At 42.3% G+C, this 144179-nt stretch overlaps 7 protein-coding genes across 11 annotated transcripts; 5 read left to right on the forward strand and 2 right to left on the reverse strand.

Moving 5' to 3' along the window:
• Nucleotides 1-19274: 19274 nt before the first annotated feature.
• On the forward strand, nucleotides 19275-20424 carry LOC308302532 (pseudouridylate synthase 1 homolog; the record flags this gene model as incomplete). Its single annotated transcript, XM_080746788.1, is given in 2 exon segments — nucleotides 19275-20366; nucleotides 20368-20424. Coding segments are annotated over 2 exon segments (1149 nt in total).
• A 15835-nt stretch (nucleotides 20425-36259) lies between these two features.
• Nucleotides 36260-65951, forward strand: lnx2b (ligand of numb-protein X 2b). 5 transcript variants are annotated; one of them, XM_080746436.1, is made up of 11 exons: nucleotides 36260-36489; nucleotides 45756-45835; nucleotides 46670-47303; nucleotides 49490-49677; nucleotides 52976-53175; nucleotides 55695-56123; nucleotides 57766-57912; nucleotides 61122-61296; nucleotides 62162-62405; nucleotides 63393-63554; nucleotides 64049-65951. In XM_080746436.1, the coding sequence occupies exons 3-11, from the start codon at nucleotides 46888-46890 to the stop codon at nucleotides 64182-64184; spliced, it is 2097 nt and encodes a 698-aa protein (XP_080602562.1). In that variant the 5' UTR covers nucleotides 36260-36489; nucleotides 45756-45835; nucleotides 46670-46887; the 3' UTR covers nucleotides 64185-65951. The 5 variants fall into 5 exon arrangements, with proteins under 5 accessions (XP_080602562.1, XP_080602564.1, XP_080602563.1 ...); XM_080746438.1 differs by lacking the exon at nucleotides 45756-45835 and having other exon boundaries at nucleotides 36260-36498; nucleotides 46674-47303; XM_080746437.1 differs by lacking the exon at nucleotides 45756-45835 and having other exon boundaries at nucleotides 46667-47303.
• Nucleotides 65952-70605: 4654 nt separating this feature from the next.
• chic1 (cysteine-rich hydrophobic domain 1) lies at nucleotides 70606-77272 on the reverse strand (the record flags this gene model as incomplete). Its single annotated transcript, XM_080745734.1, has 6 exons — nucleotides 70606-72310; nucleotides 72431-72490; nucleotides 72984-73040; nucleotides 73498-73653; nucleotides 74601-74655; nucleotides 77145-77272. 6 exons carry the CDS (start codon nucleotides 77270-77272, stop codon nucleotides 72260-72262), a joined length of 507 nt encoding a protein of 168 aa, XP_080601860.1. The 3' UTR covers nucleotides 70606-72259.
• Nucleotides 77273-79560: 2288 nt separating this feature from the next.
• cdx4 (caudal type homeobox 4) lies at nucleotides 79561-82277 on the reverse strand (the record flags this gene model as incomplete). The annotated part of the gene is made up of 3 exons (XM_080746790.1): nucleotides 79561-79809; nucleotides 79936-80081; nucleotides 81821-82277. 3 exons carry the CDS (start codon nucleotides 82275-82277, stop codon nucleotides 79561-79563), a joined length of 852 nt encoding a protein of 283 aa, XP_080602916.1.
• An 8925-nt stretch (nucleotides 82278-91202) lies between these two features.
• Nucleotides 91203-99147, forward strand: slc25a43 (solute carrier family 25 member 43). Its single transcript, XM_080745465.1, has 5 exons — nucleotides 91203-91547; nucleotides 94636-94877; nucleotides 95057-95229; nucleotides 97092-97226; nucleotides 97938-99147. Exons 1-5 carry the CDS (start codon nucleotides 91276-91278, stop codon nucleotides 98136-98138), a joined length of 1023 nt encoding a protein of 340 aa, XP_080601591.1. The 5' UTR covers nucleotides 91203-91275; the 3' UTR covers nucleotides 98139-99147.
• Nucleotides 99148-100899: 1752 nt separating this feature from the next.
• On the forward strand, nucleotides 100900-104016 carry slc25a5 (solute carrier family 25 member 5). The gene is made up of 4 exons (XM_080746012.1): nucleotides 100900-101064; nucleotides 102206-102689; nucleotides 102796-102936; nucleotides 103597-104016. Exons 1-4 carry the CDS (start codon nucleotides 100954-100956, stop codon nucleotides 103752-103754), a joined length of 894 nt encoding a protein of 297 aa, XP_080602138.1. The 5' UTR covers nucleotides 100900-100953; the 3' UTR covers nucleotides 103755-104016.
• Nucleotides 104017-107291: 3275 nt separating this feature from the next.
• On the forward strand, nucleotides 107292-120825 carry qdpra (quinoid dihydropteridine reductase a). The gene is made up of 7 exons (XM_080745429.1): nucleotides 107292-107432; nucleotides 107587-107679; nucleotides 107934-108030; nucleotides 108464-108604; nucleotides 115145-115253; nucleotides 117376-117459; nucleotides 118979-120825. The coding sequence occupies exons 1-7, from the start codon at nucleotides 107349-107351 to the stop codon at nucleotides 119079-119081; spliced, it is 711 nt and encodes a 236-aa protein (XP_080601555.1). The 5' UTR covers nucleotides 107292-107348; the 3' UTR covers nucleotides 119082-120825.
• Nucleotides 120826-144179: the final 23354 nt, after the last annotated feature.

Below are 144179 nucleotides of genomic sequence, written 5' to 3' on the forward strand. Positions count from 1 at the left end.
CGGTACTTGGATTATTTTCTCTTTTGTCTCCTTACATAGATTTTACTTAGAACTTAGAATAGCCCATTTGTGCAAACGGTATTGATATAATAAAGTTAACTGCTATTATTTTAAATAGAAGTCTCCTGTTTTTAGTATTGATTTCACTGGCACATCCATACTCATTCTTGTTCTACGCATAACCTCACCTTCTGAAGTTTTAGTGCAACTTAGGCGGAGTAGAGAGGCTCGGGCCTCGAGCCTTGTTCTTCTCGTTTGGAGAGAGGTTCTTCCAAAACATGGTGACCCCGACGTGATGAGTTTTGTGCCTTTTTAACAATTTTCGAGATTCAAAATTTTCGGAAAAAACGCGTTGTTGCTTTCCCCGAGTGTTCCAGTTCCATCCAGTACAACGGGCGGCCGCCTACTACATCTTCTAAAAAGGTAAGCACAAACCTCTTAAACTGAAATTGTGCACATTGGCATAGGTTCTAAATTTAGTTGTGCTGTTGTATGAACTGTCAAACATTCTAGTTCGATAGGAATATTACAGTAAAATCTGTGGGACAAACACTGCTTGGGAGCGTAGTATAACTGCATCCTACTGTAAGGAGCGCAGTATAAAGAAGTTGCCTACTGTAAGGAGCGCAGTATAAAGAAGTTGCCTACTGTAAGGAGCGCAGTATAAAGAAGTTGCCTACTGTAAGGAGCGCAGTATAAAGAAGTTGCCTACTGTAAGGAGCGCAGTATAAAGAAGTTGCCTACTGTAAGGAGCGCAGTATAAAGAAGTTGCCTATGTGTAAAAGTGTGAGGGGAGTGCATTTCCCAATAACACAACGGTGTATCCGCCGTATTGTAAATAATAACAGTGTCTCTGGAGTACAAGGGGGGCTGTTACGGTGTCTCCGCCGTGTTGTGAATGTTTAAACAGTGTCTCTGGAGGACAAGAGGGACTGTGAGAGATTGTGAGAGCGAATGGAATAAAGTGAATGATTGATGATTTGAATGAACTCAATGTATAACGGACTGTTTTAAAAATAGTTAAACAATTTTGTAAGCTCTCTAAATAATTTTAGTAGATAGAATACATCCCAGCGTTCCTTCTGAGCATAAAACTTTTGAATTAAAACCATTTTTGAACATTTTAGAATAAAAACCAATCTTGACTGTCTCAAAGAGTCCAGAAATTAGAAAGTCTTAAGAAGCTTCCGACCATTAGATGGTTTGGATAAAAATACTTAAACAGTGTTAAATCATTAATTAAACCTAGTATAAGTCTGACAATTCCTGCCTGTGTACTGTTGTAAGACGAACAGCTAAAGTAAGAATATCTTTGTCAATGTGTACTACAGTAACAGCCTATTTTACTGAAGCTGGTGTACTAACAAGTTATAGTTCATCTCCCAGTCTCGATTGGTGTTTTAAAATTGCCGTCAATTATCATAAACATTGGTTCATAGAAATTCTGGAGAACAGGACACAATTAGAAACAAGAATAATTGAGACAGAGACACGCCAATGTTGCCTTTGTTTCATTAAAAGAGGGCACTGGATGACAACAGGGCCATTTTTAGGGCGTACTGTATTCATACATTACAGAACTGATCCTTTTCGTCCAATTGAAGAGCCTGTCTGCACACACCATCCCTGCGAACTGTATATGTATGAACCTGTGCTAACGAACGTGTTTGACCCTACGTTTTTGAGTGGAGGCAGGGAACCTTACAGGCTATATAATTTGGGGATTTTCAACATTTAATAGTCTAAATTCATGCAGGCCTCAAGCGTACATCCATTAGTCTACTATGCCTGCTTCTCATTAGAAGGTATACTGCAGAGCTGGGGTGCCCACCTAAGCCCAGAGTGGTATTTTAAAATAAAAATAGGTCCCAAAGTTCTGTTCACTGAAAAACTAACCCACTACGATCAGCTCCATCGCCGTATTCAAGAGCTGTTCCAGCTGGATTGTCCCATTTGTCTAACAGACATCGGTGAGTGGCAACCTTTAGATCAATACAGAGAGAAATTCTGGAAGTCCACACCTTTCCAAGAACATCCATTAACCCCTTGTTCGCATTCGGACAATAAAACCGGAAGCCTGTTACTCTGGAGCATGCTACAAGAGGTTGGCCTATACCCCGTATATCCAATCCCTCAAAACTCATAAAATTCCTGAACTCATAAATGTTAGAATAGATTATTTTGTAAGACAACACTAACGCTAACAAAAGAGTAAAAGATATGAACGCCCAGGCAGTGGACAAAACAGATCAACAAGCCAATAGATCTTCTAATTTTCGTCCCACTCAAGACAAACAAACTATTAGATGCCATCATTGCCACAAGCTTGGACATTATAGAAATGAATGTTTCAGAAATCCTGCAAACTATCGGGATGGCCAATTCATAGGCCAAGGCAAAGGGGGTGGACGAGGGAGAGGGGCGGGATACCGTTCAGGTGGTAAGTATCCAGGCCCTCCCCATGCTCTGAGCAGTCCCCAGGGATACGGTGGAGGACAGAGTAGGGGCCTACCGCCACCATTACAGCATCCTACTCAGCCCGCTCCTCCAGCAGGGGGATCCCCTGCTCACGATACTGAGACTGGAGAACCTAGGAGGCAAGGTAGAAGTAAGAAAAGGGAAAAGCATGCGAGAAGAAGGAGAACTGTAAGTATGGATAGTAGTACATCCTCCAGTGAGGATGGGAGCAGAGACAGGAGAAGTAAGCCAAAGAGAAGCTTTGACACGAGCCCAAGGATGAGTGACAATGTTCACTCATCTGAGGACTCGGAGCGGGATCGGATAGATGAGGATAGAGCAAAGGCCAGAGACACGTACCCAGCAGGGGACAGTACACGCAGGACAAACAGTCAAGTGCAGGAAGGAATTGATAAGTTGGAGTCAGAAAGGGAAAAACTGTTAGAATGGCGGGAGCAAGCAGAAAGAGTTGGGGAAAGAAGAAGACAAGAATTTGGTTATGGTTTTCCCCCATCTCAGCCACACGAGCAGGGGCCACCTCCGCCCCGTCCAAATCCAAATGGTCTTCCTCCCTATCCAGGTCTCACTACCCCAGGCCTAAATGGCCTCTCGCAAACCATGCAAACCCTCACATTCTCCACCTCCATGTCCGTCCCACTAGGCCAGCAGCAAACTGGAGCCACGGGGTACACACCCACCTTCCTACCAACAACGAATCCCACCACCGCTCCATGGGGAGCTGTCCCTACTGTGGTAAACCAGCCCCAGATAGACGCCACACTGCTGAATGTAAAGAGAAGGTCTCCACCCAAGCCCCTGTTTTACAGGCCCCACTTCTGTACAAACCCCAGCCTAATAGCGGTGCACCCCTGCCCATGTACAATCCACTCTCAACAGGAGAGATTCTTGCCAAGCTCCCAAAGCCATCTGATGTTGGCTGGAGAAAATTCTACACAGCAATCTAGGGGAGGATACAACAGAGGGGGTGGATATAACCGGGGAGGTTATAGGGGTAGAGGTAATGGGTACCAGTCCAACTATCAACAAAATGACAGCTGTTGTTTCGAGTGCGGGGCCCCAGATCATTTTGCCAGAGACTGTCCAAACAGAAAAAAACCAGACCCAGCATTACCAGCAACAGGGATATGGGCAGAACCAAGGGGGAGGATATAGAGGTAACAGGGGAGGGGGTTACCGACTCACTGATGCAGTTTCTTAGTGAATGGAAGACCACTATCCTCAACCTTAGATCTTGGATGTTTCTGATATAGGACTGCATTTTGCCGTCCTTCTCAGAAACATAAGGGGGATGGTGGGGAACATAGTGTGGGGAACGTAGTGTGTGGGGAACGTAGTGTAATGTAGTGTAATAGTGTAATAGCGGGGAATGTAGTAATGTAGTGTAATAGTGTAATAGCTTACTACTAAAAAACTTTGCCAGCCGATGAGAAAGCCCAACTGCCATGCACCAGATATGTCTAAGTCATGCCAGATGGAGATAACTCAAGAAGTGTGGACCAGGTCCAATTAGATTTAGAGGAACTGAACAGGAAGGAAGAGACAACTTTGGCAATGTGCCAACACATGTATGTGGCAGAAGAGCAAGACCGAGGTCTTGAGGATTAGGATTAGACTTAGTACACCAGTCCTTCTCTAGAGTACCATATTGCTCTATGTAGCTCTCGAATGATAGTAAGTCCGTTAATTGTTGTAATGTCATGTACTGATGTCTGTTGTTCTATGTCTCCACAGAAATCATCTATTGATAACTACATGAACACCACCTCTGACACCAGAAAGGATAACTGAAAGATCTGGGCGTTTAGATAAGTATCTACACTTACACATAATTTAGAAATTGACTACGCCCAGATTTAAAAGAAAGATCTGAAAACATATAGTAAGTCAGAGAGTGATATTAGGATATATAGGAACACTATGCCCAGCCGTAGGAAGTATGCCATGCTCTTGACTGTACTTACACTCCTCAAAATATGGATGTTTGTACACTCGCTAACTCCTGTCCAAAGTGCAAACCGCATATCCGGAAGTTACCAAGCATCAGATTATTATCATCATTACATGTTCTGTACTGAGGGAGTGGATTGTTCCACTCACGTGAAAGGGTACTGGTATACTTACTACGGCACTGGTTATCATGTATACGCATGCTTAGGAAATTGCAAGGACAATTGTCAAATTATTGCAGGATCCCGCCCCCTGTCCAATCGCCATAACGGAGACTGCAGAGCCCAAAGGGAACATTGGGGATCCTTTGATGGTGACTCAACTGGGCGAGCTAACGGAAGGTTAACTCTGGCTCGGGCTGGTCCTTATGTGATCATGAAATTAAGAAACCCACAACTTGGCGACACAGGTCAATTATGGTTAGGTTTAACTCTGACCGGACGAGACTCCTATGCTAAACTGTTTATTGACGTTTCTCCCAAACCTAACGCCACAGCTAAACTTCCTGAACGCATCATTTATGAAGAAGAAATCAATGATGAGGAGGAGCTCGATGAATGGCTTACTAGAGACCTCAACTCTGAACTGCCAGACATCACCAAACATCGTGTCCACGGATACTTGGAGAGGTGTGAAGGTAATACTGCATGTGTTAAGGCAGCGATTGCCGCCCACCATGCAATGCAGGACGCTGACTGTTGGGTCTGTGTCCATCACCGTCCTGATCTTAGGGTAACCCCCATTTCTCTCACTGACCATGATAGCTCCACTGAAAACTGCACCTCTCCCCGTGACATGCTCCAGTTACTAGCAATGTCCCATTTAATAGACAGGAACATAACCATCACCAACTCCTCCCTAGATGGTACCCTGAAGTGTATTGAACCAGCCCAATCAATGACCCAACGTACTCACGTTCTACCTGTCAAACCCATCAAGGCCCCCGTATGTTTGTGTTCCCACGACACCTCCCCAGGCACTGTAGCGTTAGGTATATCTCTGTGCGAACGCAATATCCATCTTAATGACGGTTATTGCACCTCTATGGCTCTAGATGGCACCCTGCTAAATGTCTCATGTCCATGGTTTAATGTATCCGTTTCTCACCTCAGCTATGCAGCTGTGTGGACTTGCGGCAGAGCCGCAAGACATTTTCTCCCACCCAAATGGAACGGCTGCTGCCACCCGGGTTATATTTTTACCAGTGTTATAATTTACCCTGTTGTTCCCCCAGAAGATGACAATGCCCACAATAGAGTTAAGAGGAGCCTAACACCCACCACTGCCTGGGCCACTCCAGACCAGACTCAGACTAACTTAGAATACATTAGGGCCAAGTACCCAGGTTACACATTCAAGGACCCATGGACTGACTCAGACTCCCAAATGGCCTATGGCCTAGGTGCCACCACCTTTATCACCTCTGGTGTGACTGAAGAGTTCACCCTGAAAAAGATTAACACTCTAGCTGCCGAGCTGCTAATGTTACATGACTCCCTCTCTGACCTCCAGCTGGCAGGTCAGCTCCTAACCAACGAACAGTCCCAAATCAGGACAGTAGTCCTCAGAAATCGTGCTGCCCTGGACTGGATGACGGCTAAGGAAGGTGGTGTGTGCAAAATGCTAGGTGGAAAATGTTGTTTCTTAATCCCTAATAATCATGCTAACATTTCTTCCCTCATCTCTCATTCTCGTGATGCCATAGCTACCATCCCACAGCCCCAGATTCCAAACACTTGGTTTGACTTTAGCTTACTAGGGGGCTTTAGCAACTGGTTTGTCACCACCATTCTCCCAGTCCTGTTGATCGTAGGGCTCATCATTTTCGTAGCCATACCAATGTTGAAATGCATGATTAACAAAGCTGTCCGCACTGTTTACCCTTCTACTGACTTCCAACTAGCCCAACTGACCGAAGGAGAGGTCCACCAACCTCTCCTGGATCTTGTTACGGACCAGGTCCGTCCACCTCCTGTTTACGAGGAGGCATTTGAGTGAGCTTTTGTTTTTATACATACTGATGGTTTAATCCACCCACGCATAGACCAGCCTCCAGTCTACTTACACATTGAACCCGTTGTTTTCTATAAGAAATTGTTTTTCCCTGCTTGTGTGAATCCCTAGCATCCCCAAAGGACTAGGTGATATAGTTTTAGGTATTTTCTGCACTGATTTCTGTTTTACCCCGAAGGGGGTCTTGTGTCAATTCATGTTTTCTGATGTCATCTTATGGATGTTGTCTTACAACCAAAAAAGTAAAGTTGGACAGTCACACAGGAATGACAGGGGTACGTTGATCACAATTGTAACAGAAAAAGTTAGGGAATCTGATCAACAATACCCCACTATAGACTGACATGTCAGTGGCTAAAAACTGTGGTCTGTCCAACCAAGTGAAAACTCTGGATTCAGGGACCAAGTTGACCTTATGGTCAAAAGATAGAAACTGACAAGTATGAAATAGATGTCATCAGAAACATAGAATCCTGTGCCATTGTTTATGTGTTAGTTGCATCCCAAAGGGGGTGCCATTTATTGTTTCTAAGTTATTAAAAAAACAAGTGTTGATTCTGTTGACCCCCGCTCACCATATTTTTCAGAAACGTTACCCAGTTTAGGTGGACTTCTTAAAAGAAGTCCAAAGGGGGAGTTTAAACTTTTCTGAAAAATGTGCCAAGTATCACATCACTAGTTAGTGATCTGCCCTGGAGGCAGATCAAAGGGGGATTTGATGATATGATGTGATGACATTGTAAATACTTTTTGTACCAGAACGTTTGCTAAATATCTGATCTAAGCTGATTTAAGTAAATCTATATTTTTATATTATATCTAAGTACCAAAAGCCAATGTTTTACAGTATTGTCCCACAGTCAGGTTACTAGAGTTCATTTTAAGGTTCATCCACTCACGCACAGTCCTGTCTCACACGCACGCCAGCATGCACCTAGAGCGTGATCAGCTCATGCTCACCTCATGTCACCAATGATATAGTAGTGCATGCTCTGTGAATGTTGTTTTGCATGAGTTAGCTTGTGCGCACCGATACTCCTCAGCCGCCTTGAAAAAGCTACATTTCTCTGTTATCTTCTGTGAATGATGTTTTGCACCTGTTTTGCACAAGTCAGCCTGTACGTGCAGATACCCGCACCCACGCACTTGCGGGGTCTCAGCCGCCTTGGAAAAGCTACATTTCTCTGTTATCTGTAAAGAGAAACCCAACGATTCCTGGCACAGCCCAGGGGCGGGGGAAGGAAGAGTGAAGATCACGTGGTGATGGGGCGGAGGCAGACAGCCTTGCCCCCCTGAGTGTGTGGCCCAATCATGCCTGCCCAGCTGAAGAAACATCCAATAGAGTCCAGCCCGGGACTCCTCCCACGAACCAATCAGAAAGTCTCACCTCCCCTGCTGAAGACCTGCGAAATACTATAAAGACTCTTGTTACTTTCATTTTGCGTCCGTCTCTACGAGAACACCACATCTTGCTGTTGTGTGCTTTACTGAACGAACCTCTTGGTACCGGTACTTGGATTATTTTCTCTTTTGTCTCCTTACATAGATTTTACTTAGAACTTAGAATAGCCCATTTGTGCAAACGGTATTGATATAATAAAGTTAACTGCTATTATTTTAAATAGAAGTCTCCTGTTTTTAGTATTGATTTCACTGGCACATCCATACTCATTCTTGTTCTACGCATAACCTCACCTTCTGAAGTTTTAGTGCAACTTAGGCGGAGTAGAGAGGCTCGGGCCTCGAGCCTTGTTCTTCTCGTTTGGAGAGAGGTTCTTCCAGTACTCAAAATGTCCGGGTTCACATTTTGGCTACTAGACTATAAACTTCTTTGCCTATTTTGAAAAACATTTTAAAATACTTCAAATAGCCGTCGACACTTTGTGAGCTATTTGAGCTATTTAAAAAATGTTTTTCAAAATAGTAAATGGCAAAAAGGTTTAGGGATAAGGGGTAATGCGTGGACGGAAATAAGGCCCATAATCCCCCCCATCTGGTCTTTGGTCTGCCCGGGGCCTCCTCAGAGGACCTGCAGGAGGCATCCATATCAATGCCTGATCCAACATGGCTGTCTCCTTTCCACTTGAAGGAGCAGCGGCTCTACTCCGAGTCTCTCCTGGGTGACTGAACTTGCCAGCCACCCGTCTGAGAAAATGAATTTCGGCCGCTTGTATCTATGATCTGATTCTTTCGGTCATGACCCCTTCACTTCATGACCACTGGTGAGAGTTGGAACTAAGATCGCTCTGTAAATGGAGAGCTTTTGCCTTCTAGCTCAGCTCTCTTTTGATCAGTGCTGTACAACAACCATATCGCTCCTGCTGCTCCGATTCTCCGGATGATTTTTAAGAAATACAAAATGGTGGGAAGTATAGAACTTTAGTTGTTAAAAAATAATGACCTTTGATTAACGAACACAACTTCCAATCAATGGTGGAAATGTCATGTCTCTACCATTTTCACTGGAATTCTCTAAACCGCTGCAGAAGGGATCAGCAAAACAATAGTATTTCCAGCTCGAACCCATAATAAAAACCAACTTGATTTCACATGTCGTTATGGTGGCAGAACCATGTTCACGTTTTACCAGTAGCCTATATGCATTCACACTCCTTGGACTCTAGGGAGACTCTTCCGGAGCTGGACAAGGTGTCGGCAGCCTGTCTGTTACCAGGACCAAGCTCCCTCGGAGCGGGAAAGGAAGGAACTCTTAATCATCCTGGTCACGACCGGAGGACGCCACACAGAAGGCTTCCTATGGGGGCTGCAACGCCCCTGGTTACTGGCACAGGGCGTGCCTGATGGGAGCACACACGCTACAGGGCACTTTGGGCCTCCAACTGTCTACGTCCATCACCCTGGAGAGTTGTGTTTACCGTAAAGGTGAGTGTCTCGTTGTGTAAAGGCGCCGCCACCGATATTGGGCAGAAAAAAAACACAACAAAGGTCAGCCCCGAAATAGATGACTCCACGACGTGGAATGTAAACAAACAAGGGAAGGATGTTGAAAGGGGGAGGGGTTTGAGAGTGAGACATCTTTTTTTTGGGGGGGTGGGGGTCACAAACCTAAGTGTGCATCTATACACCTAGTACTTTTCCATACAGACAGAAGCATTGCAGACCATCCAGCCCCTTTCCTGAGGGGCTGAAAAAAGACAATAACTTTCCCGAGCCTTGGGGCAGCTATGCCGTCCCAGATCCACTGAGGCTGTTCCTTAAACGACCAATCCAATAAGGCTGCAAGACACAATGACAAAGTTCAGCCTGGGGTACTGAAACGGTGAAACATAAAGGCAGCAGGAGAAGTGCAATTTTGAGGTTATTCAAAAATCAATACAACTCCCCTGACTCAGAGCTATGCATCAAAGATGGCAGTGTGATGCTAAATATCTGTGGTGTGTGTAATGTTTCTAGACTTATAATGAGGGGTCGGGGTGGGGTTGGCAGGGTGACTGAAAATGCCCTCTTACAGCAGTAAAAACCCCATTTTTGAAAAGATCTAAATTATGGCAAGGATTTATTCTTGCTTGAATATTTCACTGTATTACATTCCCAGGTGAAAGTTTTTTTTTTTTCAAAGACATTAGTCTAGTCATGGTTTTGAATAAAGTTCCAAGGAGATGGGAATGCACTGAACAACATCACATGAATTAGAATGTCAGGACAAGACATCATTAACTCTGCAATGAGAAACTGAGCATACAGTAAATCTGTCATCTGAAAAGCCAATGCAGAATATTATTGGAATAAGACATTGTAAAGTGCTTTAACTGCTCCAATAAACTAGTACTGTGACTTTATAACATGCTGTTGCCCCCAGTAGAAGGGATTTGGGTTTGGTGTTCCTCTTATTCAAAAACGTATAGTTTGCATCCAACACCTCACTCATTATGAGGTCTGTGTTTGTTTCTTGTCTTGAACAATTGCAGAATATGGCCCCCTCCCTACCATGACTACTTCCACAGGCCCTTCCCAAAGCAAACACAGCCCTCTGCAGCAAAACACTCCATTAATCATTAAAACAGAGGCAATAACACATTCGGGACCACCACTGAAACAGTGCCAAAGCACATCCTTAATCCGACGGAAAGACATGCATCTTGAAAACCTATCATGCACCGATTTGGGTGCATTGACCACACAGTACAATCATGTCCCTCATATAATTATGGCCGCACAATTCAATTCCCCAGACTCCGTCCCAAGAAGGTGAATGGTGTGGGTAGGCTACATCCGCGCCTCTCACCTAAATGCAGAACAATGAGCCGGATACTGTCCCCACAGAAGACCTAGCTTCACTCCACCTTTAACAAGCAAGGAAGTATCATAGACCAAGTCAACAACATGTATACCTAAATAAAGACACCAGTGAAATGGGCTTCAGGACTCGTGAGAGCAAACAGTTCACACATCAGTAAATCAGCAGGCATATACAGTTAAACTACTTGGGCTTTGTGGTTAACCATTTCTGAGAATACAAACTACTATATCAAGATAATGCATTGACAGTTTATACTCCAAAGACAAATGCCATACAATGTATGTACATTAGCTGAAAACAATCATTTCACCCCTCAATTGAAAGAATTTCACAGATCAAGGGATCAGGGAAACAAACTTGAAAACAAAGTTCTGGAAATCAAGGTTTTTCATGATATGGTAATTTAAGCCACACAAGACCAATGCAAACATTGGTGATGTAGCATGAAGACTCGGGCACTGTACCGGATCAAACAGGGTCAAACAGCCAATTCACCACCACAAATTTGCAAACCGCCTGTGGTACTTGGCAAATGATGGTTCAGATGTCCCATATTAGCACACAATTCAATTCAATTCAATTCAAAGGAGCTTTATTGGCATGAGAAAACATACGTTTACATTGCCAAAGCAAGTATCACAAATACAATAAAAACAGTTGAAAATGGGGAACATACAGTTGGAGGGGGTACAGCATTGTGTAAACAGAGCTATGTCGCATTGTGACATTTTATATATATATGTACAGGGTACAAATAGCAGCTCTGTTTCATACTGTATATGCAGTAGGTCTAGATCATGTCAATCCATGGTTTGTAGTCCTTAGGGTGGTTGTGTTTCTAGCCTTCTTTTGTCGCAACAGTTCACAAATCTTGCTGCTGTGTTCGCGCATTGTTGTATTTCTCCCAGTAGGTATGGGAGTTTTTCATCATTGGTCGAGTTTTCAAATTCACTTCGGGTGTGTGTAATTTGTGGGAAGTATGTGTCTCTTGATGTCTTGGTGTAGTGGGCAGGTGGTTAGAAAGTGTAGCTCTGTTTCTACCACATTTTGTGTGCAGACACTGGCTTGATTTGAAGCAACATAATATCTGCAAGTCCACCAGAGTCACAAGCACGGTGCAGCCACAGAGCAACCATAAGAGGGTGGTGGCATGGATGTAATGTGGTCCAACAGAAGACGAGAAGCATCAGACCAAACCAGAGTGCCCCAATGCATTGCAGCAGCCCACAAACATGTACTTGTGCTCAAGAAACCACCCCGCCATCATTAGATTAATCACGGCGATGTGGCCCCCAGCATTTTTCCCATGCCCTTCTGTTGTACAGGCATGGTGTGCATTCTATGCATGCACCCCTCTACCCTCCACCCAGGAGGTAAACAATGGGGTAATATGGTTGAGCTGGTTTCACTGTTTTTTCTACTCTGGGCTGCATATAGCTGAAAAATAGATTCATATGGGCTTCCATAGAGATATATATATATCGTCACTGTTGGGCAGAAACCTCGTATCTCCAAGTTTCAAGTTTGTAAGTTATTTCACCAAGTAAATTCCTGCTTCATCATACAAGGCTGTCGCACAAAAGTATAGTGAAAACAGTCGCACACAACGCCTCGCAACTGCGAACAATTACGTTTGTCTGATATGAGTCTGTTTTTGGTTTGCCCATTATCAAGCAAATATGTGCCGACAGAGGGCAAACACATGCTGTGAATAAAGTAAATAATGTGAAATATATTTTTATTTATATAAGTACTAAGTAGTGTTTCCCCTTCTGGAATGCCAGCCTGTCAAATGCAAAATAATGACTGATACAGGATTGCTGTTGTTTCATTTGGCTGTGGTTTCCAGTGAGACTCTAAAATGTATATCTGAACTTTCTTCATCTCATCTCCCTAATACATAACACATGAAGCGCTTGACCAAAATAGATGTGACCTTATTTATGTCTTTTCAAGAATAGTCTGAACTCTGAACCTTCTTCAACCATCAACATCTTATTTTGTGCACCATGCTGCATTCTATGATTTCTACCAAACTCCAGCCCTCTTGACTGAATTTGACAGATGCTGTTTCAGTTATTAAATCAAGCTTGGGGTTGTCTTTCCTTGGTTTTATATAGCAAAAAAGATATTTAGGAACATATAGGCTGGTTTAACATATAGACATAGTAGATGTGATTTTCAATGTTGTTGTCAAACAGAATGATTGCCTCTCTTAAAGGCCCATCATTTTATACTCGCATGATTCAGATTGGATGTGTATGTATTGATATAATATCCAAATGCACTTGTATTTAACATACTCACCTCCGTACTTTAAGTTTATAGAGAAGCTCAACCAGGATGATTCAACCAGCTCAGAGGCTTGTGGTTTCCCCAAACTGAATAAATAAATACCACACATTAAAAAACGAAACTTCACGGTTGGCTCAATCTTGTTGTTACTAATATTTGCTGTTTAACTGCCCAGCGCTGGCCGTGTTTCTTCATTGCTCCATGACCATGATACTGACATGATACTGATATGATACTGACACGATACTGACATGATACTGACCATGACTAACCATGATAGTGACATAATACTGACCATGACTAGCCATGTTACCAGCCATGATACCGTACTGACCATGATAATGATATGATGCTGACCATGATACTGACCTTACCGACATGATACTGACCATCATACCATCATCATACTGACATACTGACCTGATACTATAGACTCCCAAATATGTAAAACAAATTAAAAGGTATTCACAATAATAGCGTGCTAAGTGAGAAACAACAGTTTCAATAATCTTACACACCTCTCTTCCTGTTATCTCCTGGATAAAACAATCAAAAGACTTGCTTGACTTGTGTTTACAGCATCCCACAGAGACTTCAGGATACATGTGGTTTACATAAAGGATAACAAACAGTGGGTCAGTGCTCACATCTTGGCCATGTCGGTTGCACTTCTAAAAATAGTAAGAAGGTCATGTTTTACCCCCACTCCTGCTGTGAAACACTTCAACAACATGTGAGTTATGCAATGAACTGAATTCTTTGACTGTCTTAATACAATTATCCTGTGAACTGTCACAATGCTAACACCATAGGTTCAATTCAGAGCAAGACAGGAATCTTATGACAGTATGTCCACAGAGTCCATTCAGTGAGACTGCTACCATGGGAGTAATTTAAAATTACGTTAATAAGCTACATAACAGTGATTGCATTTAATAGGCTTTCAAACCTGTCAGATTACTTACTTGGACAATGGATCCTGCTGTCACAGTGTGTTTATTCCATTTGCTTCTGTAGATCAAAACCAGACCCCTGCACTGAATTGTCCAAGATATTGAAAAGGAAGATGCAGCCAGGTCTACATTACAGGGATTCTATAGGGCCCAGATTCTTAAAAAAAACCAGAGAGCCAAAATTCCAGTTTGTGATAACATACTGATGTATATTCTGGCCACAGGCTGCTCCATATATGCAACAATGAATAATTGAAAGGGAGACACTTAATATGAGCTTATGCAATACGTGTCTGAACATCCACAGAGGCTTTAGATTACACTTGTTCTCTCAGTCCTGAACCAGAAAACCTACCATGACCCCCCCCCCTCTTAACATTCTGGATACAATCACATTCACCTTGTCAGGGATGACAGTAATGTATGCTCTTTTGAGCTGCACATCTGCCTACCATCAGAACTTATGAAACTGGACAGACTTCTCTCTTGTCTCCAATACAGGAGGCCGTAATGAATGTTCTCTGTTCCATAATACAAAAGATACATTGTGGCCTGGATCTTTAAAAACAGTGGATTGTCCCCAGGTAGAGGGCAGGTAACTTTTGTGAATAATGTCCTATATTTCCATGTGCCATCAAGTCTATCTGTATCATGTGTATATGAAATGGCTGAGAAGGGAATATAAATGACTCAACAACACCATCTAGAGGATCTTATATGAAACGCACCAACTAATCACATGTAAGATTGTCACTAGTTGGAATGTAAGGAAGAGTGGAAACCTCGAAATGGTAAAGTATACATGATGTGAACATGCATAGTAGTGCATAATTTGATTGATTTATTGATTGATTGATTGATTGATTGATTGATTGATTGAATAGCTGTTTACATAGGAACGTAGGCCTACAGCACCAACAGTTTTTTTTATTATTATTTTCTCTGCATAGTAACCTACTATGTTTTATCTGTCTGTCATTCAGTGTTATATGAGTTAAAATTATCTCATTTTAAATAAGTCTACTCTAGTGCTTACTTGAGTTTATCCCTTTAGTTGACCTTGTAGTGTAGCCCTACCATGGGTAAATTCTCCTTCCTTCTAACTGCCACCCAGGGAATTCCTTGACTACCTCCCTTAAAACATGTAGCTCGCTGGCATGTTGCATCCTTCAAAACTGCCCTGAAAACTCACCTTTCAGGAGGCCAGAGAAGGAGGTAGTTATCACTTCTCCCATAGACAGGCGAGAAGTCTAAAAAAAATAATCAATCAATCAATCAAAAAACACTGAACTGTAGGCCTACTGTCATGAAACTGTACATTTTTCTATATATGCAAACTTCTAATAAATTATTCAATCAATCAATCAATCAATCAATCAATCAATCAATCAATCAGTCAGTCAGTCAGTCAGTCAGTCAGACAGACAGACAGACAGACAGACAGACAGACAGACAGACAGACAGACAGACAGACAGACAGACAGACATAGCCTATGAGCTAAAAGGATAACACAAAGAACTCCATTGTGGTCCTACTACCTAGCCTATTCAATTCATCAATAGCCTATCAGATTCCGACTTAAACTGTCCCTGTTTTGTTTTTTTCGCAGAATTGTTGGATAGCTATACAGATTTTGTAGCAATTGTAGACATACTAGTACTTATTTATCAAATGTTCAATCATGCTCTAATCATTTAAACTTTAAATCAGTCGTTCTCAAAGTGGGTTCCAGGGACTCTGTGGGTTCCTTTAAGGCGCTATAAATTGACCCATATAAGTCTGTAACTCTATACAAATGGAACCAAATGAACCCTGGCAGGTTAATTTGGAGGAGGAGACCTTTTGAAAGAGGAGACCTTGAAATTTGAAAGTTTGAGAAACACTGCTTTAAATGATCGTTTGTTAGATTAAGCTGCCCTCCAGTGGTTATACCAAGTACAACATCCAGAGATGGTTCTCTCAGGATACCTGATATTTGTTAGATACCTATACATTATGATAGTAATCATTGCTGTAGTGTTTGTTAAGTAACAGGAGTCTTCCTGAATCTGATAAATGGGTTCCGTCTCCTGATTGGTTGAACATTTGCAACGCACCTGAAAATGAATTTTCTATTTATTAAAGAGTTGGAGAGATATTAATTACTGAGCAAACACTATATAGGAGTTAACCTCAGTTATGACTTACCCTAGATTGTATTTCCACATACAATCTTCATCATGCTGCCCGGAGGAGGGAGCCTACTGACTTTGGTGACCCCATATGAGCTTTACTTCTAGTGCCACTATCCTCTTGAAGAGTCCAGGGCCTATGAAGGGTCCAATCTGGCTCATGGGATGATTTGTACCATGTGTGCAGGCAGCAGCCACTCTGTCTCATGTCACTGCCAGTGCTGACAGCTACACTGGCAAAGCTGCCTTATGCATACACATGGAAGCAGTGTTGTGTTGCAGGTAACTGCCCACTGTGTGTATGTAGCACCTACCGCAAAGGCCCCACTTACTCATCCTTTCCACACCTACACTGCACTGAAGACCGCAACGCAGAGAGAATCAATATTTGAACCGTCAACCAAAATAAAAAGTCATATCCTTCTCTATTGAAATTCATGAGAGCTCTGATGGGATATTGTGGTGGTGATGCATCTTTCACTGTTTGTGGACCTGGGATGGTGTAACAGACATGACTGATGTTGTCCGGCTGTACATTTTCATCATAATATCTGATGACTTGAGTGCAAGAGAGTTCACAATGTTGGACTTTTTGGGGGGCAACTCAAGCCATAGATGAATGGGTAGAAAGGGCATCTGGGGCTGGAGTAGCGGTCCAGGCACCTAGGCTCCAATGTAGCCTGACAGCAGCTTTCGGGTTCGAGTCCCGATCCCGACGGCCTTTGCTGCGTGTCACTCCCCATCTCTCTATCCCCATTTCCTGTCAGCCTACTGTCCTATCATTAATAAAGGCATACAATCCCCCCAAAAATAAAGAAAGGCTATCTGGAAAACACACACACACACACACACACACACACACACACACACACACACACACACACACACACACACACACACACATCATATCTGAGCAGCCATCAGCTGGGTGAAGCTGAAACTGAATTTCCCACACTTCAAAGGACTACAAAGTTCTACAGACTTCTCCCAGGTCCCTCTTATCCTCACCAAAGCTGAACTTCCCCTGTTAAAGCTTGTTTCCTTAAAAAAAACTTGTGGCGCCATAGCCATGGTGGCCTGTGCCAGTAGTTTCATTGCAATGGGCAAACGTAGCTCTGATTTCCTGCAGTGTCTCTGCTATCATTGCATTATCCACTATGAAGTGCTATGTGGGAAAATAATGAATATGAAGGACGCAGCCTACAAAGGAAGCTGTTCCGTCCACACTTGGAGGAAAGGGACCACATGGGCTTGGTTGGTGCGTCCGTTAGCTGAGCAGAGGGACCTTTTTGGCTAGATTAAAGGCAGAGGAAAAAGACTTTCTGAAGTGGCCGTGTATGCAGGATATGAATGTTTGGATGATGTGTAGTGGCTGGATTTGGCATTCCTCATAGACCTGACAGAGCTGCTGGACCAGCTGCAATGCAAAGGCAAATGTAATGGATATGCTTCAGTCATTCAAAGTCAAGCTACAGATGAAGTGTTCCGAGTGATAAAGATGCTACTTTTCACACATGATCAGACCCAGTGCTACAAAAGAAAGAGTCTGCGCAGCTGGACAGCGGGCATTGACCAGGTCAAAATAATACAATCACTGAGAGTCAGTGGGGTTTTGCTGATCACGAGCCTGTTGTTTCATTCTTGTGGCTAGTAGTGCTACCAATATGGGCAACTAATCTCAAGCTGTTGCAAACAGAGAGCTTTCCGAAGGTGTGCCATCTACCTGATTGGATCAACACACCTCTGTCTTTTTTCACACATAGGTTTTCAAGTTACATGATCCTTACTGTCACTATTCTATGTCATAATAGACTAATACAAGAATAGGCAAACATTCAGCAAAAAAAAATCTCAGATAGGTTGTAGGCCGGTTATTGTCGGCGAAGATAATTGGTTTAGGGGGGGGGGATCACGAGCAGTGCTATATATGAGTTCATTTCATCAAGCGTCCCACTAGTCAATCACAGCCAATGGCTAATGGGACCCTAAAACAAACTTTTTTACACTTTGAGCTAATTGTGCCAGGATGTAGGCCGGACTTTGTAGCAGTGCTTCGGTTTACTTAAGCCTGGACACTTTTGAACGCGTTTTCCCTGGCTCTGCTGGCACAAGTAACTAGAACTGCACTCTGTCGAGATGCCAACTTGGGATTGACTGACAGACAGCCGGTGGAGGTTTTCATAGTAGTAACTTGCGTAGTAACTTGTGACCTCACCTGACGGTTGCAATTAAGAATGGGGATAAAGTGGTTAATGGATAACTGCATCTGTCCACAAGAGGGCAGCAGCAACCCTCAATGGGTACATATCTACATGTAGCCAATTCAGGTAGGCTACACAGCATGGAAGTCTCTCCACAATCCCAACAGAGGCCCAAATGCAGAAATGGAAATGAGTACACTTAAAGCATAGGCTATTCATCATTAACTACCAAGTTGACAATTAATATCAAAATAAACTAACTAGAGACACTGTTCCTACGACACAGTGTGGGCTCGCTCGTACTATAGTCTGCAGTGTGCTAACTGTCAGGTGAAGCTCAACCAATACTCCAGTCCAGCTAACACCACTCCCAGATTTTCCGCACCGTCACTGTGATGTCAGGAGAACCACTCTAACAGAATGGGTTTGCCGCTCTGACATCACGCTCTGGCTTCACTGTGATGTCACACTAACAGAATCCCTTTTATGCCCATATGGAGTTCCCTGATGTCATCAATATTAAGCCCATATCTAACAGGACCTCATATGGGAATGCCAATGGAGGCCACATAGAGAATCCATATTATGGCCAAGACAGAAGGCCAAGACAGCCCATATCTGTGTGGTTCTACAGACAGGGATCTCCATGTATGGGCATAAAAGGGTATGATTTCAGATGTCATAGACAGCATAGGACTTTCACAACAAAAGGCACAATGCACAAGAGATTCAATAGCCTCTAAATGAATGGAGTGTTGTGCTCGTTACCACTTATATCGGCATTGGCAGAAATGGAAAGTGAGGCTTGGCCAATCCGTAAAGCCGACGTGTTGGGTGTGCCAATAAGACAATAAGACCGTTATTAAGTGCGTTATTTAAACCACAATTGTTGAATTTGTAGTAATTCTGACACACCTCCGATGATTGAGTGAGGATCCTTGATTTACGCAGACCATGAAGCCACCGGAAAGAGTCCATGAAAAAAGTATGGACTCTTCTGAGAATGACCATGTCACTGAAAGATGCAAGGCAGAAGTGGAGAACACTAATGACGAGAAGAAGTATCCCAAAAAGAAAGTGGTTCTCCTTTTGGCATACTCTGGGAAGGGCTACTACGGCATACAGAGAAACACTGGGAGCATACAGCTTCCAACTATTGAAGGCGACCTGGTTCTTGCGCTTATTAAGTCGGGCTGCATTCCTGAGAATCATGGTGACGATATGAAGAAAATGTCTTTCCAAAGATGTGCCAGAACAGATAAGGATGTGTCTGCAGCTGGCCAAGTGGTGTCTCTCAAGCTGTGGCTGATCGAAGACATTGCTAAAAAGATCAACGAGCATCTGCCACCACAGATCCAAGTCCTTGGATTTAAGCGAGCGACCCGGGGCTTCAATTCCAGAAACAACTGTGACGCTCGCACGTACTCCTACATGCTTCCCACGGTGGCATTTGCCCCGAAGGACTATGATGTCCGAAACTGTGCTGCGTTCCGCCTGGAACCAGAGACACTTCAGGGGGTCAACCGTCTCTTTGCACTCTACAAGGGCACTCATAACTTCCACAACTTCACCTCTCAGAAAGGCCCAAAAGACCCCAGCGCCCGCCGTTACATCACTGAGATGTCCTGTGGACGTTTGTTCGTCCGTAGCGGCACTGAATTCACTGTGATAGTGGTACGAGGCCAGAGCTTCATGCGGCATCAGATCCGCAAGATGATCGGCCTCGTCGTTGCTGTGATCAAGGGCTATGCAACGGAGGACGTGATGGAACGGAGCTGGGGGGAGGAGAAGGTTGGTGTTCCCAAGGCTCCAGGGTTGGGCCTGGTTCTGGAGAAGGTACATTTTGATGGGTACAACAAACGCTTTGGAGGGGACAGCCTTCATGAGCGCCTTGAATGGAACCAAGAGGAAGAGGCCATTAAGAGCTTCAAGGAGGACCACATCTATCCTAGCATTGTGGAGACGGAGTGCAAGGAAGGCTCCATGGTTAGCTGGATGGCCACACTCTCTTGCCATGACTTTAAGGCTACTTCTAACGCATTTGCAGGAAGATGAGGACCAGAAACAGGATGATGAAGATGAGGGTAATAATGGATCAGATTAGGTCTCCTCCTGATATAAAGACCAGCATTCTTTTGCCACTGACATTTTCTGTATCAAATTATATTGTCTCAGATATCTACATGCGATGATGTATTTATTGAGATTGTCTACCCGCCTCTGGGCTATTTCTATATGAAAATTCAATAAAAAGGATATGAAAAGAGAAATTATATTGTCAAGAATTATACATAATAACGAGTAACTGAGTAAGCATGTTTGGGCTCTCACAGCATATCTCCATATACAGTACATGGAACTCCATATATGGGTACCAGGGGTCTCCATATATGGGTAACTGGTACGATATACATCACTGGCCAGATGGCCAAGAATGTCGCACTGAGGCGTCTTACTAGTGTCTCATAGTGAAATTGAAATGAAATCGACAAAAGCCATAATTGACCAATTGCAATACTATCATTGCCAGCATACAATCAATTAAGGTTATGTTCCGTTCAGAGCGCTCCTATATTGAAATAATTATGTTGACTCACTGGAAAAGCTAAATGGAACCGAGCCATATAAGCCTAATTAGTGCCATAGACCTGTAGCCTAACATTATTTATGGCAATATGACTATCATAAAAGTCATTTGATGGTCTGTGCATATAGCCTATTTGCTACAAGAATAACATCAATGTCAATATCAACATGTCACTCACAGACATCTAATACCAAAACAGCTGGAACATGCTTATCCAATGCAAGAAATATCACACTCTTAATTACTCATCTTTAGTCTGAATTTAACAAAAGTATTTGTTTCAATTCTACAGTGTCACTTGCCTGCCACAGTGGTGGAAAATTTTCTCAGGTCTTTAACAGCTTAAAAGTAACAATTTCTTAGAGTAAATATACTACATTCACAATCTCACTTTGGTACAAAAGTACAAACGTATTAGTAGCAAAATATTCTTAAATAGCGAAAGTAAAAGTATCTTATGCAGATTGTCCATTTCAGAATCCTATATATTATTGGACACATTACTCTTACTGTCTGATCATTAAAGCGTTCACCACTTTAATGTTGCATCTGGTAATGGTGGAGCTCATTTTAATGTATTTATTATTTATTAGTTAATTACTTAATTTATAATTTTTATTAATAATCTAAATCTGAAAAGTAAACTAAAAGTGAGAGTCAAGTAAATTCAGTGCAGTACCTCTGAAATGTAGTGAATAATGTAGTAACAGGTAGTATGAATTGTAAATAACGTACTTGAGTATTGTACATGAGTTACATTTGACCACTGATGTGAGATCCTGACAGTATATCTTCTGACTTGTCAATACATCTGTGCCCCAGTTCACAGAGACAAATTGGATACTACTTGACAGTTTACACACTTCTAGTTCTGTTTGATTGTATTGTTGTTGTTCATATCATGTTACAGCACTGTGTTTGTTTTGTGTCTGTCTCTGTCTGCTGGACTGACATCATACGCCTCCAGTCTATGGCTGCTGGCTGGACCACTTGGCTGGCTCACTCACTCACAAAGTCCGCTGGAATAACAGAGCCCACCAGAGGAAATGACAGCCTGTTCAAAAGAGGTTTCACTCACTCCTGTGCTGTCTGCCAACTGGGGGTGGAAAAGGATGTGATTTGTAGCTTTCTCCTCTAAAAATGTGGCTTTGATAAAAGGTTATTGTGGCGACTGTTTATACATTTTTGGGGAACATTTATTTATTGAACTTTAAAAGCAATCCAAACAGACAAAAAGGGAGACACATCTGGGAGTGATAAAGAATATATATAAAACTGATCATTGATGATCCTGACCATAAAATAAGAGAACTGAGACATGTAAATGCAAATCAGGACAGCATGTTCATATATATTTTTTTTTCTTTTTTTTTTTACATGGCCCACTTGAAACCCAGAGCAGAAATAGAAAATCAGTAGAATTTGACATTACTATGAATGTACCCAGCTTTAGATCTGTGCAGCAATTGAAAAATGTTACAGAGGGAATGAGGATTTTCTTTGGAGCAATAAATGACTCAGTGATTCCTTTGAAAGAGCTGTGGAAGCCCCTTTGATCCCTCTGTCATAATGTGGTTCCGACGACAAGAGATAATGGGAAGGTTGTCTTGAAGATAAGTGGTGTGAAGTGTGCTCGTGTTGCTGAGTCTTATCAATTAGTGCCCGAACGGACTAACAGGACAGACACATTACATGGAATGTGTTGCCACCCTGTCTCAAGTGTCATGTGGTGACCTTCCTCTGCCCTTTACATTGTCTTTGCCCACTACCATTTACATGGAATGCAGATAGAGTACTGCCTTTTCCTGTATGTATATTCCTCTCTTGTCTCTCAGCCCATCTCCCCGAATAAGTATTTCCTCCAGAGAGTTGGCGTGGGAGCTGCCTGTGTGTCTTTGAGGCCAGGGGACTGGCATGTACTGTAGCAGCAGGTGGAGGCCGGCTGAGGCATTGTCATGCTGTGGATGTCATGCGCAAATCAAGCCTTGATCTCCCACTTTGAAGTGCAGTGCCCTAAAAAAAAAGCCTGATACAATCTGATCAGCTCTTCCAGTGTGGAGATGTATAGCACCCAACAGAGGGCGCCTGTGACCAGGAAGATGCACACAATCTGTGCCCCCCGGTCCCCTCCTCATCGCAGACTGGTGCCAGGCGCACAGACTGCTGCAATAAAATTCTCACCTCATTATCTAAGACAGCAACATCACAGGGTTGTGTTGGATGGGGAGGGGAAGGGGAAGAATGGATGGGGGGTGGGTGGATGGGTGGTGGTGAATGGGTGGGGGATGAGTTGGTGAGAGAAGTGGGACCAAAGCAGAATTCATTGTGGCACTACGTTGACACCTCTAGTCCTCCAGAGGGGCGTGGGGGGCCACACCGCCAGTCTCTGGCCCACTTCACGGGAAGGGGAGACGTGTTATGCACAGAAGCTCAAAGTTGAATTAATTGTTTCTATAATGGGTTGACTGTGAAAGGTTGCCGGTAAGGTTGTTAAGGGGAATAGTCAATACAACTTTTGCACCTCATTACAGGGAATGGTGTTCATAGCGAGAAGACGCTTTACTGTAATCCCTGTTAATCCTATTGTAGTCCTGCATTCCAATAAGAATAACTAAGAACAGGCGTTAACAGTTATGCAGCGTATGTGGGTAACACAACAAGTCATTAAATCAATTTGTAATTGATTATTTTCATCACATTAAGGGTGTCAGCAATATAAAGAGAACACGTCTTATTTAGTCTTAATTCTAATTATTGTGCATTTTAAAAACAAATGTATTCAAACTGCTTTAATCACGTTTTCTTGTGTAACACTTGTACAACACCACAATGTCTAATGCTTTTAGTGATGTAGATGACAATTTAGGAGGTCTATTGTCTCTGAGGATCCTTAGGAGAACTAAGAACTCTGGCCTACTGGCAGCTGGTGTCTCCTTATCTTGTGTACAGCCAATAAATCAATATCAAATCTAAAGGAACAGGAAGCCAGATGGCCTTTCTCCGCGCGGACCCTCGACAGTTGCGGGCCAGAGCCTCTGTCTCTCTGAGCCACCATGGCTGCTACAGTAGCTCTGTTCAATGCAGCTAGGCTGGCCTTTGAAGGCATACACATTCAACAGGGACCATGTGAATGACTAAAGGGGACAAATAAGCTGTTACGACTCCTGCTCAAATCAGTGTTTGTGTTTCCATCCACATCAAAGGCCCCGGTCTGTTTGATATGCAGCCCCCCCACTTTGATCCAGGCCACGTACAGGTAGAGGGAGGAGCAGTCCATTCAGAGGAGAGAGGGTCATGTGGTTTCACCTCAGCCCTGGCTCGAGGCCACTCCGGCCAGTTGACCCAGACGAAAGGTCTGGTGATGTCTCTTATTCCCCAGGGAGTAATTGCCCTCTATGCACTCTCCACTAGACATATTTTTTATTGGCCGGCCTATTGATTATAAGGTATTGAGGAATATTGACATTCGTTACTAACAGTTGTCACGGAATACAAAAATCAAGCATTTTTTGGTATTCATTTACATTCCTTAGAGTCTAGATTGAACATATTATGTTTCATGTCACCATACCAACAGTCGTGAGGACTGCGGAAAGAAAAGGGTGCGGAGTGACCAGCGAATGGCCCGCTGGAGGGTCGATGAGGTCATTTACCTAAATACATGCCGCCAGACTCATCTTGATTTCTGTGTAGGCCCGGGGTCAGGTTAAACAGTAGTTTGATTGAATGGCTGTTCACAGGCCAGTGTGAAATGCCAGCTCTATTGCGATGTGGGGAGCAAGAAGGAGGGAGGTACACTGGCCTTTGTGTGGCCCACAGTCTGAGAGCGCGGCTCCATTGTTTTAGAGGTTAGGTGGCCAGCCCCTCAGACTCTCTCCAAGTCTTGCTTTTGTCTCAGCAGCGTGACCATTTCCTTCATCCAGGTCAGGACAGGGTCATGACTTTGGACACCGTTTCCCCCCTCCTGTCTGTCTGCCTGGTCCGCACACTCATAAATACACGGCAACACTGAAACAGATGGACCGCTGTCATGTTTCACTTTCAAAAGGATAGTGGTTGAGCCACGTCTTGAGACCTGAGAAACCTAGCGAGAAATAACCAAAAAGACTCATCCTTTGACTGATAAATCCTGACACATACACCCTTCAACAAAATAAGAAAGGAAATGTGTTGGGGGGAGGGGGGAAGGAAATCCATCACTAATATGAATATTTAGCTTATTGGGGTGCCTTGGTGTCCCACTGTCTAAGAATGTTGACCGTATAACCTCAACATCAGGGAGCACGCCATCCTTTCTGGCCTCACTCTCCTGTTTCCCTTGACGCAAACGAGAGCCATAAAAATGTCCCAAAACGAATTTTACAATTTGCTTGTTAACATGAACTTGCATAGTCAACGTGAGAAATATCTCACTTGCCTTAATAGAGAGTGTGTAAAGACACAACCATATACATGGAATCGGTAACCTCTGTATTACCTTAAATTAGCTTTAACTATGTGGCTGAGCAGGGTCAGGAGAGCAAGCGGCGACCCTCCCTCTATCCCCAGGCTGGACCTGCCTTATCACAGTCTGCTCTTCAAAGTGATAAGAAGAGGAAAGGCCAGAATGCCATCAGGAGCAGTGTGCACAGCTCAGGTCAACACAGTGCTGAGAGGCAAAGGGAAGGTGGACAAGAATATGACCTGATAACAATCACCCTAAGCTTTTGATCTCTGAGCGTCCTGATACTGAGCTACAGGGTGTCATGCTGGGCAGACGAGCAGAGCAACACGACAGGTACAAACAAGTGAGCACTGGAAGATCAACTGGGACCCAGCATAGTCAAACAATCACACAGAGGAGAACAGTGTGGGTCTTGTAATACATGCTTGAGTGCTCTCTCTCTCTCTCTCTCTCTCTCTTTCTCTCTCTCTCTCTCTCTCTCTCTCTCTCTCTCTCTCTCTCTCTCACACACACACACACACACACACACACACACACACACACACACACACACACACTAGGGTGGATCTTAAATCACCTTTTTTTGATTTTCTTGAGTCTCACCCCCCAATTATGTTCCTATGTACAAAAAACTGCTTTGGTTAAAATGTGGTTGAATTTCAAGCATATTTAGAGGTAGCTCAATCAAGTCAAAGATTGTACATTTTATGGTCAAAATCGAATTGCACTGCAGGCACATTTAAGTTATACATTACACATTATTCTTATACTAAGCACAGAAATTATATTTTTTAAGCTTACAAATCTAAACTAAATCTGATTACATGTTTGTCATATGTCAAACCAGAATTAATGTATTGTAGGAAATAGCAAAGCAAAGAATGACAAATTGCTATTTTTCATTTAACGTGCAGAATGACATGTCTTTATTGCCCACTCTTCAATCATATTCACAACACACAACAAGCACACAGCCCCACTTCCTTGTTTACCCCCAAAACCCCCGAAAGTCACTGCAGTATAGTAATTCAGTAGTTACTGATCAATTAAAGTTTGTTTACGGCTATCGGGATACTTGTGCCGATGGTTCTGCACAATTCTGCACAAAAGTACTGGAGTTGGGACTCATCTTTAGTAATGAGACCACAATATTCTTGTATTAGGGCAACCCCACACTCTGCATGATCACTGACAACATTCATCGTCTTCACTACAGCCAGAGCTTCTTAGTAGTCCTCCCTGGGCTCCCACTCATCGGGATCAACGTCAAGGATGTCATCTGGGAGATCCATCATTTTGAAAAGCACCTTGGATTTGGGAGACACAACATCTTCAATGTTCTTCCTTGCAATTGTTCCAAGGTCAACAGTAATTCTCTTCATATGCCCCTGTTCATCATCTTCATTTCCATCTTTCATGGCTCTTCGTTTGCGCACTCACTTGACTGTCAAACAATGTAAGTCCGACGATCTCTGGAGCGGATGCAAGTCATTTAGTGGAGCGCTGACAGCAACAGTTGCCATCATCCATGCCTTTACATAAATGCAAACTGCAAAAATGCACAAATCCATGCATGCTTTTTCTTCCCTGTGGGTCAGTTTGAATTGGCCATGAAACATCCGCTCCAGAGATCGTCGGACTTGCATTGTTTGACAGTCAAGTGAGTGCGCAAATGAAGAGGCTGATGGTTAGAGCCATGAAAGATGGAAAAGAAGATGATGAACAGGGGCATATGAAGAGAATTACTGTTGACCTTGGAGTGTAGCCCCCACAGTTAGTACCAGCCATGAACCAGCGACAACAGCCCTGCTAATCGGGCTCAGCCCTATTAGCACGACTGGTTGTGTGTTGGACTGGCGAGTCCCGGGTTCAATCCCCGCTTCCGCGTATCACTACACAAGGAAGAACATTGAAGATTTTGTGTCTCCCAAATCCAAGGTGCTTTTCAAAATGATGGATCTCCCAGATGACTTCTTTGACGTTGATCCCGATGAGTGGGAGCCCAGGGAGGACTACCAAGAAGCTCTGGCTGTAGTGAAGGCGATGAATGTTGTCAATGATCATGCAGAGCGTGGGGTTGCCCTAATACAAGAATATTGTGGTCTCATTACTAAAGATGAGTCCCAACTCCAGTACTTGCTGCAAATTGTGCAGAACCATCGACACAAGTATCCCGATAGCTGTGAACAAACTTTAATTGATCAGTAAATACTGAATTACTATACTGCAGTGACTTTCGGGGGTTTGGGGGTAAACAACGAAGTGGGGCTGTGTGCTTGTTGTGTGTTGTGAGTATGATTGAAGAGTGGGCAATAAAGACAAGTCATTCTGCACGTTAAATGAAAAATAGCAATTTGTCATTCTTTGCTTTGCTATTTCCTACAATACATAAATTCTGGTTTGACATCATATATGACAAACATCAGATTTGTGTTTAGATTTGTAATCTTAAAAAATATAATTTCTGTGCTTAGTATAAGAATAATGTGTAATGTATAACTTAAATGTGCCTGCAGTGCAATTCGATTTTGACCAATAAAATGTACAATCTTTGACTTGATTGAGCTACCTCTAAATATGCTTGAAATTCAACCAAATTTTAACCAAAGCATTTTTTTGTACATAGGAACATAATTGGGGGGTGAGACTCAAGAAAATCTAAAAAAGGTGATTTAAGATCCACCCTAACACACACACACACACACACACACACACACACACACACACACACACACACACACACGCACACACACATACACAATTCTTGTCCTCTGCACTGTATACCAAAGGAATTATCTTTTGAATTTCAGTCATCCCTTCATGCACAGTAAAATGCGTTCATTAAAAAAAATGAGTGTAAAAATGTACCCAAATGGACTTGTAAGGTCATTTTATTTGTATTTGCAAAATACGATAACAAATACACCATAATGGAAAAAGTGTCAATATTTACACAGAAGTTCACGAGAGGGCTATGACCCTAGAATGACCAGACGTCCTGGTTTGGCCGGGATTGTCCCGACAAAAACAAATTTTCCGGTTTTGAACGTTCACTACAAAAATTGTTTTTCACCACAATAAAAATAATAACACTTGTCACATGTCAAAGAAATTGTCAAAAGTAGTGAAAATAGCAGATCTACAAATCGGCTATTTCTTTTTATTATTTAAGTGATTATTTAGGTTCTTTAAAGTAAACTATGGTCACCCTAACATGACCTGCAGCTGGACTGCAAGCTGTGGCCTGAACCAGATGCCTTGCTGTCTGGCCCAAGGCAAGACAGAGAGAATGATGTTTGAAGAGTGGATAGAGAACTGTTGGTAGAGTTAGCAGAGTTAATGTGTCCTTGGTTTCCGCTCAGCAACAGTTATGTAATAGCGGAAACACTCAATAATTCACCTGGGGGCACATATCTCCGCCAAGCTGGGTTGTCTACCCAAGGATGTGTAAGTTGTTATAGCTGCAGGGGCAATTAACATTTCAACTTTTCACATTTGTGGTACCTATATGGATGCTATATGAGCGCTTTTGGAAGTCTATAGAGGCCCATCAATTTCAGGTTTGTGGTATTGGATGTTGCGTTCATGAATCTCATGATATGCCATTTTTATTGCATATCCACTAAATTTGGAGTCGCAGTTTACTATCAGAACCGTCACAGCTTGTCCATGTCTGGACGTCTGGACGCCCGGATGGGTAACGCCTGACACTGTGGTTCCCCTGACACATCATTGTGACATCACAGGTGACATCACAGTAATGTCAGATACTCAGAGCAGGGATCTCCATATATGGGCATAAACAGGTGACATCACAGTGATGATAGGTAGGAGTAGGACAAAGGATCTCGTCTACGTCCTCCCGATGGGGGCTCCTTACTGGCAGGTGAGTCAGTAGGATACAACAGCAGTGACAACACAGACATGTGACTAAATTGGGAAGAAAAAGGAGCACACCTGTAAACTTGTCATGCTCTGTGGCACGTATAACAATGCTAAGCAGGCTCAGTTGACCTCGATTTTGGAGCAAGATGTCAAGAGGAAAACACTAAATGACTATGAAAGAGGGTTCATTATTGGGGCACAGATGGCAGGAGATTCAGTCACAAAGACTGCTGAACTGGCTAGTGTTACAATAGGAACAGTAGCTAAAATGACATGCGCATTTCCATCTATGGGAAAGACATCAGTAAATAGGTCATAGCTCACATTTGATGACTCTGATGCTCATGCATTAGTGCAATATCTAAGGAAAAACAGAAGGACAAGTGACTACTTCATCAAGTGACTGAGAATGTCAATGCAATAGCAGCAGGGCAAGATCAGATTGTCAGCAAGAACAGTCTCTCGACAACTACATATAAAGGGATTACTTGCTGTGCATAAACCCCTCATTACAAAGGTTAATGCACATACAGTACGAGAGCACATTCAAAAACCATAAGCACTTTTCAGAGATGTTGAAGTGACATGGTCGGATGAGTCGTGGGCTGTGCAGGCCTGTATAGGCCTGAATGCATGAACCCTACAGCGAGAGGCTCTGTTGTGCGGTGGGTGCATTTTCTTGCCATGGATTTTGGAAATCAATACAAAATGATTCTGAACGATCACCGTCGTCCTATGAGGAAACATTTTAATCCTGTAGGAGTGGCCTCTTCAAGGTTGACAATGTCACCAGGATGACAAGCTCCCTATCCACAGCATACGAGAGGTCACTAAAGGGTTTGATGACTATTAAAATGACGTGATTCATAATATGCTATGGCCTTCGCATTCACCAGATCTCAACGAAATTGAACACATATGGGGGATTTTAGACCGCCTTTTGTTAGAATGGTGTTCCATGGGTGCATCCATCCCTCCAGTAGAGTTATAGAGACTTGTACAATCTATACCAAGCTGCGTCGAACCTGTTCTGGTGGTCTGTGGTGTCCCAACACCTTACTATGTCAGCTTCTCCCTTTCATTTGTCACCTGTCTACTCTGTATATTTATATACTGTTATTCTGTCAAGCTGTGGTTGTTGAAATCTCATATTTACCTCTGCACTCGAGTCTCAATAGTTTTGACTGTTTACATTCACTTTCACCATATCAAGCTGACGAAACGAGAGCAGGGTATCATTGATCTCCTACGTGCCACACTCCATTTGAAATCATTAAGATGTAAGCCTTTCTATTTGAGACGTAAAGACTTCAGTAGAGTGAGTACAGCTGCCCCCATGGTGTGACTTTCTCCTCTCTCCCTCCAGAGGATCTTGTTTGTGTTGAGGATGTTTACCGATCCCAGGAAAGACAAACAGCCTCTTTCTTGTTTGTAGGTTCCCTGTCTCAAAGAGGGGGCCAGTGGGGTGTTCTTTCTGTGTGCATGTGAGAGCGAAAGAGAGAGACTGAGGATGTATTTCATTGTTAGTTCTGTGTTTGCCTTGTCTTTCCTTTCAACTCACTTCCACCAGTTCCCGCCAGAAAACAAACCAAATTCAATGTTGTGAAATTCAACTTGCCTTACAATCATATGAAAATAAACAGACTGACCTTTCCAGAGATTCTCAGTTACTTCACTTTGGGACATAATCAAACTATTTCTGTCCTACATTCTAGTGTACCAGTCCTAAACTAGTTGTTTTGTTCTCACACACACACACACACACACACACACACACACACACACACACACACACACACACACACACACACACACACACACACACACACACACACACACACACACACACACACACACTAATATAATGTAATGCTACTTCAGTTGACCACATGGTGTCGCTCTCTATCACCAATATAGTAATCAGTCTCACTGAGGGGCTGTAGTTGCCCACTAAGGTCTACTATTATCTGTGATGAATCATATAATGTTGTCCAATATATGTTTTTAACTTGATGGGTAATTAATTAATTACAGTAGAATCCTCTCTGAGAGTGTAAAAATGTACCAAGCTCCAACACTGGTGACTTTACTGTGTGCTCTTCATATTTTGATGATATGAATGTATAGTGGGGGTTAAACTACTTCAGTTTATCCAAATTGAATGCTTGCCAAGAGAGTAAAGCACAAATACACTACCAATCTACATGTATGGCTATAGTACTACCAGCATCCTACAGCACACTGACAGTAGGCTATATACAGTTTGATTGGATGGATAAAACAGAAACAAAATAAAACAAAATGATAATAAATCAATCAATAACAAACCAATCTACAATAGTACATACGGGACAAAGATGGGATAAAAATGTGGAAAGCCCAACCAAGGGCCTGGAGTGTAAATCCCTGGCTGCAACTCGAAACTGGTAAAAAAGACAAAGTCTATCCTTACCTCCCCCTGACCTTTCTACAATAAATATATAATTTATTTTGTTTTCCGACTGCCTTATGATTATATTTTCTGCAAAGTACTGTGTTGTATTTGTCTATCATTTAATGTTGTATGAGTATGAGTTGTAAAAGGGGAATTGAAACAAGCCCAAAAGCTTTCTTGTGGTGTTTATCCTTTTAGTTGACATTGTACCAGTGAACTGTACTGTACTGTCCTGTACCTTTTCCTATGCAAACCACTAATAAAAGTCTTCAATCAATCAATCAAAGTAGTCTCATTTCAGTGAGGATGAGCCAGCACTTCAGGTTTCCTTCCTGAACTATAAATCATGTGGAAAACAGATAAACACAGACACAGAGGTTTTATGGCAGACTTCCCTTTCCATCGCAGGGGGTATGGCACTTTTAAACTGTGTTACCTTTGTGTCAGAGGCAGTGGTGGAAAAAGTACTCACAAGTAAAAAAGTATCAATACGGCAATGAAGAAATACTCTGTCACAAGTAAAAGTCCAGGATTCAAAATGTACTTGAGTTAAAGCACAAAAGTGGTGGTATCAAAATGTAAAAGTAGAAAGTACTCATTGTGCAGAATGTGTCCTTATATATAAAAAACTTATAGCAGAAAATAGCAGACCTACAAGCTCACAATGCGATGCGATGCATTGTGTGCTTGTAGATTTGCTATTTTAGAATGGCTGAAATTGATACGATGTACTATAGGGCTGAAGTGGTTAGTGTTTTGTAATAATAATCAAAATCTATAAAGTAACTAGTAATTAAAGTTCTCGAATAATTGCAGTGGAGTCATTTAAATATTTCCTTCTGAGCTGTAGGCGGTGTAGAACTGAAAATTGGAAATACTCTAGGAAAGTAAAATATAAGTAAAATATCAATATTGTAGCCTGCTGTACTTGAGTAAACGCACAGCAGTGGTTCTCAACCTTTTCAGGCCGCGACCCCACCAAATAATCACATTTGAACTGGGGACCCCCTAGCCTGGCGTCATACTGCGTTCACTCACTCATTCCTTCCCCAGTATACTGGGGATACTGGGGAAGGAATGAGTGAGTGAACGCAGTATGACGTCGGGCCCCGCCAGGCTAGGGACCCCCCACCCTGACATAATTACATTTTGTTTGACTCACAGATAAATATTGTGAAAATAGCAATTTTCTCATTTTTCCCTCTTTCTTATAGCCTATTATTTGACAATTTGGCCAACGTTTGACCAGTTTTTATTATTTACACAAAATAAAAACAAATAATAAATCACGTGGGGACCACCCTGCCCTGGGGGTTCTTCAACCCAACCAACAGGTTGAGAGCCACTGGCCCACAGTACATAAAGAATGTATACATTACACTACACATAAAATGACATGGACTATGTACTGTAGGCTACTGTCACAATGGGTACAAATAAACAAATAGATATGCAACAGGTTCACAGAATATCAGTTTGGGAAATAGGCACTGTCCCACATATTTCATTCCCATATTGTGCCAACTTAAAAGTTGACTTTTAGTCAATGCTTTGAATTATAATTGATATAATTGCCTTTTGATTGATTGATTGAAGACTTTATTAGAAGTTTGCATAGGAAAAAGGTACAGTTTCATGATGGTACAGTTCACTGGTACAAGGTCTACAAAAAGGAGATCCTAGAAAAGACTAAGCTTATTTACATAGGAAACCATTGAAGTATCTCATATAACATTGAATGACAGACGGATAGAACACAGTACTATGCAGAAGATATAGTCAGAAAAAAAGTATAAAAAAATAAAAACATACAGTTGTGTGTGTGTATATGGGTGGGTGACGTGACGTAACGTTTTCGCTGTCCTCGGTGTCAAACATGTATAAATAAAAAGTATATTTGTCAAAAACCTTCTGAATATTGTGCAGGACATTAAGCTTTATGTGAACTTACTCAAGATTAAAGCATTTCATTCCTCATTTCTTCAGAATGTTCAACCAAACATGGCAAAACTCATATGGTGTGACTGTCCTGACCTTGTTTCTCAAAGTGGGAACTTGAATAAAACTAAGAAAAAGAATTGCTAAAAATCATTTGAAAATGAATTTAGGCTAAAAAAATGTTTATTTGTGAGCCTATATCTTTTCAAAGTCAAAGCATAATGTTTTCAGTCATTTCTGATCAAAAACATTTTGTCCCCCAAACCAAAATCATTTGGTGTGACACTAGTTTGGACAAATTAAACAGGCAATTATTTGGACACCTATTGGCTAGAGAGGTCCTTCTTCTGTAAGGCTATTCAGCACTCCCAGCACAACTGCAAGACAGGTGTCTGAGGTGAGTTATGATTTTAACATTTTCATGAAATGCCATCTTGTTGAAACTTTGACAAACTCACCACTTTGGATGTCTGTTGGTGTGACACCTTTTCATTAAAAAAAGCTTAAGTTATTTGAAGTTTTGGTCATATTTCCATGTAGATCTAGGTTGCTTTGTTATAGCTAGCATGCTGTTAGCATGCTAATGTGTACATAGTAGCCTCAAGGTAAACCTAAATGCAGAAAAACGTAATATGGTGTGACACTTAATCATAATGGTGTGACATCTGCTTGTCACGCCATATGACTTGATTGTCACACCATATGATTTATACTGTATTTAACTACAGATATAACAATAAATAACAAAGTTCCATGTTTCTTTTGTACATTTAAACATTTGTTTTAAACATTTCTACATAAAATGTAATTTAGCTTCATTCAGTGATACTTCAAATTCATCAGACAGAGCAGAAACCCCTTCACAGAAACCTTAACATATTGTTTCAATCTAAACAATATTTTCTCTTTGTCTTAAACTATACATTCCATTTTCTTTTGTCAGCTGGAAAATGACAAGTGCTGAGAGAACGAGAAAGTACAGGGAGAAACTAAACAATGACCCAGCAAGGAGAGAGGAGCCAAAGGGGCGAGACTGCATTTTCTACGAAGAGCAGGAGGTTGTCTGTGGCATAGCAGAACCGCAACAAGGCAGCCGGTTTGCTACCCTCACCAAATACGACTGGCTGATGTACAATACAGTCTAAATGTATAATCTAATCTGATCTAATACTTTTGTACTTTCACTCACTGGACTGGACAGTGGACAGTGTTAAGGTAGGACCCGAGACAAAACTAGCGAAAATAGCTGATCTACAAGCTCTCAACACGTTGTGCTGCGAGAGCTTGTAGATCAGCTATTTTTGGAGTTGCGCAACCCAGCACTCTTTAGCTAGTGGAGATGTGGTGTAATGTCATGATTCCTAATTACATTTGTTCAACACAAAATGCTGTGTTCAAGTTCAGGAGACTTCGGAAAAAAGCAATTTACCTGAATGCTGAGTTCTGTTTCCACTAATTGGTGTTAATAAAATGTTGCCTTGGCTCCAAGTGTGGCTATGCGCCTTATTGTCTCTTTAGGATCCTTCTGCCGTGGGCCGGCAGAAGACTTAGGTGTGCGTAGCATTCCTGTGCACATCCTCATCATCCATCTACTACTACAATTCTTTCTTATCCCATGTTAAAGCCCTACAATAATATCCTGTTCAGAAATATTAAGGCCATGTTATCCTGGGTAATTGTTTAATCAATCAGTAAAGTTCAGTACTCACTAATAGGTAGGTTAAAACACAGTTTGCTTTGACACATGAAGATATGATCATACGGTGTGACACTAAATCATTTGGTGTGACATTCCAAATAGTGAAAAATCATACCTTTATTAATGATTAAACCAAAAAAATGTTTATGGATTACATAGAGAATATTATCAGGAAGAGTCACAAATATTTGTGTAATTTTAGAGAAAGTTTTGACAGAATACATTTAAAATATGTTGTAAGATCATGAACATGGGCCTCACACAGAGTGTCGATTATGAAAAAAATATACAGATATAATTAATTTTCAAAAAACTATAGTGGATCACTGGTTAGTTATGATAAAGGACTTTGATAAAGTGAGTAACTTAAGAAAGATGTACTCCATTTTCATTTTATAAACAATTATTTTCATGTCACACCATATGACGATTTTAGGCACAAGTACAACAAACTGCTGAATAAAGTCTGATTCCAATAAAATATCTAAAAACAAAATGTATTTCCATAAGGTTGAGAGTGAGTAGAACAAAAGTAAATAACTTTTATGCCTGCATTTTAAAGTTTTTTTAAAAACACATTTTTTGGGGCGTCACGTCACTGACCCATATATACAGTATACCTATATATGTGTGTATATCTATACAGTAGGCTATATGTGTGTGTGTGTGTGTGTGTGTGTGTGTGTGTATATATATATATATATATATATATATATATATATATATATATTTATATTTATTTATTTATCCCCCATACATAGGCTATTTATACATTACATATTGTATTTGTAACAGATGTTATGTTACCCATAGGCAGGCTACCTTGACAGATGTGGGACCTGTCCTGTGTGTCCATATTTGCATTGCATGGACTTCCTGTGGTGAACGTCAGACCGTGGCGTTTGTTGTTCGAAACTGGGACTGTTGCCCAGCCAGCCTGAACCGCCTGTCTGCCTGTGTGACTGTGATGAACCACACCTGGGGGAGCGCAAGCAGCAATATGAGCCATTTCTTCGCGCTACGGTGACCAAACGCGTTGCTTCTTCGGTGTTGTAGACGCTCGTCCACAGTTGTTTTAAAGTTATTTTTCTTTTAATTCGCGATTCATTCGAAGACAACGACCTCTTTGTTTTTAGGTTGCGCTCTGCTAGGCTAACTTACTTCCGGGGAAAACCTTTACAGGTAAGACGAGTTTCGGTCTTTTGAGTTGACTGACTTGACTCGACTGCAAATTCTATCAGGTTATGTAATTCAAAGCAAACACCTTTACAATGTGGCTTTTAACACGTCCAAATGTAAGGTACAGTAAAACCGCGCTATGGTGAAACTCATATATGTGGAATTTTAAAGATTGATACACGGTTTAACAACAGGGTGGCCATACTGTACAGTGTATATCATAACGCCAGGCAGGTGAGTGCGCAGAGAGAACAAGCAGTCAGAGGTCTCATTGTTCCCCACGTGTGTTAGTTTTATGACCTTGTCTATCAGTTGTTGTTGGCCATATTACAGGTGGACCAAACCCACTGTCACTAGCTGTCACCTGTCAGTGGAGGACTGAATTATTTATGGCTTTAAACGTGAGACACCATAGCTACTTTATGGGCTGCCCAGCAGTGCTGTAAAGTAACTAAAGTACATTTACTCAAGTACTGTACTTGAGTACAATTTAGAGGTACTTTGACTTTACTTCAGTATTTCCCATTTGCAAGACTTTTATTTCTACTGCACTACATCTCAGAGGTAAATATTGTACTTTTTCCTCCACTACAATTATTTGAAAACTTGAGTTACTCTTACTTTGTAGATTTTGATTATTATTGCAAAACATAGCTTACAATTAGGCTACATTAACCACTTCAGCCCTAATACTTAGGCTATTTGAAAATAGCTGATCTACAAGCTCACAATGGTCGCTTATGTGATGCATTGTGAGCTTGTAGATCTGCTATTTTCAAAGTATTTTTATCTGGAAACTTGTGACACTTGTTACATTCTGCTTAATGAGTATTTTTTTCCCCCAGTAATTATAAAAGTATATTTGTAATGTGAATAGTATACTTTTGTACTTTTACCCACACTTTTATTTGTAACCGAGTATGTATGCAGCAAAGTGGTTTTGGTACTTTTTATTTAAGTACAAAATGTGAGTACTTCCATCACTGCTGGCCAGACATATCCTTGCTGTTGCCCTAACCCTGTCACCAAGTCCTATCTTATCTTGTGCAAAGATTCAGGTGCCTGTATCTTTGCTGTTGCCTATGGAGCACCTCTGTGTTTTCAATAACAACAATACTAACTTTGTGGTGTTGTACAAATGCTACCCCAAAGTTTGTAAAACCGTTCATACAAAACTGAGGAAAAGGATGACAGGCAGCCATTTTATCACAGCTCGGCTTCATTAACATGTATTTTGTCTTTTGTGCACATTGTAAAAGTTGGTTTAGGCTATACAAGACTAGTTATGTGCCCAGATACAGTATGATTATGCCTAAACAGTCATCATGTTTTTATTATAATTTATTTGTTATAAGTTTAGGGTGTAGGCTATGGCATTGGTACCGTACGGTCCGTACCTGACACCAAGTCCTTTCTTATCTTGTGCTAAGATTCAGGTGCCTACCTTTAATCATGACTTTAATAGCACTGTGAATGGGGGGGGGGGGGGGGGTCCACAGTTCACATTATCATTATCTTGGGGGGGTTACAGTCTAATAAGGTTGAGAACCACTGAGCTAGCGTAATGTTCTGCAGTCATGCATCATGACTAAATGTAAAAGCAAGAGGCCTTCGTTGCAACGTTTCAAGTCAGTTTTAACCGTGAGAATTTGGAGAGAGGGTCTCTTTGTTTATAATGAATTACTATACTTCTCACTGCCCCTGTTGAATGGAATGGAATGCCATGTTTTAGACTTGGAGGAATCAATTCTCGTCTAAAACGTTAATGCCATGGGTGCTGTTTTAGACCAGTTTGGTATGCGTAGATAGACACTGGTCTACTGTACAGTGGGAGGTTTAGAGACCCTGTGCATGGGCTTTAGTCTACAGCGGCAGTGGTTCTCAACCTGTGGGTTGGGACCCCCAGAGGAGTCCCCACCTGACTGAGGGGGGGTCCCCGACTCCCCAGATGACAGTGAAGTGACAGTTAAAGGTCCTTTAAGACCATTACTCTGGGATAGACATTAAAAAATTTCCCACTGGCCTGGAAGTACTATTCAGACCCTCCGCGGACAGCAGAACGCAACACTTGCCCACAGGACCCTATTCACGCCCCATCCACTCAGCAAATTTCTCAGCAACTTCCTGGTGCTTTCTTCCGCTTTGAAGGGGAAACTAACACAGAAATCGCTGGACTTAAAGGAGTAGTTCACCCCAAAATGACTTTTTTTTATTGATTACACACGCCATGGAGACTTGAATGCATGGATATTTTTTAGTTTTTGTCGCAATCCTAAGCCAATAATTTGATTATAATAAATGTACCCCCATTGATTCCGGTAGGGGACCCAAAGACACTTTGGGTCCCCAACCTGCATAAACCTTACCTGCATAAACCTTATTTTTTACAACAACAACAACTTCAACAACTTGTTGAACTAGACATCTTGAGAAGATGGCCAGTGCTTTCTCAGGTGACATTGCTCGTTCATCCTTAAAGGACCATTTCACCTCTGGGACAACCAGATCTTATTTTATTGTTGTTTGGGACACAATCAACACAATCCTTAGTTATTTTTTGTGTTCAATCTGTGTTTTTAGATATTTTAGTATTTATTTTCAGCATGCTACAAAGCATCATATGATGCTTTGTAGCATGCTACAAAGCATCATATGATCATTATACATGATCATGCTGCATAAACCTTATTTTTTAAGCTAACAACTTGTTGAACTAGACATCTTGAGAAGATGGCCAGTGCTTTCTCAGGTGACATTGCTCGTTCACCTCCGGGACATCCAGATCTTATTTTATTGTTGTTTGGAACACGATCAACACAATAACAAGAGTTATTTTTTGTGTTCAATCTGTGTTTTTAGATATTTTAGTTTGCTACTTTTAGATGCTACAAAGCATCATTATGATGCTTTGTAGCATGCTACAAAGCAGCATGCTGAAATACTAAAATATCTAAAAACACAGATTGAACACAAAAAATAACTCAGGATTGTGTTGATCATGTCCCAATCAACAATAAAATAAGATCTGGTTGTCCCAGAGGTGAAATGGTCCTTTAATGGTCAAGTCAGTGCAATGCAAATATTGTTCATTGCATTTAAAACAGTTTGATTTGCATGTTGTTGTGGCAATAATGAAAACATCAGTATCCAAATGTATGGGATTGATGAGATGACTAACAATATTGTTTTTAAAAGGACATTTTAGTAGGCTACTTTTTAGTAATGTTGTTTGACACCAACATGTCATGTTCCTTATAATCATTCATATTCCAACCATTCAGTTGGTAATCCCAAAGTGTTTGAGAGGATACTTTGGGAGGTGGCATTGTATGACCTGTACTTTTTCTTTGTATTGTTAATAATACTAGGGTCTCTGTGGCACCATGCAGATTATGGTTCAGAGACATGACACGCCTCCTGTCTGGTACAGTCTGGCAGCCAAGAAGGGAAACTTTGCTTCTGTGTTTTGCCCTCACCTGTGTCACACAGAAGGTGTGTCAGTACAGGTGACTCACTCGTGTTATCAACAATCTGAGCAAGTGATCTGGCTGAGGTACAGTGTTGTTGCCATGTCTGCTTATTATAAGCGACTTTGGGCTTCCTTTGCTGTAAAGTTGCTTGTAAATATTTTTTTGTTTTTTAGGGGGGGTTGTGTAGTTGCTTATTAGGGCTTGCTTTAACATCTGTTTTATTATCATTTAAACCAGTGGTTCTCAAATATTTTCATGTCATGGACCCCCAAATTAATATGTATTTGTCCCTCCCTAACCCCCATCTGAAAAAGTCTTTCTGCCATCTACAAGCTCAAAACGTGTGTGAGCTTGTATATCTGCTATTTTCAAATAGTCGTTGTTTATATGTTATAAAGAGTATATAGGTTTAAAGTACTCAGAAATGTCACTTCTTTTTTTCCTAGCCTCATAAACCGCCAACTTCCGTAAATGGAAATTTGCATTTGATAATCAAATGCAATCATAAATCAAATGCAAAAATCAAATGCAAATTCGATTTCCGGAAGTTGGTGGTTTACGAGTGTATTGTTTTCCTAGACCTGGTTGCTTATTTCTCCCACAAAATCTGGCAACACTGCTGAGCTATGAGGGAATGCCACCCCTGGTAATCCTCTCTTTGGAGAGACTCGAGGACACTTGGGCCGAAAGACTATTTCCCTAGAAAGCTTAGAAAGTCACATGATTGCTAGGCATTTGATTTGGAGAATGTGTTACCATGCTTCAAGGTCACTTGTATATAATGTTGTTGGAGTAGATTCCCATGCTCTTACATAACATTCTATGCATAGCATTCATGCATGGAAACCTGAAAAGCGTCTGTGTCATTTTAGATTTTATATGTTGGGCTATTCAAAAATATTTTTTGAAAGTGCGAGAACTACTGATTTTAAGGCATTTGTAGAATCGGCCTACAAGTCTTAATAGGTTAAAGTACCATGCATAGTCGTACATAAGGACCGCAGGAATACACAAGAAACGGAGGGGGAGAGAACTTTACTCCGTTTGGTCCGGTTTGACTCCCAGTACGTAACACTCCGGATGATTTATCTCCGTATACGGACGCTTACGGACAGCACCCAACTGAACGGACTGAACGGACTGAAGATGTATCCGTAGCAAGAAGTACCCACGGCCACCGTTGTCAAACATAGGCGCAGTAGTGAGGAAAATTACTTTTCCTCTGCTCTATGACAGCGGTTCTCAAACTATGTGTCCCAATGATAAATATATTGTATCAAGAAACGGTAAAAAAAAAAAAAAAGAACGTCGCAACTCGCAACAGGACGGCTTGACACACACACACACACACACACACACACACACACACAGCTCACACACTGCTCTAACAGCGGTTCTCAAACTGTGTGCCAATAATAAATATATTTTATCAAGAAACGGAAAAAAGGTCGTTACACAACCACTTGAAGAGGACGCCTCGACTCCTCACTCATCACGCATCAACAGTCATCAGCTGAGCACAGACAGCGAGGCACACAAGTCACAAGAAGACAAGAGATGATGATGCGGCTCATTTATTACTTGGGAATTATGTTCAATATATGAGCGGGTGTGTACGTGTGTTTTGTTATAATTAGCCTACTCCGGGTCCGCAACCATGTGGTTAAATGTGTACCCTCGCGGAGTTGCATTTACCGCGATAATGTTGCCGACAGCAGATCCAGTCCAGACTGTTACCACGTATTTATACTGTACCAAACATCACGGCGGGTCAAAAAACTGTGGTTCTACATATTTTGGCTAAATGCTTCGGTTTTTACACGTGTGAGAACCACCTTCATGCGCGGACGCAAACGGGAGCAGAATTGGAGCGGAGAGCGGGTCGGCACATAAATAACGTGCATGTCTACTATGAATGGCGACGCAGTTGCCGTACGTAGTTCCTCACCCAAAACGTACACAAAATCAACCATACGTAACTATAAATGGCCCTTAAGTAGAGATTCTGAATCAAAATGTTGTATACTGTAGCCAGTACACTACAGTAGTATCAAGTCTACTTTGTTGTCAGGTCCACAGTCATGCTTGTTTCCAAACTTACCTTTTAAAAATACAATTGAGGAATTTTAACTCCCACTTTCGTCCATGAAACCAGATTTGTTGTTAAATTAAATTCAGCATTTCATAATGCTACTACTGTCTACATGTGCAGGAGGCAAGCTACAGGAGTTAACAGGTCAGACAATGGTCTATTGATATGCATACAGGCTTGCCCTTTGTTAAATCACCTTGCTGTGATGCTACTACAGCGTATGTAAACATTGTCGAGGTGTGAACTTGGAGGTTGTTTGCATCGATGCATGTCCGTGCGCGTGAGAGGTGTGACACTGCTCATAAAAGACACAGGACGGCGTGTACACGGGTGACCGGACCAATGCGACACTGAGCCTGACTGAGTTCTCTATCCTGATTTGGGGGGCCAGTTGTTCGGGTTTAAAATGAAGCAAACACAGAAGACAGAACTAAAAGTTCCTATGATTGGCCGCTAGTTGTGCAGTTCTGGTACCAAAAGCAACATGTTCTCCATAGGATTACATTAATTTCCCCAAAACTTTTACATTTGATTTTCTTACCTTAATAAACATTGTCATAAATACTATGGTTCCTGTCGCTAGTTTAAAGCGTCGTTTCAATCACCATGATATGCGTTTTGTGAAAATATGGTCCAATTTATGTTATTATTGATGTTAAAGCAGGATATGCTGTAGGAGGGGCTTGTGATCATTTGTGATGGTTCTTCTTCTACCCAGACCAGTACCACATTAAAACAATGATGGCGACACCCATACAAGGTCAACTGCTTGTGTACTGAATGTGTGTGCGTCTGCAGAGATCTCCGTCCATACTCCAAGCCTGAAAACGGAAAACGCATGTCACATATTGACCATTCATGTATGCAGAGCATGCGCAATTGCGCATGCCAGGCATATATCACATTTTACAATTGACAGCTCTTTTACAACAGCGTCCACCGTCCATGAAACAGTACTTGCATTTCACAGTTCACGCCGCGGACCACCACACACAACGTCCCTCACACGAGGATATTACACTCCTCGTCCTGCCAACTACGCCAGATTGTAGTGTTTCGCAATGAGCTGGATTTGAGCCCCAGTCTCCCACTCGCCAAACCGACGCACAATATTGTGCCAAACTGCCAATAGGGCTGAGCCCGATTGGCAGGGCTGTTGTGGGGGCGGGTCTTGGCTATACTAACTGGGGGCTACATAAAGAAGAGCCGTCATTATAGATTTTCTCACACTATCCGTGTCTATCAATCTCTTCACATAGTCGTATGGAGGCCACATTTTGTGAGCCTGCAGAATTTAACTCCACAACAGCTTCTAGCATAGACAACAAGGTCAGCAACACCTGTAATTTGGTATTCATGTTGAATAAACCGTTCGATGCATTGTTTTCCTTATGGAAAAGGATCATGTTATAAGGACGTGGCGGCCATTCAATCAGGGAAAGCTACATTGTTGTGACTGATAATACAGTATCAGGAAGCTAATCTAGGTCTGTCTGCTGCATCATTGTATTCAAAAGGTCTCCATTCTTGCCATCCACATTGAAAAGAAATGCCTGAGTTTAACACAAAACAGGATCATCGTCAAAACTCGTAGAATAGTGTGGATTTGGGATGGGACAATATGAAAATTTCATATCACGATTATTGTGACGAAATAAATTGCGATTTACGATATTATCACGATAATCAAAATCCATTATCCTGGGGCGGAACATTTGCCCAAAAAAATAGCAGATCTACAAGCTCGAGAGCTTGTAGATCGGCTACTTTTTGGCAAAGACATTTGATAGTGAAAAAAAGACTGTATCAAGTACGTATATTACTAGAGGGTCGCGGCCCTTCGGGCCGCTCACACCTAGTTAAAAAAAAAAAAAAAAAAAGGGAAAAAAAGGAAAAAAAAAAAAAAAAAAACGTTAAAAAAAAAGATTGGGGGGGGGGAACTATTGTGGCGGAACTATTGTGCCGCAGCGCACGTTTCCGGTCGGACATATTTGACCGGCGGACTATTTTATACAGAGGCAAAATATGAGGGTAATAACGAATACAACTGTATACAGAGGTTTGGAAACGACATCTTGCAAAGGTGACATGGGTGTTTGAATTTTTAAGCTATATTTAGTACATATGTAGTACATCTTGGCCAAGTGGTTTGGTATTTAAGTTAGCGATACATGACCCGGAAGTAGATCACTTACTCTTTTGTAATATAAAGATAAGTACCTTTCACCAATTATTGAGGGTTTAAGTGGTACCGGATATGCAGCTCGGCAAATAAAAGGTGAATTGATCCCAGTGCACGATATCACGATAACTTAAATCTCCACGATACGATTATCGTGAGTGTTTTTTTATCACGATAAACGATAATATCGCGTATCGTCCCATCCCTAGTGTGGATGATGGTAAAAGGTACAAAAACAGCTATATTGTATAGCCTGAGTTAAATTGACACTCTGAATTTGACAGTGCACCGACACAGGGCAAGCAGGAGGCCGTCCATCATCATCTCCAGGGCCACTGCTTGGCTCCCTGCACAGATAGCCACTGCTCTAATGAAGACACGTCCTGCATCCTAAACAAATCCCCAGGGTCCGTTCTCCGGCTAACAATGCCTGGTGATTTTCCAAACGTCAGACCACATTTTGTCATCACTTAATTAAATAAATACAACTTACGGGTATTTTGCGTCAGAGAATGAATGTGATCGCCCGTGACTGTCTGTCGCAGCACAAACCTCTCTTGAGTATGCCGTGTCCTTTTCAATTAGGCAGTGCAGTCTATTTTAAAATCTAGTTTATTGTTAGATTTCCGCTATCGGATCTCATTCTTTTGGGGATGGCTACAAGGTCATGTAAATTCCCTGCTAAATTGAGCACACCCTGGTTTCTCGTTTGTTTGCCTCCCTGTGTTACAGGATTCATGACCCATATCCATTACAAGAATAGGTATCACCTGAGCAAAGTAAAAGAAAGACAGTGAAGGACAAGTCCTGCATGACCTAAGTGAGCATGTATATAATTATATAGCTATATAGATAGAGATTAAGAGATAGATAGATATCGATAGATATAGAGATGGGTATTAAGATATATAGATATGTGGGGGGTGGGGGTGTTCATGATGAGCTGTGTACTAGCAAGGGCGTGCACTGCACACTCATATGCGTAACTGGTTGATCTAGCTCTCGGATGCTCTGAGTGCCTGTGGTAGTGCGACATCATCAGCCCATAATAAACCATACCCCCCACTCTTTCAATCTCTCTGTCAGACAGAAGCAGACTGAATGTTTCTCCTTTCCTCTGAACTCCCCTGTGCCTCGTCACACCGCTCTCCCTCTGCCGTCCTCCCAGCCAGTGCAGTCTGAGGGCACACACTCACACACACACCCACCCACGTACACAGACTGAAGGGCTTGATATACTTCCTTGTGCGTGGTGTCGCACACCAAAAATAGCAGATCTACAAGCTTTTTCTGCTTGTAGACCGGCTATTTTCAATGCGCGACATCCACGTACAACTAAGTATACATAACCCTTTATATTCCTTTCCTTTCACTCTCTCCCGGCTGTCTTTTTGCTACATCCCCCTCCCCCTTCTCTCTCTCTCTCTCTCGCTCGCTTGCTCGCTCTCACTCACTCACTCACAGAGACGCACATACACATTACTCTGAGATGTACTGTTGAGGTAAAGGCTCTGGTTTCATTCAGGCTTTAGGCAGCCAGCATAGCTGCTAGGTTGGTTGTGTGCAGAGGCTGCTGGACGCTTGACAACACAGATATCATCTCAGGTGAGTGGAACAATGCTAACATGGATGGAAGATGAAAATGATAAAGCCTTTATTATATGCTTTTTATATCCACCTGACCTCTGTACAATGACCTCTCGCACAATTGCCAGTGAATACACGAAAGCTGTCTTACTAAGGCACAGCTTGGTTTGTTTTGTTTTTTTAATGGAGAATTTACATTTTGACAATGGGCAACAGTTGTACATCTATAATCTATTTATGATGTGATTGTGCTCCTTTTGTTGTGTAGCCTTTTTTTCTTCCTATAAATACAGATGGAGGTGAAGTGGAAATAAAATTCACGTTCATTAAACAAATACATTTTTGGAGCTGACTGGTGAGATTGGAGTATGTACTGTATTTGCTGATGGAAAAAGTGGCGAAAGTTTCTCAGAAGAATGCATTTGTAATGGACGCTCTCTGTAGGAGATGGAATTAGCGGAGATTAGGAGACTCACAGAGGGATGCAGACCTCTGTTGATTGGGCGCATGGGGGTCATTAGTGATGGGGATTGCATTTCTGCCCAGCCTAAGTTCTTATTCCTGTGTAGCTCCATGCTTTTGTTCCTTCCCCATTAGCAGGTCTTTGACTTTAGCCCTTCTTCTATGTTCTTGCCTCTTTTCACACAGCTTAGTCCTTTGAATGAAGAGCACGGTGATATTTAGCTGAAATGGGAATTCCCTTTGTCCCTCAGGAAACTTGCTGAGCGGAAACAGCTGCCGCTTGCTGCCATATTGCAGGTCCTCTGTGGATTTGTGTCATTTCCTGTAGAGCTGGTTTGAGTACAAAAAAATTCTTCAACAGCAGACCCTTTTCTGTTTTTCTCTCAGCAGAAAGCCAAGATGAAGTCATGAAGAAGACTGGGTGAACAGTGGATTGTGACTTGGGTCTGATCTTTCAAATGGATGTACGAACGGATATAGAATAGACCTTATGAAGTAAGCTAACGGCCAACGGTTCGAGGAGATAAGTGGGCGCGCAGAGACAGACGCATATCCCTTCCTGCGGAGCAGAGGAAGTTTGGACTGGGGTTCCTCGTCGGCCAGTGGCCATGACGGAGCCCAAGGTTCCCAGCTGCAGCAGTGCTAATAACAACACTGGGAGCGCGATGACGTGGGCCCGGGTGTGCAAGGAGTGTGGCCAGCAACACGAGGGCCAGGAGAGCCACCTGTACGAGTACCAGGATGAGGTGGACGATGAACTGGTGTGCCACATCTGTTTGCAGCCTCTGCTCAGGCCCATGGACACTCCCTGTGGCCACACCTACTGCTTCAACTGCCTGAGCAGCTTCCTGAAGGAGCAGGACTTCTGTCCCGTGGACCGCCAGCGGCTGCAGCTGCATCAGTGCCGGCCCTCCAGCCTGCTGGTCAGGAACCTGCTGGACAAGATGACCGTGCTCTGCCCCTACCATGCAGAGTGCCAGCAGCGCATGCAGCGCTGCGAGCTGCAGCCTCACCTGCACAACAGGTAAGAAGGAGGCCACGGAACCAGGGGAATAGGGGGGGTAGCGATGCTGATGGGCTGACATTTTATCGTGTCCCAAGATTAGAGAGTGGCGTAATGCATCATATGCATATTTCTCAGGTACCAAAATCCCATGTGGAAGAAGAAGAAAAAGACTGCATTTCACAGCATTTTCCACAAAAGGATGTTGATGGTTTCTGATATTTTATATTTCTTAGGGTTAATGTTCACTTCACAGCCATAACACTGAACGGTCTACAGTATGTGCTCTCTGAAACGCCACTGAAGTTGTCCTGAAAGGTTTGGTGAAAAGTTTAGTGAAAAATTTGAATCGGATTGATGCAGTCATAGACCTTATGAGCATGCATATTGCCAATACAGAATTGAAATACTACATAGGAATACTGAAAAGGGCTGTAATAAACACAATGTGTAATTTTCTGTCAATATAAGTTTGTAAATATAGTTAAATGTCAATATTAGTAATTTGTAAATATAGTTATTTCTATAAGCCATGACCATGCCATGACAGTCATTAACATTCAATTAACATCCCTTTAATGTATTCTATACCGGTATGTTATAATGTTGGACTTTATTTTAGCACAATTAATGGTTTGGGTTTGTGTCGGCAGTGATAAAGTGGTGATAGAGTCCCTATCTGAAAGAGTGCTTGAGTTTTAAAGGTTGTAAATTCATGAAGAGACGGAGCCCTTACGTGCCCTTGCGGGCATGTAAAATGACTAGTTTCAAAGCTGCCTAGTTTCAAATGTCACCATTGTATACGGCTGCTAAAGCTATTATTTTGTTTTATGACACATATTCCTGGTAGCTAGTGAACCTGTTCAATGTTAACATTTTAACATAAAACATGCACTGTAATTTTCATTCTCTAGAGTTGCAAGCCAGCCTTCGAGTTTTTTCGCGTGGTCTGGTCGCTTTGGTGCTTATCGTCTCTGTGGCCACTGGCCAGTGACGCAATCATTTGTGGGTAAACTGAGGCTTCGCTCGCTGTCATAGATGGTCACAGTCCTGCTGCAGCCTCTCAGTGTAAACAAAGAGGAGGCAAAGTTCAGCCACCAGGAACAAAACAGCAGTACTAGCACTGAATGACTGACTTAATCAGACTGGACCTGTCCCCCTCCACAGACTCCCTGCAATGCAGTAAAATAGTGTGCTCATCTGCATAGCGCTTCTCCTCTGAATTTTGTATGTGAATCTAGTCCCTCTCTCTCTCACACTGACAGAAACTCTACTTGACTAGCCCCTGTCTGTCCTTTTCTCCCGTAATCTTCCTAGCCCATTTTGCCTCCTGCACCGATGCACCCCTTAGTTATGCTTCAAAACAGGACTTAAAGGGATATTTCACTTTAAAAAAAACTTTGGGTAATTTTATCATCTAATCAGGCTTTTATGAATACCCTGAACAGTTTTTAATTAGCTTGATTGAATATTTAGATATTTGATGTAATTGTTATCCGAACCATCCAGGCCCAGGGCCTCTCCCCACACACACCTGTAACCCATTATTTTTTCTGGTGACTCATACTACCCTCCTAATATGTGAGCAGGCAGTGTTTTTTCGATAACGTTTTTCATTTATTTTTAATAATATTTTTTTTTGTATTTAATTTTTTCCATTTTCCCAAATAATTATTAAAAATAAATGAAGAAAGTTATATTAGGAGGGTAATATGAGTCACCAGAAAAAATAACAGGTGTTTTTAATGAATCTATCCTGGTTAAAATGGAGTTTGAAGTTACAATGTATGTGTATGTGGAGAGAGGCCCTTCCACTGCTCCCTGTTGAAAGTGGAATGTCCCTTTAACTGCTCATTGAGCGGTGGTCACAACGCTCCTATACGTGGCGGTGTGTGTGGGTATGTATGTCTGTCTGCGTCCGTGTCTGTAGCCTGCAGTAACCTTTTCTGACCACACATGTTAAGGGAGGGGCGCTGTTGTTCAGACTCACATGCACGCACGCACGCACGCACGCACACACACACACACACACACACACAGCCTCCACCGCTCAGTTCACACGAGTGTGATTTTTTTATATTATCATTGATGAACATGAATTAATGCTCTGTGTTGTTGGTGGAACTAAATCAGTAGTTGAAATGTGTGATAGTAGATTTGCATTCTTGTTGACTGTATCAGTTCGATTGTTTCCCGCGCCCCCTCAGGTGTCCCGTTTTCAGAAAGATGAGGGAGGAGGTGGAGCGAAAGAAGAAGCCGTCCTGGAACGAGTTAAAGGGGATCAAGAGCGAGGGAGAGGCTGATGCTAAACACGCCCCTCTACCGTCAAGATCGTCCGTCCGAAGCCAAGCCGAACCTGGGCTAATAAATCCTGCCTATGAGGAGAGCGAAGATGGTATGGAGTCATTTCACGAACCAAACGCTAATGCCCGTTTCCCACTGGCATGTAAAGCGATGAATCCACAGACAATGTCACACATTGCCTGTTGATTGCTGTGGCTCATACGAGTGCCTCCGAAGAGACGCGAGTGTGTATATTAGGGATAATCGTATTGTGGAGATTTAATTTCGTCCTCCGTCATGCACTGGGATCAATTCACCCTTTATTTGCCGAGCTGCATATACGGTACCACTTTCACTCTCTATCAAGTGTCTTTGCCAAAAAATAGCCGGTCTACAAGCTCACAACGCGTCACAACGTATTTTTTGGCAAATGTTCCGCCCCAGGATAATGGATTTTGATTATCGTGATAATATTGTAAATCACGTTTTCTTTTGTCACAATAATCGTGATATGACATTTTCATATCGTCCCATCCCTAGTGTATATAACGCACAAAAAATCTAATCAACAACAAAGAATAATGATGAATCAGACTTGTGCTTGTCAAAACGGTTGGGTATGCCTTTTAGTAAAAAATCTCGCTTCATTAATGAGGTCAATTCTCTCTTTTGCCAGCTATTTTCTATCCAGCAATGTTATGGATTGTATGGTATGTGGGAAAGAGGCCTAAAAGACACTATTCTTCTTACACATACGTCATGAACTAGTATGAGCAAATAGGGGAAGGGGATCAATGTCATGTGATTCATTGTTTGGCCCGGCAAAACCATGGATGTACTGTATGTCTCAAATTAGTCCCCCCAGGAATCCACGATTCCGCGATCGCGGATTTGGCCAAGCCCCGAAATACCTGTATGTGTGTCTCAAAGAATAATGGCATGGTAACTGAAAACGCCTTTTTGTAGTGCTCATGGCAGGAGTCAAAACGGTGTAAAAAAATACAACAATGTGTTTTAGGCCTCAGGGTTTAAACTTTGACGCACAGGTGAATCATCATCATTAGAACATGGAACAACTCGCATAGGCCATAGCTGATGGGTTCAAACACAAAGAAACGCCTAGAAGGCACCACGGAATCAGTCCACAACGTAATTCGCCCTGACACCTGGTAACTTACTTATTAGTTCTTGGAAAAAAACCATCATTCTCATAGTCATTGTCTGGATTTTACAATCGCTCAATCATTTAAATTGAATAGGTACCGTAGGAAAACGGGATAGGGAACACTTACAGATCGCACAATCAATCGTTATTAATTCTGACTGCACACTAAGATTCACTGCGTGTTATTATTGTATTAGTAGCACTATTCGTTACACTAACACTATTATATTAGCCTACATCTAACCATAGGTTAGCCATACGGTACATACATACTGCAGCAACCTAAGGGTATCGACCACCAGCGTCAAGTGAGCCAATAATGTAAATCTTTTAAAAATGTTTTTATGTATTTTTTATGTCAAAAGTCCCTAAAAGTCAAACAAGCCGCAAGGGGATGGGATAGTCGTCTTGAGAATGTGATTGGCTTTGACAAAACCATATTTTCTCGTGTAGCCAGACAACTATTCCACAATCTCTGAAATGAATGCTATATACTGTATAGTCTCCCGAAAGCTGAAAAAGGAAGCTGTCATCTGTTTTTTTTTTCCATTTGTCATCTATTTTTTAAAATATATATAACATATCTTTTTCATTCCCAAATCTGAAGTCCTGAAGTCAAATCTGAAGTCCTTTGCACACAGACGTGTTTTTCTTGCACGGAAAAAACGGACGATTCCATTTTTTTAAAGAAAACAATGATTCTCTATGACCTCATGCACATCAGCTCCGAATTTGCAATGCGGCAGGTGGTTGCGGCTGTGCGTTTTTTCCCCGATCGAACCCAGTTCAATTTGTGCGTCTTGTCGCATGCGGTAAAAACTCAATGACTCCTTTTATGACTCCTCTTCGGATCCGCAGTGAGGATTTCGCACAGCGTTGCACACAAAATCCAATGCGTTTTAATCATGCAGCAAACGGAGAGAACGCAACGGTCCTGTGTGCAAAGCCCTTTAGACTAATTAGATTCACAGGAGGACACATTTACACTACTGCAAATATAAAACGGAAGCAGGGAGGAGGCGGGACATCCTCTTCCCCCTGGATCGTTTCCAGCACTACAGAAGGGTAAAATCGTGGCCTTACGCTGTGATGTCAGCCATGCAGCTGCAGCTAATAAAAGTAATAATGGGTGTGTTAGAGTAAGGTGTGCCAATATGCAAGCATTGCCAATGCTGTTGGACGTTTTCATTGTGGGAAATGTGGATGGAATAACATTCTTCATATTGCTCTGCCTGGCTCGCCTAATAATTCATCATCAAGTCATTCATTCAAACAAAAGTTTGAATAAAATATGCAGCCCGGCAGTGTCTTGAGGTACATGGCGCTTTCACATAGGAAGGGGCCATCACCCAATGGGAGCTTTGCTTTTCACATTTTATTACCTGTGCCTACGTTGCTTAGATCAGTGTTTCTCAACCACTGTGCCTGGGGACCTTTGGTGTGCCCCTGAGAAGGGCCAAGTGTGCCCCTTGAAACTGCTTGAAAGCCAGTATTGTATTTATCATTTTAAAAATGATTTAAACTAGTGAAAACAGCCGATCTACAAGCACACAACGCCTCGCAGCGCGAGTCGTTGTGTGCTTGTAGATCTGCTGTTTTCACTACTGTTGTGCGACAGCCTTGTATGATGAAGCAGGGCTTTACTTTGTGAAGAAACGTACACATTTGAAACTTGGAGATACAAGGTTTCTTCCCGACAGTGACGATATTTACACCTCCGTATTATGTTGGTGTGCCCATGGATTCTTGGGACATGAAAAGTGTGCCCATGCAGAAAAAAGGTTGAGAAACACTGGCTTAGTTCACATTGTACCCTCAGCCTGCTAAAAAGGTTGTCTGTGTGCGTCCCCCCTACTTATTATTATTTTGGTAACACTTTCTATGAAGCCCACATTTATAATGCATTATTTTTTGAGCGCTACCTCAGCACTCCAACACTTGACGAGTTATGAATGCAGACGACCTCAACCGCTACAATACTAGCTGGGACCAAGTGGTGCTGTTGAGCAGCCTTGAAATGAATGGACAACACAATAATCCATTTATATAGTGTATATATATAGCTTAATGAAATGAACTACTGAAAGGCACCAGCGCACCACTCACTTCACTCTTTTTTCTTTCGTTTTGAGTAATGCTATATATTGTATTGAAAAAGCAGCAAAAGATCTTTGGGATATGTTGTAAACAAACTTCTTGTCACTAAGGTCCTCTTTGCATGCACTTTCTAACCCATGCCCTCCAGACAACACCCCCCTGCGGTCTAGTCTGGTTTCAGAGGCCAATGTGGTGGAGCTGTTCCGAGATGAGCCAGAAGACGAGTTGGGTCTGCGCATCGTGGGTGGGAAGGACACCCCTCTTGGCAACATCGTCATCCAGGAGATTGTCCGTGACTCGCTGGCGGCTCGTGATGGCAGGCTGGCCCCAGGGGATCACATCTTAGAGGTGAGGGAAACTCTAAACATGTGGCGTCGCTCACAGACACCGCTAAGAATCAGTTATTCTTCAGTGAATTATATACTTTGTTGTCCTACAAAGTATATATTAGGCTTAAATGATGATGAGGGATGTCTGGATGAAGTAGCTCTTACTGTGAAGTATTCCACATCTCCTCTGCTGTGATCAATCAAAATGGCAAACCAAAAGTATTTTGTTTGCGTGCACAATTTGACCTGGTTCAGTTGAGTTTATTTGTACACAAACACAGCCATCTTCTGTATCATCTCATGACAATACACAATGTTGTAAACATGACATTTGAAAGCAAGGTCTGGGGAAGCAGGCATTCAAGATAAACAAGTTTAGCGCCATGGCAACCGGTGTGGCTGTGCACTTCAGGGCACCTAAGGCCTGGCTTTGTGAAACATTATTACTGTAAGCAATGTTTACTGGCTACTGTCACTGATTCACTGATCCTGTCTTCTTTCAGAAGATCAAGGTTCACACCCAAAGCTAACTGGAAACCTGATCTGTTTTTTGTTTAGTTTTGGTCTTATGTTTTGCTCATAGCCAAGTCAATTAATACACAGCTGTAATTTTATCCTGGTTATAACTTGGGCAAAACATCAAGAATTATAATTAAGTACAATTTAATAAGTTTAATCTGTTTCATCCCCTTTATGAAAAGCTATTTTTTATAATGATTTGTTTACATAGCATAGCAGTGTTCTCTGTTCATAGCAAACCATGGAATTAGGAAAGCAGCTGTACAAGTAACAATGCTGTCTTGTGGTTTGCATCGAGCATGAAATGAAGGTGCAAAGAATTATTACAGTATAGAGGGGGATTTCAGTAAGGTGCGGCTTCCTCTCTTCCATAATATGTCTCCTTGGATTTCTGCCCCCCGGCTGTCCTGGAATGTAGTGCCACTGTAAACTGAGCTCAGGACAGATTCACCCTGATGTTACCCCTGCCTCAGAATGCATCTAAAATGCAATGTTTCCTCGGTGCCGACTATGGATGGGACGATAAGCGATATTATCGTTTATCACGATAAAAAACACTCACGATAATTGTATTGTGGAGATTTAATAAATCGTGACATCGTCCTCCGTCATGCACTGGGATCAATTCACCTTTTATTTGCCGAGCTGCATATCCGGTACCACATAAATCCTCTATAATTGTAAAAAAGTACTTTTTTTCACTCTCTCTCAAATGTCTTTGCCAAAAAATAGCCGATCTACAAGCGTTGGGACGCGTTGTGAGCTTGTAGATCTGCTATTTTTTGGCAAATGTTCCGCCCCAGAATAATGGATTTCGATTATCGCGATTATATCGTAAATCGCGATTTCTTTTGTCACAATAATCGTGATATGAAATGTTTATATCGTCCCATCCCCTAGTGCTGACCAATCCCAATGCTGGAAATGAAAATAAAACTTAGCGGCTAACCCGCCGCAGGAGTTGTAATAGTAGACCCCCACCCCTCTCTCTCTCTCTCTTTTGGCTTTTGTGGAAGCCAGTGCATGTAAACAGATATGTTTTTAGGTGAGCGAAGATTCCATTCCTAATTTCTTGAAACTGAATATCTCTCTTCCCCTTGAATCAATGCATTGATTTTGTGAAGGCCTTTTTCTCGAATGAGATTTGTAAAGCCGGCATTACTTGTGACAGGCAGCTATTTTTAAATTGGATAAACTGATAAAGGCAAAACTAATGATTTTTTATTTTATTTTTTACAATATACTAGGTCTGCGTGGTATTGATGGTAAAGTCAATTATTGTGCTATATTTTGACATAATACCTTGATATTGATAATGTGACATTGTTTTGCGGATAATTATTTAGCTTTGACATATTTACTCAATGTTTTTTATTTTTTTGCTGAGAAATTACCATCAGTAAATGTGGATATGGTAATAAAACAGTTAGGGGAGCATGTTTCTAATTTCACTCAGCTAGAGTTGTCTAATGGTTTCATACAATGTAGCCAACTGTAATGCCAGGAAAAGACAATATTTAAGTCACAATATATTTGCAACAATATTTCCAACCTTCTCAGAGCACTGAAGTCTGACGTAATTTACACATCCTACCTGTGTCGCTTTTTTTTTAGACTTTTAAAATATCGCGTCAAATAGAACTGTTTCCATAAAAATGCAGCCGAATTAGTTAAATCTTCGCCAGAAACGGACCGTATCAAATATGAGTGACTTTCATAAACCACAGAGCCACCTCCCCTCAATGTTGCAGAGATAGTTTATTTTTGGACCACAATGCTTATAGATTTTAAGATGACCTAATGTTGTTCTCCATAGAGAAAAACTTCCGCAACCCAGGAGATGAAAGATTGACGTCAGGAACTCTATATCACAACAGCAGCAACCAAAATCCCAAACCGATAGTATCACAGTGTCGATATATCGCCCAGCTATTATGCCTGCATTGTTGAAGAGAGACGTTTTAAAAAGTGACAGCGTCCCCCGTCCCCCTCCCTCTCTCTCTGGTGTCATGTTTCTAGGTGAATGATGTCAGTCTGGCCTCTGTCCCCCATGGCCGGGCCATTGCCCTGTTGCAGCGGCCGTGCTCCATGCTCCGGGTCACCGTCATGCAGGAGAAGGGCTTCAAACCACGGCCCGAGCACCATCCTGCCCTTGCCACCACTGCCACTGCCTCGCAGTTGTCATCTCACAGCCTCCACGGCAACGGCAACGCCAACCACAACCCCGGCACGGTCATCCAGGTGACCCTGGTGAAGCGAGAGCGCACGGAGCCACTGGGGATCAAACTTATCCGCAAGTCGGACGAGACCGGGGTGTTCATCCTGGACCTGCTGTCTGGAGGCCTGGCAGCCAAGGACGGCAAGCTGAGGAACAATGACAAGGTGTTGGCAATCAATGGCCATGACCTTAGGCATGGAACCCCCGAGAGTGCTGCCCAGATCATACAGGTATATGTCAATGCTGTGTGGTGGAATTCATGGTCAATCAGTAATAGGAAATAAAGGGGTCAGAGGCACTACTTAAAAGGTGGGATTGGTTGTGCTTTAATACATGAGTGGACAAGGGAGATGTACATTTAGTACGCACAGGCCTGTGGTGCAGTTGTTCTTCCGCTAGGGCTAGGGCTGTATGACATTTTACTATTAATTGTCACTCAAATAATTCCAATTAATGATTTCTAGGCCATGGGCTAGTGAGGTTGATGGCAATAGATTCTGGTGGAAAATTCTAATGATGATTTTTATGTTCCCACATGCCCATGGTATCATTTAAGCCCTGCAAGCATTACCAACCTCGTAGCTTTTGTTACCACCACTTTTATATCAGAAATAACCGAAATTCCATATAGTATCCTTATAATGCAATTGAATATGTCAAATCATGCCTGGAATTGATGGGTACTGAGTTATAAAACATTGTAATGCAGAAGAATATTACTTAGAAATGCAAAATGTTAGTATACAGAGGAATAATTCAAATAAATAGGTCAAATTTGATACATTTTCGTTTTTTTGAAGGTCACAAAATGTGATATATTTTCCTAAATATTTTAACATAGAGACTTGCATTTAGCATTAAAATGTGCACATAAGACTCTGTGCTGTTGTGAAATATAACTATTAAACAGAAGAGTTTGAGCTTAGGTAATTATGACATGAGAAATAACTGAAATTCATTTTTTTTTAATTTCCATATCATATCCTTATAAAGCAATTGAATATATTAAACTATGCCTGGAATTGATGGGGACTGAATTGTAAAACATTGTAATGCTCAAAATGGTACTTGGGAATATAAAATGAAGGCATACAAAAGTAATTATTCAAAAACTAGGTCAAATTTGTTTTGTTTTTCTTTCGTCACAAAATGGGCTATATTTTACACAATATAATGCCTAGAGACTTGCATTCAGCATGACAGTGTACCCTTAAGACTTCCTGATGTTGACAATTACATTTCTGTTTGGCTTGTAGGCTTTGAGGACTGACATATTTGACAACCTTATACTTAAAAAAGAACATTGATAGTGGAAATAGCCGATCGCGATGCATTGTGAGCTTGTAGATCTGCTATTTCCACTATTTTTTTATATGTTTGAAAATATATGAACATTTTTCAACATGTAAAAGATTATGTAATAATTGTGACAGGCCTATCAGCCGCGAACACAAGAAATCAGACCATGGTTACAGACCTTTTTCCAGAGCGCTGGCGTGTAGCTGCGGTGTCGCTCTGCGAAGTGGTGCCGCTTCACACCGCAGTTATGGTTGCGGCTCCGAGAAATTGGTCTTCTATTCTGTCAATGTTACAAGGACAAGCTGTACCATAAACAATAGCTATCAGGGCAAAGAGAGACATCTTGGCTCTTAACGTCATGTAAAATATAATGTATCATAGGGCACAATGATGAATAACATAAAATGAACAACATAATATACTGGAAATAAGGTTACATAATGACCAATCACAATAAAATAATATAATGTATTCCTCAGCTGCCAAGATGAACCTCCAAAAATCCTTTATAAATAGCTGATGATCTGGGATTGGATATATAAATGTGTTGTATGGAATGAATGTTGTCCGCAGGCCAGTGAGGTGCGGGTGAACTTTGTGGTGATGAGGCACACAGAAGCCCAGGAGGAAGGAGGCAGTAACGGAGAAGGACCACAAAGCAGGGCAGCCAGGAGGGCTCCTGAGCCTCAGTACTTCAGACGCCGCTCCACCTACATGAAGGTAATCTTGAAAGACCTACTTCCTAAAGCTTGTTCTTTCTTTTTTTTTTTTGCTTGATCTCTTTTCTTTCTTCTATGGAAAATAACAATACGATGGAAACGATGCACCAAAAACGAATTTCACCCACTGCTTTACTGCTTTAAACCTGTGATGTGACACTAAAGCTGATTCTAGAACAGTGCCACTTCTAGACCGAGTTTGAAACCTCAAATCAGTAGCCATTCATCATACTTGACGTCACAGGCTGGCAATGTGAAGTCTGAGTCCAGGTCTGCAGTACTGTCCTTTATGCCATTAGTTCTCAAAGTCCTTTTTTTCTTTTCTTTTCCTTTCTTAATAAAGTTGTTGTTACTTACCCTCTCCTCCTATGTTCTATATATTTATATTTTATATATCTATAACATCCATAGAATCAGACCCTTCCTCACCCAGGAGTCAGCCCAGCTCCTCATCCAGACATCTGTCATATCAAAACTTGACTATTGTAACTCTCTCCTCACTGGCCTCCCGGCATGTGCACTTAAACCTCTCCAAGTGATCCAAAATGCCACGGCACGGCTGGTCTTCAACCAGCCAAAATTCTCACATGTCTCCCCCCTGCTCCACTCCCTTCACTGGCTCCCGGTTGCGGCCCGCACTGAATACAAAATACTGATGCTTCAAAGCAGCCAAATGTACGGCTCCTCCATACCTCCAAAACCTGATCAACCCCTGCAACCCCACCCGTTCGCTCAGATCAGCCAACACAGGGATGCTGACAGAACCCTCGCTAAAAACCCCAGGACAAAAATCCACTCGTCCTAGACAATTTTCCCTCCTGGCCCCCAAGCTGTGGAATAAACTCCCTGTCGCACTTAGAACTACAGACTCACTCATGGTCTACCTATATTATTGTTTTTCTAGATTGATATTCCTATGCATTTGTTATATTGTTGTTGAAGTACTGACATATTATCTTGCTTATTATAGTGATGTATAACCTGCTTATTGTAAATCGCTTTGGATTAAAAGCGTCTGCTAAATGCCTAAACTGTATTTTACCACAAATCTGCTCTTCTGGGGTTCTCTGGCACAAAACGGTTACAGATGGGGGTCCGTGGCCAAATACATCCTTGGCACAAAAAAGTTTAAGAACCACTGCTTTATTCTTCATTCTTGCTTCACAAATCCCCAGCGATCCTGCGGGCTTGGTTGTCAGCCACTGGGCAGGGTTTCTGCAGACACCTCTTGGCCATAGTTATGACCCAAGTAATGGTTGATATGTATGCTATTTCACTGCACCCCTACATGAACGAAATCGAGTCTCAAACCAGAAATTGTAGGTAGACGTTGTGTCAACCAACGGTGGTTGGCGGTTGTCCAGAACAACCCATCCGATCACTAGATCCATCTAATATGCCCATATACGTAAAGACATATTTGGAGATCCGGTTTACCAGAACCACCGATCTTACCCGATATGCCCATATATGGGCATATAGCCATATACTGATGATGTCCAGAATCTCCATATGTAGGCATAAAAGGGATAAGAACAGATAGAAACAGATGTCCATAAAAGCCATACAGACAGACAGATACAATAATCTCCAAATGGTGATGATGGGGACACCGTTCGACAGATGGGTACAACGATTACTCTGACGATGTGTACAACAGGTAGGCGGGTGGAGCATGGGTTCCCAACTTGCATCGTTCCTGACATGAGTGGTCCCGAGTATAATGTACCAATAATCACACCTTTTCCCTTGTAAGATTCTTACTCGGAGACCTGAGGCCTTGCTGTTCTCTTTCAGCATTCCTGACCTTTGAAAAAGAATAGAGACGGAAGTACTATTCACATTTTAAGACGCACACTGACCACAACGCGTATTTGACTTACAGAAATGTTTGTATATGTAACAATTATCAGTTCAATATGCCGTACGTAAGGGTAAGGTAACTGGAGTCACCACACTTTTGTGGGTGACACTCAGCTGCAACGTATACGGACAGTAATGAGAAGCAACTCCCCTCCCCCGTTGGGAGCAGACGGCTGTGCCGGTGAGGGGAGATAAAAGCCCTTCTCTGGGGCCTCCCTCTGTCCTGATCAAAAGACCCAGGGTGCTGCTCGCTCGGCCGCTATGGGGCCACTGTCTTGTTTTGTTTGGTTGTTTCTTTGGGTGGCAGAGGATCAAAGCTGGTGACAGTTAGCTTTCGCCTGCAGAGTGGAGTCTTTTTAGTCTTACTGAAGAGGGTGGGTTCCCTGCTGGGGCAGGAAGAGCCCTCCCCCGTCCCGTCCCATGACTCCCAGTCTCCCATCCCATCATTGCCCCCACTCCCAGCCTTGTTCTGATGGTTTACCAACTCCAGAGAGCCTGGAGGAAGATGGTTCAAGCTGTCGGTTTCCACACGTCTCTTCCATTACGAGAGCCTGGTGTTGATCCTCACACATTACCTCTGCCTTTACTTCTCGGCTGCATCTCGGATGCTTCACATTTGTTTGTACGAGTACTTTTACACTAGGAACTAAGTAGGGGTGGGCGATATGGAAAAATACAATATCACAATATTTTCCCAAGCTGTATTACGATACACGATTTTATCATGACAAAAACTAGACTCTCTGGGTTCCTTTTGGGAGGTCTAAATTGAACTTTACAAGTATGTAACTGACTGTATACAAATGAAACCAAATGGACCCTTACGGATCCATTTGGTTTCATTTGTATGAGTTAATTGGAGACTTTGACATTTTAAAGTTTGAGAACTACTGATTTAGACCAAAATGCAGGTTTAAATTGATTTCTGCAATGAATCTCTGTATTAACGATTAAACAGGATTTTTCTGCAATGAATCTCTGTATTAACGATTAAACAGGATTTTTTACAAGGCTCCCTCAATTGTATCACGATATATACGATATCTCTGAAAAGGCGTATCGTGGAGACATTGTATCATCTCAACGATAATTATCACCATATCGCCCACCCCTAGAACTAAGGGTCCCAGAGATGAAGACTCTGGATCATTCATGATCATGCTCTCTGCACACAGCACACTGGGAAGTGTTGCATCTGATTTTCATGTCTTCACAATAGAACAAAAAAATGTTGTTAAATATCGAGTTCCCCTTTAGTATTTTAGCCAGCCAGAGGTTGCACAAAGAATATACCATGTTTATCTTTGTGATGAATCATAAAAAAGTGTGCCATTCATTACTGTCTAGGACCCTCCAGGTGGCTTTTCCAGTCAGGAGAAGACGGTGAGCTTGAAGAAGGAACCTCGTCTTTCTCTGGGCATCACCATCGCTGGGGGCCGGGACTGCCGCAGTCGCCTACCTGTCTACATTACCAGTGTTCAGCCTGTAGGCTGTCTGCACAGAGATGGGACCATCAAAACAGGTGCTTCCTATCTTCAGACATATTTATTTGAACTATTATATATTTTTTAACAGAATATCTTCTACAAATAATAATATGCTTGGGCCCCAAAAGGGTTACCAAGGTTGGGTGAACATTTGAAATTAAACCCATACTAGACCCATCGGGGTGGTGCAGGGGTAAAAGTCCTTCCCAGTGCTGTGGGTCGAATCTTCCCATTGTGCATGGGCTTGGCCTGGGCACTCCCTACCAACACAATTGGCCATGTTTGCAGAGAATTCAGTTGGGGAGGGTGATTTCTGTAGCTGCTTTAGCACTGCTGTGTATTAGGTTTGTCAGAGCACCTATTCACTGGGGACCAGAACTGGAAGTGATGGCACGTTCCCCACGTGAGGCTTCCCCTCCCCTACTGGGTGGGGCTTCTGGCGGGGTTTATTTCTTTTTACAAGGGTTGGGCGTTGTCCTATTCTAATATAGACCGAATGCCCCATTTCAGCACTGACCTCAGTGGCTTTGCTAAAGTGAGTGAGTCGCCGTGTCGAACGCTGCGAAGGTGGCTTGAGCCGGCTCAGCACTGTTCGAGCCGTAAACCAGGGGGACAGAATAGTAAATATTGTTGTGGGGACTGCTTTTGCAACCGACTGCCACTCAAAAGGGACTAGTGGGTTGGGCTGCCGCATACAAGGCTTCCCGCCCCCATATTAACTGTCAGAAGCCCTTGACGGATGATTTCACCCGTATGCCACTATTACACTATCAATAAAGGCAGAAAAGCTCAAAAAAGGAAATTGAATTGAACCCAACCTTGATGAATTGCGTGTCTCGTTCAACATAAGAGACTCCAAAGTCATCTTGATGTTTTTCCATGTCATCTGGGTGGCCCTAGGTGACATTCTGCTGAGTATCAACGGTGTAGACCTCACCCAACTGACCTACAATGAAGCGGTGTCGGTACTGAAGGCCCAGACAGCCCACAGTCAGGTGGTGTTGCGTGTCATCCAGACCATCTCGGAGAACCCGGAGGAGGATGGTGAGGCGGGCAACAAGGACGAGCTAGAGTCTGGGGAGAACTCGCGAGATGATGACCTCAACTGGACTCCACTGTGGACACGATGGCTGGGACTGCCAAGGTATAAACACCATCAGAACACTTTTAAAACATTTAAAAATAACTAGAAATACTGTTCTTAGGAAACAGTGTGGGCTCGCATGTAACACCATGTATGGGCACAAAGATCTACCCCTTTGGCTGCACCTCATTGGCTAAGGGCCCTGCCTTTGTACTGTTGGTACAAAGGCAGTGTCTTACGTCATTTTGAGGAGAACTTGACTGATAGATTACGTCATTTTGAGGAGAACTTGACTGATAGATAAATAATGAAGATAACATACGTGTGCTCGAGCCCACAATTATGTGAAACACTAAGACCCTATATAATGTACTTCGTTGACCCACAGTCCCACAGGGGTCTATTAGTTGGTCCCCCTCGTTTTTCCCCCTGTACATTTAATGACTTCGACGGAATTAGACAATCTAAGCCTAGCAAACCTATTATGACATGCCCAAAATAGGGATGTTATCAGCTTGTGGTTAATGTTGCACAGCCTCAAAGGTGTAAAATGTACGTAATTCATGTGTCATGTACTTGTACTAAGCCCCTGTGGAATATATAAATATTTGGTAGATTAATGCTAATCCATGTATACATTCCAAATCTTTGTGTGTATGTATGTCGAGAACCGTCTTCACACACAGGTCGGGTTTCCAAATCTAACCGTTTACTGCTTAACCCGACTTAAGTCAGGTTATAACTAGGGCCGGGACTTTAATGCGTTAATTTTGATTAATTAATTACAGAAGAAATATTGTGCAAAAGAATTAACACATTTTAATCACACTTATCTTTACGCCACGGGGTACTCTTACTCTGAAGAGATCGAGCGCCGGTAGTCTTAGATTTGCCAGCGGAACACAGCTGCACTGCAGGCAGTCAGTCCTCAACATCCTCTCCCAGTGTGCACGCAAACATGACAGCGTTGCTTGGCAACATTTAAAAAGCAATCAGATGGATGAGAAAGATAAGAGCCTGCCACTGTTTATTTCTTTGATATTTCAGTCACATGCACTGGTGCCGTGACATCGTGCTGCTGAAGACCAACAACGAGAGCTGGGGCTTCAGCATCGTCGGGGGTTACGAGGAGAGCCACGGTCAGCAGCAGCCCTTCTTCATCAAAACCATTGTGCCTGGTACGCCCGCTCACTTCGACGGACGCCTCAAGTAAGTTACCTATTCCTGTGTTTCTCAACCTTTTTTCTGCATGGGCACACTTTTCATGTCCCAAGAATCCATGGGCACACCAACATAATACGGGGGTGTAAATATTGTCACTGTTGGGAAGAAACCTTGTATCTCCAAGTTTCAAATTTGTACGTTTCTTCGCAAAGTAAAGCCCTGCTTCCTCATACAAGGCTGTTGCACAACAGTAGTGAAAACAGCAGATCTACAAGCACACAACGCCTCGCACCGCGAGGCGTTGTGTGCTTGTCGATCGGCTGTTTTCACTAGTTTAAATCATTTTTAAAATGATTAATACAATACTGGCTTTCAAGCTGTTTCAAGGGGCACGCTTGACCCTTCTCAGAGGCGCACCAAAGGTCCCCAGGCACAGTGGTTGAGAAACACTGACCTATTCTGTTATTTTAGAATTCACTCCTCATCGCAACTGGTCACTGAAACCCATATTTACTGGCTGAGTCTGTGGTTCTCTCCAGGTGTGGTGATGAGATCGTGGCGGTGAACGGTGCCACCACGGTGGGCATGAACAACTCGTCTCTCATCCCAATGCTGAAGCTGCAGAAGAATAAAGTCACGCTGACGGTGGTGTCCTGGCCAGGGAGCCTGTTGTAGCAACATGCAGACATACAGACTACTTAAACCACTTAAACACTATTCAAAATTAGTACAAGCTCATGGGCTTGTAGATCGGCTATTTTTTAAATATTTTTGAATGTATTTTTTGTCTATAATGAAATGCCCCAAATAGGGACACCAGGGTGAACGTGGTTAACCCATAGCCTTTTCTTCCTCCCCTACCCCCCTTAGAAAACAAACATGCCCTGCGCCGCTGCAGACTCCACACAGCACCTCACTGTCCCCCTTTTCCCTCACAGATTCTCACAATCCTATTTTGAGTGACATTATTGTAAAGTTGTTTGATCACTGAAGTTCATTTAGTAAACTTTTTATTCTCTGGCATAGTTTGTGAAGACTAGAATAGATTTGAATGCACATGCGCTTGTCTAAAGTGGGACTGACTTTCACATTGTGTAGCTGGTGTGCTCAAAGGGCAGTTGATTGTATAACTCAGTGATCAAAATGGGTTAATCAGTTTAAGATGGATGACAATCAATTCTAAAAGTAAATTGCAAGAATCACCTTTTTTAATAGCTTTGTTTAGTTTTTATTTTTACCCTGTCTTGGAAGACTTATGCAATAGTTCTTTGCAGATCAAATGTTTTTATTAATGGTGATTTTTGATTCAACAGAGTTTCATCCACTGACATTATCCAAAGATGAAAAATTCTGTATGTACTTATTAATATTATGGCAATGAAGAAATCTGAATGACTTGGTGTGGTGAGGAAATGTATCACTGATGCCAAAGTCATAAATCATTCTGTAAATCTATTTTCTTCTACTGCTTACATTTTGTGATTGTTAGTAGAGTTATATATAAAACTGTTACAATGTGCTTTAGAAAATAATAAAACCATGATGGAGGAAGACATTACTAAACACATAGCCTACCTTATATGGTGAAAACATAATTATAAAAACTTTTGTCCACTGAAGCAGTTATACTTTGTTGTACGAATGTGTCACTAGGTGAAAATGGCATATCTACAAGTAAGTACACGTGTCGCCTCGCAAAGCGTTGTGAGCTTGAAGATGTACTTTTGAATACATTTATGATCAAAACAGGGACACCAGGTTGAAAGTGGTAATAGATGACTGGCACCAAGCCTAAAGGGTCCAGATTTCAAGGACTCAACTTTGGTTTGCATGGTTTGAGGTGTATAAAGTAGACAGACCAAGCCTTAAACTTACACGAACAGGCAACTTGTGTGAAGAAGGGAAAATAAGTGTGAAATGGTCCTATAATGGGCTTTTAGTCTTTATCCATGGATGTTAAATTACTTTTTATTTTGATTGTGACTGACTTCCATTACCACTGTACTGTATTTTTGCTTAAATTTCTGTACAATGCCTCATACTGAATGTCATTGATAAAGTGGGTGCCTTGTACACATCGAAGAACAGATAAAAAAATGAATACTTGCCTTAATTGCCACTAAACCAAAATGCTGTTAGTTGTTTCCCTTTATCTCCCATTCGGCTCTTTAACTTAGAGAGAATGTTTTAACTGTCACTCAGTTCATTGGGTTTTGCTGGACGTTTTAATAATTATAGAAATTGTAGAAGGGTAATATTGCCTTGCCCTGCCCTACCCATTAGCTAAGGTGGTTTATGTTAATCATTCTTGTTAGGGCCGTGTAAGTTGTAACATCAATGGCCTTTTGGGATGCGTGGAAGTATTTTAAATATTGCTTCATAAATATTCCCTGAGTAAAGAGTTGCTGTGAGATGTTATAAATGTTTTATGATCAATAAACATTGATAAGGAGACAACCTTGTTTTTCTCTTATTGAGACAACTTAAGCCTGGTTTACAAAATGCTTTGCTTTGTTGTACAACTGTTATCGTGCTGGAAAAGCAGGAAAAAGTTTAATCTCTTAAATAGCGAACATAGCAGATCTACATAAATTCTGTATTGGATTCATGTACAGTGGGCCTGAAAGTGAAAACTACAGTGAAAGGTTATGCTATGACCCAATTTTGTATCTGTAGAAAAAAAAAATACAAATTTGTTTGTAATTTGCTGGTCGTAAATAACGCATAAATAAAGTAAAAAATCACGGGCAAAAAAAGATTGAATCTGACACCTAACCTCGGAAGTTGCGTAAATTCCTTTACGCTCAAAATATTGGCGTAAACGGCTTTGTGAATCGGGCCCATGTGCTTACCCACCTATTGACCTGCTACGAGAAAATAATGATGTACACTTAACTCTTTTTCTTTTTTTAAAGATTATTATTATTTCAGGTGTGATCTCCCAAAGGCCAACTGGGCCTTCCACTCACGAGAAGCATGGTCTGACTATGGTACACAATTAGAGGGAAGGGTTTCTCAGATGCCACCATAGAAGCAACACATGTCAAAGCATGTTTGAACTAGCACCATTGGCGTGACTTAAGGTTTGTGTTGTGCTGAGAGAGGCACATGGCATTGCCTCTTCAACCTGTTGTATCATATGGGAAATAAATTAATTGCGACTGGATTTTCTGCTTCAATAATGGGTGTTCTGTGAGATCCATTGTTTTTTTTCTTTTGTGTTGAATGCTGTAATGTGGTTTGATTTGTCGCAATATCGTCAGGTGCCTGCAGCTGTGGTCCCAGGGATCAGAAGTGTGGGTGGGCACAGCTGGCTTTACGTTCACACTTGGCAATGCTCGGATTGGTGGTATTCTTTTCCTGGGAAAAGGCTGTAATTGTTTTGAATGATGCAGACCATTACACACCCCAAAAACAAGAAAGATTCTGTGTGCAAAGCCTTAATGTTCTGTTAAAACTCAGAATGTGTGCTGCCAATGTCAAGCACCAGCGACTACTCTGCTGCATCTGATGTTTGCCTTATGCAGGCAAAATGTCCACTGCAGAATCAGCCTAGATGCATTAAAACACATTTCCTTCATGCATCTTGGCAGCAAATGAGCTTGGCCAATATATATATATATTATTTCAAGTAAAGAACTATGCATAAAAAACTGGTTAACTGGTTACTTTTCCTCTCTTAAAAAAAGAAATATAATAGAAATAGGCTATATAGAAACATAATTTTAGTCCATGACCCTGAATACACCCTGCATTCCATGTGTTCTCCAGTACCCAGGCTGGGAGCAGTGCACTTAAACAAGCAATGTCATCCTCTAGAGACTGATGACAGCACCAATCCATCACCCTCACATGCTCAGAGGTGTTTTCCAAGAGCTTTTCAGTCTTTCCCCCTGGACATTGGCTGTCTTTTAAGCTCAGAACAAAAAGGGAATGAACACTCAACCTGTACATCTTCAGCCAACACTGAACACATTGTGCACGGTGATCAAGTCAGTCTGACGTTCGATGTAGAATAATAAGTCAAGACAAGTCAATTTTGACAGGGGCTGCTACCATCAACCTAGCAAGGAAAGCCCACCTGCACGACAACACTACAATTCCATCCTGGAGGACTTGTCTACAAGCGCATGGCTGGCAGCATCCTAGGAGTGGGAGTCAACTGGGCCCTCGCACATCCACCGATAGCTACATCAGGGTACCAGGAGATTGTGTCAAAGGAGAACATCTACCACACCGGCAATGGACTCTGCTGGACCGTCTACGGACCACCTTCAGAAGCCGGCCTCTTCCAAGTGGGACCAGAGGGAAGGGCGTGGCCTCATGATACTGAGTTGGACATTTGAGGATGATACAAGAAAGAATATGTCTATGTAGACATTCATTTAAAGACTTATCTGAGTAATAACACTTATCTAAGGTATTCCCAACGTTTGCTTGATTCATGTACAGTACATTTCTGATATAATTTTAAGTGTATCTTCACTAGAAACCTCAAGCAGGCAACTGACCTAATACATTATGGATTGTGTTTTGTTGGTTCCTGTGGCTCATAGGTCAGCAATAAACCATAGCTTGAATTTATAGCACCTATCATCGTGAACTCAAGGTCAGGAGCCTAACTCCTGTTTCTGTAGAGAGAGCCATCTTGATGTACAAGTACATCCCCTAGCCATGATGTAGTACACCCGCTGGACATTCCGCTATATGTCCTGCGACATATCTCAGGGTTTACCCCCAATACAACCCTTGCTGCTCAGTGCCAAGCAGGGATGCATTTGGTGCCATTTTACAGTATTTGGTATGACTTGGCCAGGGAACTGAACCTCGACCTCAGGACAGGCACTCAAACCCAAGGCCACTATCTGTACAAATGGCTATTTCTTTTAGTTTGTACCTATCGTTTACTCCTCAGCATTAGTTATCTTTGTGTTTTATAAGGAGCTAAGTTGGTTTTGACTTGTTAACTTGTTTTGTGAAATGTGTTTTTGCGACAGTCAAGTGTGTGAAAAGCTCCATCGGCTGTCTGTCCATCTGTCACGTCACATCACACTTTTGCCCCTACTCTTATCTCTGCCACCGTTGGCCCTATCGATGCCAAACTTTGCACACACACCCCTTGGATGGCAAATCACAACCTCCAGCCCTGATTTCTCTCATGCCACCATCAGGACGATTTTTGCAAAACACATTTTTGGACACTGCTCCTTAAGATTTTGGCCTAAGATCATGCAAAGCAGTACACAGTATCTCTAAAGCCATGTCATCAACATGGATCTGTCCCATTTCCCATATTCCGTCCTGATTGGCTACAGTTTCCTTCTAAAGTTTGTGTATGCGGCGTGACGGTCGCTTATCTCCCGGTTAGGGAGTCTTACTGGTCTGATTTAAATTGATCCTTTTCTGTCAAATGACTTTCGGCGTACACATGGTATTCTCGTACACGTACAGACTTTCTATCTAATAAAAACTGTAGGCCTAGTATTGTCCTCTCAATGAGTCTTGCATAACTACTTGGCCTCTGCCTGCACTCTGGGGACATCACTCATCTGAAGTGCCACAAAGGGTAAGTGGTAAAGGCAAGACCCCACAGAAGAGGCTGGTGAATGTAAATCCTGCGGCTGCAGAGCATGCCATGGACAACTCAAGGACAACTGCTTTAAATCAGTGTTTTCCAAACAGTGGGTGGGGACCCATTATTGGGACCGGATTAAACATCCCTTTTTTATTGTTTCCTACAATTTGTTATATTATTTGAAATTAATTAAAAAATGTTCAACTTCATACATGAAAAAATTAATAATACATGAAAAATGTGCTATTGTTACGAGTTTGGGTACTGAGGAGACAGCAAATTTCTCTTTTGAATCTATGCCTGCTTTAAAATCACCCAGTAAGGCCCCATGGTGCAAGATTGTATTTTTGAAGAAAATAAATATATATATTTCAAATAAAAACACCTACCATAATTCATGTTTTGTCTTGTTTACAATTTCAAATAAATATAATCACTAGCTAATCAATAGCTATGCCTATGGCTGGCCAGGCTTACCAGTCCAGTAGCCTACTATAATAAAATAGTCCAGTGTACATTGTAGAGACAGAGCGTTCATGGCTCAGTCTGCCCCCTAGTGCACAGACTCTGTCAGCTCCAGGGATGGTTCAGGTTCTTGTTATTGTGGCATATTAGTAATGCCACAATAACAAGTCCATCAAAAACAATTTGCCCCTGTATGCAGCATGCTGATGATGTTCCATGTTGAAGCATAAATTTGCAAAGTTGAGTAGATATTATTTGATGACTGAGCATTTGCCATTCCATTATTGGAGTACTTTCAGACACATCATGCCTGCAATGAAAACTTCTGTCCACATCCCCAGCTCAAATAGCGAAGGACAATGTAAAATGAAGAACAAAGAGGTCCATAAATGTAACTAAAATGAGACCCACTCCTGCATACAGTGGATTGATTTATCTGAAATCTGGCCATGGTACCATGGCCTTAAAATTGTTAATAGCAAATTTTACACATCCAAGTAATTACAGGCAATCTTGTTAACGTGTCAGTTTAAGACCTTGTTAAACATGACAGATAGCCATGTCTACATTAAGTGGAAGGAGGCTTTGGGGAAAGTCTATTACTTTTTCCCCTTCAGCAAATGGAATGGTTTCAAGTGAAAAACACGACAAAGAAAATCAAGAATTTTATTTCCTCTCTCCATAGGGATTTAGTCATCATAAACATTTACAGGAATTGTAACTGGGACAATACTGGGAGGAGGCTTTAAAATGTTACCAGTATAAATACAGTCCGGCCTGTACCGTGGTTCATTTACTATTCCAGAGGCACTCTAACAATGCAATTCATTGCAAACTCTCCGCTAGGACTCGGGGACAACAATACTAACACTGGGCAGAATGAGTAACAAAGGAATCTTTAGCCCATTTAGAACGGGTACACATTTTGTGTTTCATTATTTTATGCTTTAACTATTGAAAAATAGCAGATATACAAGCTCACAGCGCGGCACCGAGTGCCGCGCTGCGAGCTTGTAGATCTGCTATTTTTGAAAAAGTTGTGAAAATGTGTGCAAATCTTTGAATACATGTATTTTCAAAGCGAACGTTTAAATTTTGCTTCTGGGTGGTTCCTGGAACTAAATATTTTGAGATGGGGGTCCGTGGCCAAATAAATATCATTTTGGGAGTCCTTCACATGAAAAAAGGTTTGAGAATCACTGACATAGTAGTCTCTCAAGAACAGACTAACTGAGGTCCAGTTAAGTGAAAAGTACCTTTTCTTTGACGATGGCTGGCCAGATTGCTGACATAGAAACATAGGTTTTTCAAAAAACCTTAGAAGGATTCAAAAGACACTTATAGAATCGGGTCAAAATTCTAATTTTCACGATTTTTCTAAAATAGCAGATCTACAAGCTCGCAGCGTGCACTCGGTGCCGCGCTGTGAGCTTGTATATCTGCTATTTTTCAATAGTTAAAGCATAAAATAATGAAACACAAAATGTGTACCTGTTCTAAATGGGTTAACACTGGGCAGAATGAGTAACAAAGGAATCTTTAGCTCAATACGTCATGTATTGTAGAAGTATGTGCTTCAGAACACAGCACAGGGAAATACAAAACTATAAAATAAACACAAAGCTGTAATAAAATAATTGACAAATGATGAGAATGGAAGTGCACAGCTCAGATCATTGTGTAACCAACAACACGTCATGAAGAGATGCAGACGTCTCCTGTTCAAATGGATGACACTTGACTCAACATCATCTCCTTCATTGGCAAAAAAATTATAATCGCGCAACATGCACTACTAGTGTCATAAGAATAGTCAAGACATCAGATATACCACAGTCTGAAATCCTGACATTTTGATGAGCTCAAGTGCAATTATCAGTCCTAACTCTGGCATCACATACATTGTAATGTAACTATATGGCTTACTAGGTAAACAGGTCCATAAAAACTGGAAAGGGGTACATACTGTTAGACATCTTTCATAAAACAAAACTATGGTACAGCAATATATTGGCAGACCAAACTAAATAGCTAAGTAACGTTATGTAAACAATGGTATACCACTGTACAGCTTACTCTAACATGGTATTTACAAGTCAAGTTTTTTTTTCTCTCCTTTTTTTCTAGCTAGTTCCCATGTACAGAGGGTCAATAGTAAGGGAAAGAAAAACACATAGTGATGATGACGTACACTGTACTTTAGGCAAAGTCAACCATCTCGTCTACTTGCAAAGAACTAGGACCAAGGAGAGGAAATTCAACAAACATTTGAACTTGTTGATCAGCCCAATACCTTTCCCCTCCTGTTACATGAATACATATATTTTTTTCAAATATATAAGGCAAGGATGCATACGGAGGTTGGCGGCATACAATTCTTTGCAAGTGATTAGAGACAGAATTGACGGGATATAGGTCAATAGTTCTTTGGGGTAAATGCACTTCTTTGAAAGTTTCGAGATTCACATATTCGTCATTATGTAACAAAGAAAGATTTGAGTGCAACTTAGGGAACGTGTCTATTTTTGTCAGGATATGTGCAAAATCTGCTCTAAAAGCAAAGTGACGGCGTTGCAAGTTCTACTGTACAAGGTACTGGGAGTCGCACAGTATCATCTCAAGAAGACACCAGTGCAACTTATTCCAACATATTTACAAGGCACTAAGGATAGGAATCAAGGGCCACACATCCAGTCTTATAACCGCCTCCTCAGTCCGGTCGGAATATAGGATATTTGGGTAAGAATTCTATAAGAATTACCTATGAAAGGAAACAGTAAAGGTTCAGTATAAATGCCATTGCCATAATGAATCCCAACATGACAATAATGTGCATGATAATAATGTTTGTTTTGTAGTGTCAGACTGAGCCTTTACTTACGTATTCCATCATATTGCTGCTTTCACATTTTCTTTTACTAAGTTTCCAGTGCAGCCCCAGCTGATGAGAGGAGATAGGACACACACATTGTGAATGAACAGACACCATAAGACACACACACACACACACACACACACACACACACACACACACACACGCACACACAAAGGAAAATCTGTCTCCCCCTCAGTGTGAAGGGAATTTGGGTAAAAGGCTGTCTGCTTTTGCCGGGGTCAAATTGTGGCCAGACACCCTGAAGAGCTTCCTTTATGTCTGTGCACAGCAACTAGCGGTAATTTGTTGCTGTGAGACAAAACAAAATTACATGGCATTTTACTGCTGACCTCATGGTCTGCTTGGACCCAGAGAAGACCATGATTAGGCTGAAATAGCTTTGAGCTGAAAGATTACTTGGTTTTGGTGGCAAAAATGTACAAGTTAACAGTCATCATCCATCAATGAGGTACTCACTACTCACACAACACTTAACACTAACAAAGACAATTAAACACGTTCAAACAGGTGCTAATATGCAATGTGTCTTCTCTCTTACCTTGTGGTATAATCGGTTATTTTCCCACTCTAACAACTTTTGAATGGATCGTCTTGTCTGTAGGGGGAAATGATAATTTTATGTTTGTCTTGCTTATTGTAAGTCACTCTTGTTAAGGGCGTCCGCTAAGTGCCTAAATTGTAAATATGTGCATACGAGCACGGAGTAACAGATTAACGCCTCATTCGTGCGCTGACTTTAACAGATAACAGTAAACAACCACAGTGTTTGCATTTATAGACTGTAGTCCCCTTTTACCAGCCAGCAATTTCCACTTTGTTGCCAGGAAGACTTGGCAGTAACACTGCCTTTAAATGACGTATCACTCTTGAGCTGGGCTGGAGCTGTGGAGTGTGAATGATGCATCATTTCTACACAGCCACTAATTGATCATGAGCTGTTATTGGCCTCTACGCTTCGCCTGGATTGCTATAATAGTCCCAGAGCAATTAGTGCTGATTTAAGGGAGAGTTGAAGTGTGCAGCACGCGCCACAAGGATAGGCTGATACTTACTCTCTTGTTGAGGCAGATAACGGGCCATAGACTGCAGCCTACTGTACAGCAGCAACACAGACAGCCGCAGAGAAGCCACTTCACATTGACAGGCAAGTTCTTCCTCAAACAAGCATTCACTCTACTGATGCTGGTTTTGAACTCCTCTGGAGCTACCTAGAAAAGGAAGAAGAGACGTAAGACTATTAAATGCCCACTTCCCGGTGGTTCATGGGTAAGCACTTTTCACAAAACGGCACGAGGCAGTGAAAGAATTCAAAGGTGTTTCCCTGGTTGCATTGAGTTGAGATTCCTAATTGCTCAAAAGAAACCTGTCCTCAAAGGATCAAAGGGATAGCCTTTGGAAAACAAACAGGTAGATAGTTGCAGATGTTGTTCAGAGATGAGATATCTCGTAATAAGTATGCCTCTAACTCGCTAACCAAGATCTAGAGACTATTCAGGCCGAGGAGGGACTCGGAGGAGATAAGCTCAGTGCCTGTGGCAGTGCCGGCCAAACAACATGAATGGATGCTCATTCCTCGCCGAGTCTGTACGCCATAAAACAGGGGTCGTAATCTTTTATGACAGGATGCAAAGGTCTCTTTGCAAACAGCCAAAGACCTTAGAATAAAGCCCAGCAGGGCTTGATCTGCACCCTTCAATCATCATAATTGTGACCTCGTCCATCACATGTCACCCCCGGTCACAATACTGACGGTACATTTTATTGCCCAACACTTCCCTCTGTCCGATCTTACCCCTACAGCCTTTTTGTGTTCCAGTGTCCGACCCAGGAAGCTTTCCTTTCTTGTGGATGGCACAGTCTTTATTTCATCATTTTATCACCTGGAGTTGTACCTTCCCAAACACCAGGGTCCCTGCCAACTGAACTCCAAAGGCGGCTTACTCATTTACAGAGCTCCACTACAACACATTCAGACTCTTTGGATGCACTGTGCTGTGTTTCTCTAAATGCATCTCCTCGGATCAACACCAGTCCAAGAGGTTTGATCAAATGTCCAGAAGGACAATGGATTCACCATGGTCTTGATTGCTTAATTCAACCCACTTGGAGTCAACAAGACATTGCTGGAAGTGTGTGAATAATCCAAAACAAGTACCTTTCCTGTGAGGACGGAGGGAAACTCTGCATCAAATTTGTTGCTCAATCCAAACCTGTAAATAAATAAAAAGTCAAATGTTACATTGATTTCAGAATTAAGCTTTATCCAAGCACATTTTGTACACACTCACATTCCTACAATCTTAGACACTTTTGTCAATGAATGCAGAACACCAGCAAACTAAGGCTCTATTGTTTGTTGTCATGAAAAGGCTAAATCTGAAGCTGCTCCGTCCACTGACAATGGAGACAGACTGGATCCAGGCCAGGCTGTTTGTGTGTGAATGTTAAAAGAAGCATGTTTGGGCCATTTAGATCAGTATCTAAAGAATATTTTCCCAGCATTAACTGGCTTTTTATGTCCAGGACCCCCAAATTATTATGTATTTGGCCGCAGACCGCCATCTGAAAGAGTTTTAGACAGGGAACCCCATACACGATTTGTGCTGTTAGAATGTTTCAAATTATATTCCAAATTTTTCATATTTAAAGGGGAGCAAATCACTGTTTATATTCACACTGATGAAGGCTGGATAGCTAAAATGTTTGTCATCCTTGTCAATATGAGGCATATGGAAAATAAACAAATGGACTTTTCTTTCTGGGCGCGACCCTCCATGGTTTGATTTGTTACCTTTTTGTTTGAAAACAGCAAACAGGGTTTAAGTGTGGAGTCTGGGAAGTGGACACCCCAAGTGTCCTTGAGGGGTTTCCAGGTGGTCCCCAGCTAAATGAGTTCAAAAATCTTCTCTTATAGACTAATCCATAGAGCGCTGCCCTTAGTTGAGGCACTGCTAAGCGGTGCCCTTAACACCGCAGTTATGATTGCCGCACTGTGTATTCATCTACAGTAGGGATGGTACGATATGAAAATTTCAGATCACGATTATTGTGACAAAAGAAATAGTGATTTACGATTTTATCGCGATAATCAAATCTATTATCCTGGGGTGGAACATTTGCCAAAAAATAGACGATCTACAAGCTCACAACCTTGTAGATCGGCTATTTTTTGGCATTTGATAGAGAGTGAAAAAAAAAACTATCAAGTATGTATATTATAAGTACCTTTTTACCAATTATAGAGGGTTTAAGTGGTACCAGATATGCAGCTCAGCAAGGGGAATTGATCCCAGTGCATGACGTAGCACAATATCACAATAAATTCAATTTCCACGATACGATTATCACGCTAAACGATAATAACACATATCGTCCCATCCCTAATCTACAGGAGAGGAGACCCTGCCTTTTTCAATGGGGGTCCGTGGCCTAGTAGGCATACATTTTGTCTGGAGGTCCTTATATATGATGTGTGAGAGAAGCACTCTAATGTCACATCTGTCAAAAACTATTCAGGCTAGATAACTGACAGCTTGTAAACAAAACGATGCAACAGATTTATAGGACAAGTGCCTGGGGGGTGGTCTATTAAAGCTCAATAGATATTACATCATCCTGTCAGTCATGATGATGATGATGGTGATTATGATGATGTTACAGTTGAACAGAATGGAGTGCATGATGATGACTGATGTGTTAGTCATCAAACATGACGACAGGCACGCAGCCGACGCTTCTGGTTAAACGTTACAGCACACATGACATTCATCTAAAGTTAATTACCTAGTAGTTAACGGTTAACTACCTTACAGTCGTTCCCTGGGCTGGGCTGGCGGACACACACACACACACACACACACACACACACACACACACACACACACACACACACACACACACACACACACACACACACACACACACACACACACACACACACACACACACTGCTAGTGCAGTGGCTCCCGAAGTGGGGTCCGGGGACCCCCAGGGGGATCTTTTGGCTATGTAACTCAGAGAGTGTACAAATGGACCAAACACTCTAATAGAAGTGCCATTAAATGGGGGTCTGTAGCCTAATGCATGTCAAAAGAGAGCTGGAGCTGTAAACATCTCTTATGGGGGGTCCCTCCCTGGCATATCTTTTCAAATGGGGGTCCACGGGCTAATAAGTGTCGATTTGGGGGTCCTCGACATGAAAAGGTTCGAGAACCACTGTGCTAGTGAGCACTAAAATGTCACATCTCTAGCCATAAATTATAACTCTTGTAGAGTGCTTTTATTTTATAAAATGTCCCAAAATAAAAGCACTCTACAAGAGTTATGATTTATGGCTAAGGTTATCTCTATTCTCTACCTCAGTGGTTCTCAAAGTGGATTCCAGGGACTTTGCAGGGTCCTTTAGGTGGTTCTAAATCGACCCATACAAGTCTGTAACTCTGACAGTGTACAAATGGAACCAAATGAACCCGTCATCCATTTGTACACTGTCAGAGACTCAGAGAGTTATGGGGAGCCCTTGAAACGTGAACGTTTGAGGAAACACTGCTCTGCCCGCAGCACAACAGTCATCCTGCCTAATAGCGGTATTATAAGCTGGTTGTTGTTGTGCTTAGCGTTAGCTTCTTTAGCAGCCAGAGGCTAAAAGGGACACAAAACACGGCAGAAAGGGACGTCGGAGGGCGGTCAGGCTGCTTACACTGTGATGTGTCCGGCCCCGCGCATCACCACGGGCTCGGGGCAGTACCGAGGCAGGTGCTCTTCGCTCACTACGCGCTCCTCTTCCTCCTCGTCTTCCAACTCATAAATGGTATCAAAGTCCGCCATGTTGGAGCAGCGACAAGACGCTCATGATGACGTCGGAGTCAGAGCAAGGCTGTGAACGCGCACGTACTGGGCGAGAGCGCGCCTCGCTCCTAGAGGAGCAGCTGGAGCTTGCTGCTGCTTGCGTTGGGGAGAAAAAAGAGCTGATCTACAAAGTATCAACGCGTCGCACCGGGACGCGTTGATAGCTTGTAGATCTTTGGTTCCCAAACACTGGGTCGGGACTCATTTGTGGGTCAATTTTGTAATGGGTCCCCGGTCCCTTAATTCAGTGGTTCTCAACCTTTTCAGGCTGTGACCCCCAAAATAATCGTATTTTAACTGGGGACCCCTGACGAGCACTAGCCTTACATTAAGACGCGCCGGTAGTTGCTTCTGCTTTGCTGACGTCTATAGACGTCAGCAAAGCAGAAGCAACTACCGGTGCGTCTTAATGTAAGGCTAGACGAGCACTAGGAGTTGAGGCATTACATTTTGTATAACATGGTTATATTGTGAAAATAGCAGATCTACAGGCTCACAACGCGAGTCGCGCTGCAAGACTTTGTGAGCTTGTAGATCTGCTATTTTCACAATTTCTGCCTCTAATATTTGGCCAATGTTTAATTTGTCGTTTTAGTGGTATTAAAAAGTGCTTACATTTTAGAAATGTGCAGATACCCTCCACGAACTTAAACGTTATGTTGGTTTGTTTACTGTTGAGTGAGAAAACAATGTTGCACATTAAGTGAATCATCTGGGGACCCCCCAAAATATGTTGGGGACCCCCCCGGGGGTCCCAAACCACAGGTTGAGAACCACTGCCTTAATGTTTCGTTTCCTACAAATGATTATGAATTCAAAACACTTTCACCCTCGGTGAAGCTTTGTATACACTGTATCTGGGTTAATAATCGGATGGGATTTAGTTCCTTCAACTGTATTTAGTATACTAGCCAGGCCTAGTTGTGATGATAACCCACTGGAAGTTATGCTGTTCAGGTTTGATAACCTGAATTAAGCAATGATTTAATATTAAGCAATGTGTCAAATGGCTTGCAGACTAAAATGTTTACAATTATGTGATTCAATCCATTTGATCAACCCGTGACTGGACTGGTCTGGTTTAAGGAGCTGCTCTGATTAGTAGCCTAATAGCCTACTATATTTTCCATAAAGGCCTGCCTGTGCCACTCATAGGCCTATATAGGTGCCAGAGCCGTCCAAATCATATAGGAAACCAGAAATGCTTCAGCAAATGAATGCAGTGCATTGCCCGTCAACGTAAAGCTTATTTGAGAATTTAAACATTACTAGACCCCAAAATAAAATATTCTTATTTGTATTAACTCGATTAATGTTTGCTATCTAGAGCTATTCAGAGCATTTTAAATAGCATATAGACCATACAAACAATATGGTATGCAAACGAATGCTTTATTTTGTCATTGTATATATCAAATTTGCAATGCTCAAATAAAGATTTAGGCCTACTGATCTAGTCTGCATGCAGATTAGCCTTTTTAAAGTTTGTAGGCCATTAGGATACATTATAGCATGTTTTAGGGCTACTCCACATTGACAAATAAAACTGCTAGAATAGCTTCTACACTTTGAATGCTGGCACCATTTTTGCAGAGGTTCCGATTAAATAGGCTTGAAGAAATTAAGGCAAATGGCCAAAGAAGATCCAAAGTGATTTGAACTACAGTTGATTCTCATTTTATTAACAAACACATATATTCGTCAAAAAACATACAACAATGATATTTATAATAAACTCGGACACAAACAATTTAAAGCACTTAATTGTAGTCAGACATGTAGATTTTTGCTTCTTTTCTTCAAATTATTATTTATAACTATTCTATATGTAGAAAAAAAAACGAAACGATATTTCAAGAGCCTCCAGCGTTTCGTTGCTATATACATCATCCATCCAGCATTTCGTTGCTTGCTAGAAATCATCTTTTTCCTCGACATCAAATAATCTAATAGCAGCAAATCCATTGTTCATTGAATACATAGGACCACAATGGAAACAAGTCTCCAGGACTTGTCTTGTGTGTGTTATCCTTTTAAGCCTTAATGTATTACAGTAGGCCTATACCACGTGCCGTTTACATTTCGGACTAACAAAGTATTCAATCAATCAATCAATCAATCAATCAATCAATCAAAATAGAGTGTTGCTTAAGGATGTCTGGAGTCAATCCCCTGTATCCAAGTTCAGGAAGGGTCCTCTCATACAGTCTCAGCGTGGCGGAGTGCTCAGTTATGTTCATAGTTCGTCCCCCCCAAAAAAGGCGAATTTACCGAGTCACAGTAACTTGCTGTATATTAACTTGCTGTATATTCCTCATAGGTGGCAAGGCGCTCATTCCCGGCGGCGGGTACAGAGAGCCGTGAATATCCGACGGGCTGAGCGAGCCTGGCACCGGCAGGGGACTCACTGAGCCCGGGTCACTGTGCACCGATCCTCCGCTGCCGTCACACTGGCCCATCTTCTTCTTGATTAATTTCCTCTCCTTCGCCCTGCGATTTTGAAACCAGATTTTCACCTGCGAATGCAAATAAAAAGAAATGGTTGTTTTAGAGAATGTTGGCTTTAGGCCTATATACATTGAACATGGGCTTGAATGTTTTCATATTATTGAGCACTGCAGCACTAAAGGGCCAAGACATACCTGTCGTTCCGATAGACCCAGGTTGACCGCCAGTTCAGATTTTCTTCTAATAGTGATGTATCGGTTGAAGTGGAACTCCTTCTCCAGCTCCAGCCTCTGGTGGTCGGTGTACACCACCCTGTATTTCTCCTTCGTTCTCGTTTTACCTGCGAATACAATTAACGAATAAAGGTTAGGATACGCATGGCCCAAGGGAACTAATATGTTCACACATCACATAGTCTTTCATCTAATAACTGAATGGACATGTATGTCTCGTTTGTTAAATATGTTACATCAAATGATTTCCAGGCTATCAGTCTATCAGTCAAATCCAGATCGTCCTGTTTTATCTGCAGATATGCTAAATAGGCCTCTGATCTTTGCTTTGATGTCCCTTTGAGAAAACAGCAGTGGAATGCATGTCATATCAGACTAATACCTTAACATCTATTGATATGTTAAGAGGAACACAGGACGCATGAAGCGAACAGGCAAAAAGATACAAATCTGGTTTTGCCCTAATACCCCGAATAAACATCGGCATTCAAGTTCTATGGAAACTACAAGGCCATATTATGATTGGCTTGACCTACTGTTTGGCATGTACAAATTGCGTCATATTATTGCCTACTTTAAAATATAGTTATAGCCTATAGTAGTTTATAAGATTTTATCCTATAAGAAATCGTGTTCTATATTAGACCTATATTATAAGAAACCGATGTTCTATATTGTTATAAGAAATCATGTTCTATATTGCCAGACAGACAACGATGTTTATGGTATTTTAAGCACACTGGTGTCACGCAGGTGTTGGGCCTCTGGGCACAATTGGCTATACCACTTCCACAACAAAAAAAGTAAAAATAAACGTATTAAAATATGAGTCTATAGACTTATGTAAATCTTTATGAAGACATAGTATGCAGTAGGCCTGTGTGTGCTGTGAAAAACGTCACTCTTTCCGGCATTATAACTCCCCAAGAAGAGGAAGAGAGTTTGGTGCATATCAAAGCCAGGAGGTGCTGAAAGGAGAGACAAGCCCTGAATATGACTGAATAACCCTCCAAACCCCGAACAATGTCAACAGGGAAGTCGAACGAACTCACATCTTGTTTACAAGAGTAACGAAATTAGCATTACAAGTGAGCTTGGCACCGATTTCTCGCACCTTTTTTATTTGATTTCCTCCGCAGGAGTGCATGTAGCAGCCCACACAGTAGGCCAAGCGAGAGAGGCCGCTTTTTATTATAAATACAATCTCCTCGTCGTAGGTTATTTACAACATATTTATTTATTATTTAGGTTATAACATATTTTATAAATGGCTAATAGGCCACAGCTATTGTACATGCATTGCATGTAACCTCATGTTTATAACTAATATACCTACTTAGCTAATTACAGGTCAAAGGGTTGTCAGTGAAGCCACCTGTTCCAACAATTTCTGATTTTATCAAGGTTATTAAAATTACATTTTGACCCTTTCTTTTCTTTTATGATGTATGTCGGTATAAGCTAACTTAGGCCAGACATTCGTTTATAAAAGAAAATCCAGTAGAGAAATATATTGCTTGTTTTATTTATTTTTTAAAAGTATTTATTTAATTATTCTATTTTAATTATATTGCCCTACGTATTCTGAACGAATTCTTTACCCATACCTGTGCGCCTAATAGCCAATAGGATGCATCCCTACTGCAGCGCTGCTATATGACAACTGAATATCCCTCGGGATCAATAAAGATCTACATGGCAAGTATAGCTATATATTTTTTTATCATATTTCTCCTCCTCAGAGCTCATTTAAATACAACGAAAACAATCATTACACGAGCATAGGCTATAATACAGGCTACTATATCAGATTATGGTTTCCAGCATGAAGTTCCCGTAGACTCACCAGTGGAAGACGACTGTACAGTTTTGCTCATCCATTGGAATGAATTGCGCCTTTCTCTGTCATCAGGAGAAAGTTGTGCAAGTTGCGCAACGCTAACGTTCTCCGGCGGCGGCTGTAATACCACCGAGCCTGGAGCGTGCATATGGTTGTACTCGGCGGACGAGCAGTAAGAAACCTGCCCAGGAGGCGAGTTGTTCATGGGCGTGGGGAGGGCGTTGGGGGGCCCCAGACCGTACGCTCCCCAGTCCTCCCTCGGTGCGCCGTACGAGGGTCCCCAGCTCGCCGCAGACTGGCTGTGCGTGTGCGTGTCCATGTTTGGCACATGATGGTATCCAGAAAAGTCTGGATATTGTGGCGTGGAAACAAAGTTCTGTGGAGGGAGGTTGATGCCCGGTCGTCTCACGGGCCCTTGGTGATACATGCTGCTCTCCTTATCCAACAGGTATCCCACGTACATGATTTGTAAATAAATAAATACGAAAAATAAATAACGAAAAAACGGCAAAAACTACTAAATAGGCTATTCTTGAGGCGCCATAGTTGCCTCCTATTTGCAACCGCAAACAATCCTTGTGCTGTGTTTCTGATGTAGTCCAGAAGCGTTCCCAAAATGATAGTCCAATCCTTTAGTGAGTTTCACGTGATCTGGCTCCTATGCCAAGGTGGAGAAGGTTTATAGATGCGCCCGCCTGACGTCTTGGAGAGCGCTATCTAAATGAGAATGCATTTGATGCTGCCGGCCCTAACTGCCCCTTCCTGCGACGCGTCATCACCTGACAGTGGGCCTATCCCCAAACATCTGAATAAGCGACTTACATGAATAAATTAACATAAACGCCTTTGATCTGAATATCCTAAAGCACGGGTTCCCAAGCACTGTCTCGGGACCCATGTCTGGGTCGCGGACACATTTGGGTCCCTGAATTTTTCGTTTCCTTCATTAAAAAAAAAAAAAATGATTATTTCAAAATATTTTCAAAAAACATTCCCCCGCAAAAAAGCAAAGTATTTCATGATGATTTTTCAAAATAATTTCATGAATAAATAAAAGCAAAATCTAAGAAATTCCATGAATTAGAAGATAAATGTTTAGTAGTGAAAATAGCCAATCTGCAAGCTCACAGTCCCAGGAAAACGTATAATTTTGGGTCACGGACTAAAAATGTGGGGATAATAGCCTAAACTCCGAAACACTTTTCCATAGTTCGTTCAAAGAAGTCCTGCACAAAGGCCTATATGTGCCTAATTTATTAATTCTACTAATTAACGTTAATACAAAATAATCTTATATTTTCTGCAGCACACCACCTAGTCTTTTTTATTTATTCAAACGTTGAATTGTATAGGCCTAATTGCATGTCAGGCTAATAGGCCTGTATAGTTGCCTAATTTCACACTATCCATTGCTTATAATGAAGTTATTTGCTGTGCATCTGTCCTGTAAAGTTGGCGAACAACAATTAGCCTATTGATCGTTTTCCCGGACCCATAAAGCTGTTATCTTTCAGCATATAAGCCTGCGCATTTGACGCATTAACCTGTTTGTTAAGATATTCGTCTTACAAACGAGGTGCAAAGTATTGAGAAACTTTAATTCTTGTTGGGCAAACCTCTCGTGTTGCACGTTCACACCTCAAGGTCGCACTTCACAGCTAATTCCGGTTAAAAGGAAACTCATTGTAGAGCGACACCCCCCCCCCCTCACCCCCACCCCCCTCACCCCCACCCCCACGACAATGTCATCTTTCCACCTAGGCTTTACACGTCCACATCCCCCAAACTCTGCTGCTGTTCACTCAAACCGCTAGTGTTTGATTTTCCTTGACTTGAAGCCTTTATGGGCCCGTATATAGCGCAGAATTCAGTGGTGGAAAAAAGTACTCAAAATGTGTTTTACTTAAGTAAAAGTATCAATACTGCAATGCAGAAATACTCTGTTGCAAGCAAAAGTCCAGTATTCAAAATGTACTTGAGTAAAAGTACTGGTATTGGCATCAAAATGTAGCCTACTTAAAGTTAAAGTTGTGGATCGGCTATTTTAAAATGCATGTTTTGTAGGCCTAATAATAACCAAAATCTAAAAGTAACTAGTAACTAAAGTTTTCAAATAATTGTAGTGGAGTAAAAGTACAATATTTGCCTCTGAGCTGTAGTGGTGGAGTATAAGTAAAAGTAGGCCTACTGCAAATTTGAAATACTCAAGTAGGCCTAAAGTAAAAAAAACTAAAAAACTAAAAAAAAACTAAAAACTAAAAGGTGTATATACAATACTTGAAAGTGTAGGCTACTTAGTTACTTTACACCACTGCACGACTCGTGTGAGCACCAATTAGGCCTAAATATAGGCTATAGCGAAGCATTTCAATGTCATATAATATAGGCCTACTTTGCAATGGACGTTAAATGGAAAGCAAAACCGTTCATTAGCCTACGGTTGTAGTTTACAGACGGGCCAGTGGGGCTGTCAACAGTTGGGGCAGTTCAGCTGCAAGGCCTTGCTGTTCATTGTTTATTCAATTGCTCCAAAAATATCATCAATATCCATATAAATATATAGATATATTGATATGGATACTGATGATATTCTTGGATATACACAGATCATCAAATGACTTTTATGGTAGTCATATTGCCATAAATAATGTTAGGCTACAGGTCTATGGCACTAATTAGGCCTATATGGCTCGGTTCCATTTAGCTTTTCCAGTGAGTCAACATATTTATTTCAATATAGGAGCGCTCTGAACGGAACACAACCTTAATTGACATGACATGAATTGGTCAATTAGCCTATGGCTTCTGTGGATTTCCTTTCAATTTCACTATCACCGGTTATTGTAGGACTTAATAGGCTACACTTAGCCTGCATTTTTATATAGCAGCATATTTTTATATAATTAGCTATTTGTTGCCTAAATTGTAAATTGGTCTTTATGATGGCCTATGCTTTAAGTGTAGTGTAGGGTGTAGGCTTAATTTCTCTGTTGGGATTGTGGGGAGACTTCCATGCTGTAGCCTACCTGAATTGGTTGATGCTGCCCTCTTGTGGACAGATGCAGTTAACCATTAATCACTTTATCCCCATTCTTAATTGTCATCAGTGGTGGAAAAAGTAATACATGTTTTACTTAAAGGGGTATTTTCCCCCAAAATGCCTTTTTTTCTATTGATTACTCATGCCATGGAGACTTGAGTTCAATAATATTTTTTGGTATATGTCGCATTCCAGTCCTAAGACAAAAATGTGATTATAGTAAATGTACCCGCATTCCAGTGGGGACCCGGATGCATGGCCCATTGGCCCTAGTTGGGGTTCTTAAAAAAAAGGAATGCGACAAAAAATATTATTGAACTCAAGTTTCCATGGCATGAGTAATCAATAGAAAAAAAATCATTTTGGGGGTGAACTACTCCTTTAAGTAAAAGTATCAACACTGCAATATAGAAATAATCTGTCAAGTAAAAGTCTGGAATTCAAGATTGACATAGTAAAAGTACAAAAGTATTTGTATCATAATGTACTTAAAGTATCAAAACTATAGGGTACCTGTACCTGTATGGTAAATTGACTACTAGCTACTACTATTACAAGTGAAGTGCCAGACTATGGTGCCCGACTCATTTCATGGTTTATATCTCCCTCTGGTGGTTGAAACCTATCAGTCACTGTGGTAGCCTGATTTCAGACGGTCCACTCTGTGAGTGGGCGGGTCTATGGGCTGGAACCAGCCTATCACTGTGGAGTAGTGTGGTGGCGTTTGTTTCTCTGTATTTTGGAGTTTTCACTGTGGTTGCCCAAGAACATCTCTCTGCAGGTAAATACCACCACACTTCTTCATGGCTGATAACATAAATAAATGAATACATATTTTATTTAAAAAAATCAACCAACCAACCAACCAACCAACCAACCAACCAACCAACCAACCATTACTAATCAATCAATCAATCAATCAATCAATCAATCAATCAATCAATCAATCAATCAATCAATCAATCAATCACTCTGCATCATGGATTTCATTTCTTTCAGACCATATTTGGACCTGACTGTGGAGATCGGGATAGATCTGTCGGTCATTCAATGTTATATGAGTTCAAAAGGGACCTAAATTGAAACAAGCCATAGGCTTTTTTGGGTGTGTCCTTTTAGTTGACCTTGTACTGTCATGAAACGGTACCTTTTCCTATGCAAACTTCTGATAAAGTTATCAATCAATCAATCAATCAATCAATCAATCAATCAATCAATCAATCACTCAATCAAATAAACAAACAAACAAACAAACACTCTATCCTGATTACCTGTAGCAAATTAATCACAAAGTGGGTGGCCATGCCCTAAACTTTAGGACCTAAAGCATACCCTGCTTTATTGTCTATCTTACTCTAAATGGGACCATCATATAAATGAACATCGTGTTGTATTGAAGAAGACTTGAAACTAGTGACTGAGAACATAAAATCATTAAGAACATGTTTACTGAGGTAATAAATCAATTGAGTTAGAATTGAATTAGGGTAATTTTGTCAGACTTCAACTGACTGTCGCCCGCTGCTGGCCATGAGTGAGAATGCAGGTTTAAATGTGCAGGACAACATTCAACCACTAGATGTCAGTCTCACTCTGCACTGCACATCGCATCAACAACTGTGGCGTGTAGGCCTACATGTTTCCCACGTTTGGGCACAACGTTTTCAATGCATTTTTGCATTAATTCCACCTTTGGATTTAAGGATAAAATGTATCTGCAAATATATCCTGCAGTTAGACACACAAGTAGGCTGTAAATGTGAATTCCAAAAAACTAAAATCTTATTGTGTTAAGTATGTATTAATTCATTTGACAACACAAACCTCTCTCAAACCGTCATTTATATGTGTATCAACCAAACATATGAGACAGCTGAGCTATTGATGCTAAGCACACATTGATTAGTATACTTAAATGTGAATTTAAACCACCTTGAAATATAGCAAAGCTTTAAAAGAAACACTTCAACTTGAGTGATTGGCACTCAACAATTAGGCTACATTAGGTCAATTTTGCTCAACACATGTTTCATACATTACACTTACAGAACCTATTGTGTAAATAATTCTTTCGAATAATGTAAAAATGGACAATACCAGAATAGATAAGCTTTACAGCTCAGAATGAGTACACAATGTGGTATACTATACAATATGTATTACAATACAACAATGTGTTAATGTCACAGCAATGCATGTCTCATGAGTAGACCCCCCCCCCACACACACACACACACACACACACACACACACACACACACACACACACACACACACACACACACACACACACACACACACACACACACACACACACACACATATCTTTGTGGCTGATTCTACAAACAGGGATCTCCATACATCAGGGATCTCCATATATTGGCATAAAAGGGATTCTGTGATTGTGGTTCCCCTGACATCACTGTGATGTCAGAGCGTGATGTCAGTGCAGCAAACCCATAGACCATAACAAAGTGTACATGTCCAGATGGAGACATGATTTGCCGTTTCACATAACATACCAGGTAGAGTAGACGCCTAAGGGCGAAAATCAGGGCGAGGTCGCGGCATCTGTCTTGGCCATATATGGATTCTGTTGGTGTGGTTCTCCTAACAGGGCATATGGAGATCCCTTGTATGCCCATATATATGCAGATCCCTGCTCTGAGTATCTGACATCACTGTGAGGTCACCTGTTTATGTCCATATATGGAGATCCCTGCTCTGAGTAACTGACATCACTATGATGTCACCTGTGATGTCATGTCACAGTGATGTGTCAGGGGAACCACAAGGTCAGGCGTTACCCGTCCGGTCAGACACGGACAAGCTGTGACGGTAAACTGCGATCTACGGTCGCAATCAATAGACATGGGATCACCCACCACCCCATCTCAACCCCACCTGTTTCACCCCACCTTGCCCTACCCCATCTCACCTCACTCTCACTCAGTGGCTAGGTGCAAAGTCCGGTGACGCAAGGTTACTCAGTGGTGGAAAGTAAGTACATTCACGTAAGTAGCCTACTGTTAAGTACAATTTTGAGGTATTTATATATACTTTATTTCCATTACTTTTACTTCAATTGCACATCTCGGATCTAAATATTGTAACATTAGTCACTATGACTATTAGTCACTTTGTAGTTTGATTAGCCTTTTATTACAAAAACATTAACCACTTCAGCCCTATAAGCTATACATTTCTGCCATTTGAAAATAGCTGATCTACAAGCTCCACAATGTGACGCATTGTGAGCTTGTAGATCTGCGATTTTCAAAAGATTTTTATACATTTGAAAACTTGAAATTAGACATTCTGCATAATGAGTACTTTTACTTTGGGTAGGCTAATTTAAGATGATGCCAATACTTTTGTACTTTTACTCAAGAACGTTTTGAACTTCTATATTGCAGTATTGATACTTTTACTTATGTAAAAAAGTACATTTTCCATCACTGATTGATTGATGATTGAATACTTTATTAGAAGTTTGCATAGGAATAATACAGGCCAGTACAGTTCACATACAAGGTCTACTATGGCTTGAAAAAAGAGGAGAGATCCCAGCACTCCTAAAAGTTAAAAGAGGACAGACGTAAAAACAAGGTAGGCTACTTTATTTCATTACAAAATAATAATAATTATTATCACGAAATAAAGTAGCCTACCTTGTTTTTACGTCCGTCCTCCTCTTTCAACTTTTATGAGTGCTCGGATCTCTCCTCTTTTTTCAAGTTTTATCCCACAGATCCTAGAAGCACCCACCACACGTTTTCACTTTGCTGCTATGAAAGATGAGATGAGATATACTTTATTAATCCCTGAGGGGAAATGTAGGCGTTACAGCAAAGACAAATAAACAACTGGACAAAAACAAGGACACAACAAACATAAATGGACACAATCACAAATGACCATAGTCAGCACAAAGGGAGAAAGTTCTTATACGTGTAAGTTGTGCAGTCTAATGGCAGTTGGCAGGAAAGAGAGTCTGTACCGATCCTTGTGCATTTTCGGGGGTAAAGTGAGCCTCTGGCAGTCTGGCTGAAGGTGCTCTTCCTGTCCTACAGATCACCGAATGAGAGGGGTTAACCATGATGGCGTTTAGTTTGTCCCTTATCCTCCTCTCTGCTACTGACTGCAGCACCTCCATTCGGAGGCCAACTACTGAGCCGGGCCTTCTTAATGGTTTTGTTGAGCTTGTTCAGCTCCCAGGCCTTGATACCACCTCCCCAGCAAACTGCTGCATAAAGCAGAATGCTGGCTAACACAGACTGGTAAAACATGTACAGCAGCCTGCTGCACACATTAAAGGACTTGAGCCTCCTCAGGAGGTAAAGTCTGCTCTGGCCCTTTTTGTAAACAGCCTCTGTATTGTCTCTCCAGTCCAGGTCCTTGTTCAGGTGGACGCCTAGGAACTCAAGAGTCCACAATCTCCACCTCTTCCCCCTGGATGGTGATCAGTACTGGGGTCCTCTTGTACCTCTTGTCCTCTTGTCACCACCCAGGGGGAAGAGGTGGAGATTGTGGACTCTTATAAGTTACCTCCTTTGAGCACCTAGTTTGGCCTCTGTTTTTTGCAAAGCACAATGGATAGTTTGCATTGGGGGTCCTTTTTTACTCAATTCATGAACTTCACCCTATCTCACTCCATCTCGCTCCACCTGACCCTACCTCACCCCTCACAAAATTGGACGATACTACCTTACAATTCAAACTCGGCCCATTTCACCCCACCTTGCCCCACCCCATCTCAACACAACTCACCTCACTCTCACTCAGTGGCTAATAGGTGGAAAGTCTGGTGACGGAAGGTTACTCAGTGGTGGAAAGTAACTAAGTATTACGTAAGTAGGCCTACTGTTAAGTACAATTTTGAGGTATTTATAATTTCCAATAGTTTTACTTCAACTGCACATCTCGGATCTAAATATAGCCTACTTGTCTACATTTATTTGAAAACATTACAGTCGCTAGTTACTTTGTAGATGGATTATTATTACAAAAACATTAACCACTTCAGCCCTATTGGGGGTCCTTTTGTACTCAATTCATGAACTTCACCCTATCTCACTCCATCTCTCCCCCCCCCCCACACACACACACACCCCGCCTCACCACACCCAATCTCAGCTCACCTCAAGGTGGGGTATGGTGGACCCCACCAAGGTGTTTTTTTACATGTACAATCTGCTGCACAGGAACACAAATCTTTAGTCATCAAGAGCCCTGATACTGGCAGTGATTGATTTAATTTGATTTTAAGCCTACAGTCAGCTTTATCAGAGTTATCAGCTCTTGGCACCAGTGTGTGTTCAGCACTTATTGTGATCCATACCCTCTCAGGTTGCTCTCTACCAGCGCCTTTTTTGGCAAAGGCAAAAGAAAGACATTTCTGTTGCTTGTGAGAAAGAAGAATACCTGACTGCGTTTAAAAAATTTGAACAATGCAAAGAATTCTGCCTGGCATTCTTAGCTTTGCCTTGAGCATCTACAGTCCCTGACTTATACCAACAAAAGGGCAGAAGGCAAACTTCAGTACCAAGCAGCAATAATGAGACATTCTGTGAAATGTACATTTGAGGATGGGGTGATATAGACATGGATGACAGGATAACTACAAATCCTGCCCGGAGCAGCATTTTGATTGATTGCCATTTCAGGTAAATTCAGAACATTCAGCTAAAATGTATTTATGTCCACATAAGTCAGAGATACAACACAAGGACACAAATATTTACAAGGTGCTGTAAAAATGTAGGCCTACAGTCAGCAACTCTTGAACAATTACCCAAACACCCCTCAGGGGTACAAAGTAACAGCATCTTTGTCATATTTGGTGGCTACCAATAATAAAAGTGATTGCACAGAAAATTGCAAGCAGTTTGGCAGCTTTTTTGTGGAGGAATATCATCCCAAATTGTTGGAAGCCTCTTTACAACCAACCTATATGTACATGTCCTAGGCTGCCAAAGATCAACACACACACACACACACACACACACACGCACGCACACACGCACACACGCACACACACACACACACACACACACACACACACACACACACACACACACACACACACACACACACACACACACACACACACACACACACACACACAGTCTGGCAGAGAATGCAGAGGCACCAGAGGTGGATCAAACAGCACCATCTAGTGGTATCACAAGTGGTATCACCCTTTTGCTGCGTTCCCTCCCTGTGTTATTCATGACTGACCAGTGACGTGTCTGCCACATAATACCGCCTCTGGCTCAAGCCACAACAACACGGATACCTGCTTAATCCTTAAATAGATGTTAGGTAAACAACCGCTGTGTACCGCCGCTCGTTCCTAGAAGTAGATTAAAGTCCTTCGGATGAAGTAGCAGCGATTGTTGACACAGCCACCGCAGCAGTAATGGCAACCGTTACAGAAGACGTCCGACTGACGAATTATCAAAGCTTTTTATGCGTTGGTTTCGCCGGATTTTTTAGCAAAACCGTCACGTCGCCTCTGGAGGTCGTGAAGATCAAGAGCCAGGTGGGCACTTTTCACTGCAAGAGGGGCTTCTGGAACAGCTTTCTGCTCATCTGCCAGAACGAGGGACTGCGAGGATTGTGGAAAGGAAATGTGGTCTCTTGTCTCCGATTGTTTCCTTACAGCGCAGTTCACGTGGCAACGTACAAAAAGTAAGTTTACTGAGACCACCACACTGTATTATTAGGTTTATTTAAATGCGTGTAGCCTGTGGGACACACACATTCAAACTGTAAAGCTGCGATAGCTGCAGAATGATAGCTGCATTCGTGGGGTGTGTTGTTGGAAAGTCAGCTGAAAAAGTTGTGAATGTTTGAAAATGCCCTTTGAACATACAGATTGCATGATGTTTATTAAGTCATTGTGTCTATTTTGGACTGGCCTGTACATTAAGGAAACGTATAGTGTACTTTAAATAACGATAATAATGTTATTAGCAACTGTACTGACCATAGAGCTATGGTACTGACAGCTAAAAACACACACTTCCTGCTTTCTTGGTATGTGTCACGCCTTCACTGTTGGTCCAATCAGAAGGCTGGGTTTGCTCGGACGATTTTGGTGTCATTGCAGGGCAAAGGAATCCCCCGTGAGCGGGACAAGTTCTAACACCTATCGATTGTAAACAGCCAATCAGGGATATAAATAATAGCGTGAGGTTACATGAGGTTAGGACATGTAGTTATTGCTACAGTACGTCATCCGTGAAGGGCTGAAGGCACACGTGTACATGTAAACATCACCCGCCCCACCCCCTCTCAGCAAATGATTTCTCTGTTCTGTACTGTACACAATGTTCCTGGAGAGAGAGCTATTCTGTTTATGACGCTGTGCCACACACGTGGCCAGGATAATATTAGATGGTTGATTAGCATACACATTTATAATAATGACATTTTAGTTTGGTTCAAATCATGAAGCTTTTCAGATATACCCAAGGCACTGTGTGCTTTCTGGATAGAGTCAGCTACTTAAAACCATGATTCTTTTTGTAAAAAACAGAATGAAAACAGCAGACTTTTTTTTTTTTTGTAATAGAGGTATGTGCGTGACATCATCATCATATCCGGAAGTGAGTAGCAAAACAAATCTGGCCTTGACAACCCATACATCCAAACAGAAAAGTCCTATTTGATTGCATTAAACAACGTTAAACAATGTTAAACCCACTTTGCCACTCGATTTGCCATTCACTTTATGCATGCGCATACCCTCTATACAGTTTCACCCCACCCCACCACACCCCCGAACTGAACAACACAAACCTCGCAAAAGCCCTGCTTAAAAAAAGACCCCCCGGTGCCATGCCTTAAAGGAGTAGTTCACCCCCAAAATGACTTTTTTTCTATTGATTACTCATGCCATGGAGACTAGAGTTCAATAATATTTTTGGGTTTTTGTCACATTCCTAAGACAAAAATTTGATTCGAGTAAACCGTTTCGAAACGGGTCACCATCCGGAATCAATGGGGGAAAATTTATTGTTATCACATTTTTGTCTTAGGAATGTGACAAAAACCAAAAAATATTATTGAACTCTAGTCTCCATGGCATGAGTAATCAATAGAAAAAAAGTCATGTTGGGGGTGAACTACTCCTTTAATCCCCCCCTCCCGTCCCAGCCAACGCCCTACTTTAACCCCTCCCGGCAGTCGCTGCTGACATCCCTGCCTGAAGTGTCCAGTCATGAACCCCCCGCTGACCCCCATGCCTGAAAGTCTGCTGTCAGTCCCAGCTGTGAGCCGACGCCTGAAACCCCCAGCCTTCCCTACCGATGCCCTGCCGGAAAACCTCTTGACCTCAAATGCCCTGCCTGTCGTGCCTGAGACCCTCATCCAATATAGATAGTTATCTCTCACTACCACACTATGTGAAGTCAGCTTCACTGTACAGGCCTGAACACACAAAGGGTTTCTTTCCTTCAGCTTTTATTAGTGGGGCCCGATATGTTGAATCAGCAGTTTGAAGAGGAAGAGCTTTTCACTCCCATTTGCCCCTAAAAATATATTATTAGCAAACCGGCACACATCGAGAGAAAGATTGATGGAGTGAGGGAGAGTGTGTGTGGGTTTCCCAAGTTCCCACTTTTAAAAAACGTGTATGTTATGCACAAAAGGGATACAACTTTATACATTATTCATTACAGTAAGGGGAGATAATTATGACCTCTCACGCAGGCGCAGAACAGTGGCAGTCCGTTGACAGTCAGCTGTAGTCTGCTGTGTGTGTGTGTGTGTGTGTGTGTGTGTGTGTGTGTGTGTGTGTGTGTGTGTGTGTGTGTGTGTGTGTGTGTGTGTGTGTGTGTGTGTGTGTGTGTGTGTGTGTGTGTGTGTGTGTGGAGATACTTTTACCCAAGACGTGACGTCACCCGATCTCACCACCTGAATAGTCACAGTTAGAAATTTAAATTAGTATAGTCAACTGTATTGTCAAAGCTTTGAAAGCAGATTTACAGACACACCTACATCTATTTAACCTGAACTGGAAAACAAACAGCAAAATCAGCCTAGAGTTTAATCCCGCATTAAGAGTGAGATGGGCTTGATAATTTGACAGTCTTTTTAAAGCAAATCAGGCCCGTTATAGTGAGATGCATTCCATACATTCCACAAAAGTCTGCTGCTGCACGGGCGCCACCTCTCGGCCTTCATATAACGGACATCCCACCACAACCCGATCAGCTGTTGAAGGACCATACTAGTGTTACTCTACATGTCATTTTCCATTGTCAGCATCAGCCACAGTTTAAATAAACCTCAACCTTTTTCACAAAATTGCATATATATTTAGTTCCCAGTGGGCTAGCTGTAGTGATTTTTTTTTCACAACGTTTCAAGATGAATGGCAGGGAATGGTGTTTAAAAATGTAGGCGGAGAGCTACGTAACACATTGTATACACAAACAAAAAATTATGACAGGGACTACTAAAGTCTAGAATTCAAAATTGGACTACAATGGCCGGCAGTGGCTCAAGAGGTATAGCGGCCCGGTTTGATTCCTGACTTCCCCTTAGTGTCAAACTGTCCTTGAGCAAGACACTGAACCCCAAACTGCTCCCGATGAGCAGGTTTGAGCCTTGTCTGGTTTCCTCCACCATCAATCAGTGTGTGAATGGGAGTTTGTATATACAGTATATATAAAGGTACTGTATGAATGCACCAGTCACCATTTTAAACGTGACCATACGATTGTCCCGAGTGTTAACTTATATATATATATTTGCTTCCTTCCATCTCCAGGATAGTCCACCATCACATGGATGATTTGGGCTACATATCTCAGTGGAGGGCCGTATTTGCTGGAAGTGTGGCGGGCATAGCGGCCGCCCTGGCCACGTACCCTCTGGAGGTGGCAGAGACGAGGCTCATTGTTCAGAACTGCAGGGAGCCCACATATGTTGGTGTGGTTCATACTCTCTCAAAGATCTACCGGGGCGAAGGACTTCTGGCACTTTATAGGGGCTTCTCTCTCACCGTCTTAGGTAAACATTGCACATTAATTCGTTTCCATTTGGTGATCATAAGGTTGTGCCATCAGTGTACCTAGTGATAAAGATAATTTTGAAGTTTGACTGTTCACTGACCATTTGTTTTCAGAAATGTGTAGCCTCATATTATGTTCTTAAGAAACTTAAGAAACCTGCATTGTCTTTCACTACAGGCGCATTCCCATTTTCTGTTGGGTGCTGTGCAGTCTACATGAACCTGGATAAGCTTTGGCAGCAGCCTCTTTTCCGTTTAACTTCACTCCAGAACTTTATCATTGGCTGTCTTGCTGCAGGAGTGGCACAAACCTTGTCCTACCCATTTGAAACTGTCAAAAGGAAGATGCAAGTAAGTTTGCAATTGGTACTATTTATGTTGTTAATTGTATTTAGGCTATTGTTTCTCACCCTTTTGCCTACAATAATTTTGAAATCACAGTACGAAATAGAACGTTGAATTGAATTTAATATTTATAGTACCATCAGTTGCAAAAGGTTTCGTGGATTTATTTTCATAAAGGTGGGGAGTGGCAAAACACAGTCTCAAGAGTTAAACTAAATGTTCTCCATGCCTTCTGTGCTAAAGGAGGTTTAACCTCTTGAAACCCAGCATCCATATATATTGCGATGCAGTGTGAGCTTGTAGATCGGCTATTTCTATGTTTGGTGTGGTCCAGGTCCAGTTTACTGAGTTTTGAGGGTTTAAGTGGTCAAACTTTCCCAATTTCACAATGTGATTACATTTGAAAGAGTAGTGTAGTTAGTGCAGTCTCCATCAGGAGATTATGTGTGTACACGTGCATGCATGTGTCTGTCTGTCTGTCTTTCCGCAGCTTATCTTGCAAATTAGTTGGTAGATCAGTGTCATATTTCTTGTGCATGCTATATACACTATTACAGTATACACCAGTAGGCCGTGTGTGTGTGTACACCAATAGGCCGTGTGTGTGTGTGTGTGCTCCGCCGGCCACGCGGGCACTCGTGCCTGCGGCGTTCGGGAGCGAAGAGCAGGACCAAGGTCCGCTGGCCTTCGCGCCGCTTGCAATGTCGTGGACAATAATTACAGTCTGTTCGCCCAACTGGGACGTCGGACAACTGGGATTTTCCCTGCGTGCGTGTGTGAATGAGTATAACCGTGGGAGTATAATGCAGGGTGTTACTGATTAGGAATTTGCATGCACAGCGAGGTTACAGGTTAAAATGTACTCTGCTGTGTCCTCATCTGTACACAGACAGCACACATGTGGAACAATAGGTCTTCGAAGGGCAGAATACTACATTAGGTTTTATCAGCCTATTATTAGCTACAGCCCCACAAGGTTCAACAGCAGCTGAGAATGCAAATGTAGTATTTGGTCTGCTGAAGCTATTGATAGCCAGTAACTATCACACGGTCGGCTTGTTTGGAGTCACTTGTTTCCAGTATATCAAACAACAAAACAACTTTTAGATATGATACATTTTCTCATATCTATATAACTTGGGCCTTATCCACAGTTCCTCCATCAACGGGTCAGAGTTAAGTGTCAGTGAGAAATAGACAATAGAAACACAATCTTTGTAGGAGTTAGTAGATTAACCTAGGTATTGTTTAACTGAGTTTGCTTAGTATTCCTATCCAAACTTTGGTATTCATTGGAGATGATCGACGACTGACCTTTCAGTGATTGTTCATTTTTAAGACTGATTCATTTATCTATGGTGTTTGTAGTTATGCTTAACATAAAGTCATACACTGTGAACGCTGTAACAGAAAGAATGATGCTCTTTCCAGCAAAACAGTCATGTGATAACAGTTTTGATCTGTTCTAGATAAGATTGGTTTGTTATCTATTCTATTCGGAGTGTAATATGCTAGGCTATTAAGCCACTGGTTTCTTGTCCATTGAAACATTTTTAGTAACTTTGTGGTGGTTCATAACTATCACAAATTTGTTAGAACTCTATATTGTTAGATAAAAAAAGAAAATAAGTACCTTGTTGTTAAAAGCACATAACTTGTGCAAGTAATCGTGTACCAATTAGTCTAGGAGTGATCCTTCATGGCATTGATGTAATTTGTGTCGATTTGACATGAATCCAACTGCACACAGTAGTTAATCTGTCCGTCCTCTTTATTTTAATGTGCCACGTTCTTGGAGTTTGGTTTATTAGGTAGCCTACCTCATGACACTTTACTGACTCACACACTCTCTTTTATTCTCATCTCAGGCGCAGAGTTCCCGGCTGCCCCATTTTGGTGGGGTTGATGTCCATTTCAAAGGAATGATGGACTGTTTTAGACAGGTGGTAAAGAACAAGGGCTTCCTATCACTTTGGAGTGGCTTTACTGCCAATGCAATAAAGGTACGGCTTGACTTACGTTATGTTAGCTATAAATTGCCATAATGTACATTGTTTGTTTATTCATGTCAAGTAAGACACAATTGCACCCATGGCTGTTCATTACACAGCCAAAAAGGAACTGATATACACTGAGAGTATAGGGACAACACATGCTTCAAAATCGTACCATCTGTGTCTGTTACATTAAATAACTACAACCCCTCTAGCAGACATTAAATTAATTTAAACTCGGCTGAACGACGGTGTCACTTGTCGAAAAAAACTCAAGGGGGCATCACATTGTTAGCTTTAAATTAATTTTTGCCAAGAGACACTGTAGTGTCTGTGGGGGAGTATAAATTAGATGTGTGTGTGTGTGTGGGAGGGGGGGGGGGGGGGTTGGAAAGCAATGCTCTACGTGTAATTCATAAAGGTATGTCACGAGCTAGGTGGGCAGCTTCTATTTCTGGTATAGCATGCTCTGTTCTGTTCCATTATTCCACCTCCAAATGTCATTTGATGGCAGTTGTACGTTGTTTTACAGATAAGGGACCTTTAGTAGTGAATTACTGCAAAAAAGCTGTTAATGTGAACATCATGCACGCTTAAGGGGAACACACACTGGCCGCGGAAGGCGCACGTCAAAACAGCCCGACAGTAGGAAACAAAAGGGATATTTACTTTATGCAGTGTTTGGGAACCGGTGTTCTAATGTCTACCTTTCCTTCACAGATTGTTCCCTACTCTGGCCTTCTCTTCACCTGCTTTGAGATGTGCAAGCAGATGTGCCTTTACCGCAATGGGTACATTGTTTCGCCGCTGAGCTACAAACGCAAACCAGGGGTAGACCAAAGCCTGAGGCCTTACGAGTTGGAAGAGGTGAAGCGCTACGTGAAGAACAGGAGCTTTCGGTCACGGGAGTCATCTTTTTAAATCGTGAATGAATGGTGACTCGGCACGAGGAATCAGTCTTCTACGGAATATACTCCTCACCTCACTGGTGAATATTTTATAAGACATGGACTGGCCAAATGGGCCTTGAATCTTTACTAGCTTCTATGGCAGAAGCTATTGTCACTCCTGATAATAATTTTATTCTCCTGAATTTCGGCTATCGTGTGTTCATGGCAATGATGTTATACATACTTGTCTTGACATTTACTCTCATGTATTTCTATCAGCAAAGCTCTACCTCTATCACAATCACAATACTTCACAGTATTATCTCTCCATGTATTATCCTACATGGTACAAAGCGCACACACACTTTAATTTATTCACTTTTCTTATCTTTCTTAATATTTCTGTATTATTTGTATTTTAACCATATAACATGGTTTGCTATATGGTTGTAATGTGCCTTGGGTATATTATTATTATTATTTTATGTTTTGTAGAGTTTTTAGAATAGCACAAAGTAGCCTTAATCCAGAAGTAATTGTAATGCAGTAGGCTGGGAAGACATCCCTATCTAAAGTCAAGGTGCTGGACAAACAGCAGTTACGCAGTAAAATAAATCAAGTCTGCACACCGGTTCTCAGCTCAACTTTTTTATTAATGCTATTCAATGTTTTGATCACAAGATCTCCATCAGGACTTTGACAAAGATCTTGTGATCGGAATGTTGACTAGCAGCAATAAAAAAAGCAAGAAAGTGGAGCTGAGAACCGGTGTGTGGACTTAATTTATATTACTATAAGTAGGCTCCCTAACATTAGTAGCCTGACATTCAGGCTGATTTTAAAATGAATGAATTAATGTAGTGTAAAAAGAAAAAAAGAAAAAAAAAAAACATCACAAGGATGCAAGATGTAGAACAACAGTAATTGTTCACATTTCATTTGGCTGCTCTATGTTTCCTGTACAAACACTGACATTTTTACATGTTTTTAAAAAAATCATCATGCTGGCAAAGAAATGCATTTCGATGTTATACTTGATTTTTGCCTGTCAAAAAAGCATTGTGGGGTTCTAATAAACCAGAACATTGCATTGTAGTGAGACTTGTTTTCTTGGGCCCATTGTCACATGGTTAGTACAGTATATGACTGACAACCACTTTGTTGCCGTTGGGTGGAAGAATTGTACGTCCAAAACCATTCCTTTTTTATTATCGTTTTAAAAACTTCAAAAAGTTGAATTATGGAAGATAAAAGGTTTCTACCTGAATCATTTCTACCCCTGAATCATTTGTCTGACACCAATGATCCAACTTTTTACACCTGTTAATGTCACTAATCCCAACGTGTTGCATTTCCAACTAATCGTGTACAATGGCTCAAATGCATTTTTGTTTTACACCTTATAACAAAAAACAATGCACCTGGGACGTATCCTCAGTGATGTAGCCCAAGCTCATCAGGGTTTCGGGTCTCGCAACATCATACCCCTCACTTGGGTGACCCAGCCAGGATTGATCAAGTCCCGATTTACGTCCCAGTAGCTACCCACCGCTCCAGAACTACTCTGCCGAGACGGGAGAGGAAATCTGGCGCATGGAGGGACTAGGCTCTGTGGATTGACTCCTGTCCGGGCACATCCTACGTCTCACCAGGTCCAGGACCTGTGCGTTGCACCAGACTCCAGCCCCAGACATTTCACTCAGGAATGGTGGATTCTTGAGCCGCAATGGTACTGCAGGCTCCACCTCGCCCAACGGTGGTGCTGCAGGCTCCGCTTGCGGCTTGAATGGCCCTCCTAAAGGCCTAACCGTGGGTTTGTTGGGTTACTTCCTCACGGAAGACACAGGCTGGGGCGCTAACCCAACCTGCTCCCGGGTGCCGTCTACATTCCGGCTGTCACCTGTCTCTCCGGTGGTCACCAGACTATTCCTGGTTGTCACGTAGGCTATTCCTATGAGTCACTATAAATAGAATAACTATAACAAAAAAAACATTGCATGAATGCACCTGGGACGTATCCTCAGTGATGTAGCCCAAGCTCATCAGGGTTTCGGGTCTCGCATCATCATACCCCTCACTTGGGTGACCCTCAAAATATGTATGTGACAGGTTCAATATTTTTGGAAAACTTGACTGGGCTCACAGGTTAATTGGGTTCTTTGCTTTAATTGTCTGTTCATTTCATGTACAATTTGAATATATCCTCCTGATTTGGCCTAACTATTGTGAGAAGATTGGAGAGATGACCTTTCCTTACTACAGTAGGTAGTGTCCTCCAATTCTTAGGACCTCAGCTGCGTAAAACCTGGCATTTATTCGACACGAGTCACCTACCTTGACCCAGTTCATAACATGACATAAACCATTGGTTCTAAAGTGTTTAGGGGGATCTAAATTTCATTTGTACACTGAACAATTGTACAAATGAAACCAAATGGACCTTACTGTTAGAGTTAAGGGAAGACCTTGAAATGTAAAAGTTTGAGAACCAGTGACATAAACCCACAAATAAATCAGTGTCCTCCAATTCTGCACTGTGTATTAAAACAGCAATATCGAAAAGTGAAAAATAGGTTGTGTTTTGCCTATTGCAATTCCAAACTTGCTATTATTTGCCTGACTTGAGTCGTGAGGAAGACTCCAAAATCTAAGTCCAAGGACAAATTATCCCCGCCCACAACTTCACCAGCTGCACCAATTAAGTTTGAGTGTGAGGCTGGCGTTTTTTTCCCCTCATGCCCAGCCTTCATAAACCCTTGTCCAACTTGGCAGCGTTCACTTCGCCTCTGTCCCTGAGCGAGTCCTGACTTACGGCTGAACGGCGAGAGATTTGACAACGTCTGAAAATGAGTGAAACGGCCATTTCTTTCGCCAAGGACTTCTTGGCAGGTGGTATTGCCGCTGCCATCTCCAAGACAGCTGTTGCTCCCATTGAGAGGGTCAAGCTCCTTCTCCAGGTCAGTAGGCTAATAATGCATTGTTTAGTGGATGTCAGGGACTCTGTGGGTTCCTTTAGGGTGGTCTAAATTGACACATACAAGTCTGTAACTCTGACTAACGGGTTAATTTGGTTCAATTTGTACACTGTCAGAGTTAAGGGGAGACCTTGAAATGTAAAACTTTGAGAAACACTGGGCTAATGAATCAAGAAGTTGGGGGGCAAATGAAACTTGTGTTTTCTTGCCAGTGCAGTTAATTGGCACGAGCACTGCTCGCGTCTCTTGGCAAATGGGCTGTAATTTGTCAATAATTGACTTCCTGTCTGTTGCTGTGGTCTGAAAGTTGACTATATTCAAACAAACATTTGTGTACTAGCACATTTCACACAACAGGTGCAACAATAGTGCTTCGCAGAATGGGAAGATTTATAAAGGGGAAAACATTTTTAAAAGCTATTCGAATAGACCAATCAGTTGTTGACTAGGCCTAATTGTAAATGTACTGATTAAGTTTTGAATTAACATTGAATGACTAAGGTCATAAGTTAGACTTCACATTACTTGAATGACCAAGGTCATTTGACACAGCAAGTCCCCATGTTGTTTGAAAGTTTGCCAGATAGGCCAGCAAGTCTCCATGTTTGAAAGTTTGCCAGATTTGTAGAGGTGCGTACTAGTCTGTCTCTCTATGCATGGTGCCTCGAGGCTCAAATCACAAGTTGGAGGCGGGGCTGTGAATTGGTGAATGGATGCCATGAAGTTTAGTACTAGACAGTCTAAACGTGAGTTCAGACAGCCTCACACCTCACCACTGTCTTCTAAGAATTCTCTCAACATCAGCTTATACATTACTTTTTTGTTTTATTTGCAGTTGCACATTTAAAAACAATTGTAGCAGCATAATGGGTTGTGCAGGTGAGCTATAGAAAACCCTGTGGGATTTTAAAGTTAATAAACCTCTAACAACAAAGGGTACAGTGTAGCTTATGTGCATTTGGCACATATTTCACTTTCAGAGTTGTCAGTTCAAACCTCAAATGTTACTGATTCCCAAAAATGTGATATCTATGACCCTAGGCTGGTTGAGAACGGCCCATTTGTCAATTTTTGTTTGGATGAAATGACTGAAATCTCAAAATCCATTTTGCTTTTATTACAGGTCCAACATGCCAGCAAACAGATCTCTGCTGAAAATCAGTACAAGGGCATCATGGACTGTGTCCGCCGTATCCCCAAAGAGCAGGGCTTCATTTCATTCTGGAGAGGGAACCTGGCAAACGTCATCAGATATTTCCCCACCCAGGCCCTCAACTTCGCATTCAAGGATAAGTACAAGAACATCTTCCTCAGTGGCGTGGACCGACACAAGCAGTTCTGGAGATACTTCGCCGGCAACCTTGCCTCCGGTGGTGCTGCTGGTGCCACCTCCCTCTGCTTTGTCTACCCCCTTGACTTCGCCAGAACACGCCTGGCTGCCGATGTTGGCAAAAGTGGCGGCCGTGAATTCAAGGGCCTCAGCGACTGCTTGGTGAAGATCTTCAAATCTGATGGCTTCAAGGGCCTCTACCAGGGCTTCAGCGTGTCTGTGCAGGGCATCATCATCTACAGAGCTGCCTACTTCGGTGTTTATGACACGGCCAAGGGCAAGTTAAAATCATCTAATGGCAAGCTGTACAGTCCAGTTTGAGTGCTTTCTTTGTGAACTCTAAATTGTTTAATCTCACTTTTTTTTTCTTTTTTTTTCTGCAGGCATGCTGCCAGATCCCAAGAATACGCACATCGTTATCAGCTGGGCGATAGCTCAGACTGTGACTGCCTGCGCCGGTTTCATTTCTTACCCCTTCGATACCGTCCGCCGTCGTATGATGATGCAGTCTGGGCGCAAAGGAGGTAAGTAAATCTGATTAAAAAATGCCAAATGCTCACGCACGGTTTGGCTACAGTTTCCAAAGAATTTACTGCACCCACAAAGTGCCCTTGTACATGGGCACTTTGTGTGCAATACATTATTTGGAAACCAGAGCCCAACGGTGTCTAATCTGTTTTGTTAAGCACCTAACCAACCTTTGGGATTGTGCATGAAAGTTAAATCTGAAACTTTAGGTCAACTTTGTTTTTACAACAAGGGTTTATATTTTAGATTGTAATTGGAGAAAAGAGAATATGAGTGTTAAAATGTTTTTAATTTACTGCTTTCTAGAGAATTTGATTTCAGTGGGTGGGGGGGCATGTGTACCAGTGGCTTTGCCTTTTTAGACACAATAAGCTGGCGATTTCTTATTTACAATAACACTACTGGCTTATTGTGTCTAAGAAAAGTATTTAGCCACTTGTACGCATGCCCCCACCCACTGAAAGCAAAATCGTTAAAATGATAGAAAGGCAAGCAGTAAATGAAAGCATTTGAACAAATCTTTTCTTTTCTCTGATTACAATTTAATCTCTAATTACAATTTAAAACATATCCTTGTTATGGAAAAATGTTTTCCAAGTTATAAATATAAAACCTTGAGGTTGGAGAAGGTGTGACGTGTCTTTTCTCCCCCTCAGCGGACATCATGTACAGTGGCACCATGGACTGCTGGAAGAAGATCATGCGTGATGAGGGTGGCAGGGCTTTCTTCAAGGGAGCCTGGTCTAATGTGCTCAGAGGCATGGGCGGTGCGTTTGTGCTGGTCTTGTATGACGAGCTGAAGAAGATCATCTAAATTGTTTTGTATGTTCATTGTCCACTGTTCATATTGTGATCTTTAACTGTAACATACCTTGTACATTTGGAAGGACTTAAAATGCTTCAATATTTATAGGGACCAGCTAGTATATTATTATTACTAGTTGTACCGGGGAACTGTTTTGAATTTGTTTAATGCCCCATGTTTAGTATTTTGTTGTAGCCCCTCACCAGACTGTCATTCCCTGAACACAGGAACCTTGTGAAAAGTGAATAAATAAAGCAACTTGCCGAGTGAATCTCCTGCCGGTTTTTGAATCTAGCATTTTGTGTTAAGTGGCGCAGAATAGCCCTACCTGAAACCAGAGGTCTCCTGAGGTAGTATTTTCAGTGGGACCCCTCCCACTGAAAATGCTAATGTGCTAAAATCCATTAAAGAGTTAAAATCCATGTGCTTACATAGGCATTGCAATTGCAGCACTGACTGGGAGGCATTTTGTCACTCTTTTGTTCCTCAATACGTTTGCACACTGCCACTGGTTTAGTCCACTGGGTCCCTAATCTGAGTTCCCAGAAGTAATTTGTTTTGCCACTAGGGGGCGAGAAGAATTTATGGGGGAAAAACTATGGTATTCCTGGCCAGGAAGTTGTCCTGGACAATACCGGATGTAGAGCCCTGTGCAAAACCTTCAAAACATTCAGAATAGAAACCAAATGATAACACTACAACAATCTGCAGCCCATGTTTTGAGGTGACTCCTACCAGACTACTGGGTCCCTTGCTCTCTCCTTGCCCTGAAAATGCATTTCACAACGAAGGAAACGCAGCAGCGTGCAACAAGCTTTACTCCTGACTTCATCTGTTGTGATTTAAGGACTTGAACATTGAGCTGGTGATGTGCCATATGCTTGCCGATTGACATGCCCTGTTTTTAGGAAAGTTTTAAAGTCACAGGACCTGCCTAGCAAGGACACTTTGATATTCAGTTTATATTAAGGTTGTAGACTAGGACTGTACATGCTAGATGACATTTGAGTGGCTGACATATCTGTCCTGTTCAGTGTGATGAAACATGACACATCTCACCAGTTGTAAAGTAGCATGGGGTTCTAGCCAAATGTCTGTCATCATAGCCTAGAGGTGGAATATTCATGCCCCCTCAACTACCGCAGCGGTCATATGGAAGCACCGCCCGACCTGGAGCTGGCTATGAACCCCTTCCTGTCTCGTGACTAAGGATAGGTCGGTGACTACTGTAAAGTGCTCTGTACAATATGGTTATACCTGACAGCCAGGGCAGGAATTTCAGGGAGGCCATGAAGGCCATGTCCACCGTTGCCCCTCAGTTTGGCCTTGTGCCCCTCAAACCAATGGCCTGACCTGAGGCCACAGTGGCCTTAATGCCCCAGCTGACTGTACCACTTTCACCTGTCTCTTGTTAATATGTAGACAGTAGACACCGGTGTCTCTTTCTTGTCATGTAAACGCCATTGTCTTTTGTTGAGATTCTGAAATCTTAACTCCCCAGAGTCCCCATCTTTAAACCAATCCAGTGACTGGGCTGAGCATGGATCAGATTGTAAATGCCATCATTTATCTATTTCACTGCAGATTAGGTTATCATCCCTAACCCTTAAATTCAACAAATTATTTCAATGGACTAAAATCTTGTTTTATTTGATGGTCTTCCTGCCCTGGCATTCGGCCTTTGTGCCCTCGGAAAATGGACAACACCAAAGGCCAAGTGGCCTTGCCCCTAAAATGACGAAATTCCAGGCCTGCTGACAGCGCATACATCTACCGAAAGATTCTAAGTATTTGGAGACTACAAAAAGTACCACAATAAAAGCAGTTAATTTGTGTGAATTGATGACACCAAGGTTACGAAGTAAAGTTTTGGCATTTTAAGCCAGATAATTATGTATTTTGCCTGTTTCCCTTTATCTAGGTATTTGAGCATGTAGGTAATACGTCAGTTTTAGAGTAAGTTACTTTTAATATCGATGACTCTAAATTGACCTGAGATGTAGCCAGTTTTGGGTTAATGAAAATGTATGGGTCTCGGTTACCCTGGATCAGTTATTACTTGATTTTCTTCTTACTCATCTTAGTTCAGAAAATCTGATTCAGGCAGAACCTTCCCGTCATGTATGTAGCAAAAAGGACTGGCATTTAGCTGCCTATAATAGAACAGCCACACTATGGGTGACAGATTGAGTAGAATAGCTACATGAAGGGGGTGATTAGGTTTTGAGTTAAAACAATATATATTTAGGCTAAGACAAGGACCTGCTTTAAACCCCATTTAGGCTGCAAAGACAAGGACCTGCTTTAAACCCTTCTCTAAAATCTCCATGAGAGCATTTTTTTATCCAAGGAAAACATTTTGATCATATAAATACAAATACCGGTAGACCTACATGCAAACTGTAATTACTCGATTATTCCACAAGGTGGAACTGTATGAAAAAGAACAAGTTACAGTGGAGGGTTTGATTAAGATAGAGCAGTAGAGTGAAACAAATTCAAACCTTTTCAGTGACATTCCTAGGAATCTGAATCTCTTGTTAGCTAGGAAAAGGCATATTTTCAAACCCTTCATTTCTTGTGAACCAACTGAGAAAATAAGGAACTGGGATTAGCCTATGTATGTAGGCCTATGTCTAATGGATTGTATTATGAGAAAAGTTGAAAACGACAACTGCAACATAAATAATTAAATTAATAAAACATAGTGATTAAAAACAGAATAGTTGGGTCATTCCTAGTATTCAGTTCCATTTCAGCCTAGAAACCTTTAAAAAAAAAAGTAGCTTATTTCTTTACAGGATTTTAACATTTCTTTCTGAAAGAGGGCATGTTCAGCTGTCAGAAAAATGTATCTGTCCAGCTTAATTATTTCCTACAATTTTGACCAAATGCATCACACATAATTATGCGACAAAATAATGTCCCCCCTGTTACAGGTTTGTAGGGGGACCATAACAGGGGGGACATTTTATGCTAAAGATGGCATGTAATGAAGAATATGGTAGCACAACATTGGGAACACTGAATAAGACTTTAATATATTTATCAACTATATTTTCAGAATTGTGAAAATGTATAGTAACAGGGTGGACATGTTATGCCTTATACCACAACAGTAATGCAACTTAAAACATGGATAAAAAGGCAAAATAAACCATGATACTTAGACTATATTTCTTATAGGCCTATGCGGTTTCCTATCAAAATATATGCTAATATCTGAAGTCATGTGGCCAGAGGAATTTGTCAGGGCACATTTACAGTTAGATTTGCATCAGGTGGATTTGTCCAATATCATTGTCCATTGACAATAAAAGAAGGACCTGCGTCTAAATCTTTTTTAACAGTGTATGTATGGCAAGGTTAAAGCCAACCTGTTGCTCTCTCTCTCTCTCTCTCTCTCTCTCTCTCTCTCTCTGTCCCTCCCCTCTCTCTCTCTCCCTCCGAGTCCTCTCTCTCTCTCTCTCTCTCTCTCTCTCTCTCCCTCCCTCCCTCTCGTACTTTATACTCTCTCCCCGCCCCCTCTCTCTCTCCCACTTATCTGCTGTTTTGCACTGGAACAGCAGCTATTTACTCTGAGCACTCGTCAGAGAGGAAAGCATGGCTGAAAAGCGGGTTATCGTCTACGGTGGAAGAGGAGCACTGGGCTCTAAAATTGTTCAGCATTTCAAATCCAAAGGATGGGTGAGTGATTAACAAACGTTCAGCGGTTCAACATATAGGTCATTTTGTTGTTGGATGATGCTTGATGAAGATGCTTAAAGTTACAACTCTTATTTTAATTTGTCATCATACTTCACTAAACTCTATCCCTTCCTCACTCTGTCTCTGTTCATAGTGGGTTGCCAGCATCGACATCAATGCTAACGAGGACGCAGATGAAAATGTGCTTGTCAAGTTGTCTGAATGCTTCACGGAGCAGGCGGGACAGGTAGGGTTATAGACCAGCTGACCATGGCCAGAACTCGTCAAGAAAGATGATAGGCTACTGGTAAAAGTCAGTTAATTCAATTTGGCTGGTACTGATGAGCAGCTGGAAAACCCTACATTTTGGTATGCCTAATTTGACATTTTAACAATTGCCATGTGAATAAAAAATAAATTCAATTCAAGTCCAGTATGGAGAGAGTATTTATTATTCAATTCTTTGTGATCTGACTATAATGAGATGTGTTATCTGTGTAGGTGACAGCAGATGTGGCCCAGTTGCTAGGGCAACAGAAAGTGGATGCCATCTTGTGTGTGGCTGGAGGCTGGGCTGGAGGAAACTGCAGTTCCAAAGGTCAGAGCGATGATGCACGTGCAACTGTCACCACATAATGTTCTTTCTTGCCTTTATATGCCTATATCAATTATTTTCTTAGTCACTAGTCTATCGATTAGGCCTACTTGTACCATTACTCGAATAATCGATGTGCATAGGCCTATATTTTATACGCGTATATATCAATGAATCAATGTGAAATAATAGATGTTTTTAAATAATTTACGGTACTATACTTAAAGCCTATTTTATATATTATTGTATACATAATAGGACAAATATCTGAGCTTATATTAAAAAATCCCCCCAAAAATGATTATTGTTTGTTCAAATCGATTATATATATATTTTATATAATTGATTAAATTGATTTGTTTGATTAACTATTACACCCCTATTTGCAGCCATATTAAACTGTACTCTTAAAACAAATTTCATGTGTGTCCATTAGACTTCTACAAGAACACAGACATGATGTGGAAACAGAGTGTGTGGACTTGCACCGTCTCCAGCCATCTAGCTGCTCTCCACCTGAAGCCTGGAGGTCTGTTGACTCTACCCGGGGCCAAGGCGTCCCTCGCTGGCACAAGTGGTAAGGAGTGGACAAGCAAATGGAGCCTGGCATTGATCACGTGGGATCACGGACACGTTCCCCACGATCATGTTAGTGATCCCACGTGATCAGACTGTCTGTGCAAAGTCAGGCTAAAGCAAACTTGTTTTTAGGGATTGGACGATATGAAAAATTCATATCACGATTATTGTGACAAAAGAAATCGCGATTTACGATAATATCGCGATAATCAAAATCCATTATCCCGGGGTGAAACATTTGCCAAAAATGTGCAGATCTACAAGCTCACAACGCGTCGCGTTGTAGATCGGCTATTTTTTGGCAAAGGTATTTGATGGAGTGGAAAAAGAAGACCCAAGTACCTTTTACCAATTATAGTGGGTTTAAGTGGTACCAGATATGCAGCTCTGCAAATAAAAGCTGAATTGATCCCAGTGCATGACGGAGGACGATATCACAATATATTAAATCTCCACAATACGATTATCGTGAGTGTTTTTTATCACGATAAATGATAATATCGCTTATCGTCCCATTCCTACTTTTTTATCACTGGTCATGATGACCAAGGTTTAGCTATTATATCAAAAGAATGTGCATGTGTGCACATGTACGGTACATGACATTGGATACTATTATCCATACGATAACTTTTCTGGGCTTACAATTGTAGGGAAAAACCGTGTTAATCGGTTTTCAGCTTCTTCCAGCTGATGGCTGCTCAGGTGGTTTTGAAAAGTGCCCAGGCAGGAGCAGTTAGGGGGTTAAGTGTCTTCTTACTAATGGGTACGTCCGTCGGCACATAGTCGGGGCAAATTCGCAGGAACAATGGAAGCTATGTGCAGTAACGGCAAAGAGATTTGGTGTAGAGGGAAAAGAATAGGTGGCCTAGTAACCCCTGGGGGACTCCAGTCAATGAAGTAGATAGGATTTAAAGGAGTAGTTCTCCCCCAAAACTATTTTAAAAAGTATTATTTTTCTATTGATTACTCACGTCATGGAGACTTGAGTTCAATAATATTTTTTGTTTTTTGTTGCATTCCTAAGACAATTGATTATAGTAAACTTACCATGACGGTTTCCCCATCCAGTGCCATTCATTTGGGTTCCCATCCAGGGCCATGCATTCGGGTCCCCATCCGGAATCAATGTGGGTAAATTGACTATAATCATATTTTTGTCTTAGGAATGCGGCAAATACAAAAAAATATTATTGAACTCAAGTTTCTATGGCATGAGTAATCAATAGAATAAAAGTCATTTTGGTTATTACATTATGTGGTTACCCAGGCTGAGCTACTATGCAGACACCTCCAGCTTTTGATAATTTGACAGACAGTGGTATACGATTCGTCCATTGCCAAACCCACAAATGATAATAATAAAAAAAATATCAAAAACACACTCAGCGCTCACTGACCATTGAAGCATTGTGGAGTATATGGGTTCATCCTGTGTCTCCTTCCTCTGAAGTTTAATTCCTGTTGTCTAGTTCAATAAAGAAGAAGAAAAAACAAATACAAAGGCAAGTATGTCCACTTGGAGTAGTTAATAGCCATTGACATACTGATTAGTGGCATAGGAAATTGTTCCAGACAATTAGGAAGAAGGCAAGACACTGACAAAAACTATTACTGATGAATCTCTGTGGTTGTGAAATGTGGGCGTCCTAGCCTTGTTCACAGAAAGAATCCCCAGTGTTAGTTTAACTCTGAGAGTGTAAAGGTTGGCCCAAATGCATCCTTACCAAGAATTACACTATGATGAGGGCTTTGTTGTCTATAGAGCAGTGGTTCTCAAACTTGGGGTCCGTCGGGACCCCAAGATGATTAGCTTAATGTAATTTTTTTCTCTCAACGGTAAACAAACCAATGCAGAGTATAAGAGTATACAGGGTAACTGCACAATATTTATCTGTGGAACTGAGTCACATTAAATGTAATACCTACAATTCCGTGTGCTTGTCAGGGAGGGGGTCCCCAGTTCAAATATGTTTATTTTGGGGGTCACGTTCTAAAAAGGTTTGAGAACCCCTGGTATAGAGAGCAGGATGGATCACTGTGTGTTGTCCGAAAAAAAAGTGTTACCTGACCAGCTTGCAAGTTGCAACATGCTACAATATAACTTAACACCAAATGTGTCACGGATATTAACTAGCTGTAATACAATGTAGTTTAAACTGACTCTGTCAAAGTGCAGACTCAGAAGTTATGATTTTAACATTAAGTCATAACGTTTATATTCTATATTGCGTTCTTGACTGTTGTAGTCATGTGATATAAACCTTCTGATTTGATTCCCTGCTGCACTCAGGCTGCTGTGGTGTGTGGACTCATGTGATGGTCCCCCCCCCCCCCCCCCCCCTCGTAACCAATCCTATCCATGTGACGTGTTTATGCATTTTGCTCATTAAATACACTCAGGAAAGTCATTGTGCTTTGTAGCAAATGCACCTAATATACACAAGACAGAACACACTACATATAATATATAGTGCATGAGGGGCGAAGTGGGGTGGGGTGGGATACAGACCAAGGCCAGGCTAACCATGCTGGCTATACAGTATACACTGATGTTGTGCTTAGATCCTACAATACAGTATACAGCAATACAATACAAACCCTCTCGCTCAGCAGTCACAGCACAAGCTGACAATCCCATTGGCTGACGGACCTGAGCGGAGGATGACTCAGCAGTTCTATAGTGGATTCACCACATTATCCCCCTCACATGTGGACCCAGTTAAAGGACACGGTGTAGTGTTGTTCAAATTGAGAGCATGCCTGAGCTCCTACTCCCATGTACACACTTCCATTTAGTGATGTTTTGATGTCATGTGAATCTTCACAGTACAAAGGGGGTAAACGCTTTGTGCTCTGACATGATGGGATCGAGGCAATGTTAGTAAATGAGTCTGCTTAGAGAGTAAATGGTGTGATACAGTAACCTGCTCTTAATGTGACTTTTCCCATCCAGTAGTTAAACCAGATTAAGGAACTGGACATTACGTAGAAGTAGGAACACCTGCACCATTGCCAGGGGCCCAGGGCTGATTGTTTTGGAATAGTTAAGAAATTCAATTGGCATTAAACATGTTAATTCTTGTGTATTTATTATTTACCCCAAATTCATGAGGACAAATTCTGCTTTAATACCAAGTCACACAAGGAAACGTTCAAAGACAAATATTGGAAAAGGCCTGACATAGGACATAGCCTACTATGTCCCAACAGACATAGTAGAGAAGTACAGGGGCAGACAGAGCTATTCTGTACTGATCCTCCCCCTCAGTAGGTAGGCTTTGATCAAACATGTTGAGCAAACAGGAATGTTGATCTAATGAAAGACCAGATCATCTGTGCTGAGGAAAGCAGGGGCGGAGATTGCGTTGACAGATACTGACTGAATAACGGCAACATAGATTGACTTAAATTGTGTTTTACTTTTTATATAATTTTTCAACGTTTACATTGTTTTGGCATTTAGCTGAGTGACTTCATAGCTACTCTATGACAACAGTAGAATCAGCCTCTTTCAATCAGACATTGCAAACAATAAAGTAAGTAATTTAAGGGTCAGAGTCACCACACTCAGGATTTTAGCCTGCAGGATAATGGTAGAGTTGTGTCTTGCTGGAAAAGGAGATTTTAAAGTTTTCAAGTCAAGTGAGGGTTAACAAACCATGTGAGTGACCTTGTGACCTTGTGGCCTAATATGTATGATGTGGAATTCAGCTTGATCCTCAGAAGGTGTCTCAAACCTCTAGTCCAGTGGTTCTCAACCTTTTCAGGCCGCGCCCCCCAAAATAATCATTTTTTAACTCAGGACCCGCCCACCCTGACGAGCACCACGAATTGAGGCATTACATTTTGTATAACACGGTAATAGTGTGAAAATAGCTGATCTACATGCTCACAACGCGTTGTGAGCAATTGTGTCTATTTTCACAATTTCTGTCTTTAATATTTGACGATTTGGCCAATTCTTCTCATACAATCTAAAGTGAGTCCTGGCAGCGATGTACAATCTACAATACAAATTTCAGTTTCAGGTTCATTTAAGCACTTAAGCCCTGAAAAAGCAAGGTCTTAAGCACACCTGACCTGATCAGCTCAGAGACGGGTGTTTAGGCAGGGATCAGACGTCTAGATTCTAGACTGGTCATTTGTGGGTCATTTTATTGTATTCTGACTCTACACAGTAACTTTATTTAGACAACATTCACGTCAACTCTCCTTTCTGAGAGACAGATGTCACAAATAGCCGATCTACAAGGTCAATGCAATTTTTGAAAATTGTGTAAAAGGTTTGAAATAGGGACCCCAGGTTGAAACTGGTTAACGGTTCTTGTGTCAATGTGTCTTCTATCATTCCTTCCTCTTCACTGATATTAACATATATGTGTGTGTGTGTGTGTGTGTGTGTGCGTGTGTGTGTGTGTGTGTGTGTGTGTGTGTGTGTGTGTGTGTGTGTGTGTGTGTGTGTGTGTGTGTGTGTGTGTGTGTGTGTGTGTGTGTGTGTGCGTGCGCGCGTGTGTGTGTGTGTGTGTGTGTGTGTGCGTGTGTGCAATTGAGGAGGAAGACCACTGTACATTCCATAATAATACTTTGAATGCTTTCAAACATCTTTTGTTTTGGCAAATGAACAATGTGTATGCTGTGCATGTTTGCAGGTACAGTATGTGTGTCTGTGTATATGTATGTATGTGTCTAAAGTGTACAGTATGTATATGTGTGCATGTGTATATTGACTCACACAACCCCACTCATAAGTTTTTGGTCTTTTCTTTCTTTTTCTTTTTTTTTTGGCTTTTATGCCTTTATTGATAGTTGATTGATGTATTTATCACAGACCACACCCGTACCACACCTGCCTGTATTCAAATGGTTATGATGTGACCCATCATGTATGTACTCTACAGTCACAGTGCTCTCCCTCCTCATTTTTTTAAATTTTTTTTGCCTTGGATTTTTGCCTCCTTGCACTCTCCACTTTTGTCTCAAAGAAATCTAAAGCCTAGCAAAAAAGAGAAGAAAACTGAGAATAGAAATAAATAAAAAACTTGAGGAAAACACACCACCCCTTTCTCCCATTGGCCAATTCTTCAAATGTCGCTTAGCTTGTCTGTCATGTGATTGGTGGAGGGGGTGGGAGACAATCTTTGCATTCTTTTAAAACCCTGTCTAAATGGAAAATGGCTACATATTGATTCCAGATGCTTTTAACTACAAAACATTCACACAATTAAGCCTAGCCTGGGGCTATGGAATAGATTGGTGTGTAAAGCATAGACAAACATTACATACAAGACAAGAAGCACCAGGGTTTGTTTTGAAGCTAATTAATCAGAGCTAATCTAATCTACTACACACTTCTAATCTGATCTACACTTGTTCTCTAATGTCTTATTTTAATCCGTTTAGATCTGGAACACCTATGTTGTTATACCTTTCAATCCGCCGGGACACCTTTTATTGTGTGTAGTTGTTATATATGGTAGAGTATATAGCAACATTATAATTCATATTTTTAAGTTATTATTTTTTTTTTGTAAACTTGGGTCAGGATTTACAAGGTGTTTTTAGAATCGGCCTCAAGTCTAAATGGACTAAGAGTATTGTCTGCTGTCTAACGTAGTCTTCTGTCTGGATGGATGGTGTGCAATATCTTGTTGCATTATGTGTGGTGTGCTGTTAATCCAGGTACTTTTGGTTAAAAGTATAACGTTCGGCTGTCACTAAAACAAATTCCTTGTTTGAATATTTTGGCAATAAAGAGTTGCTGATTCTGTCTTCAATGTATAATTAAAGGGGCACTCCACCACTTTTCAACCTATCTTCATATAATAGGTCCTCACTAATGTTCATGATAAAATATCACAATTTTCTTCTACTCAGTTTGGGTCTCATAGGAGAGCTGTGGGTGGGTCAAATCCTTCCTACCGGTGACATCATCAATGGGAAATGCAAGCTAATAGAAACTGCAGGCTTTCTATTCCTGGAAAAGTTGCAATGTTAAAGTGGAAGCCATTGTTCTCGTGATAATAAAAAAATCTTATTTTTGTTTTCAAAAATATTATTATTATTATTTTTTGTCAAACGATGATGTCACCGGTAGGAAGGATTTGACAGCTCTCCTATGAGACCCAGACTGAATAGAAAAAAATTGTGCTATTTTATTATGAACATTAGTGAGGACCTATTATATGAAGACAGGTTGAAAAGTGGTGAACTACTCCTTTAAGGGCACAAATAACATACAAACAATGAATCAACGATTAGCCATTCATATTCTACAAGATTATGTTTAAGTATCCTATCTGTCCAAGCCATCATATGTGTAACAGTGTGATAGTGTGGTGAAAGGCAGGTGTGTTGCATGATTGACTGCTATAGATTGATTAAAAAGTCAACAAATGTTGTATCTCTCCCCACTCCTGGGACCCATTCAAAGGGGTTATTATTCACATTCACATAATGTTACATGTTGTCCACGGCTGTCCACAAGCAGAGATTCCCTCAGAACAATAAGATACAACATTGTGTCTTGTATCCTTAGGCATGGTGGGCTATGGCATGGCTAAAGCTGCTGTGCATCAGCTGTGTCAGAGCCTAGCTGGAGAGGACAGTGGTCTTCCCTCTGGAGCCACCGCTGTGGCTATACTACCGTGAGTACTGCGTGCATGCTATGCAGCATAGGTCCAACAGAGCACGATTCGAACACATCTCACAACATGCTTTCTTGTCCAAGTAAGTTTGCACATGCAAGAACTTTGACTTAGTGGGGTGCTCATAAATCTGACTTTGAACATAATGCAATGTCAATGTTAAAACAATCAATCATAGTAATAATAATAGAGACGCTAGGTTTCATATATATATAATAAATACAAATAATAGTGTCATATTCAGTTGTTCATCCGATTTTTGCTGATTTGAGTGTGTCTTAATTCTAAATTGACATTTTGAATTATCCAAAATTTATACTCGCCACTAGACAGTCTCAAGTCAAATAATCACACATGATTTTGCTTATGGCTTGTTCACTTTAGCCATGTTCACTCTAACATAGCAAGAAGCAACCAGTAGTAAAGTGAGCAAAGATAAAAAGCACAGCGCCTTAATATTAGATGCAACACGTGTCCCTATAGTACGATCATGTATAATGTATAATGTAAAAAAGTGTGCTACGGCAGAAGAGGTAGAAGAGGAATATTTAATCACTCACTGGAGGTTGCACACTGTATGTCTCTTCCATGTGACTGATTGATTTATACTTTAGCTATTGAAAAATAGCAGATATACAAGCTCACAGCACTGCAGAGCTTGTAGATCTGCTATTTTTGAAAAGTTGAGAAAATCTCCAAATCTTTATATATATATGTATTTTTAAAGCGAACAAACACTTGTAACAAAAATGTTGCTCCTGGGCGGTCTCTTGAAATAAATATTGTGGTCAAATACATATCATTTTAGGGGTCCTTGACATGAAAAAGTTTGAGCACCACTGACATAGAAACATAGGTTTTTCAGAAACCTGTTAGGATTTAGGAGTCATTATAGAATCGGGTCAATATCTACAAGCTTGCAGCGCGGGGCCTCGCTGTGCGCTTGTATATCTGCTATTTTTGTAATAGTTAAAGCATAAAATAGTTACACAAAAGATAGTTTTCAAGAGACAATAAGGTGGCCGCACACACTGATAGCCAAATTGACAATATTTTATTCTGGACATAGAGAAATGGAAACCAACGTTTTGGCACATGGTATGACTTTAATATTACGTCATAGCCTTATTGATTTGTTCACTTAATGTAGACCAGTATTTGTGCATTGTCATCATGAGAAGCGAGTATTGGAGTATGTTTGGGGGGTGTATCTCCCAGTGCTCTACTCGCTGAATGGAGTCCACCCCTCCAGCTAGCTGTCACATCTGGTCAGCATTAGCCCCATGACTTGCATTTCTGCTACAGCAAACCCCTGTCCACAGCTTGAGCAGTAGTATGTATGTATGTACCGGTATGTATGTATGTATGTATGTATGTATGTATACATACATACATACATACATACATGATACATACATACATACAATACATACATACATACATACATACATACATACATACATACATACATACATACATACATACATACATACATACATACATACATACATACATACATTGATTGATTGATTGATTGATTTATTAGACAAAAATGAGAACAGTACACGTATAGTCAATACAATTGAAATGTAGTACAGTACAAGTACAGTTAAACACCCTGCATAAAAGGAACATCCCAATAAGACTTGTCTTTTTTACGTTGGAAGCCCTCTGTATTTAATTCATGACATAATAACATACATACGTACATATGTGTGTGTGTGTGTGCGCATGTGTGTATGAATAGTATACAGTAGCTTATACAACATTAATAAAGCCTACCTTAAAATGTTGTTTTAATAACAAAATTTTAATCATATATGTCTCTGAGTCAGTTGAAGAATGTTACTGTATATAAATATTTATGTTATTATATTTTGCATGGTACCAATTACACAGTGTGAAATGCTGCAGTCTGCTAGCCGTTCCTCTCCTCTCCTCTCCTCTCCTCTCCTCTCCTCTCCTCTCCTCTCCTCTCCTCTCCTCTCCTCTCCTCTCCTCTCCTCTCCCCTCCCCTCCCCTCTCCTCTCCTCTCCTCTCCTCTCCTCTCCTCTCCTCTCTCTCCTCTCTTCCCCGCTTAGCCAGAGCTGCTTGCTGATTGTCATCTGGCTTCATTTGACAGGGTTACCTTGGATACGCCAATGAACAGGAAATTCATGCCTGACGCAGACTTTGGTTCCTGGACCCCACTGGACTACATCGTAGAGTGAGTGTTGTTGACGTCATCGCTGTTACGTGTTTCAGAATAGTTTTTACATAATCGTAATTTATTTTGTCATTGTCGTTTACATGTTAAAACATTTTCAAAAATAGTGGAAATACTGTAGCAGATCTACAAGCTCACAATGTGTCCCATCGCGATGCGTTGTGAGCTTGTAGATCGTCTATTTCCACTATCAACGTTCTTTTATTAGTATAAAGTTGTCAAATATGTCAGTCATTTCTTTTTATATTTAGGTTACGTGTCATATCTGCCATGTGCAACTTCAAAGCCTACAAGAAATGTAATTGTCAACAACAAAAACACAATGAAATCGTTAATCGCAATTATTTGAGTGACAATTAATCGTTGTGTAAAATGTCATAATTGTGACAGCCCTATGTCGACCATAATTTACAATAACAATCAGATTAATGGATGAGCATACCTTCTGCTCAACAGAGTGTAAATTATATATAATATGTGACAAAACATAAGTATACAACATAAAAATGTGAAGACAGTGAAATGTCACTATTTCACCACAAGATGGCAAAATGGATCCACACATGATGCTGGTTTTGTCTCTAGTTATGTTCAGTTATAAGCAAACAAGTGATCTGCTTATTTATTGTATCTTGTTACTACTACTACTGTTTTCCGCTTAAATAATACATTGTGGCTTTGATGACCCATGACGACACCAATTTCCAGATGGATTAGGAGCCAGCTGTGATCATAAAGACTATTATGAATAATGAATCACTTACAATTAAGTCATCACTTCCATTGAGACAGACACACTGACTTCATTTGGAAACAACAAAGTGACAGTAAAAAATAATTACAAAAATAGAATTTGTTTTGTCTTCTGGATTTCCTGTAAAACATTTAGTACCATTTCAATTTATATGATTGATTGATTGATTGATTTTTCTTTATTAAAGTGTCATGCTTCCAAGGAAGCCCAGCCCATATGGACTTACAGGACACTTTTACATTTCATTTAACAAAAAATAATTCACCGACATAATTCACACAAACAATGATCAAACAAATAACCAACTTTAACACTCAAGCTACTATTTGAAAAGCTGAGACTGTCTTCTACTCCAGGCTCTAGAAACAAAATGTGCCGTCTTAAAGTAAATATATATATATATATATATATATATTATATATATATATATATATATATATATATATATATATATATATATATATATATATTTACAGTCATTTCTAAGAAAAAATTGGAATATGCAGTGTTTGTAAACAAAAGAACAGCTCGGTTGTGAATCTATCTTTTTATCTTGGTCTAGTTTTTATATATATTTTTTTTATCATTTTACTTGTTTACTTCTGCGGCGTCAGTTCAGAAAAAGCTAAGATATGGCATGTTGCCATACCTTAGCAACAGGCACGATTACAGAACATTTTATTATTTTCCCCTGTAGCCAAGGTATGGCAGCTGCCATAGCTTGCCATACCCAATTGACGCCTCTGGTTTACTCTCTGGCTCCAGGATGTTCTTCGGCTGGGCTTGTGGGGTGGACCGGCCCGCCTCTGGCAGTCTGATGCAGCTCTTGACCTCTGGAGGAGAGACCAAATCTGTGGCCACGCAGTAAACAACACGCCTCTATGGAGATGGGAGGTGGAGAGAGAGATGGCGGGGAAAACATAGACAAGGAGAGAGGGAGAGACGGGGAGAAGGAGGCAACGAAACAGAGGTAGAGAGAAGGAGAGAGGAGTGGAGGGAGAGTTTGGAAGGAGGTGAGATAGTGATTTAAGGAAAATTTACACTTTGTTGACCGACAGCGTCGCATGCCAAGAACAACATATTTTCAACAGAAGATTTGTTGTATAACATGGTCATTTGACAAAGTATTTAGCCTTATAGAGAGTGAGACAGGAGGGGTGCCAGAGAATGGGGATGCAGGAGAATCTTCTCCTTATGCCTCATTCACATACAGAAAAGCATTACAAAAGCAGCCGCACAGTGCCATCTAGCTGTGGTTTACAATGGCTGGTTTCGAGGGAAAAGAAAGAAGAAAAAAAAGCAGTTAAAACATACTAGACTAAATTACCTGGTGAGTGTTAAAGTAACTCTAGAGCTTCTTAACGTTGAAACGTTACAGAAACACACATCAAACCAGTCTAAGGGTACGGTCACACTGAAGTTTAACTCTAACTATAGAGCATCGCAGTTTAAGCCCCGCAAAAAGAAAAAAGACGAGGATACAAGTTGTACCCTTGTCTTTTTTTCAGCTTTCTAATTAATCGTTGCATGCAAAAAATAGTGTTTTTTTGTCATGATTCCTCACCAGCCGGGGTGGCTTTGTCAGAGGCTTAAAAGACGTTTAAATAAATACTTTATGAAATGTCTATGGATGAAATGCATGGGGAAAACGCTTCCGACACCAGAGTGAGCTTAAACTGCGATGCTCTATGGGGCCGGCTTCATTTGCACGCTCTGTTCCCGTTGAAGAGCATTGGCAGAATCCACCCTCATAGGTAGAATTAAACTCTGTGTGACCGTGCCTTAAGTGGGTGATTTAATGTTTATTCTTTTATATGAATGAAACACAGAAAATTAGTTTCCATTCGGTTGTGACATTTCATTGTTTGAGAATGGTGGGAAGCCTTAAAACACATAAACCCACCTGGGGGAAAAAAGAAATATTGAACAATATTGTGCCTGTAGTTTTCCACATGTACAGAAGTAGTACATGATGTATGTAACATGTGTCTGTGTGTAATAGTATGTTTGTATTGTTTTCTGAGCCTCTCCTACTGTGAAAGGAACCCGATGTTGAAATAAGCCGCTGTCTTCTAACAAACGGACAATCTGTTCTAGAGTGATTTGGCCTCATTGTATGTTTGTATACCAGTACACTAGTTCAGTGTTTCTCAACCATCTTTGGTGTGCCCCTGAGAAGGGTCAAGTGTGCCCCTTGAAACTGCTTGAAAGCCAGTATTGTATTTATCATTTTAAAAATGATTTAAACTAGTGAAAACAGCCGATCTACAAGAACACAACGCCTCGCACACGAGGCGTTGTGTGCTTGTAGATCTGCTGTTTTCAAGGAGTAAACGACTAAGGAGATACAAGGTTTCTTACCGAAAGTGACGATATTTACACCCCGTATTATGTTGGTGTGCCCATGGATTCTTGGGACATGAAAAGTGTGCCCATGCAGAAAAAAGGTTGAGAAACATTGCACTAGTTCAAGTGCCCCTGCCTTAGTCCTGTGTGTTCGCGTCAACGAGTTGATCGTGCATTGTCTAGTTATTACGGTAGTAATCTCTCTGTATTTGTATCACACTTACCATAATAAATCATCAAAATAAAGGAATATATGTTGTATTAAGCTTTGAATTTGGACACTCGACTTGATGAGACTTTCTTTTCTCTGACTGTTTTCCACAGATTCTGTACAGTATGTTGTGGAACGCACAGCTGTTGATGGACACAATTGGTGTTGCAGGAATCAAAGCTGTGGATTTATGGTTAGTCTATATGGAAAATATCTATACAATGTATTGCCAACTTAATAAGACTATAAAATACTGTAAATTATTGCAAAACCAAAAACAAACCCTAATTTTGAGAACACTAAACCAAATGAGGAAAAGAGGCTTAGGGAGTTAACAATCTACTATACAATTATAATCATCATTACTAAATGATTTAAATGAAAACTACTTATTTTAGTTCCCATATATAAACTACATAGAAATTACACTCAATTTATGTATCAATATTAAGGATCCCATTATGTGAAGTTGTCATATCTTATCCCACCACTAGATGGCACTCATTCATAACCCTCAACGACACAGGGCCGAATGTTATATATATTTATTTTAACAAGAACCACTCTGTTAATCAAATGGATGAGTTCATTCTTGGAACTGAATGGGTACTGTCATGCTGCACACGGCAAGACACCGTAACACCTACTGTACCTACCTGCAAACACTGTAACATTCCGATTCCTCAGCACAGAACGCAGAAGATTGCTTTGCATCCTGGCCACTCACCTTGGCAAATTACAAACCTTCAAAAGCGAGAAGGTGGGGGAGTTGGGGGGGCAAAACCCCCCCACAAAAAAACATAAATTTAGCAGTTTGATTATAGCAGGTAACGTAGATGTTTACAGCCTCGTCCGGCGCTGCATAAAAAACTTCTTGTTGCTGACTCATATATTCACACTTAGCAATGCACATAAATAGACTATAGAACAATTACTGGGTCTCCGTCTTAAACTCTGCAATTTCTCCTGGCTGGCCACGGTATGGGGTGGGCCGTTGAGGAGCCCACTGCAATAAATCACTGCAGCGAGGATTAATCCATTTGGAACGGGTACACATTATTGTGTATCATTATTTTATGCTTTAACTATTGAAAAATAGCAGATCGAGCTTGTAGATCTGCTATTTTTGAAAAATCGTGAAAATTTGAATTTTGACCCGATTCTATAAGTGTCTTTTGAATCCTTCTAAGGTTTTTTGAAAAACCTATATGTTTGTCAGCAATCTGGCTAGCCATCGTCAAAGAAAAGGTCCTTTTCACTTAACTGGAGCTCAGTTAGTCTGTTCTTGAGAGACTACTATGTCAGTAGTTCTGAAACCTTTTCATGTGAAGGACCCCCAAAATGATATGTATTTGACCACGGAACCCCTATCTCAAAATATTGTATCAGGGACCCCCCCCCCAGGAGCAAATATTTGAGTTACAAACGTTCGCTTTAAAAAATACATATATTCAAAGATTTGCACACATTTTCACGACTTTTTTCAAAAAATAGCAGATCTACAAGCTCGCAGCGCGGCACTCGGTGCCGCGCTGTGAGCTTGTATATCTGCTATTTTTCAATAGCTAAAGCATTCAATTGGCCTAAATGGGTTAATAGGAGCGGTCTGGCTTACAGTGGATGATGTGTATTTATACTTGGTGGCATTGCAATTCATCTAGTCTAGTGTGTGTGTGTGTGTGTGTGTGTGTGTGTGTGTGTGTGTGTGTGTGTGTGTGTGTGTGTGTGTGTGTGTGTGTGTGTGTGTGTGTGTGTGTGTGTACGTGAGGCCCTGCGGCGTAGTCAAGACTCCAGCGCATACATTAGCTCCCATGATGCCAACGTTAGAGTGATTGCCCATGGGGATCCCCCGCTGTGTTTATCGCTGTAAGGGTTTGAGCTGATCAAAGATTATCGCATGTTAGGTGTTGCAGCCGGAGCCAGATAGCATGTCAGCCCAGGTGACACTGATGCTTTTGTTTTGTGTAATGTGTAGAGTGGGCTTAATAATAGCCCATGTTTCTTTTGTGTGTCACAGCCTACTGTATAGACCACTGTTTCCCAAACAGTGGGTCGGGACCCATTTGAGGGTCACGGACAGATTTTCAAGTAACATTTTTAATTTTTTTTCCTCCATTCTTTTTAGAAAATATTTTTTTTTAAAGAATATTTTAAAACAAACAAACAAACTCATCTAAGAAATTCCATAAATTAAGAATAGGTCTATATATAATTAAGAAGTAGTGAAAATATCCGATTTGGCCCCAGGCAAACGTCTAATTTCTCTTTTGGGTCTTGACCTAAAAGGTCGGAGAACCACTGCTGTAGACGAGTGGACATTTTAAGGTATTTCTTGGCCCCAGACCCCCATTTGAAAAGATTTTGTGCCAGGGACCCCAAAAACAGCTGATCTATTCTATCAAAAAAGAATAGTGTTTGGACTGTTTGTGGGGACCCCCTGGAACCCTCGCAATGACCCTTGGGGGTCCCAAGACCCAGTGGTGCTTTGGGATTTTTTTTTCCGGGCGGACGGTCATTTATTGACGTCACGTGCACGCGCGTGCACGCGCCTCTAGAGGCTATTTAGATAGAAAGGATGTCCGCAGATCTAATGGTGGGAAAACAATAGTTTTCTAGTCTTTACATTTGCATTGTTACTTAAGATTTTATGTTCTACTTTCTTTAAATTCATTTAGAAAATACAGCGCTGCAGTAGGATAGAGAAACAAAGTTTGCCTTGAACGAATCTCAAACTAACACTAAATACCACAGTAATATGGAGCCATGTATGAGGACACAGCACACACATCGACACATGCACATGCAGTCACAGCTGGAAACCTAAGTAGGCTATATATCCATATGAATAGAGGCTTGAGGACGCTCACACATTCACCACTAGAAACCTAGTAGTAGCCACTGATTAAAGTATTGCTTGTAGTTATCGCGGATTCGCGGGGTGGGGGGTTGTCGCGGCTCTCGCGGGGGGGGGGGGGGGGGGGGGGGGTATGCACGCGTTTACACGGTCGTGCACCGGTGCCGTCCGTGCGTGTGCATGTGGGGAAATATTTCCGGCCACACGGCGTCCGGCCCCGTCCGGCCCCCAAAGCACTACTGCCAAGACCCCACTTTGGCCCCCACCGTTTTTCAGAGATTCTGACGACGGTTATTGACTCTCCCGTTCACTTGAACTTGAGCTTAATAATATGAGCGTCTGTGTGCGTGTATGTGTAAGACAGATGAATAGATAGATATGATCTCAAACACCGTTGTGATTTGGTATCATTACGCGAGTGCCCTCATAACAGATGGAGCTACCAGGGACGTGCTGGCCATTGGGAAAAGCGGGCCAACTCCCGAACGGCCGGTTCATTCCTTGCCGGTCCAGGCCGGCCATTAGGAAAAAAAAATGAAAATAAAATGGCCTTCGTTCCATTTTGGGGGCTGGGCGGCCAACAAAGTAAATCGTCACTGTCGGGAAGAAACCTTGTCTCCAAGTTTCATTTTTTTTTTTTTTTCGCAAAGCAAAGCCCTGCTTCATCATACAAGGCCGTTGCACAAAAGTAGTGAAAACAGCAGATCTAAAAGCACACAACGCCTCGTGGTGCGAGGCGTTGTTGTGCTTGTAGATCGGCTGTTTTCACTAGTTTAAATCTTTTTTAAAATGATAAATACTCATGTACAATAATTGGCCCACTGGCTTGTCACTTGTCATGATCTGACATGGCAAATCTTTGAGTAGCAGCAGCGCTATAGAGAGAGATCTCTCGCGCAATGAGGGTCTCTCCAACTCTTTTTCCTGGGCTGAATCAGGGGCCCAGCACGTCCCTGGGAGCTACCCATAGTAAACGTGATGTAGCATTAGCCTTATTGACAGGAGTGTGGCGTCACAGATGAATTGTCTGCTGCGAGGCAGAGAGAAGAGTGTTCTCTTGTTCGGTACACAAACCCCCCCCGGAGGTGAATTTCCTGATTAAAGAACCCCTCCTCTCTGCTCCTCCCATCCCCCCTCAAACCCTGGTTGTTAGCGTGCACGTCTGTATATGAGCGTGCACTTCACGTGTTTGCATAATGTGTGTGTAGTCTGTGTACACATGAGTGTGTTTGTGCACACAGCCTCCATGCACTTGTCTGTGTGCGCTTACAGGTCAAGTACACGCGTGCTTGTGTGTGTGTGTGTGTGTGTGTGTGTGTGTGTGTGTGTGCGTGTGTGCGTGTGTGTGTGTGTGTGTGTGTGTGTGTGTGTGTGTGTGTGTGTGTGTGTGTGTGTGTGTGTGTGTGTGTGTGTGTGTGTGTGTGTGTGTGTGTGTGTGTGTGTGTGTGTGAGTTTGTATAGCTATACTTATGGGGACTAAACGCATATTCACATAGTCACCTGCAGGGGACCTCTGACCGTGTGGGGACAAAATAGTAGGTCCCCACAAAGGTTAGGTTTAGGGTTAGGGGTAGGGTTAGGGTAACTGTTAGGTTTAGTTTTAGGGTTAGGTTTAGGGATAGAGGTTAGAGGTTAGGGTAAGGCCACAGGACTTGCATAAAAATGAATGGAAGTCTATGTAATGTCCCTACAAGTGATGTAAATATATAGTGTGTGTGTGTGTGTGTGTGTGTGTGTGTGTGTGTGTGTGTGTGTGTGTGTGTGTGTGTGTGTGTGTGTGTGTGTGTGTGTGTGTGTGTGTGTGTGTGTGCACTCATGGGTGTCTGTGTGTTTGTGTGCGTGTGTCTTCATACATGGATGTGTACAGCGCGTGTCTAGTGAGTGCGTGTGCACAAACGTGCCTGTCCGTGTGTGTGTGTGTGGGCGTGCGTGTGCTGTGCGCTCGCATCCACACGGACGTATAGTGAATATTTTAAAGGGGTTATGTCTGAGATGGCGGGGTGCCATGTGGAAACCATTGAAACCCTCCAAAGAAGCAGGGAACAGTGGAGAGAGCGAGCCAGATGGTAGTGGTTAGCCCCTGGCTGCTCCGGGTAACATGACCTGCAGGGGAGGAGCCCCCCTCTACCTCCCCATGACCAGCCTCCACATGTGTTTGCGTGTGAGTAAAAAGTCGCCCAAAGCAGGGGAGACGCCTCTTACTTGACTTCCTGGCTGCCTGCCCCCTCGGAGCTGAAGCTGCTGTTTTCTTATAACCACAGGATCTAAAACAACAGACACTTCAGACACAACAGACACAGAAAGAGCAGTCAAAGAGACATGATCACATCACAGCAACATGATGGATCCATTTGGCCTTGTGGTCGCCATTTATGAAGCCATCCCTTGTGTGCATTTATCCCGTATTTAACTGTATACAGTTATAGCCCTTGTAGAAGTGTCTGCATGACCCTTAAGTCTCCATTTGGTTACATTTCGTCGTTGTCGGGTGGAAACCTCGTATCTCCAAGTTTCATTTGTACGTTCTTTCGCAAAGTAAAGCCCTGCTTCACCATACAAGGCCATCGCACAAAAGTAGTGAAAACAGCAGATCTACAAGCACACAACGCCTCGCACCGCGAGGCGTTGTAGATCGGCTGTTTTTTCACTAGTTTAAACCATTTTTAAAATGATAAATGCAAAACGGTTTTGGACATACAAGGTTTTCACCCGACCACGACGATTTATACAAATGGATAAATTAAGGATTTTACTGTGTATCCTGTATTAGCACTGTGGTAATCATTTAACAGCTCCCCTATTCTTGCACTTATGCTGTCTTTTACCTGGATTAATGAATTAACAACACAAATACCTAACACAAATACCTACAGTGCATGGCTGCATGCTGAGTCCCTGAATCTGATTTCCCCAAACAATTATCTCCTGTTGATGGTGCCAGAATGCAACTGTAGTTTAGCACCAGGAAAATGGGATTCATCATATGGCTAGATGTATATGTTACAGTTAGTTTGGGTAACTCAGTTAGATTGGGGTAAGAGCGCTTGTTTTAGTTCACCTGGATGTGGAAGAAGTTCACCTGGATGTGGAAGAAGCCCATGCATTGGTCCCACGCTGGTGAATGCTACTATACCTAACCCTAATCCTAACCTCAGTAAAACTATGCCTAACCCTAACCCAGGGGTCGGCAACCCAAAATGTTGAAAGAGCCATATTGGACCAAAAAAAACCAAAACAAATGTGTCTGGAGCCGCAAAAAATTATAAGTCTTATATATTGTCGTTGTCGGGTGGAAACCTTGTATGTCCAAAACTTCGTTTTATTTATCATTTAAAAAATGAACTAAACTAGTGAAAACAGCCGATCTACAAGCACACAACGCCTTGCACCGCGAGGCGTTGTGTGCTTGTAGATCTGCTGTTTTCACTACTTTTGTGCGTCAGTCTTGTATGATGAAGCAGGGCTTTACTTTGCGGGGGGAAAAAAACATACAAATTTGAAACTTGGAGATACAAGGTTTCTGCCCGACAGTGACGATAAAAAAATCGTTAAAACGATTCCATTTTCATACATTTTTGAAAAAGCTCCAGGGAGCCACTAGGGTGGCGCTAAAGAGCCGCATGCGGCTCTAGAGCCGCGGGTTGCTGACCCCCGCCCTAACCCTATCTCAGTAAAACTATGGCTAAACCTACCCTAATCCTAACCTCAGTAAAACTGTGCCTAAATCTAACCCTAATCCTAACCTCAGTAAAACTATGCCTAAACCTAACCCTAATTATAACCCTAACCTCAGTCAAATTATTCCTAGTTCCCCGAAGGAGGCACCGCCTGTTCCACCTTGTGCACAAAAACGAGCGCTCCTGTTCTCAATCTAACTGAATCTCAAACTAGCTGTGACATGTACATTCTCAACTCCCCAAATACCATACGTTGTTATTGGGCAGACACCTTGTATTTCCATATTTCATCAGTTTTTTCATAATTCAGTGCCTCATTTAATAATTAGTTGTTTGACAGTGTCGCGAAAAAAGTAACAAACATACTGTAGCTACACATTCACAATGCACCACATTTGACAAATTATTAAAAATATTAATAAATGTTTAAATGTTCGACTATGGCATGGCCAAAATAGGGATACCGGGGTTGAAAGTGTTAATGTCTGCCTGTGGGGTTAATAAATATTCAACCAATGAAAAGTCTTAGAAAGGTTTATGCCCGACAGCGAGGCATAGTAAAAATGCATGCATCACACGGTGGTCAACAGACGCAACAACTAAATCAGACAGAGATTGAGATGACTGTTGAAGCGGATGCTTTCTCCTTTATGAGACATACTTAATGTCAATTTAATGCCAGCGAGCAGGAAGCTCATATGCTTTTCAGCGTGAGACACTTAAAAATGACATTCCACCGGGACGGGAACCACTTCAGTCATCCTTTCATGACTTTTATAAAATATTTAAAGGACAAATTTATCAGCCTCCTCTTTTTCCCCCCCTTTTGATAAATAGGACATTTAGGTCATAAACTACGTGGAAACCATCCCGCTTAACCTAGATTGTAAACAGCCTTGATTCATGATTCATGGTTGTGTAAGCTGTCATTCTAGCCGTTTCAGAGGCAAATCTTCACAGTGTTTAATGACATGACAGTGGCTGCTCCAGGTTGCAACCCAAATCGTCCTCTAGATGGCACTAAGCCATAAACGAATCAGTGATAAGAGAGGCAGTGTAATTAAAAAATTGAGTGATAAGTTTTTGATGTAATTAAATGGCCCTCCGTGCCAGTAACTCACAATGAAAGGGTCAAAGAGGATGGACATTTTATTTCTGAGGGGGCCAGACATTTAGACCTGCAGCAGCGGAGATCATGGCAGGCATGCAGCAAACGGATGGATGGCTGTAAACATCTGCTCACACTGGGATGTGCTGCACAATTTGAGATGCGTGCCAGTTAACAACTTAACCACTTGAACCCCAGTATCCATATTAAGGGGGGAGGGGTTAACCACTTAAACCCTCTACCCTAGCATTAAACCCCTCACCGGTTCCCAAACTCTGGGTCAGGGCCCATTGGTGGGTCGCTATAGTACAGTAAAAAAATGCCTTTATTTTTTGTTTCCTAAAGTTAATTTTTAATTATTACTATTTCAAAGCATTTTTAAAAAGATTCCCTGTCAAAATTCTCAATGCTCAAACAGTATGCTCTAGACTTGAGTTGGCTCAGTACTTGGACTACTTGTTTCCCTCTACACCAAATATCTTGTGAGCTTGTAAATCTGCTGTTTTATGGCCTATGCTCTTGAATAGGGTTCTGGGAACCACATCTATGTACTGTATGTAGGCCTAGCCTACTATACTTCATTGACTAGTGTCCGTCATTGGTGTATGGCGTGGTCGCACCCCCCCCCCCCCCCCCCCCTCTAAACCAAATCTCTTTGCTGAAAATAGACAATCTACGAGTGAGCTTGAAGATGTGCTATATTTCTATTTCTATTCCTATTATGACTTGCCAAGAATAGGAATGCTAGGGTTCATGTAGCCTAGTTAATTAACAACAATTCTATGAAGGCTGCACAATTCTAAAAAATCAAACCATGTTTGAAGTGAGCGTTGGTGCGTGTGTGTGCGTGGCCGTGTGTGAGTAGTAGTTAATTTCAGGGTTGTGTGTTTGTGTGTGTGTGTGTGTGTGTCTCGCAACAGCGCCACTTGGTCACCAGCTGTATTGTAGCTCATGCTACTGACAAACATGCACTGTAACCCACATACGGAGAAAGTCACTCTTAGAAGATGGTGTAACCACCGCTCAAAAAGAAAATATTAGTATTAGTATTTTTTTTATTTTTTTACTGAAAACATGAATAGGTATTAGTCATTAAATCATGAAGCTTGAAGTTGAAAGGCATGCACGCACTCACAGCACACGCACACACACACGCACGCTCACGAAGAGACACTCATTACTCCCCTGCACACTCTTAACACCATTGCGTTGAGAGCACTTTTAGTTGTTATTATATTGAAGTTGTGTAGAACCATGTTCTCTGTGACAGTGTGTCAATAGCCTGTCGGGTACACACCAGGAAAGTTTACTGTGACAAAAAGACATGACATTGGCTTACCAGAATGAATTGTAACTGGCAGACAGAAGTGTGCAGTCTGTATAATATCTACTATACTGTACAATCATGATAAATAAGAAGATAAACTGTTATGTGCTCTTAATATGAATTGTTTCCCAAACAGTGGGTCGCGGACCCACATGTGGGTTGCGAGTCACCTTTTTTCCGTTTCTTACATTTAAGAAAATATATTTATTCAATGAAAAACTATTCAGACAGTTATCAAAAGTATTTCATAAATTACATTTCAAAATCAAATCCTTTCCATAAGAAAAATGTTTTAAGAAAGAATGAAAATTGTAGTTCCACAAGCTCACGGCGCAGCGTGAATCAAGGTGTTGTGGACTTGGGTCCCGGGCGATTGTCTAATTTCCCTTTTGGGTCACAGGCTAAGAGGTTTGGGAACCACTGGTGTAAACACCTGTATTAATGACAATCAGTCACTTAACCAATAAGTTATTTCATCAACCAGTCAAAAGGCTCCCACTGTTCCTATGTTTTGCCCTAAACTCACTAAGAGGTTTACGGTTGACCCATAAAAAAATCAGTTCACCATGTTGTTTTCCTTCTTGCCACAATGTCTCTATGATTTTGAATGAAGTATTTAATTTCACTATACAGTATGTCCTTTATTTAACTACCGGTATGTCCTTTTTTAACTGTATGCGCGTCCTTTCTGTGAGGCTCACTATATAATTTGCCATATTATGATCTGATGTGTTACCTTTTATAGAGCAACGGTTCTGGCTAATAAGCTGAATAATGTTCCACAATGTGCCAGCTTCATTTTGACAAATTGGGCGTCTCGTTTTTAAGGTGGTGGATTTGTCATTTTGGAATGAATCCGTTTATAACCATCAGCCCTTTTATTTGCCCATGGTCCAGAAAGTATCAGGAGAGAGACATCATGAGGACAGGTGAGAGACATTGGGTGGGGGGGGGGGGGGGGGGGATGCTAGGGGAACAGGAGAGAGAGGCAGACTAGGGACTTGAGGTTTTTGTGTGTCAACTATTCCACAATCTCCGAACACTATATAGAGTCTGGAACGCCAGCTCCCGAATGGCAAGTATCGGAAGTAGTCACTGCTGCACGTTACTGTAGTCCCATTGGAAACATAACAGAAACACACTAGCACCGACAGAGTCATTCGAGTGGCATATTGTTGTTATTTGTGTATATTTTAAGAAAACATTTGAAAACATCATGGAAGTAACACCAATAACACCAGAGAAAGACCAAATAACGCCCCAAAAAATATTGAAAGAAGACATAACGTTTCCAGTAGGACTTGTTATCGCTACTGCACCAAGGGAGCGGGTGCGTCACATCCGCTTTATCTCGCACTCATCATTAGAATTTCCGTCTTCCAGACTGTATGCCGGCAGCATTTGCAAATCGCGGAGGCAACAGTCTGGCCACGCGAGACTACTGTTGTTGTGACTCACCTGCCAGTGAGGAGCCCCCACCGGGAGGATGTAGAGCCTTCGTCCTACTCCTCCCTCCAAACTCTCCCTATACTGACAGATGCCGCCCCCAGCCCGTAGGATTACGAGCAGTGACACGTATCACCCTCCCTGCCTGACTTTCATCCCCCGAACACGGGCCAATTGTGTTTGCGTATAGACGCTTGACAAAGCCGGCTGCAGCACGTGGATTTGAACGCACAATCTCCATGGTGGTGGGCCCGGCACCACTGCACTACCCGAGTGCCTGACTTGACGTTTTTCTAATGTCCAAAACTAGTGTTGGACTGTTTTCCTTTATTTAGAACCTCTAGTTAGGTAGAAGCAGCGAAATTGGTGTGTCATGTCCGCAGACCACATTTACCACCTAATAACAAGATAATAATAATAATGATAATGCTGGATGTCATAAAGAATTAATACAAAATTTGTACATGAAATTCACTAGGCAGGCACTAGTACAGTTAAAGAAGAGAGGTAATGTAATCTTTTTAGAAGCAATAGTGTGCGCAATACATGGGTGGAGAATAATCTAGTATCTGGATATACTGTATAGAATGTGCCATAAAGTCATATACACATCATATACTGTACCTACACACACACACACACACACACACACACACACACGCACACGCACACGCACGCACACACACACACACACACACACACACACACACACACACACACACACACACACACAACACACGTGCACAGAGTACATTTCCAATGTAAATACCCGCCAGCTAAACCTGTCACTCCATCCCAGGCGCAGAAGCCAGGGACCACTTTGTCAGAATATCCTGACATGCTCCTGTTGAACACGCTGCGTGTTTGTACCCATTTCCACAAGACCGAGCGAGACCTTTGCCTCTCTAAATGATCCATTAGGTTACGGCAGCCTTTACACAAAGCCCATAAAGACTCTTATGAGATCTTTAGAAGATGGAACCCTCCGTGACACCAGGAAGTGATCTCGTTGATAGGTGAAGTATGTAGACATAATGCCTAACGACATCCTGACAAGCTTTGAACACGGAAAAACCTTTTTGATGTCTCGAACGCTTCCCCTGAGATGTCTGTGTTGACAAGTACTGTAGTAGGATGGAGAATACACACTGCCTCTCCCCTCGCCAATACACCATCACTGGAATATGCCTACGCTGCAAAACACTGAGTGTTAATTCATCAGAGTCTTACACTCTCTAGTCTTAGTGAAACAAACTTGAGTTGAACTGTACTGCTTTCTTTCCATCTATACACCATCTCTTATATAGGCCTATATATATCCAAACATAGGCAATCTACAGCCTTGGCAAATATTCCCCTCAGAATAGGTATGTGGGGTTCAGGTTAACGTTCAGAATTGTACTGTTTACCATTGCTGTTGAAAATTTTAAATGTAACATTGTTTTAATATCCTCATTTATGCTTTGAATGTCATGACACATGGGCCCCAGATAGCTAAATGTATAAGCCTACAGTAGCTCTTAAACATTTGTTTATTGTCATACCTCCAGACAAGGTCCCCCATTGGGATAACAGCGCCATCTGGCGCTGCAACAGAGTAAAACTCATAAGCTCCCGTACGAGAAATATCATTTGTCGGAAGGGCTGTCAATCACAAACGAGGGCACCGCCCCCGAGTGTATATAAGCCCTGCGGGCTATCATAACTTCCTCTTCCGCACCTCTGCTTGCCTGCAACTAGAGTATCGCGAACTCAGCCAGATAAGTATAATTTTCTGTAAAGTTTAGCCTAAGCGACGGCTAGGAAGTCGGCCACTGGCCTTTATAGAATATCTCCTGTACGTCTTTATTCTTCAGTTCCAACAGGTTCGGCGTTCTCACCTGTTTCCTCGCTGTAAGTTTCCAGCTTCTTCTCTGAGCTTGTTATTGTCCGATAGCCTCTTGTAGCTTAGCCTAGCTTCAAGCTATCGCTGTTCCACGGCCCTCGGCTAGCATGCTGCTATCCTTGTTCCCCTGGAAGTGTGCTCGATGCTGGAGACTTATCGCTGGTGAGGACACCCACCCTCGGAATTTCCTTCGATGATCCCGCAGGCTGCTTCATGTGGTGAGTCTTTCGAGTGTTAGCAAGTGCCTTGCTTGCTCGTTCCTTTGTTGATAGCCTCATGCTAGAAGGCCCTCACCAGGGCACTGATTGCTAGCGCGCCCTAGCTGGGTGTCGCTATTTTCTTTACTTCTAGCTGGCTAGGACTTTCCAATGTTTGTCCGGTGGTTTCTCGTGTTGTCCCCGCCGCCCTGGTCTCGCCGACCAGGGCTACGGGCCTCTCCTGGCAAGTTTTGTGGGCACGCAGCGGTGCCCGCTGTTTGTGCTTCCTTCACTTAGCCTCCACTAGCCTTGTGGCCTGCCTGGTTTCCCTCCACCGGACTCTGCTGCCTCCGGGGCTCGCGGCGCTGTACGCCACAGCGCTGCTTCTCGCCCCGGGCCGCAGCCTGCAGCCACTACGCCTATAGGGGGCTCCAGCGCGCCGCTGGTGCCCTACGGCGGACGGCTGCAACGTCACGGGACTACTCGCTGGTTCTCGCCCTCTCTCCCGCCGGTTCGGCTGGCCGCCGTCCCAGGGAGGAGAACCTGCTAGCCCGCCCGGCCGCTCCCATGCCGGGGGCGGCTAGCGGCGTGGTGTTTTCCCGCCTGCAGCCACGACGCCACGTTGTTTCTGCCTCCGGGGCTCGCGGCGCTGTACGCCACAGCGCTGCTTCCCGCCCCGGGCTGCAACCTGCAGCCACTACGCCTATCGGGGGCTCCAGCGCGCCGCTGGGGCCCTACGGCTGGCGTTCTGCAACTTCACGGGACCACACGCCGGCCCTCGCCCTCTCTCCCGCCGGTTCGGCTCCGCCGTTCCAGGGAGGAGAGCCTGCTAGTCCGCCCGGCCGCTCCCACGCCGGGGGCGACTAGCGGCGGCTCCGGTTCCCGCCTGCAGCCACGACGCCTATTGGGGGCTCCAGCGCGCCACTGGTGCCCTACGTCTTAGCGTCAGGGAAGAAGCCAACACATATCACCCAGGGTCGGCCTCGTCTTCCCGCAAGGAAGCATATAAAGGCCTTAGCACAGGTTATAAACGTAAATACAATTCCCCGAGCCGGGGATTATGTTACTTATGCGTTGAACCCTGTCCCCCGGGCTCCACGTTGTGTGTCGCATGTGTTATTAACAAGCGAGGCTTCTTGGGTCCCCCACCGGATACGGAAATAAGCGTACCGGAAACGGAAACGCTCTTTCCGCCGGTGACTCCGCGCCTTCCGGCCCGGAGGTCACGTGTTCGTCCCCCACCGGATACGGAAATAAGCGTACCGGAAACGGAAACGCTCTTTCCGCCGGTGACTCCGCGCCTTCCGGCCCGGCGTCTAGCGGATACGGATACGTGCCCGGATATGGAACCTTTCCCTCCCGGCCCGGTAGTTCCGCTCAGGCGGTACAACCCCAAGGCTTCTCCGTTGCTCAGCAAGGAATTGGGTTGAAGGCTCTTCTCCCAGTATTCCTCCTACAAGTGAGTCTTGCAAGTCCTCGGTTCCACGAGGACCCTGCATCCTTCCGCCCACCTCCGCCTCTACCCCCTCTCTCCCCTCCTCCATGCAGAAGGAGTGGAATGGGTCGGCGGCGCCCCAGTATATCCCGCTCTCCCCTCCACTGTACCAGTGGAAGGGGGCCTGGGTCTGCGGCACCCGGACTGTGGTTTTTTCCACATGGTGGGGCTCAAGGAGACCACTTACTTGCGCCCAAGCGCACTGAACACAGCTCTCCCCACAAGGCTTGTGGGAAGTGGGTGTGTTAGATGACATAGGGTTGAGGGCCTAGCCCTCCACGGGGTCTGGGTTCCGTGACGGCACACGGTCCTCCTCCCCCCGAATGCAGACGTTTGAGTTCTGTCCCACGCAGGGGAGAATGAAAATCTCTGTTGCCCAGTAGCTTTTCCCATGTCATCAGTAAGAGTATGGTAGTCGAAACAAAACTTTTGTTTACCTACCTCTCAGTCCCTAGCACAAAGGACCCTCCTCTCTGCTTACAGCCAGTCAGTGTATAGAGACCCATGCAGGGTTCTTTATTCACTCAATGGATTACTTATTGTCCCAGTCCTGCAGACTGGTGACAATTAAAAGGTTTTCCCTGGTTTGCAATGGGCTCCACTGTTTTGCTATTAGTCACAATAACAAAGCTTCTCTTCTGTGCTATTTCTCCTCTGTCTCCACTGAGCGGCACTGTCGTGCCGAGTTCAGTTCAGAACAGGAGTATGGAGTGTTATGTACAGCATCTTAACACTCTTCAGGGACGCCGAGCCGGACTCCTCCCACAGAACCTGTGGGATGAGGTGGCGTAAATGACCTTGGACTGTGGGTACAGGGGTCCCTGACTACACAGGAACCTCCTTTCCCCAGGCGCTAATATTTATTTTCCTTATTCCATGCAGGGATAATGAAAATGGTTACTGCCTCCCTTGTCCCCAAGTCTTAAAAAAAAAAAAAAAAAAAGTGTTTTGAGCGAGCGTGGCCTGCTCACTCCTACACTTGCACGGACAACCTCTTATCGCTTGCAACCGCTCAGTGTAATGAAGCCCATGCAGGGCTTTCTACTCACTCACGATAACAGATTTCCCAGTTTTGCAGTCATGCAGACAGGTTACAATCAGAATGGGTTGCAGACATGCTGAGGTTCCCACCCATGTTAACTGCGGTTCACAGTGGTGCGGTTTCTCCTATGTGCATTTTTCCTCTGCCTACACTAAACGGCACTGTAGTGTCGATTCTAGTGCAGGACAGGAAGTGTTTCACTATCGGTGTATGGGATTATGAGTTGGCCTAATTTTCCCTGCAAGGAACTATTAAAGGCCTCAGATCTGGTTTAAACGTTTACACGTTCTTCCCCGTGCTGGGGTAAATGTTTTTACGTAACGAACCGTATATCGCAGAATGCTCTTTCTGTTTCTCTTTCCACCACCGTTCAACATGTTGACGTCACGTCCGCTGGCGCGGCCGTCACCGGATAAGGAGGGGAGCTTCCCGGATACGGAAGTGCTAATCCCCAACGTTCCTTCTCCCCCGTGCAACCTAACGGTTTCTCCCTCGTTTCACAGCACGTTAGCACGTTGTGTGAAACGGTTAGGTTCCGAACGGAACCCTTGTTTATTTAATACCCTTGATGGTATTCTGATAAACATTGGAGACTGTGCAATCCGGGCAATGGGTGTTACGTCAGTAACACGTGGCCTTAGATTGCATTTCTTGAACCACCCCCGCTTCCAGCTGGGGTATTTACACTCGAGCCCGCGCTTGTAAGCAGGAGCTCTGAGTGAGGAAATAAGCTCGGTACTATGCAATGGTGCTGTAGTAGAGCTCTTGCGAGACCTGAACCAGCTTGGTTTCTGGACTCGAATTTTTCCTGGTTCGGAAAAAAGGGGGGGGGGGGGCTGCATCCCTTCTGGATTAGGGATATCACACCAACTTGGTGTTGGCCCACCTGAAGGCCTTGGGTTTTCAACGTCTTTTTGGCAGAAGTATGTTGACGCCTTCCCAGCAGATCTCCTTTTGGGGTCCCTCTGGATTCGACCACGATGTCTACCCGCCTCTCTCTGGAGGGGGTGGACAGGTTCCTGACGTGTCTTCGCTCCTTTCAAATTGGACCAAGTGGTCAGTTACAAGGAGTGTATGAAGTTGGCAGGGCTGATGGTTTCAGCGGTGCAACTTCTTCGCCTGGGCAGGTTTCATATGAGACCGTTCTGGCATTGGACACTGACGCTCAGGATTCCTCCCCTGCAAGGGTGCAGGGAAGTGGTGGTCAGCCAGGCCTGCATGGACGCGCTGGTCCCATGGCGGGACCAGGCGTTGTTAATGAGTGGAGTCTCCATAGGCGTGGTGGTGTCACGCAAGGTGATCACCACAGACGCCAGCCGCTCGGGCTGGGACGCCACCCACGAGGGGCGCTCAGCCAGGGGTCTGTGGACCCCGGCCACGTTGGAGTACCACTTCAGTTATCTGGAGTTAATGGCGATCTACTTGGCTCTCAAGTATTTCGAACCGTTTCTCCGGGGTTGTCATGTCCTGGTCAGGACGGACGACATGGCAGCCTTGTACTTTCTCAACAAAGCAAGGCGGCCTCTCCTCGCGCACGCTGGATCAGCTGGCACGCGAGATGACTCTCTGGTGCGTACCGCGCCTGAGGTCCTTTAGAGCCTCCCATGTTCCAGGCCTTCAGAACGGCGGCGCCGATCTGTTGTCCAGGGGGGAGCCTCGCTACGAGGATTGGTCTCTCCACCATGCGGTGGTGAGACAGATCTTCTCCAGGTTCGGTCAACCTCGGTTCGATCTCTTTGCTTCCCAGGAGAACGCGAAGTGCCCCCTCTACTTCTCAGTGAGGGGACCTTCGCCTCTGGGGGTGGATGCGTTCGCACACGAGTGGCCGGAAGGCCTTCTCTATGCCTTCCAACCGCTGGAACTGATCCTTCCCACACTGGAGAGGATCAGGAGTTCCAACCTGGAGGTTCTTCTTGTGGCACCGTCCAGGGGAGTGTGGAGGTCTCTGATCACCCCACTGCTCTACCGGTCCCCCTGGCAGCTCCCCTTGCATAGGGACCTGCTGCGCCAGGCGGGGGACGATATCTTCCATCCCGACCCCCAGGCCCTAGACCTGTGGTTTTGGCCTGTGAGAGGGAGAACCTGCTAGCCGCAGGCTTCTCAATGGCGGTTGTAGCTACTTTTCAGAGTGCTAAAGCCCCCTCCACTAGGGTGGTATATGATGGAAGGTGGAATGTTTTCTTGGACTGGTGTGAGCTACAGGAGCCTCCAGCCCAGAAGGCGTTAGTTTTCTTGCGGGACCGCCTGGACCTTGGTCTGGCGTTCTCTACGCTTAGGGGTTATTTAGCGGCTTTTGATGCCTGTCACCTGGGGGTGTCAGGCATGGGCCTTTCTAAAATTCCCTGAGGTGGTCAAGTTCATACACGGTGTCGACCGTTTAAGACCTGTGACTGGTTTTTTGTTCCCTGCTTGGGATCTACAAGTGGTTCTTGAGGGCCTTTGCAAGGCACCCTTTGAACAGATTGGGAGGACCTCTTTGAAACATTTAAGTTTCAAGACAGCTCTTTTGCTTGCCTTGTCTACGGCTAAGCGTGTGAGCGACCTTCTTGCGCTCTCTGTGAGCCCTGATTGTATGAGGTTTCTCAATAATGACTCCAAGGTTCTTCTTAAACCTCAATTGAGTTTTATTCCTAAGAACCGAGTGGTCCCGAAGGAACCTGTTGTTTTGACGGCTTTCCATCCTCCTCCGTTTGCATCGGAGGAGGATAGGCGTCTTCATTGTCTTTGTCCAGTTAGGGCCTGAAGGCCTACTGTGACAAGACGGTGGTCAGCAGGTCTACTTCTCAGCTTTTCGTGGTCATGAATGCCCGTCAGCGAAAAGCGGTGTCCAAACCCACTCTGTCGAGATGGATTGTGGATGCTGTTAGGTTGGCTTACACCCGGGCTGGGTCTGAAGTGCCGGAGGCACTTAAGGCCCACAGTACTAGGGGTGTGTCTACCTCTAGGGTTTTGTCCAAAGGTGTCTCCATTGAGGAGATTTGTGCGGCGGCGAATTGGTCTTCGCCGTCCACCTTTGCGACCTACTGTCACCTGGACGTTGCGCCTTCTGCTATGGCGCATACGGTTCTAGGTGCTGCTGCCCCGCCTACTATGTAGTGGGGCGGCTCTCTCCCCTTCCTGGGACAGCTTGCTACTGTCTCTAGGATACCTGGGGGGGGGACCCTGAGTCTTTTCCCTTATATTACTGTAGTATTATAAGGCGGACCTGTGTCTGCCCTTAGTGCATATGGCAGGCCTCGGTCTGTCAGGGTCTCTTTTCTGTCTAAACACGCCCAGGCCCTGTGGGCCTGGGTCGGATCAGTCCTGAAAGGGGTCACGTCGGTTGACGGGACCTCCTTCCGGGTGTGGTCGGTGTGAACGACAGTCTTGTCGGTTCATGGCTTCTCGGGGAGTGTATGAGTCCCAATGGGGGACCTTGTCTGGAGGTATGACAATAAACGTATAGGTTCCGAACGGAACCATGTTTATTTAATACCGGAGGACAAGGTCCCCCAGAATAAAGCCCCTCGGTTCGCTAGTTGCGGGCGCAGAGGTGCGGCTTTAGAGGAAGTTATGATAGCCCGCAGGGCTTATATACACTCGGGGGCGGTGCCCTCGTTTGTGATTGACAGCCCTTCCGACAAATGATATTTCTCGTACGGGAGCTTATGAGTTTTACTCTGTTGCAGCGCCAGATGGCGCTGTTATCCCAATGGGGGACCTTGTCCTCCGGTATTAAATAAACATGGTTCCGTTCGGAACCTATACGTTTTCTAATTTATGAAATTACCTCGAAAAATCTGTGCATTTTTTTATTCAGGAAGATCTTAGCTTTTTATGCCCATACATGGAGATCCCTGTCTGTATGGGCATAAAAGGGATTGTATGTTGTGATGTGTCAGGGGAACCACAGTGTCAGGTGCTACCTGTTGTGACATCACATTCTGGACATATTGTGTGAGTCTCATGTAGTCTATAACATAAGACATCTATGGTGTCAGAGGCCAGTCATATACATATTTGGGAAAATCTTTTGTCCACATTTTGTCCAACTTAAACAACCAACAGCAACTCAAATCACACATCAGTAACGTCAACCTCAATGTCTATAGCTGACCTATGACATCACATTGTTGTGACATCACATTTTGTGACATCACATTCTGTCCTTGTCCCTTGTATGCCCACATATGGAGATCCCTGATGTCATCAATATTAAGCCCATAGCTTGGAGTCTCATGTGGTCCATAACATAAGACGTGATGTCAGACGCCAACTTAAACAACCAACAAGCAACTCGAATCACACTTGCAAATGATTCCGTCCTGCGCGACCTCGGTCGCTTTTCGCCCTCGGGCGTCTTACTGGTATCAAATCAATAATTAACAATAGTTCATCCTCTCTACGTACTAATTTGATTCCAAGGTGTAGAGAACGGTTACAGGGGTAATTTCTTATTGAGCTGGAACGAATGTGGTCATCCGTCGAAACAGCCCACTGGCAAGGGACCTCACTGTGGGCGGAGACTACGGACAGCCGCCAGTCAAATCCAGGTCACTCACAGTTGGGGTGGGTGGGGGTTTTGCACTGTACAGTACATGGGAGCAGTGTTGTGGTCGGCTGGATTGAGACTTTCCATATAGCAGCAAGCAACAGGATCTGACCAAGATAAGCCTCTCGGGAGTTGTGCGGTCCTCTCTCTCAGGCCAGATTACACACGCACGCGTGTGCGGGCACACACACACACACACACACACACACACACACACACACACACACACACACACACACTCACACCTCTCTCTCTCTCTCTCTCTCTCTCTCTGTGTGTCTCTGTCTCTCTCCCAACTTTACTTTCCTGCGTGTCAGTCTCTGTCATTCTGTTTCTCTGTCTATCTTGTTTTTTCTGTATGGTGGTTTCTGGTTCTCTTTGCCTCCGACTGCCCTCACCCCCCCACCCACCCACCCCCCCTCTCTCTCTTTCCCAGGATGCCATGAAGTTATCCCAGGGTCCATAGAGATCCAAGTTTGGAGATTTTCTGGTTTGTCCTCTAGGTTTTGGGAAATAGAGCCTCCTCTCTTGGCTCCCGAACACATCTGGTTCTCATTCAGACCCTGGGTCTAAGTTCAGGAACGGGCGGAGGGTAGAGAGGAGGAGGAGGTGTTCAGGCCCTAATAGTTTGGGGTCTTTCTTATATATAGTTTATTCTTGTAAACAAAGGGTTACATTTCAAGGTAAGTGATCCAAAGTTCAGCAGCGTGAAAGAGACCCATGCGTGCTCTTGTTCTTGCCTTTAAATCTAAAAGCAAAGTGACGGTACTACCGTATACTTCATGGTGGTGTGATGTTTGGTTGTCAGCTTTAAGTCATTGGTTGCCAAAAATGACCATCAGAAGAGTGTGTAACATTAACTATCATCACTGATAAATAATGGACAGATCATTCACGAACCGTTCGTTAATGAGTTATTAATGACTTGTTAACTCATTCCCTGCCAGGCCCGATAGTCCCGAGATTATTCCAATGTCTTTCCCCGCCAGGCCCGATAGTCCCGAGAATTAAAAAAAAAAAAAAAAAAAAAAAAAAAAAAAATTTTTTTTTTTTTTTTTTTAAATTTTGACCCCAAAAAATGGAGTAGGCATGATAGCAATCGCGAAATTTCATGTTTAACCCCCATAGCAACCCCATCTTTCAAGCATGGTAGCCATTTTGGCAGCCATCTTTGTTAAACATAGTGGCTGTTATCTCAGGAATGCCTGAACGGATTTCCATTCGGATTTTTTTGTTTGAAAGCTGTGAGCAAGGTGGACACACGTGGTGCATTATCTAGGCATGGGTGTGCATGATCCGTGCACACCCAATTACATGGAAGTCTATGGAGACGAATGGCAGGTGGGAGTACGGAGGTATGTTAAAATGGCGGTCAATGTGTTAAAGGGTTCATATTTTACAGTTTACAGTTTAGGCATTTAGTTTAGCTCTTAATCCAGAGCAATTTACAATAAGCAAGGTAATACATGAATACAATTTTACAAGAAAAGAAAATTGAGTGTTGAAATTTTTTCATTTTTTCAGCTTTCTATCATTTTAGCGATTTTAATGATTTTGATTTCAGTGGGTGGGGGGCTAAATATATATTTTTAGACACAATAAGCCCATTCCCAAGATGCACGGCAGTCTTTCATGGGCAGATGTGATTTATAGGGGCTAGTAGTGTTACTCTAAATAGTAATAAAGAAATCGCCAGCTTATTGTGCCATGTGCCTAAAAATACATATTTAGCCACTTGTACGCATGCATACCCACAGAAAATCAAAATCACAAAAATGACTAAAACGATAGAAAGCAGTAAATGCAAACATTTTAACACTCATCTATTCCTTTCTCTAATTACAATTGAAAAGGAATCCTTTTTGTAAAAAAAAAGAAAAAAAAGAATTGTCCTTTTAAATGTTTGTGGTTAGCTGGTTAATGATTTAAAATGGTGCCTTGTTAATAGATAATGAAAGAGTTTTAACTAATAACATTCAAGAATCAAGGTTTATTAGTCACTTTTCATACAGTTATCCATTTCAACACCAAATACAAAAGTGTGAGTTCTGCAAAATACTGAGCAATATCAACATAACAACAGCGACGATAAAGATAGAAGTTAAGCTAAAGCTAGAAAAAATTAAGGATTATAGCAGCAATAATAATATCAGAGAATGTGCAATAAGCCAAATCATATATGCAGATACCTAGAGAGGGGGGAAAAGAATAGAAAGACATTCAATATGACTTGCATATGACTAGATTTGGTTAATAGTCGATTAACAGCTCTGTTGCCAATTCCTACGATTCATCAGTACTGGAAAAGGCAATATCAATTCAATTCAATTAAAAGGAGCTTTATTGGCATGAGAAAACATATATTTACATTGTCAAAGCAAGTGTCAAGATATAATAAAAACTGTTGAAAATGGGGAAAGTATATACAGTTGGGGGGATGCAGCATTGTGTAAACAGCTATGTCACTGATGGAATAAATTAATTCATAACTTAAATAAATATGGATATGGATAAATCCATAACCAAAATAAGACAGAGACGAGCCAAAGGACAATCAATAAATTGCTGTATTGAAGAGAGTCAAACAAAGAGACAAAACAGTGAGAATACCATAGCGGCAGCCTGCTAATTCTCTCTTCCAAAGATGGTGGAAGACATACAGTATATAAGGAACACAGATTATGACAGTTAGATCGTGAGACTCATTCATTCGTTCCCATTATCAAAACAAGAAGATAGAAACACGTAGGGTGGCTCTGTATATTTCCACTAGCCTGAACCTACAGTACATGAAACATGGTCAGGGTAACAAGGACCTATACTGTAAGTTCAGACAGTAGTTCATAATATAACCTTTATGGTCATTTGAGCCTCATACACAAATCATACAGTACATTTATGTATCATAAATAATATCTAACAATCACATTTTGTTGTAATATGCATGTTATATATACAGGATATAATGCTTTTTGAAACAAATAGCAATGTTTTGCAGTGTTAAACTTTTTTCTTTATTCCATTGGCTAACCTTTTATCTCAACAATTCACAAATCTTGCTGCTGTGTTCGCACATTGTTGTATTTGCCCCAGTAGGAATGGGAGTTTTTTGTCATTGGTCATGTTTTCAAACTCACTTTGAGTGTGTGTAATCTGTGGGAAGTACAGTATGTGTCTCTGATGTCTTGTGGGCAGGTGGTCAGAGAGTGTAGCTCTGTGTCCACCACATGTTGTGTGCAGTCGGTGCATAGTCTGTCTTTCCTTGGGATATCAGAGACCTCTTCTGTACTTACTACAGCCACCCAGCACCCTTCCTGCACCTACAGCAGGGGACCTATCCAAACTCAAACAAATACATGTGTAAGAAGAAGTGAGTCATAAATCATTAATTATAAATAGGCTGCTGTACATGGCCTGTACTGTAAGCTATAGAATGAAACAGACCCAAAATGGCAGTAATTTAACATATAAATAATCACATTTTTAAGTAGGCTAATAGGGGTGTGTGTTTTGGAAGGGCAGGGAACCACTGCTGGTTATCAAATTGTTGGCTAAGGAATGCGACAAAAAATAAATAATAATAATAACCAGTAAGACACCCTAAGGTTCGCGCACATGGGTGCGTGCACAATGCACATAGGCACATGCACATAGGCGCGTGCACATGGCTGCTTTGGCATGTATACCCTTCTGCTGTGCTGGTCAAGTCATCACTGTGATGTCAGAACTGGTCAGCTATATCCATATAAGGAGTCCGTGAGGTCAGATGTAGAGGTATTGACCAGCTCCATATAGACAACATTCCTGGCCGATTGCAGGAGGGACGCCCCGCCCCCAAGTCGAAAGG

Source organism: Nannobrachium achirus (assembly GCF_963921795.1).
Source record: "Nannobrachium achirus genome assembly, chromosome: 17".
In the NCBI taxonomy this organism is placed as follows: Eukaryota; Metazoa; Chordata; class Actinopteri; order Myctophiformes; family Myctophidae; genus Nannobrachium; species Nannobrachium achirus.

What these genes read in the sequence shown, in the direction of transcription:
- slc25a5 (XM_080746012.1), top strand. Translation starts at nt 100,954, where the DNA reads ATGAGTGAAACGGCCATTTCTTTCGCCAAGGACTTCTTGGCAGGTGGT. An exon ending in TGTTTATGACACGGCCAAGG is followed by an intron (nt 102,690 to 102,795) that starts GCAAGTTAAAAT and finishes TTTTTTCTGCAG; the next exon opens with GCATGCTGCCAGATCCCAAG. An exon ending in GCAGTCTGGGCGCAAAGGAG is followed by an intron (nt 102,937 to 103,596) that starts GTAAGTAAATCT and finishes TCTCCCCCTCAG; the next exon opens with CGGACATCATGTACAGTGGC.
- lnx2b (XM_080746438.1), top strand. Translation starts at nt 46,888, where the DNA reads ATGACGGAGCCCAAGGTTCCCAGCTGCAGCAGTGCTAATAACAACACT. An exon ending in AGATGGGACCATCAAAACAG is followed by an intron (nt 61,297 to 62,161) that starts GTGCTTCCTATC and finishes GGGTGGCCCTAG; the next exon opens with GTGACATTCTGCTGAGTATC. An exon ending in CACTTCGACGGACGCCTCAA is followed by an intron (nt 63,555 to 64,048) that starts GTAAGTTACCTA and finishes GGTTCTCTCCAG; the next exon opens with GTGTGGTGATGAGATCGTGG.
- slc25a43 (XM_080745465.1), top strand. Translation starts at nt 91,276, where the DNA reads ATGGCAACCGTTACAGAAGACGTCCGACTGACGAATTATCAAAGCTTT. An exon ending in CTTCTCTCTCACCGTCTTAG is followed by an intron (nt 94,878 to 95,056) that starts GTAAACATTGCA and finishes CTTTCACTACAG; the next exon opens with GCGCATTCCCATTTTCTGTT. An exon ending in CTGTCAAAAGGAAGATGCAA is followed by an intron (nt 95,230 to 97,091) that starts GTAAGTTTGCAA and finishes TTCTCATCTCAG; the next exon opens with GCGCAGAGTTCCCGGCTGCC.
- qdpra (XM_080745429.1), top strand. Translation starts at nt 107,349, where the DNA reads ATGGCTGAAAAGCGGGTTATCGTCTACGGTGGAAGAGGAGCACTGGGC. An exon ending in ATTTCAAATCCAAAGGATGG is followed by an intron (nt 107,433 to 107,586) that starts GTGAGTGATTAA and finishes CTCTGTTCATAG; the next exon opens with TGGGTTGCCAGCATCGACAT. An exon ending in ACCGCTGTGGCTATACTACC is followed by an intron (nt 115,254 to 117,375) that starts GTGAGTACTGCG and finishes TTCATTTGACAG; the next exon opens with GGTTACCTTGGATACGCCAA.